The 127,382-nt window shown below is 41.2% G+C and overlaps 1 protein-coding gene across 2 annotated transcripts; it reads right to left on the reverse strand.

Moving 5' to 3' along the window:
* Positions 1-19,500: 19,500 nt before the first annotated feature.
* On the reverse strand, positions 19,501-109,518 carry tpst1 (tyrosylprotein sulfotransferase 1). Of its 2 annotated transcripts, XM_034165283.1 has the most exons (5): positions 108,454-109,518; positions 78,707-78,905; positions 21,179-21,229; positions 20,763-20,827; positions 19,506-20,027 (listed from the first exon to the last, which is right to left on the reverse strand). In XM_034165283.1, the coding sequence occupies exons 1-4, from the start codon at positions 109,308-109,310 to the stop codon at positions 20,792-20,794; spliced, it is 1,143 nt and encodes a 380-aa protein (XP_034021174.1). In that variant the 5' UTR covers positions 109,311-109,518; the 3' UTR covers positions 19,506-20,027; positions 20,763-20,791. The 2 variants fall into 2 exon arrangements, with proteins under 2 accessions (XP_034021175.1, XP_034021174.1); XM_034165284.1 differs by lacking the exon at positions 21,179-21,229 and having other exon boundaries at positions 19,501-20,027.
* Between the last annotated feature and the right edge of the window lie 17,864 nt (positions 109,519-127,382).

Here is a 127,382-nt window from a genome sequence, read left to right on the forward strand (position 1 = left end):
CTCACACACGCTCTCTCTCTCACACACGCTCTCACTCATACACACACACACACACACGCTCTCTCTCTCTCACACACGCTCTCTCTCTCACACACGCTCTCACTCATACACACACACACACACATGCTCTCTCTCCTCTCTCACTCACACACTCTCTCTCTCTCACACACGCTCTCTCCTCTTTCTCTCTCTCACTCACACACACACTCTCTCTCCTCTTTCTCTCTCTCTCTCCTCTCTCACTCACACACACTCTCTCCTCTCTCACTCACACACACACACTCTCTCTCTCACTCACACACCATCATCATCATCATCAGTTTTTTTTATATAGCGCCAAATCACAACAAACAGTTGCCCCAAGGCGCTTTATATTGTAAGGCAAAGCCATACAATAATTACGTAAAAACCCCAACGGTCAAAACGACCCCCTGTGAGCAAGCACTTGGTGACAGTGGGAAAGAAAAACTCCCTTTTAACAGGAAGAAACCTCCAGCAGAACCAGGCTCAGGGAGGGGCAGTCTTCTGCTGGGACTGGTTGGGGCTGAGGGAGAGAACCAGGAAAAAGACATGCTGTGGAGGGGAGCAGAGATCGATCACTAATGATTAAATGCAGAGTGGTGCATACAGAGCAAAAAGAGAAAGAAACACTCAGTGCATCATGGGAACCCCCCAGCAGTCTAAGTCTATAGCAGCATAAGTAAGGGCTGGTTCAGGGTCACCTGATCCAGCCCTAACTATAAGCTTTAGCAAAAAGGAAAGTTTTAAGCCTAATCTTAAAAGTAGAGAGGGTGTCTGTCTCCCTGATCTGAATTGGGAGCTGGTTCCACAGGAGAGGAGCCTGAAAGCTGAAGGCTCTGCCTCCCATTCTACTCTTACAAACCCTAGGAACTACAAGTAAGCCTGCAGTCTGAGAGCGAAGCGCTCTATTGGGGTGATATGGTACTATGAGGTCCCTAAGATAAAATGGGACCTGATTATTCAAAACCTTATAAGTAAAAGTAAGTCCCTTCGGCTGCTCCCTTGTTTGCACTTGGGGTCACCACAGCAAATCCAAGGTGGATCTGCATGTTGAATTGGCACAAGTTTTACACCGGATGCCCTTCCTGACGCAACTCCACATTACATGGAGAAATGTGGCAGGGGTGGGATTTGAACCCGGAACCTTCTGAACTGAAACCAAGCGCATTAACCACTTGGCCACCACCCCCGGGAGCAGGCACTGTCTCTACGGGGATGGGGTAATGAGGGGATGGCAGGGGGAGAGAAGCTGCAGAGAGGTGTGTAAGACTACAACTCTGCTTCCTGGTCCCAACCCTGGATAGTCACGGTTTGGGGGATTTAATAAAATTGGCCAGATTTCTAGAAATCAAATCAAATCAATTTTATTTATATAGCACCAAATCACAACAAACAGTTGCCCCAAGGCGCTTTATATTGTAAGTCAAAGCCATACAATAATTACGGAAATGAGAGCTGCTCCATCCAAAGTGGGATGGATGCCGTCTCTCCTAACAAGACCAGGTTTTCCCCTGAGGCTTTGCCAGCTTAGTGTTCAGAATAATAGTAGTGCTATGTGACTAAAAAGATTAATCCAGGTTTTGAGTATATTTCTTATTGTTACATGGGAAACAAGGTACCAGTAGATTCTCACAAATCCAACAAGACCAAGCATTCATGATATGCACACTCTTAAGGCTATGAAATTGGACTATTAGTAAAAAGTAGAAAAGGGGGTGTTCACAATAATAGTAGTGTGGCATTCAGTCAGTGAGTTCGTCAGTTTTGTGGAACAAACAGGTGTGAATCAGGTGTCCCCTATTTAAGGATGAAGCCAGCACCTGTTGAACATGCTTTTCTCTTTGAAAGCCTGATGAAAATGGGACGTTCAAGACATTGTTCAGAAGAACAGCGTAGTTTGATTAAAAAGTTGATTGGAGAGGGGAAAACTTATACGCAGGTGCAAAAAATTATAGGCTGTTCATCTACAATGATCTCCAATGCTTTAAAATGGACAAAAAAACCAGAGACGTGTGGAAGAAAACGGAAAACAAACATCAAAATGGATAGAAGAATAACCAGAATAAGAAGTATAATAAATATACTAAAAACCTGGATTAATCTTTTTAGTCACATAGCACTACTATTATTCTGAACACAGGTTTTCCACCTGCCAATCATAAAGGGTCCTGTGGCCAGAATTAACCATTCGGACAAGTATAAAAAAACGTGCAGCACTGTGACCATGACTATCCAGGGTTGGGACCAGGAGGCAGAGCTGTGGTCTTATACACCTCTCTGCAGCTTCTCTCCCCCTGCCATCCTCTCATTACCCCATCCCCGTAGAGACGGTGCCTGCTCCCAGACTACCAATAACCAGCAAAAATCTATTTAAGCATAAAAATTCAAAAAGAAAAAATAATATAGCACCTTCAACTGCACCACAGACTAAAACAGTTAAATGTGGTCTATTAAACATTAGGTCTCTCTCTTCTAAGTCCCTGTTGGTAAATGATATAATAATTGATCAACATATTGATTTATTCTGCCTTACAGAAACCTGGTTACAGCAGGATGAATATGTTAGTTTAAATGAGTCAACACCCCCGAGTCACACTAACTGTCAGAATGCTCGTAGCACGGGCCGAGGCGGAGGATTAGCAGCAATCTTCCATTCCAGCTTATTAATTAATCAAAAACCCAGACAGAGCTTTAATTCATTTGAAAGCTTGACTCTTAGTCTTGTCCATCCAAATTGGAAGTCCCAAAAACCAGTTTTATTTGTTATTATCTATCGTCCACCTGGTCGTTACTGTGAGTTTCTCTGTGAATTTTCAGACCTTTTGTCTGACTTAGTGCTTAGCTCAGATAAGATAATTATAGTGGGCGATTTTAACATCCACACAGATGCTGAGAATGACAGCCTCAACACTGCATTTAATCTATTATTAGACTCTATTGGCTTTGCTCAAAAAGTAAATGAGTCCACCCACCACTTTAATCATATCTTAGATCTTGTTCTGACTTATGGTATGGAAATAGAAGACTTAACAGTCTTAACAGCTGTAGCTCCTCTGAAAAAGAGAGCTTTAAATCAGAAGTGTCTGACTCCGTGGTATAACTCACAAACTCGTAGCTTAAAGCAGATAACCCGTAAGTTGGAGAGGAAATGGCGTCTCACTAATTTAGAAGATCTTCACTTAGCCTGGAAAAAGAGTTTGTTGCTCTATAAGAAAGCCCTCCGTGAAGCTAGGACATCTTTCTACTCATCACTAATTGAAGAAAATAAGAACAACCCCAGGTTTCTTTTCAGCACTGTAGCCAGGCTGACAAAGAGTCAGAGCTCTATTGAGCTGAGTATTCCATTAACTTTAACTAGTGATGACTTCATGACTTTCTTTGCTAACAAAATTTTGACTATTAGAGAAAAAATTACTCATAACCATCCCAAAGATGTATCGTTATCTTTGGCTGCTTTCAGTGATGCCGGTATTTGGTTAGACTCTTTCTCTCCGATTGTTCTGCCTGAGTTATTTTCATTAGTTACTTCATCCAAACCATCAACATGCTTATTAGACCCCATTCCTACCAGGCTGCTCAAGGAAGCCCTACCATTATTTAATGCTTCAGTCTTAAATATGATCAATCTATCTTTGTTAGTTGGTTATGTACCACAGGCCTTTAAGGTGGCAGTAATTAAACCATTACTTAAAAAGCCATCACTTGACCCAGCTATCTTAGCTAATTATAGGCCAATCTCCAACCTTCCTTTTCTCTCAAAGATTCTTGAGAGGGTAGTTGTAAAACAGCTAACTGATCACCTGCAGAGGAATGGTCTATTTGAAGAGTTTCAGTCAGGTTTTAGAATTCATCATAGTACAGAAACAGCATTAGTGAAGGTTACAAATGATCTTCTTATGGCTTCGGACAGTGGACTTATCTCTGTGCTTGTTCTGTTGGACCTCAGTGCTGCTTTTGATACTGTTGACCATAAAATTTTATTACAGAGATTAGAGCATGTCATAGGTATTAAAGGCATTGCGCTGCGGTGGTTTGAATCATATTTGTCTAATAGATTACAGTTTGTTCATGTAAATGGGGAATCTTCTTCACAGACTAAAGTTAATTATGGAGTTCCACAAGGTTCTGTGCTAGGACCAATTTTATTCACTTTATACATGCTTCCCTTGGGCAGTATTATTAGACGGTATTGCTTAAATTTTCATTGTTATGCAGATGATACCCAGCTTTATCTATCCATGAAGCCAGAGGACACACACCAATTAGCTAAACTGCAGGATTGTCTTACAGACATAAAGACATGGATGACCTCTAATTTCCTGCTTTTAAACTCAGATAAAACTGAAGTTATTGTACTTGGCCCCACAAATCTTAGAAGCATGGTGTCTAACCAGATCGTTACTCTGGATGGCATTTCCCTGATCTCTAGTAATACTGTGAGAAATCTTGGAGTTATTTTTGATCAGGATATGTCATTCAAAGCGCATATTAAACAAATATGTAGGACTGCCTTTTTGCATTTACGCAATATTTCTAAAATCAGAAAGGTCTTGTCTCAGAGTGATGCTGAAAAACTAATTCATGCATTTATTTCCTCTAGGCTGGACTATTGTAATTCATTATCAGGTTGTCCTTAAAGTTCCCTAAAAAGCCTTCAGTTAATTCAAAATGCTGCAGCTAGAGTACTGACGGGGACTAGAAGGAGAGAGCATATCTCACCCATATTGGCCTCTCTTCATTGGCTTCCTGTTAATTCTAGAATAGAATTTAAAATTCTTCTTCTTACTTATAAGGTTTTGAATAATCAGGTCCCATCTTATCTTAGGGACCTTGTAGTACCATATCACCCCAATAGAGCCCTTCGCTCTCAGACTGCAGGCTTACTTGTAGTTCCTAGGGTTTGTAAGAGTAGAATGGGAGGCAGAGCCTTCAGCTTTCAGGCTCCTCTCCTGTGGAACCAGCTCCCAATTCAGATCAGGGAGACAGACACCCTCTCTACTTTTAAGATTAGGCTTAAAACTTTCCTTTTTGCTAAAGCTTATAGTTAGGGCTGGATCAGGTGACCCTGAACCATCCCTTAGTTATGCTGCTATAGACGTAGACTGCTGGGGGGTTCCATGATGCACTGTTTCTTTCTCTTTTTGCTCTGTATGCACCACTCTGCATTTAATCATTAGTGATCGATCTCTGCTCCCCTCCACAGCATGTCTTTTTCCTGGTTCTCTCCCTCAGCCCCAACCAGTCCCAGCAGAAGACTGCCCCTCCCTGAGCCTGGTTCTGCTGGAGGTTTCTTCCTGTTAAAAGGGAGTTTTTCCTTCCCACTGTAGCCAAGTGCTTGCTCACAGGGGGTCGTTTTGACTGTTGGGGTTTTACATAATTATTGTATGGCCTTGCCTTACAATATAAAGCGCCTTGGGGCAACTGTTTGTTGTGATTTGGCGCTATATAAATAAAATTGATTGATTGATTGACCCCATCCACTCTGTGTAAATGGGGCTGTCAGTAGTCTGTAAAAACCCATAAATCTGCAGCATCATTGTTTAAGCCACAGTGTTCAGAGTGTGAAAAAAAAATGTGGCACTGGTTCACCATAGAGTTCCCACAAAACACTCATTCCAACTTACGTGATCCTTAGGAAACTGCAAGTGTTCTAATGAAAAGTTGCAGCAAATTAATCGAGGCAGCATAACTCCAGAAATGAAGCACTTAAAGACAGAAATACACTTGTTAACCAAACAAATGGGAATGCTGAGTAAACTGTTCTCCCTCTATGATCACTTCCTTCTTCTCCAACGTCGTGACTCACCCAGATTTCCTGGTTTTTAATGGCACACAGTTCAAAATCCGAATATTTCTCTCTTCAGTAACCACATACTGTTGTTTTAGTCTTAAATACTAAAAAAAAAAAACCTCCATGTTTTAACGGAGGCCGGGTTTTATTGATTTACCGTATTCTCCCATCAGAGGACCCGGGGCTTCCCACGTGAAATTCTGCCTAAAGAGGGGTGGGCCCATACATGAGCACGGCCAATATAACCATCGGAAAACCAATTAAACACCATAAAATGTCCCATTTCACCAAATAAAAACTAGATCACAAATTATTCACCTGATTGTGCCCTTTTTTAAAATTCCTTTTCTTCCTCATTAAATGTATTCAGTGCAACTTCTTTTAATTTCAGGTGGGCATTGAACCAACTTTCTTCAAAAAGGGGGGTGAGATGATGCTTGGCCCTGGGTCCTCCAATGGGCAAATACAGTAGTTTGTGGTTTTATTTTTATAATTTCAGATGTTTCAAGGATATTTTTTAAAAATTACATTACCAAATGTCTAAGCATTCATGAGAATTAAAAGTTCAGTCAATGTGTCAAACTTGTGGAGACGCTCACTGATCTCAGGGACGTTCATGTCTGGGTCCTCAGACTCTGAGCTCCAGAGATGCCTGACCTTTGACCTCATGACACCGTAAGAGTCATGAGGTCAAAGGTGAGAGGACTTTGGTGATGACATCTCTGCAGGAAAATGAAGATCCAAGTCTTTAGCATCCTTGTGCTTCCTGTCCTACCTTGGAGAATACAAGTACACACCTATGTTTCTGTGTAGGCTCTCAGTTGTCCAGGTGGTTTCCATAGTAGAGAAGCTTGAATCTTTGACTGGACTGGGTTCCAGTCCCAGTCCAGTCGAAGATTCAAGCTTCTCTACTAAGTACACACCTACTTTGTCACCTGGCTGCAGGTGATAGAACATGGCGATGGATGGGTTGTCTACACAGGAGCGGTTCTGTGGCGACGCTCGCTCTCAGACCCGACCTGATCTAATTCAGGTGGAACGTGATCAGCAGCTCACTCAAGTAAAATTGTTTTTCTTCAAGCGGTCACAGGTTTTTGTTTTGGCTCAGAGTCATCACAGTGATTTGGCACAAACATTTCGCTGGACATCTTTACTGTATGTGATTCAAGAACAGCGGCTTTGAACCAGGAACCTTCAGTGTGGCCCCAAAACTGTCAAAAACATCACATTAAGTCATGAGCAGACGACACAAAAGCAGAATCTTTGGAATAAATTGATTATTTTCTGTGACATTTCCAAGCTCCAAAGTCTGAATTCAGCAAGAAGTCTGAGCACCGTTTTGACATATTTCACTTTTTGGACCGTTTAATCATGAGGTTGTTGAAACAACAGTAACAATAATAAAATTTATTAATAAAGTGCTTATCTCAAAACTATAAGCACAAAAAAGAAAGAAATGTGATTAAGAGACATTTTAAAAAATACAGTAAAAATAAAAACATGAACAAACATCAACAGACTGATTACAAAAGTCAATTTAAAAAAGTGACAAAAATGGGAATAAAGGACAGACACGCTTTGACGTCTTATGTTTCTGAGCAGGAAGCAGAATATCTGCCTTTCATCATGATGATGTCATTAGGAATGGGTGTGTCTTGTGATGTCTCCTTTTCTGTGTCATCGTATCTTTCCTTCATCTCTTAAGTGGGCGGGACTAAGAGACAAGGAAAGTACAAGATTCTGAAAACGTGAGCTGATTTGTGTCTTGAATTTATCATACTGATCCAAAACACGTCTGATTTTTGACGAAATAATGTGACCGTCGCAGTGACGGATATTTGATCAGCTGATGACACAGGAAGTGATGTCACCAAACCACAGCATGGGAGTTTGATAAACTACAGTATATTTATGAAAATAGGAGGATGTGATAGAGGGCACAGCTGAAGAACCAGCCTTATGACATCACAAAGGCCTGTTGCATCCTGGGTATAAAGCTCCAGAGACCGAAACCCTGGTCCAGAGAACAGAAGAGAGTAAACTGAGCGACCTTATGTCAAAAACTGATTTATGGCCCTGTCAGCCAATCAGAATCAACTATGTCACTATGTGCTGCCCCTAAGCCCCGCCCCTAACCCCCGCCTCCAAGCTCCGCCCCTAGCACCTCCCCTACCCCCGCCCCAAGCTCCGCCTCCAAGTCCCATCTCCAAGCCCTACCTCCCCTCCCACCCGGGTCTAATATTTTAATGTCCTTTTATTTCATGAATTAAAGAATGATTAAAAAATACCTAGATCTTTTTTAATGTATTAATTAAAGAATTAACTAATTCTGAAATAATTAAACATAAATCACTGTCTAATATTTCATACTCCTTTAATATTTTTTAATTCTTAAATTAAAGCGCGTCCTTTTATGGTTTTTAATTCCTCAATTAAAGAAGGATTAAAAAAATACCCGTATCTTTTACACAATTATGGGAGGTTTTCTTCAATTTACTGATTAAACATGAATTTAATCAGTTAATTTAATGTTGTGATTTGGCGCTATATAAATAAAATTGATGATGAATATTTTAATACCCCTTTAATATTTTTTAATTCTTAAATTAAAGTGCGTCCTTTTATGGTTTTTAATTCCTCAATTAAAGAAGGATTAAAAAATACCTGTATCTTTTACACAATTATGGGAGGTTTTCTTCAATTTACTGATTAAACACGAATATTTTAATACCCCTTTAATATTTTTTAATTCTTAAATTAATGCTTCTCCTTTTCTGTTTTTTAATTCTTAAATTAAAGAAGGGTTAAAAATAACCGTCTCTCGGCTGTAAGTCTTTGCAGCAAGACGGTCAAATACCCACGCATAGAGCTCCTCACGGAAACATGACCCCACGGCTGTAATACCTGTTGCAGACGCTAGCTGTGTGCGTGCATGCGTGTGTGTGACCTGCGCAGCGGGGGTGTCACGCCGGATGGTCTTAACATAGTAGAGAAGCTTGAATCTTTGGTTGAAGCTTGAATCAATCAACAATCAACATTTATTTATAAAGCGCTTTACAGCACCGACTGGTGTCCAAAGTGCTTAACATTAAAAACACAAATTTACAAATAAAACACATATAAAATAAAATTTTAAAACAACACATAAAAAAACGAACATAAAAATAACAGAACATGTCACCTCCCCACTAAGTGTTAAAAGCCACTTTAAATAACTAAGTCTTTAACTTAGATTTAAAAAGTGCTAGGTCAGGAATAGTACGTAACTCAAGAGGTAGCTCATTCCACAGTCTGGGGCCAGCTACCGCGAAAGCATGATCACCCCAGCGTTTATATCTTGACCTTGGAACATCTAAGTAAAGCTGGCCAGACGCCCTTAACGTCCTACTGTAGGTGCGCAAAGTTAAAATTTCAGACAAGTAGGAGGTGCAAGGCCATAAATAGCTTTAAAAACAAACATTAAAATTTTAAAATCAATTCTAAAATGAACTGGAAGCCAGTGGAGTGAGTATAGGATGGGCGCAATATGCTCACGTCTAGAAGTGTTTGTCAAAAGACGAGCAGCAGCATTCTGCACCAACTGGAGACGCGCAAGAGACGACTGATTAATGCCCGCATAAAGTGCATTACAATAATCAAGTCTGGAGCTGATGAAAGCATGAATGGCCGTCTCAAGATCACGTCTACTGAGAAAGTGCTTTATTTTAGCCAAGAGGCGAAGTTGGAAAAAACTAGCTTTGACAACAGAATTTATCTGTTGATCGAACCTCAAACAGCTGTCAAATATCACTCCCAAATTCTTGACAGATGGTTTTACATAGTTAGCCAAAGCACCAAAGTTTGGTGTTACCACATTTGGTATGCCAGTGCGCTCAAACACCATGATCTCAGTTTTACCATCATTCAGGTAAAGGAAGTTTCGGGACAGCCACTGCTTTACATCACGAATACAATTAAATAATGATGACAAAGCATCACTCCCATTAGTCCTCACAGGCAGATAGATTTGCAGATCATCTGCATAACAATGAAAGGACAATTGTGCTGGGTTATAATTGACCCCAATGGCAGAATGTACAAAGAAAATAGAATCGGCCCAAGGACAGATCCCTGCGGCACTCCACAGCACAGAGGAGCAGTTGATGAGGAAAGGTCCCCAATCATGACAGAAAAGCTCCTTTCAGCCAAATATGATCTAAACCACTCAAGTGCAGTACCATGAATGCCAATAAAATGTTCCAACCGGGAAACAAGTACTGTGTGATCCACAGTATCAAAGGCTGCTGTGAGGTCCAACAGAACCAGCACAGCAGGATTCCCTGCATCCACCGACAGAGTAATATCATTATGAACTTTTAAAAGTGCTGACTCAGTGCTGTGTCGCGATCTAAACCCAGACTGGAATTTTTCAAGGATGAGATTGTCTTCTAAAAATGATTGTAACTGTAAAAAGACAACCTTTTCTAAAACCTTAGATAGAAATGGCAGATGAGACACAGGTCTAAAATGGGATAAAACTGATGAGTCCAGGTGAGGTTTTTTAAGAAGAGGTCGAACCACAGCATGTTTAAAAGCAGCTGGAACAGACCCTGATCTAAGACAAGCATTGATAAAAGTTAGGAGACCCGCCCCCAACAGTATTAAAAACCTCCTTCAGCACCTTAGCTGGAACAACATCAAAAGGACAACTTGTAGATTTTATGTGTTTTACAACATCAGCGAGAAATGCAAAAGAAATGGGCTCAAACTGTTCGAGCACAGCAGAATGTGCACGAGGAGCAGACAACTCAACATTACAGCTCTGATCAGTGTTCTGTCTGACTGATGAAACCTTATCAATAAAAAACTGAAGAAACTCCTCACAGGTTGTGGTTGTAGCGTCCATCAAAACAGAGGTGTGTGGATTTACAACTGAGTTTATAGTCTGAAATAACACACTGGGACAATGACAACTGCTCGAAATAATATGAGACAGATATTGTGCTTTTGCCTCCTTCACAGCCTTCTGATAGTCAGACTGTCCCTCAGAAAACCCAGAGACACCTGCAGTTTGTCCTTTTTCCATTTTCTCTCCGCCCGTCTGCAGCGTTGCCTGAGGGCACGGGTCGTGGCATTTAACCAGGGGTCGGATTTTGATTTCCTGGATTTGCAGCGCATCGGTGCAACAGAGTCCAAAATGACTGTGCATGTAGAGTGGAAAGAAGAGAGGATGTTATCTGGGAGTAATGGAGAAACCAGTCCATTCATGGCATAAAACAGAGTCCATGAAGGCAGCAGCAAAGTCCCCCGCTGTCGAGGAGGTGACCAAACGGCGGCGAGAGACAGGAACAAGTGGCTTACTAGCAGATGGAGGAGCAATAAATTCAAAAATAACAGGAAAGTGATCTGAAATAGCAGCGTCTGTTATGTCCTTAAGTGAAACTGAGAGCCCAAAAGAAATAACCAGGTCCAAGGTGCGTCCAAGATTATGTGTTGGTCCATCCACAACTTGTGTTAGACCAAAAGAGTTCAGGAGGCTTTTAAAATCATCAGCCAGCTGATTAGAAGGACAACAGATATGAATATTAAAATCACCACAGACCAAAAAATTGTCATATTTTGGGATAAAATCTGCCAGAAACTCAGAAAACTCCTGAATAAAATCCTTATGTTTTATTACACCCGATTTCCTGATGACGGGGTTGTTCGCTGGGCTTGTTTGAAGACGGAAAAACAAAGCTTATTCTTAGTCACGATAGATGCAGTTTCTTTTAAGATATTACCCGGTCGATCAGGGACTGCGGGACACCCGCTGATTGGAGATGCCGCCCGAGGTGATGAAGGCGGAAAAAACAAAGTTTCTTCTCCGTCACTCCTGGCAGGGTGGCTGGGTGTCAGGCCAGATGGTATTTTTAGAGCAAAAGGTGCCAGTAAGTGTTTTTCACAAAAACCTCGTTTGAAAAACAATTTACCCTTTTCAACAATATTATAGGAAAGAACACAGGCTGTTTAAGGTTTAGAATATGTGGTTTATTACATTCATTAAAGTCACACACAGAGAAAAAAGCAATTGTGCATGTTTATTAAACACAACATACATGAAGGAAAACATTAAGAAATAAGTATTTGTTCCAGTTACATGAAGAAAAAAGCATACATTCATGTTTATAAACACAACATGCTTTAAGAAAAAAGGTATTTGTTCCAGTTACCTGAACAAAAAAGCATATGTTCATGGTTATTAAACACAAATTTGGTCCACTTACATGAAGAAAAAAGCATACGTTCATGTGTTAATCTTTGATCCTAAATTTTTTTTGTTTTTGTTTTTTCACCTGAAAACGGGTTGGATGTGTGAGAGCAGCCTCCCGATCATACCTTTAAAGTTTTATCGCGTTTGGATAATTTAAAACGTCCTTATTAAGCGCAGAAAGAAGCATTGACCTTTGACCTTGAATTTTTATGTGCGTTTTTTGTGAAAAAAATCCTAAAATGTTTTAATGTTTTTTTTCACCTGAAAACGGACCGGATGTGTTGAGAGTGACCTCCCGATCATACCTTTAAAGTTTTATCGCGTATGCACGCGTTTAAATATTGTCCCTCACATAAAACATGTTCAAGCTAAATATCTAAAAATATTTCTGTACCCTCAACAAAGCAAAAATATTTATTGAACCCTCCGCCAGTTAAATTTCTCAATAAATGACCACCGACTGTTTCTATCAAAGATACGGCGTGTGAATTGTAAAATTACAGCTTCTGTGTGTTTTCAGTGGAACTTCTGCAAAACAATAACAACGGTTAACTTAATTCGTTTGTATGTTAGGATGCATTTACAGTGTACAGAGAGAGTGCGGCTCAAACCAAAGTCAAATTCCATGTATTCTGTGGATACTTGGCCATTAAAAGCTGTTCTAATTCATCCCCTCTTGCTTGCATCTACTGGTGGTTGGCTCTCACTGCGGTATTGTATCACTTCCTGTTCCGGAGCACAGCGGTGTTTTTCTGTATCTGTTAGCTGTTTAATCTGCGCAGTTAGATTGATCTAGTTATCTAGATTACGATTTGTTTCCCAGTGTAATCTTCACGTGCCTTAACTAAAGCACTCCTTCTGCTGAATCACCTCTAAATTATTTACACATTATTCACTTTGTGTGTTTTTAGGAATCCGCTAGCTTAGTGTAGCTACTAGCTCTTAGCCGATTTAGCATGGCGGCTTCTCCTGTCTCTCCCGCACTTTTCTGCTCTGGGTGTGAAATGTTTAGTTATTCCTCGGCCTCCTTTAGCAGTAACGGTACTTGTAATAAGTGCAGCTTATTCGTAGCTTTGGAGGCCAGGCTGGGCGAATTGGAGGCTCGGCTCCGCACCGTGGAAAATTCTACAGCTAGCCAGGCCCCTGTAGTCGGTGCGGACCAAGGTAGCTTAGCCGCCGTTAGTTACCCCCTGGCAGATCCCGAGCAGCCGGGAAAGCAGGCTGACTGGGTGACTGTGAGGAGGAAGCGTAGCCCTAAACAGAAGCCCCGTGTACACCGCCAACCCGTTCACATCTCTAACCGTTTTTCCCCACTCGACGACACACCCGCCGAGGATCAAACTCTGGTTATTGGCGACTCTGTTTTGCGAAATGTGAAGTTAGCGACACCAGCAACCATAGTCAATTGTCTTCCGGGGGCCAGAGCAGGCGACATTGAAGGAAATTTGAAACTGCTGGCTAAGGCTAAGCGTAAATTTGGTAAGATTGTAATTCACGTTGGCAGTAATGACACCCGGTTACGCCAATCGGAGGTCACTAAAATTAACATTAAATCGGTGTGTAACTTTGCAAAAACAATGTCGGACTCTGTAGTTTTCTCTGGGCCCCTCCCCAATCAGACCGGGAGTGACATGTTTAGCCGCATGTTCTCCTTGAATTGCTGGCTGTCTGAGTGGTGTCCAAAAAATGAGGTGGGCTTCATAGATAATTGGCAAAGCTTCTGGGGAAAACCTGGTCTTGTTAGGAGAGACGGCATCCATCCCACTTTGGATGGAACAGCTCTCATTTCTAGAAATCTGGCTAATTTTCTTAAATCTTCCAAACCGTGACTATCCAGGGTTGGGACCAGGAAGCAGAGTTGTAGTCTTACACACCTCTCTGCAGCTTCTCTCCCCCTGCCATCCCCTCATTACCCCATCCCGTAGAGACGGTTGCCTGCTCCCAGACCACCAATAACCGGCAAAAATCTATTTAAGCATAAAAATTCAAAAAGAACAAAATAATATAGCACCTTCAACTGCACCACAGACTAAAACAGTTAAATGTGGTCTATTAAACATTAGGTCTCTCTCTTCTAAGTCCCTGTTGGTAAATGATATAATAATTGATCAACATATTGATTTATTCTGCCTTACAGAAACCTGGTTACAGCAGGATGAATATGTTAGTTTAAATGAGTCAACACCCCCGAGTCACACTAACTGTCAGAATGCTCGTAGCACGGGCCGGGGCGGAGGATTAGCAGCAATCTTCCATTCCAGCTTATTAATTAATCAAAAACCCAGACAGAGCTTTAATTCATTTGAAAGCTTGACTCTTAGTCTTGTCCATCCAAATTGGAAGTCCCAAAAAACCAGTTTTATTTGTTATTATCTATCGTCCACCTGGTCGTTACTGTGAGTTTCTCTGTGAATTTTCAGACCTTTTGTCTGACTTAGTGCTTAGCTCAGATAAGGTAATTATAGTGGGCGAATTTTAACATCCACACAGATGCTGAGAATGACAGCCTCAGCACTGCATTTAATCTATTATTAGACTCTATTGGCTTTGCTCAAAAAGTAAATGAGTCCACCCACCACTTTAATCATATCTTAGATCTTGTTCTGACTTAGGGTATGGAAATAAAACTCCCTTCTGTCTGATCATTTCTTAATAACATTTACATTTACTCTGATGGACTACCCAGCAGTGGGGAATAAGTTTCATTACACTAGAAGTCTTTCAGAAAGCGCTGTAACTAGGTTTAAGGATATGATTCCTTCTTTATGTTCTCTAATGCCATATACCAACACAGTGCAGAGTAGCTACCTAAACTCTGTAAGTGAGATAGAGTATCTCGTCAATAGTTTTACATCCTCATTGAAGACAACTTTGGATGCTGTAGCTCCTCTAAAAAGAGAGCTTTAAATCAGAAGTGCCTGACTCCGTGGTATAACTCACAAACTCGTAGCTTAAAGCAGATAACCCGTAAGTTGGAGAGGAAATGGCGTCTCACTAATTTAGAAGATCTTCACTTAGCCTGGAAAAAGAGTCTGTTGCTCTATAAAAAGCCCTCCGTTAAAGCTAGGACATCTTTCTACTCCTCACTAATTGAAGAAAATAAGAACAACCCCAGGTTTCTTTTCAGCACTGTAGCCAGGCTGACAAAGAGTCAGAGCTCTATTGAGCTGAGTATTCCATTAACTTTAACTAGTAATGACTTCATGACTTTCTTTGCTAACAAAATTTTAACTATTAGAGAAAAATTACTCATAACCATCCCAAAGACGTATCGTTATCTTTGGCTGCTTTCAGTGATGCCGGTATTTGGTTAGACTCTTTCTCTCCGATTGTTCTGTCTGAGTTATTTTCATTAGTTACTTCATCCAAACCATCAACATGTTTATTAGACCCCATTCCTACCAGGCTGCTCAAGGAAGCCCTACCATTATTTAATGCTTCGATCTTAAATATGATCAATCTATCTTTGTTAGTTGGCTATGTACCACAGGCTTTTAGGTGGCAGTAATTAAACCATTACTTAAAAGCCATCACTTGACCCAGCTATCTTAGCTAATTATAGGCCAATCTCCAACCTTCCTTTTCTCTCAAACATTCTTGAAAGGGTAGTTGTAAAACAGCTAACTGATCATCTGCAGAGGAATGGTCTATTTGAAGAGTTTCAGTCAGGTTTTAGAATTCATCATAGTACAGAAACAGCATTAGTGAAGGTTACAAATGATCTTCTTATGGCCTCGGACAGTGGACTCATCTCTGTGCTTGTTCTGTTAGACCTCAGTGCTGCTTTTGATACTGTTGACCATAAAATTTTATTACAGAGATTAGAGCATGCCATAGGTATTAAAGGCACTGCGCTGCGGTGGTTTGAATCATATTTGTCTAATAGATTACAATTTGTTCATGTAAATGGGGAATCTTCTTCACAGACTAAAGTTAATTATGGAGTTCCACAAGGTTCTGTGCTAGGACCAATTTTATTCACTTTATACATGCTTCCCTTAGGCAGTATTATTAGACGGTATTGCTTAAATTTTCATTGTTACGCAGATGATACCCAGCTTTATCTATCCATGAAGCCAGAGGACACACACCAATTAGCTAAACTGCAGGATTGTCTTACAGACATAAAGACATGGATGACCTCTAATTTCCTGCTTTTAAACTCAGATAAAACTGAAGTATTGTACTTGGCCCCACAAATCTTAGAAACATGGTGTCTAACCAGATCCTTACTCTGGATGGCATTACCCTGACCTCTAGTAATACTGTGAGAAATCTTGGAGTCATTTTTGATCAGGATATGTCATTCAAAGCGCATATTAAACAATATGTAGGACTGCTTTTTTGCATTTACGCAATATCTCTAAAATCAGAAAGGTCTTGTCTCAGAGTGATGCTGAAAACTAATTCATGCATTTATTTCCTCTAGGCTGGACTATTGTAATTCATTATTATCAGGTTGTCCTAAAAGTTCCCTAAAAAGCCTTCAGTTAATTCAAAATGCTGCAGATAGAGTACTGACGGGGACTAGAAGGAGAGAGCATATCTCACCATATTGGCCTCTCTTCATTGGCTTCCTGTTAATTCTAGAATAGAATTTAAAATTCTTCTTCTTACTTATAAGGTTTTGAATAATCAGGTCCATCTTATCTTAGGGACCTCGTAGTACCATATCACCCCAATAGAGCGCTTCGCTCTCAGACTGCAGGCTACTTGTAGTTCCTAGGGTTTGTAAGAGTAGAATGGGAGCAGAGCCTTCAGCTTTCAGGCTCCTCTCCTGTGGAACCAGCTCCCAATTCAGATCAGGGAGACAGACGCCCTCTCTACTTTTAAGATTAGGCTTAAAACTTTCCTTTTTGCTAAAGCTTATAGTTAGGGCTGGATCAGGTGACCCTGAACCATCCCTTAGTTATGCTGCTATAGACGTAGACTGCGGGGGGGTTCCCATGATGCACTGTTTCTTTCTCTTTCTGGTCTGTATGCATCACTCTGCATTTAATCATTAGTGATTGATCTCTGCTCTCTTCCACAGCATGTCTTTTTCCTGGTTCTCTCCCCTCAGCCCCCAACCAGTCCCAGCAGAAGGACTGCCCCTCCTGAGCCTGGTTCTGCTGGAGGGTTCTTTCCTGTTAAAAGGGAGTTTTTCCTTCCCACTGTAGCCAAGTGCTTGCTCACAGGGGGTCGTTTTGACCGTTGGGGTTTTACATAATTATTGTATGGCCTTGCCTTACAATATAAAGCGCCTTGGGGCAACTGTTTGTTGTGATTTGGCGCTATATAAAAAAAATTGATTGATTGATTCTGATAAACCAGAAAATGCTGATGAACTCTGTTTTATTTGAAACTTCAAAGTTGTTGCTTCAGTTCTCCGTCATTCAGTTATCTGTGATTTTCAGGGAACACTTGACATAAAATGCTGACGGCTGATTTTCATATTAAAACAATAGATGTCTCCCTTTGGAAAGTCTCCAAGAAATCTGATCAGAGAATCTTGATGTCTTCAGGGTGTATTAAAACTAACCAGGAGAAAGCTGCTTTCAAGAACAGTTTCAGTTATTTTTTTGACCCACTTCAGATGTTTCTTGGTCAGAATGAGGTGGTAAAGCAGGAACTTGCAGCAATACAAGTGAGCAAAGAAAATGTTTAGATTTAGGACTTAACATCCAAGCTGCTGGCATGTGAACGTTACCGTGAAGGTTGAGATAAGGATTTGATGTTTGAATCCCAAAATGTGTAAAATATAATAAGTTGACTTTACAAAAAAAATATGCGAACTTGTTGCCTTAAAAAAGTGGCTTTGAGCAGACTTGAGTTTATTATAAGGTGGCAGTAATTAAACCATTACTTAAAAAGCCATCACTTGACCCAGTATCTTAGCTAATTATAGGCCAATCTCCAACCTTCCTTTTCTCTCAAAATTCTTGAAAGGGTAGTTGTAAAACAGCTAACTGATCATCTGCAGAGGAATGGTCTATTTGAAGAGTTTCAGTCAGGTTTTGGAATTCATCATAGTACTATATAAAAAAATTGATTGATTGATTGATTGATTATACGCAGCTGGAGGACACAATAATCATCTATCAGCTAATTACCGCGACAGCCTGATGGTTACCCTTTAATAACCATGAACATATGCTTTTTTGTTCAGGTAACTGGAACAAATACCTTTTTTCTTAACGCATGTTGTGTTTAATAAACATGAACGTATGCTTTTTTTCTTCATGTAACTGGAACAATACTTATTTCTTAATGTTTTCCTTCATGTATGTTGTGTTTAATAAACATGAACAATTGCTTTTTCTCTGTGTGTGACTTTAATGAATGTAATAAAGCACATATTCTAAACCTTATACAGCCTGTGTTCTTTCCTATAATATTGTTGAAAAGGGTAAATTGTTTTTTCAAACAAGGTTTTTGTGAAAAACACTTACTGGCACCTTTTGCTCTAAAAAAAACCCATCTGGCCTGACACCCAGCCACCCTGCCGGGATAGTGACGGAGAAGAAACTTTGTTTTTTCCACCTTCATCACCTCGGGCGGCATCTCCGATCAGCGGGTTGTCCCGCAGTCCCTGATCGACTCCGGGTAATATCTTAAAAGAAACTGCAATCTATCGTGACTAAGAAATAAGCTTTGTTTTTCTGTCTTCAAACAAGCCCACTGTGAACAACCCCGTCATCAGGAATCTGGTGTAATAAACATTCAAGCTTCAACCAAGATTCAACTTCTCTACTATGTTAAGACCATCCGGCATGACACCCCCGCTGCGCAGGTCACACACACAAACACACACACACACACACACCACACAACAACACACACACACACACACCACACACACACACACACACACACAACACAGCAGCGTCTGCAAACAGGTATGACAGCCGTGGGGTCATGTTTCCGTGAGGAGCTCTATGCGTGGGTATTGACCGTCTTGCTGCAAAGACTTACAGCCGTTACAGCGAGAGACGGTTATTTTTAACCCTTCTTTAATTTAAGAATAAAAAACAGAAAAGGAGACGCATTAATTTAAGAATTAAAAAATATTAAGGGGTATAAAATATTCGTGTTTAATCAGTAAATTGAAGGAAAACCTCCCATAATTGTGCAAAGATACGGGTATTTTTTAAATCCTTCTTTAATTGAGGAATTAAAACCATAAAAGGCCGCACTTTAATTTAAGAATTAAAAAATATTAAAGGGGTATTAAATATTAGACAGTGATTTATGTTAATTATTTCAGAATTAGTTAATTCTTTAATACATTAAAAAGATCTAGGTATTTTTTAATCATTCTTTAATTCATGAAATAAAAGGACATTAAAATATTAGACCCGGGTGGGAGGGGAGGTAGGGCTTGGAGGCGGGACTTGGAGGCGGAGCTTGGGGCGGGGAGGTGCCAGGGGGCTGAGCTTGGAGGCGGGTTAGGGGCGGAGCTTAGGGGCAAGACAGTGACAGTTGATTTTGATGGCTGTGATGTCACAATGGGGCGGGGCTTAGGGGCGGGGGCATAGTGACAGTCAATCCTGATGGCTGTGATGTCATAAGGGGGCGGGGCTTAGTGACATAGTCCATTCTGATTGGCTGACAGGGCCATAAATCAGTTTTGACATAAGGTCGCTCAGTTTACTCTCTAACAGACCTCCCTTCCTGTGACCCCGGCGGTCTCGGATTCAGCTGTTTGTATCCCAGATGACATTTTTCAAGATGGACAGCATTTTTGAAAAATCTCAGTTGATGAAAGTGGTTGTTACCCCATGACGCACCACACAAAGGCATGAAAAAAAGTGAACATTATTGCATCTTCCAGAAGCTAAAGATTCATTCCGCTGCAGTTTCTTCCAACAGAATCAAATGACTGGTTGAATTTTTAAACTGTATGACATTAAAGGGCAACAGCTGTCCGTCCTGACAAGATGCGATCACATGACCACCTGAGTGTCTGACGGTGACACGGCTTCTTGTCGGCTGCACCACATCCTGAAATGAAACACCACAACAAACAAAATTATATCTGAAGAGTGATTGTAAAATACGTCAAACAACATAACCCAACCTACTTGTTGCCACGCCCACACTTCGTTTCACATATGGTCCGGACCCCGGCTCAACAACTCGCCTTTTCCCAAAGCTAAATTGATAAGTGTTATTCATGACGGTCACAGCTGACATCTTTCTATGACACCTGCTCGCCGTTTTTACCAAAGCAGCTGCACCGTACTGACGGCGAGTCGGCGGCATCCACTCGCCCGTTTTCCTGCTCACCTGTCTTCATAAACACAGCTGTGTGGATTCCGTGGTGCACTGGCGCTGGTCTGCCTTGTTTTGATGCACGCTGTATATGTCACACTCGGGTTTCTTTCAGCCGACACGTTACTCTGCGACACTCTGATCTTATAGAACATGGACGTGATGTTTGTGACTTTGCAGGTACTTTGAACCTGTGGACAGGATTTTGCCTCTGATCAAAGATGGAGGTCATCAAGGACAAATGTCCAGCCTCATGCTCACATGCAGGAAAGATGTCATCTTATATTTTACTGTTACTGAACACGACTCTTTAAAATCGGTGACTTTGAATGTGGGTGTGGCACAGCTGTGACCTTTTGATGCCATTCCATTTTTCAGCGGCGTGTTGTTGTATGTTAAGGACACATGATGGGTGATGAGTTCCACCATATTAAAGTAAAGCTGCATAAAGTCATGTGACTGTACCTGGAATGGCAGTGACAGAGCTCCGCCTCCTAACTGGGGTTTGGTTTCTCTGCAGATTTTTGAACCTGCAGGAACAAAACAGACGTGATGTGAAGACGTGGTGCCGGCATGTGACTCCATGAACCCTTTGTGGAAAAGGACGATAAAACCTGAACCCTGGACTTTGACCCAGAGTCTGTTATTCTGTTATCAGTCAGTTAAAACAAACAATGACACAACAACAGCAGCAGGGTTCACAGTGTGGATGGGAATAGAACCAAAAAAAAAAAAAAAAGCTTTGGTTAACAGAGCGTGGATTCTTTCCCACAGCCAGCAGGGGGCGGTCTTGATCACAGCAGTTTACAGACTGAAGGACCAAATGTCATAATAATAATAATCATTTTAAAACAAAGATTTGATAGGTGCTTTGATGTTACCTGTGATTGTTCTCTGAGGAATTCTGGGAGCTGAAATTCACCTTTAAACACCTGGAAAAAACAAAGACAGTTTCAGGGATCAGACCTGAGGAACACTGCTGCTGCAGGGGGCGCCCTAACCCCACAGAAGTGGAGGCGGAGCTACGGCTGAGTACTGCAATAATCAACTCCAAATAAACCAGTTATCAATCTTTGAGTGTCAGTCACAAAATGAAAAACATTCCAACAAATTTACTGGATGATCTCATTGAAATACAAGTTTAAAATGTAAAAGGGGGGGCTGGAGCTTATCCAGCAGACACAGGGTGAGAGGCGGGGCTAAATAAAAAAATCATCATCAGGTGCTGTGAGGAAGTGGGACTGGCAACAAGTCTGGGTCAATTAAGTCGACCTGCAGTGAACAGAACCGCCCACAGCTTCTGTGTTCTGGTACAGAAGGACACAGGTTTACCACTTATCCTGACGTGTCTCCTGAGGACACTCACTGTCCCCACACAGCGCCCCAGTGCGACCTCACACCAGCTGAAGCACGCTGACGTCACACCTCCACCCGGGAAAGACACTTATGTTCAAGTTTTAATACCTTTAGCGACCAAAGTAACAGACTTCTTCAGTTCTTAATGATGTTTGTTGTGTTTGGCTCCACCCGCCTGAGGAACAGGTCATCTGGCGACACAAACGCTAGCTCATAGGTCACGCCTACGTGTCCTGATTTGTGTTTTCTTTTTAACTAACCCAAAACCAACTAGATTAACAGCTGAAAGTAAAATCATCGTCTACATCAGAAATCAATGGAGGGGTAACGATTCTGACTTCATGATACCATTTTCATCACTTATCACTCACTCATATTCACCCACTACTCCAATTAAATTTTTTTTTTTTTTTTTTTACATAATGAGATGCAGACAAACAGACTTAAACATATTCCTTTATTTCTATAAACAGCACATATCTTCTTCTAAAAAGTGCAATTGAGAATTATTGAAAGTTATCAAATTTTTTTAAAACAAGTCCCACATCAAAATAACTCCTTGAGAAATAAAAGCAAATCAAATCAAATCAATTTTATTTATATAGCGCCAATCACAACAAACAGGCGCTTTATATTATAAGTCAAAGCCATACAATAATTACGGAAAACCCCAACGGTCAAAAACGAACCCCTGTGAGCAAGCACTTGGCGACAGTGGGAAGGAAAACTCCCTTTAAACAGGAAAGAAACCTCCAGCAGAACCAGGCTCAGGGAGGGGCAGTCTTCTGCTGGGACTGGTTGGGGCTGAGGAAGAGAACCAGGAAAAAGACATGCTGTGGAGGGGAGCAGAGATCAATCACTAATGATTAAATGCAGAGTGGTGCATACAGAGCAAAAAGAGAAAGAAACAGTGCATCATGGGAACCCCCCAGCAGTCTAAGTCTATAGCAGCATAACTAAGGGATGGTTCAGGGTCACCTGATCCAGCCCTAACTATAAGCTTTAGCAAAAAGGAAAGTTTTAAGCCTAATCTTAAAAGTAGAGAGGGTGTCTGTCTCCCTGATCTGAATTGGGAGCTGATTCCACAGGAGAGGAGCCTGAAAGCTGAAGGCTCTGCCTCCCATTCTACTCCTACAAACCCTAGGAACTACAAGTAAGCCTGCAGTCTGAGAGCGAAGCGCTCTATTGGGGTGATATGGTACTACGAGGTCCCTAAGATAAGATGGGACCTGATTATTCAAAACCTTATAAGTAAGAAGAAGAATTTTAAATTCTATTCTAGAATTAACAGGAAGCCAATGAAGAGAGGCCAATATGGGTGAGATATGCTCTCTCCTTCTAGTCCCCATCAGTACTCTAGCTGCAGCATTTTGAATTAACTGAAGGCTTTTCAGGGAACTTTTAGGACAACCTGATAATAATGAATTACAATAGTCCAGCCTAGAGGAAATAAATGCATGAATTAGTTTTTCAGCATCACTCTGAGACAAGACCTTTCTAATTTTAGAGATATTGCGCAAATGCAAAAAAGCAATTCAATTTCAATTTCAATTTTTTTTTTATATAGCGCCAAATCACAACAAACAGTTGCCCCAAGGCGCTTTATATTGTAAGGCAAGGCCATACAATAATGATGTAAAACCCCAAGCAGTCCTACATATTTGTTTAATATGCGCATTGAATGACATATCCTGATCAAAAATGACTCCAAGATTTCTCACAGTATTACTAGAGGTCAGGGTAATGCCATCCAGAGTAAGGATCTGGTTAGACACCATGTTTCTAAGATTTGTGGGGCAAAGTACAATAACTTCAGTTGTATCTGAGTTTAAAAGCAGGAAATTAGAGGTCATCCATGTCTTTATGTCTGTAAGACAATCCTGCAGTTTAGGTAATTTGTGTGTGTCCTCTGGCTTCATGGATAGATAAAGCTGGGTATCATCTGCGTAACAATGAAAATTTAAGCTGTGCTTTCTAATAATACTGCCTAAGGGAAGCATGTATAAAGTGAATAAAATTGGTCCTAGCACAGAACCTTGTGGAACTCCATAATTAACCTTAGTCTGTGACGAAGACTCCCCATTTACATGAACAAATTGTAATCTATTAGATAAATATGATTCAAACCACCGCAGCGCAGTGCCTTTAATACCTATGGCATGCTCTAATCTCTGTAATAAAATTTTATGGTCAATAGTATCAAAAGCAGCACTGAGGTCTAAGAGAACAAGCACAGAGATGAGTCCACTGTCTGAGGCCATAAGAAGATAATTTGTAACCTTCACTAATGCTGTTTCTGTACTATGATGAATTCTAAAACCTGACTGAAACTCTTCAAATAGACCATTCCTCTGCAGATGATCAGTTAAGCTGTTTTACAACTACCCTTTCAAGAATTTTTGAGAGAAAAGGAAGGTTGGAGATTGGCCTATAATTGGCTAAGATAGCTGGGTCAAGTGATGGCTTTTTAAGTAATGGTTTAATTACTGCCACCTTAAAAGCCTGTGGTACACAAGATAGATTGATCATATTTAAGATCGAAGCATTAATTAATGGTAGGGCTTCCTTGAGCAGCCTGGTAGGAATGGGGTCTAATAGACATGTTGATGGTTTGGAGGAAGTAACTAATGAAAATAACTCAGAACAATCGGAGAGAAAGAGTCTAACCAAATACCAGCATTACTTAAAGCAGCCAAAGATAACGATATGTCTTTGGGATGGTTATGAGTAATTTTTCCTCTAATAGTTAAAATTTTATTAGCAAAGAAAGTCATGAAGTCATTACTAGTTTAAGGTTAAGGGATACTCGGCTCAACAGAGCTCTGACTCTTTGTCAGCCTGGCTACAGTGCTGAAAAAGAAACCTGGGGTTGTTCTTATTTTCTTCAATTAGTGATGAGTAGTAAGATGTCCTAGCTTTTATGGAGGGCTTTTTTATAGAGCAACAGACTCTTTTTCCAGGCTAAGTGAAGATCTTCTAAATTAGTGAGACGCCATTTCCTCTCCAATTTACGGGTTATCTGCTTTAAGCTGCGAGTTTGTGAGTTATACCATGGAGTCAGGCACTTCTGATTTAGGTTCTCTTTTTCAGAGGAGCTACAGCATCCAAAGTTGTCCTCAAAGAGGATATAAAACTATTGACGAGATAATCTAGCTCACTCACAGAGTTTAGGTAGCTACTCTGCCCTGTGTTGGAATATGGCATTAGAGAACATAAAGAAGGAATCATATCCTTAAACCTAGTTACAGTGCTTTCTGAAAGACTTCTAGTGTAATGAAACTTATTCCCCACTGCTGGGTAGTCCATCAGAGTAAATGTAAATGTTATTAAGAAATGATCAGACAGAAGGGAGTTTTCAGGGAATACTGTTAAGTCTTCTATTTCCATACCATAAGTCAGAACAAGATCTAAAGTATGGTTAAAGTGGTGGGTGGACTCATTTACATTTTGAGCAAAGCCAATCGAGTCTATCAATAGATTAAATGCAGTGTTGAGGCTGTCATTCTCAGCATCTGTGTGGATGTTAAAATCGCCCACTATAATTATCTTATCTGAGCTAAGCACTAAGTCAGACAAAAGGTCCCAAAATTCACAGAGAAACTCACAGTAACGACCAGGTGGACAATAGATAACAACAAATAAAACTGGTTTTTGGGACTTCCAATTTGGATGGACAAGACTAAGAGTCAAGCTTTCAAATGAATTAAAACTCTGTCTGGGTTTTTGATTAATTAATAAGCTGGAGTGGAAGATTGCTGCTAATCCTCCGCCTCGGCCCGTGCTACGAGCATTCTGACAGTTAGTGTGACTCGGGGGTGTTGACTCATTTAAACTAACATATTCCTCCTGCTGTAACCAGGTTTCTGTAAGGCAGAATAAATCAATATGTTGATCAATTATTATATCATTTACTAACAGGGACTTAGAAGAGAGAGACCTAATGTTTAATAGACCACATTTAACTGTTTTAGTCTGTGGTGCAGTTGAAGGTGCTATAGTGACTGTGAGGAGGAAGCGTAGCCCTAAACAGAAGCCCCGTGTACACCGTCAACCCGTTCACATCTCTAACCGTTTTTCCCCACTCGACGATACACTCGCCGAGGATCAAACTCTGGTTATTGGCGACTGTTTTGAGAAATGTGAAGTTAGCAACACCAGCAACCATTGTCAATTGTCTTCCGGGGGCCAGAGCAGGCGACATCGAAGGACATTTGAAATTGCTGGCTAAGGCTAAGCGTAAATTTGGTAAGATTGTAATTCACGTCGGCAGTAATGACACTCGGTTACGCCAATCGAAGGTCACTAAAATTAACATTGAATCGGTGTGTAACTTTGCAAAAACAATGTCGGACTCTGTTGTTTTCTCTGGGCCCCTCCCCAATCAGACCGGGAGTGACATGTTTAGCCGCATGTTCTCCTTGAATTGCTGGCTGTCTGAGTGGTGTCCAAAAAATGAGGTGGGCTTCATTGATAATTGGCAAAGCTTCTGGGGAAAACCTGGTCTTGTTAGGAGAGACAGCATCCATCCCACTTTAGAGGGAGCAGCTCTCATTTCTAGAAATCTGGCCAATTTTTTGGGATCCTCCAAACTGTGACTGTCTAGCGTTGGGACCAGGAGGCAGAGCTGTGGTCTTATACACCTCTCTGCAGCTTCTCTCCCCCTGCCATCCCCTTATTACCCCATCCCCGTAGAGACGGTGCTGCTCCCAGACCACCAATAACTAGCAAAATCTATTTAAGCATAAAAATTCAAAAAGAAAAAATAATATCGCACCTTCAATTGCACCACAGACTAAAACAGTTAAATGTGGTCTATTAAACATTAGGTCTCTTTCTTCTAAGTCCCTGTTGGTAAATGATATAATAATTGATCAACGTATTGATTTATTCTGCCTAACAGAAACTTGGTTACAGCAGGATGAATATGTTAGTTTAAATGAGTCAACACCCCCGAGTCACACTAACTGTCAGAATGCTCGTAGCACGGGCCGGGGCGGAGGATTAGCAGCAATCTTCCATTCCAGCTTATTAATTAATCAAAAACCTAGACAGAGCTTTAATTCATTTGAAAGCTTGTCTCTTAGTCTTGTCCATCCAAATTGGAAGTCCCAAAAACCAGTTTTATTTGTTATTATCTATCGTCCACCTGGTCGTACTGTGAGTTTCTCTGTGAATTTTCAGACCTTTTGTCTGACTTAGTGCTTAGCTCAGATAAGATAATTATAGGGGCGATTTTAACATCCACACAGATGCTGAGAATGACAGCCTCAACACTGCATTTAATCTATTATTAGACTCTATTGGCTTTGCTCAAAAAGTAATGAGTCCACCCACCACTTTAATCACATTTTAGATCTTGTTCTGACTTATGGTATGGAAATAGAAGACTTAACAGTATTCCCTGAAAACTCCCTTTTGTCTGATCATTTTTTAATAACATTTACATTTACTCTGATGGACTACCCAGCAGTGGGGAATAAGTTCATTACACTAGAAGTCTTTCAGAAAGCGCTGTAACTAGGTTTAAGGATATGATTCCTTCTTTATGTTCTCTAATGTCATATACCAACACAGAGCAGAGTAGCTACCTAAACTCTGTAAGGGAGTTAGAGTATCTTGTCAATAGTTTTACATCCTTATTGAAGACAACTTTGGATGCTGTAGCTCCTCTGAAAAAGAGAGCTTTAAATCAGAAGTGTCTGACTCCGTGGTATAACTCACAAACTCGTAGCTTAAAGCAGATAACCCGTAAGTTGGAGAGGAAATGGCGTCGCACTAATTTAGAAGATCTTCACTTAGCCTGGAAAAAGAGTTTGTTGCTCTATAAGAAAGCCCTTCGTGAAGCTAGGACATCTTTCTACTCATCACTAATTGAAGAAAATAAGAACAACCCCAGGTTTCTTTTCAGCACTGTAGCCAGGCTGACAAAGAGTCAGAGCTCTATTGAGCTGAGTATTCCATTAACTTTAACTAGTAATGACTTCATGACTTTCTTTGCTAACAAAATTTTGACTATTAGAGAAAAAATTACTCATAACCATCCCAAAGATGTATCGTTATCTTTGGCTGCTTTCAGTGATGCCGGTATTTGGTTAGACTCTTTCTCTCCGATTGTTCTGTCTGAGTTATTTTCATTAGTTACTTCATCCAAACCATCAACATGCTTATTAGACCCCATTCCTGCCAGGCTGCTCAAGGAAGTCCTACCATTATTTAATGCTTCAATCTTAAATATGATCAATCTATCTTTGTTAGTTGGTTATGTACCACAGGCCTTTAAGGTGGCAGTAATTAAACCATTACTTAAAAAGCCATCACTTGACCCAGCTATCTTAGCTAATTATAGGCCAATCTCCAACCTTCCTTTTCTCTCAAAGATTCTTGAGAGGGTAGTTGTAAAACAGCTAACTGATCACCTGCAGAGGAATGGTCTATTTGAAGAGTTTCAGTCAGGTTTTAGAATTCATCATAGTACAGAAACAGCATTAGTGAAGGTTACAAATGATCTTCTTATGGCTTCGGACAGTGGACTTATCTCTGTGCTTGTTCTGTTGGACCTCAGTGCTGCTTTTGATACTGTTGACCATAAAATTTTATTACAGAGATTAGAGCATGTCATAGGTATTAAAGGCACTGCGCTGCGGTGGTTTGAATCATATTTGTCTAATAGATTACAGTTTGTTCATGTAAATGGGGAATCTTCTTCACAGACTAAAGTTAATTATGGAGTTCCACAAGGTTCTGTGCTAGGACCAATTTTATTCACTTTATACATGCTTCCCTTGGGCAGTATTATTAGACGGTATTGCTTAAATTTTCATTGTTACGCAGATGATACCCAGCTTTATCTATCCATGAAGCCAGAGGATACACACCAATTAGCTAAACTGCAGGATTGTCTTACAGACATAAAGACATGGATGACCTCTAATTTCCTGCTTTTAAACTCAGATAAAACTGAAGTTATTGTACTTGGCCCCACAAATCTTAGAAGCATGGTGTCTAACCAGATCGTTACTCTGGATGGCATTTCCCTGATCTCTGGTAATACTGTGAGAAATCTTGGAGTTATTTTTGATCAGGATATGTCATTCAAAGCGCATATTAAACAAATATGTAGGACTGCCTTTTTGCATTTACGCAATATCTCTAAAATCAGAAAGGTCTTGTCTCAGAGTGATGCTGAAAAACTAATTCATGCATTTATTTCCTCTAGGCTGGACTATTGTAATTCATTATTATCAGGTTGTCCTAAAAGTTCCCTAAAAAGCCTTCAGTTGGTTCAGAATGCTGCAGCTAGAGTACTGACGGGGACTAGCAGGAGAGAGCATATCTCACCCGTGTTGGCCTCCCTTCATTGGCTTCCTGTTAATGCTAGAATAGAATTTAAAATTCTTCTTCTTACTTATAAGGTTTTGAATAATCAGGTCCCATCTTATCTTAGGGACCTCGTAGTACCATATTACCCCATTAGAGCGCTTCGCTCTCAGACTGCGGGCTTACTTGTAGTTCCTAGGGTTTGTAAGAGTAGAATGGGAGGCAGAGCCTTCAGCTTTCAGGCTCCTCTCCTGTGGAACCAGCTCCCAATTCAGATCAGGGAGACAGATACCCTCTCTACTTTTAAGATTAGGCTTAAAACTTTCCTTTTCGCTAAGGCTTATAGTTAGGGCTGGATCGGGTGACCCTGGACCATCCCTTGGTTATGTTGCTTTAGACGTAGACTGTGGGGGGGTTCCCATGATGCACTGTTTCTTTCTCTTTTTGCTCCGTATGCATCACTCTGCATTTAATCATTAGTGATCGATCTCTTTTTCCTGGTTCTCTCCCTCAGCCCCAACCAGTCTCAGCAGAAGACTGCCCCTCCCTGAGCCTGGTTCTGCTGGAGGTTTCTTCCTGTTAAAAGGGAGTTTTTCCTTCCCACTGTGGCCAAGTGCTTGCTCATAGGGGGTCGTTTTGACCGTTGGGGTTTTTCATGATTGTTGTATGGCCTTGCCTTGCAATGTGGAGCGCCTTGGGGCAACTGTTTGTTGTGATTTGGCGCTATATAAGAAACAAGTTGATTGATTGATTGATTGATATTATTTTTTCTTCTTGAATTTTTATGCTTAAATAGATTTTTGCTGGTTATTGGTGGTCTGGGAGCAGGCACCATCTCTACGGGGATGGGGTAATGAGGGGATGGCAGGGGGAGAGAAGCTGCAGAGAGGTAAGACTACAAGTCTGCTTCCTGGTCCCAACCCTGGATAGTCATGGTTTGGAGGATTTAAGAAAATTGGCCAGATTTCTAGAAATGAGAGCTGCTCCATCCAAAGTGGGATGGATGCCGTCTCTCCTAACAAGACCAGGTTTTCCCCAGAAGCTTTGCCAATTATCAATGAAGCCCACCTCATTTTTTGGACACCACTCAGACAGCCAGCAATTCAAGGAGAACATGCGGCTAAACATGTCACTCCTGGTCCGATTGGGGAGGGGCCCAGAGAAAACTACAGAGTCCGACATTGTTTTTGCAAAGTTACACACCGATTCAATATTAATTTTAGTGACCTCCGATTGGCATAACCGGGTGTCATTACTGCTGACGTGAATTACAATCTTACCAAATTTACGCTTAGCCTTAGCCAGCAGTTTCAAATTTCCTTCAATGTCGCCTGCTCTGGCCCCCGAAAGACATTTGACTATGGTTGCTGGTGTCGCTAACTTCACATTTCTCAAAACAGAGTCACCAATAACCAGAGTTTGTTCCTTGGCGGGTGTGTCGTCGAGTGGGGAAAAACGGTTAGAGATGTGAACAGGTTGGCGGTGTACACGGGGCTTCCGTTTAGGACTACGCTTCCTCCTCACAGTCACCCAGTCGGCCTGCTTTCCCGGCTGCTCGGGATCTGCCGGAGGGGAACTAACGGCAGCTAAGCTACCTTGGTCCGCACCGACTACAGGGGCCTGGCTAGCTGTAGAATTTTCCACGGTGTGGAGCCGAGTCTCCAATTCGCCCAGCCTGGCCTCCAAAGCTACGAATAAGCTACACTTATTACAAGTACCATTACTGCTAAAGGAGGCCGAGGAATAACTAAACATTTCACACCCAGAGCAGAAAAGTGCGGGAGAGACAGGAGAAGCCGCCATGCTAAACCGGCTAAGAGCTAGTAGCTGCGCTAAGCTAGCGGATTCCTAAAACACACAAAGTGAATAATGTGTAAATAATTTATAAGTGATTCAGCAGAGGGAGTGCTTTAGTGGCACGTGAAGATTACACTGTGAAATAAATCGTTACCTAGTTAACTAGATCAATCTAACTGCGCAGATTAAACAGTTAACAGATACACCAAAACACCGCTGTGCTCCGGAACAGGAAGTGATACAATACCGCAGTGAGAGCCAACCACCAGTAGAGGCACCAGTTTGATGGCGAACACATGGCGTTTTGAACATAACGCATCCTGAAACAAGATGATTTTGAACACTCACTCATCTTCAACCGCTTATCTGGATCAGCTCGCAGGGGACCCCAGACTACCCTTTCCCGGGCCACAATGACCACCTCTGACTGCATGCCCAGGCCAGTATGGAAATATAATCTCTCCACCTGGTCCTGGGTAGAGCTGGAACAACTAATCGAATTAATCAATTAAAATCAATTATTAAAATAGTTGTCAACTAATTTAGTCATCAATTAGTTGCTAAATAACTTTGTTTTACCACAAATGTTTCCTTTCTTCCATATAATCAACCGAGCTTTGCTTTGAATCTTGAACCAATAAAGGAGTGCTTTGAGCTGCTCCTTTGTTGGTTTCATTTGTTTTATTTCACTTTATCTTACTTTTTCTCCACTAAAACCCTAAAGAGCATATGTCTGTGAGGAATATTTACCTTTTTATGTTAAACTGACCTGTTATGGTCTTCTGAAACAGTTGATAGATGTATTTTATGCTAACGCATTAGCATGTCTATAGCATTTTCAATGTTAAAGTTAGCATTAAGCTGCTGGCATTTTAGCATGTTTGTGCATTTGTTTTCTGTATTGGTTGTAATAATGCTACAATACAACTTTAGAGAAAGAGACATGAGTCACGTATGTCATTGTGAAATGACCACATAGTTATCCAGAGAATGTTGTACATATAATGAGTCGGGCTACAGTTTTTGATTTAGGTTTTATAGTTAACTGGTTATGCTAATTGCTCATTTGCAGCAACAAAAATACCTCTTTTTTCACCATATATTTTATAACATTTATATGTTTCAATGTTGTTTTATGGCAACTCAGCACTTTGATAAAGCAACGCCATTTGAAATAATTATTTTTGTTCTTTATTATAAACTTTTATTCTTTATTATTTTATATTTTAACAGCCAAGGGACATTTGAGGATTTGTTGATTTTCAAGTATTTTAAGTTTTCAAATAATGTTCTGTTGTTAAATAAAGTGATGGAAGGAGAGAAAAATTGTTTCCCTGGCACATTTTTTAAAAATTCCCCGCTAATCCGATTAACTGATTAATCGTATCAAAACCCCATCAGATTCATCGATGATCCAAATAATCGTTTGTTGCAGCCCTAGTCCTGGGTCTTCCCTGGGGTCTCCTCCCAGGTGGACACGTGCCTGGAACACCTCCCTTGGGAGGTGCCCAGGAGGCATCCTTACCAGATGCCCGAACCACCTCAGAAATGTGGCAGGAGCGGGGTTTGAACTGGGAACCTTCCACCCTGAAACCAAGTGCAGTATGCATGCTTGGTCACCTCCCCTGCCATCACAACTCTTAATTTGTCAGTGACGCAGCTGAAGCGTTTAAATCCTGTTTCACTGTTACGGGTACGAGACAGGATGAAAAAGGATTCACAGGAATGGCTCCTTCTTCTGTTCACATTCTGCACTTTTCTTTCTTTGTGTTTGTGATTTTGGACTGATGTAGGAAGTTTGGTTGCTGTAGGTTTTGGAGCTCCAGATCCCTTTAGGGGAGAAAATAAAAACCTCACTGACCTCATCTCATTTTATCTGAATCAACCTGAACACATGATCCTGGATCCTGTTTCTTTGGTTAATGGTCTGAGTCCTGAGTTCAGACAAATGCTGACCATCCAGTGACAGGAAAGTGGGCCAAAGGTCAGCGTCTCTGGAAGACGTCACTGAAACACTAAACGTCTGGCTCCGGACTCGGACTGAGTGGAATCTGGATTCTGAGGCTGGAGTGTGTTTCTGATTTCTGCCTGAGTGTCATTTTACAGCGTTTCTCAGACTCCAAACCTGAACCAGAACAGCAGGAACACCGAGATCGCGCTCGTCTATCACACTGCTGTCCATGTCCAACCAAGCTCAGGCGTGATGGGACACCAAAGACAGAGAACTTGTTCCCGACCGCCCTCATACAAATACTGTGAATATTTATAATACGCTAAACTCAATACTACTAAATATGTCAACGGGGCCACAAACTGTCCTCATTTAGCATCAGATCCTCCTGTCCTGTAAAATTCACTTTGGAAACACAGTGTCTCCAGCAGAGACCGACTGACAAATGGGTCCATTCTGAGAAACTGGAGACTTAGATGCATTCAGACTTCAAAACCTGTTCATGGTGTCAGACGTGGCGCTGAAAAACATGTAGACCAGACTGACAAAGAGAATAAAGGGATTAAAACCTAGACAACAGATCAAAGGAACACGTAGCTTTGTTCAGTCCCAGAGACACACCTGCTAACAACCTATGGTAGCAACCAAACACAATGCTAACAACGCCACCAAACACGGTACAAAACAGACAACAGAACACAGAAACTAAAACAGAATTAAACCACAGACAAAAAGTGTGACTGGGAAAATATAACTAATTTCTGCTGGCAAACTGAGCCTTCTGAAACACTGCATTTCAAACGTGAAATGAAGACATGCCAACCCTAACCCAAACCTGCTGTCTGTAATTACCCAATGCTACCAAGTAATAAATAATATTTACCATTACTCAATTAATACTTGAAAGAATAACGATGACTCCTTTTCTTGGCTGGACCACACATTTAGCAACATGTTTTACAGTATAACAAGTTATACAAGACTGAGAGAATGAGATTATCCATGACTAACTAGTGGGAACACACACAAGTCAGGGTAGAGTTAGACCTTGTGAAGCACTTTGGGGTGGCTTATGTAACTAATGTTAACCTTACCAGCCCCCGGAGCAAGCACATAAGTCAGGAAGAAACTACAAGCAGACCAGACCCAGAGGGGCGACCATCAACTCAATCAATCAATCAACTTTTTTTTATATAGCGCCAAATCACAACAAACAGTTGCCCCAAGGCGTTTTATATTGTAAGGCAAGGCCATACAATAATTATGTAAAACCCCAACGGTCAAAACGACCCCCTGTGAGCAAGCACTTGGTGACAGTGGGAAGGAAAAACTCCCTTTTAACAGGAAGAAACCTCCAGCAGAACCAGGCTCAGGGAGGGGCAGTCTTCTGCTGGGACTGAGGGAGAGAACCAGGAAAAAGACATGCTGTGGAGGGGAGCAGAGATCGATCACTAATGATTAAATGCAGAGTGGTGCATACAGAGCAAAAAGAGAAAGAAAGTGCATCATGGGAACCCCCCAGCAGTCTACGTCTATAGCAGCATAACTAAGGGATGGTTCAGGGTCACCTGATCCAGCCCTAACTATAAGCTTTAGCAAAAAGGAAAGTTTTAAGCCTAATCTTAAAAGTAGAGAGGGTGTCTGTCTCCCGGATCTGAATTGGGAGCTGGTTCCACAGGAGAGGAGCCTGAAAGCTGAAGGCTCTGCCTCCCATTCTACTCTTACAAACCCTAGGAACTACAAGTAAGCCTGCAGTCTGAGAGCGAAGCGCTCTATTGGGGTGATATGGTACTACGAGGTCCCTAAGATAAGATGGGACCTGATTATTCAAAACCTTATAAGTAAGAAGAAGAATTTTAAATTCTATTCTAGAATTAACAGGAAGCCAACGAAGAGAGGCCAATATGGGTGAGATATGCTCTCTCCTTCTAGTCCCCGTCAGTACTCTAGCTGCAGCATTTTGAATTAACTGAAGGCTTTTTAGGGAACTTTTAGGACAACCTGATAATAATGAATTACAATAGTCCAGCCTAGAGGAAATAAATGCATGAATTAGTTTTTCAGCATCACTCTGAGACAAGACCTTTCTGATTTTAGAGATATTGCGTAAATGCAAAAAAGCAGTCCTACATATTTGTTTAATATGCGCTTTGAATGACATATCCTGATCAAAAATGACTCCAAGATTTCTCACAGTATTACTAGAGGCCAGGGCAATGCCATCCAGAGTAAGGATCTGGTTAGACACCATGTTTCTAAGATTTGTGGGGCCAAGTACAATAACTTCAGTTTTATCTGAGTTTAAAAGCAGGAAATTAGAGGTCATCCCTGTCTTTATGTCTGTAAGACAATCCTGCAGTTTAGCTAATTGGTGTGTGTCCTCTGGCTTCATGGATAGATAAAGCTGGGTATCATCTGCGTAACAATGAAAATTTAAGCAATACCGTCTAATAATACTACCTAAGGGAAGCATGTATAAAGTGAATAAAATTGGTCCTAGCACAGAACCTTGTGGAACTCCATAATTAACCCTAGTCTGTGAAGAAGATTCCCCATGTACATGAACAAATTGTAATCTATTAGACAAATATGATTCAAACCACCGCAGCGCAGTGCCTTTAATACCTATGGCATGTTCTAATCTCTGTAATAAAATTTTATGGTCAACAGTATCAAAAGCAGCACTGAGGTCTAACAGAACAAGCACAGAGATGAGTCCACTGTCCCGAGGCCATAAGAAGATCATTTGTAACCTTCACTAATGCTGTTTCTGTACTATGATGAATTCTAAAACCTGACTGAAACTCTTCAAATAGACCATTCCTCTGCAGATGATCAGTTAGCTGTTTTACAACTACCCTTTCAAGAATTTTTGAGAGAAAAGGAAGGTTGGAGATTGGCCTATAATTAGCTAAGATAGCTGGGTCAAGTGATGGCTTTTTAAGTAATGGTTTAATTACTGCCACCTTAAAAGCCTGTGGTACATAGCCAACTAACAAAGATAGATTGATCATATTTAAGATCGAAGCATTAAATAATGGTAGGGCTTCCTTGAGCAGCCTGGTAGGAATGGGGTCTAATAAACATGTTGATGGTTTGGATGAAGTAACTAATGAAAATAACTCAGACAGAACAATCGGAGAGAAAGAGTCTAACCAAATACCGGCATCACTGAAAGCAGCCAAAGATAACGATACGTCTTTGGGATGGTTATGAGTAATTTTTTCTCTAATAGTTAAAATTTTGTTAGCAAAGAAAGTCATGAAGTCATTACTAGTTAAAGTTAAAGGAATACTCATCTCAATAGAGCTCTGACTCTGTCAGCCTGGCTACAGTGCTGAAAAGAAACCTGGGGTTGTTCTTATTTTCTTCAATTAGTGATGAGTAGAAAGATGTCCTAGCTTTACGGAGGGCTTTTTTATAGAGCAAAAGACTCTTTTTCCAGGCTAAGTGAAGATCTTCTAAATTAGTGAGACGCCATTTCCTCTCCAACTTACGGGTTATCTGCTTTAAGCTACGAGTTTGTGAGTTATACCACGGAGTCAGGCACTTCTGATTTAAAGCTCTCTTTTTCAGAGGAGCTACAGCATCCAAAGTTGTCTTCAATGAGGATGTAAAACTATTGACGAGATACTCTATCTCACTTACAGAGTTTAGGTAGCTACTCTGCACTGTGTTGGTATATGGCATTAGAGAACATAAAGAAGGAATCATATCCTTAAACCTAGTTACAGCGCTTTCTGAAAGACTTCTAGTGTAATGAAACTTATTCCCCACTGCTGGGTAGTCCATCAGAGTAAATGTTATTAAGAAATGATCAGACAGCAGGGAGTTTTCAGGGAATACTGTTAAGTCTTCTATTTCCATACCATAAGTCAGAACAAGATCTAAGATATGATTAAAGTGGTGGGTGGACTCATTTACTTTTTGAGCAAAGCCAATAGAGTCTAATAATAGATTAAATGCAGTGTTGAGGCTGTCATTCTCAGCATCTGTGTGGATGTTAAAATCGCCCACTATAATTATCTTATCTGAGCTAAGCACTAAGTCAGACAAAAGGTCTGAAAATTCACAGAGAAACTCACAGTAACGACCAGGTGGACGATAGATAATAACAAATAAAACTGGTTTTTGGGACATCCAATTTGGATGGACAAGACTAAGAGTCAAGCTTTCAAATGAATTAAAGCTCTGTCTGGGTTTTTGATTAATTAATGAGCTGGAATGGAAGATTGCTGCTAATCCTCCGCCCCGGCCCGTGCTACGAGCATTCTGACAGTTAGTGTGATTCGGGGGTGTTGACTCATTTAAACTAACATATTCATCCTGCTGTAACCAGGTTTCTGTAAGGCAGAATAAATCAATATGTTGATCAATTATTATATCATTTACCAACAGGGACTTAGAAGAGAGAGACCTAATGTTTAATAGACCACATTTAACTGTTTTAGTCTGTGGTGCAGTTGAAGGTGCTATATTATTTTTTCTTTTTGAATTTTTATGCTTAAATAGATTTTTGCTGGTTATTGGTGGTCTGGGAGCAGGCACCGTCTCTACGGGGATGGGGTAATGAGGGGATGGCAGGGGGAGAGAAGCTGCAGAGAGGTGTGTAAGACTACAACTCCTGGTCCCAACCCTGGATAGTCACGGTTTGGAGGATTTAAGAAAATTGGCCAGATTTCTAGAAATGAGAGCTGCTCCATCCAAAGTGGGATGGATGCCGTCTCTCCTAACAAGACCAGGTTTTCCCCAGAAGCTTTGCCAATTATCTATGAAGCCCACCTCATTTTTTGGACACCACTCAGACAGCCAGCAATTCAAGGAGAACATGCGGCTAAACATGTCACTCCCGGTCCGATTGGGGAGGGGCCCAGAGAAAACTACAGAGTCTGACATTGTTTTTGCAAAGTTACACACCGATTTAATGTTAATTTTAGTGACCTCCGATTGGCGTAACCGGGTGTCATTACTGCCGACGTGAATTACAATCTTACCAAATTTACGCTTAGCCTTAGCCAGCAGTTTCAAATTTCCTTCAATGTCGCCTGCTCTGGCCCCCGGAAGACAATTGACTATGGTTGCTGGTGTCGCTAACTTCACATTTCTCAAAACAGAGTCGCCAATAACCAGAGTTTGATCCTCGGCGGGTGTGTCGCCGAGTGGGGAAAAACGGTTAGAAATGTGAACGGGTTGGCGGTGTACACGGGGCTTCTGTTTAGAACTACGCTTCCTCCTCACAGTCACCCAGTCGGCCTGCTTTCCCGGCTGCTCGGGATCTGCCAGGGGGTAACTAACGGCGGCTAAGCTACCTTGGTCCGCACCGACTACAGGAGCCTGGCTAGCTGTAGAATTTTCCACGGTGCGGAGCCGAGTCTCCAATTCGCCCAGCCTGGCCTCCAAAGCTACGAATAAGCTACACTTATTACAAGTACCATTACTGCTAAAGGAGGCCGAGGAATAACTAAACATTTCACACCCAGAGCAGAAAAGTGCGGGAGAGACAGGAGAAGCCGCCATGCTAAATCGGCTAAGAGCTAGTAGCTGCGCTAAGCTAGCGGATTCCTAAAAACACGCAAAGTGAATAATGTGTAAATAATTTAGAGGTGATTCAGCAGAAGGAGTGCTTTAGTTAAGGCACGTAAAGATTACACTGGGAAACAAATCGTAATCTAGATAACTAGATCAATCTAACTGCGCAGATTAAACAGCTAACAGATACAGAAAAACACCGCTGTGCTCCGGAACAGGAAGTGATACAGTACCGCAGTGAGAGCCAACCACCAGTAGAGGCCAGTAGAGATCAACTGACCAAACTAAGAATAACAATCAATGAATGAAATACAACAAAGACTTATGACATTTGCAAACAAAGATTTATGTTCTTATTTAAAGTCCCAGAGAAGACATTCAGTTGGCAGTGTGACCCTCAGTTCATCTCTAAATTATAGCATCCAGTGACTTCAAATTAGGGGTGCGCGGCATATGCAGTAGACGGTATAAATTATATAAATCTGGCCGACGATACAAGATTTTAATTGTATTGCACTATCGCGGTAATGCGTGTTAATGGACTGAAGGTGGCAGCAATGCAACACTAAGGATGCCGGCTGCCGTTAAACACCACAGAAGAGAAAGAAGAATGTTGATAACGCTACCTCTCGTAGCCAGAACGGTTTCCCCACACACTCTACAGAGTTTGCTGCTGCTTGGCACCTTAAATCTGAACCAAGTCCAAATAATGGATGTTGCACCTTTCTTTTTCACCAGCTCCCCCCTTTCTCTTTCAGCCATGTTTAATCAAAATGAGGATTATGCGTTGCAGCCAGTTGCAACTTGTGACTCTAATGTCTGCAGGTTGGAGAAACCAAAGCATTTTGAACCACTGAAGAAATATGAAGCAATTGATACAGTTGATACAATTAAACATGGCGACATCTGCTGGCCAATCTTCAACATAGCCCTTGCATGGAACAATAAAGGGCAAGATGTCATGAAACAGTCAGGTGCTGTTATGTATGTTTAATAACAAAGGTTCTATGTGCATCTTGAAATTTTGACTATTTTCTTTTAAACGACATTAATAATATACTTGTGTTATCTTTTCTCTCAAAGATTCTTGAGAGGGTAGTTGTAAAACAGCTAACTGATCACCTGCAGAGGAATGGTCTATTTGAAGAGGTTCAGTCAGGTTTTAGAATTCATCATAGTACAGAAACAGCATTAGTGAAGGTTACAAATGATCTTCTTATGGCTTCGGACAGTGGACTTATCTCTGTGCTTGTTCTGTTGGACCTCAGTGCTGCTTTTGATACTGTTGACCATAAAATTTTATTACAGAGATTAGAGCATGTCATAGGTATTAAAGGCACTGCGCTGCGGTGGTTTGAATCATATTTGTCTAATAGATTACAGTTTGTTCATGTAAATGGGGAATCTTCTTCACAGACTAAAGTTAATTATGGAGTTCCACAAGGTTCTGTGCTAGGACCAATTTTATTCACTTTATACATGCTTCCCTTAGGCAGTATTATTAGACGGTATTGCTTAAATTTTCATTGTTACGCATATGATACCCAGCTTTATCTATCCATGAAGCCAGAGGACACACACCAATTAGCTAAACTGCAGGATTGTCTTACAGACATAAAGACATGGATGACCTCTAATTTCCTGCTTTTAAACTCAGATAAAACTGAAGTTATTGTACTTGGCCCCACAAATCTTAGAAGCATGGTGTCTAACCAGATCTTTACTCTGGATGGCATTACCCTGACCTCTAGTAATACTGTGAGAAATCTTGGAGTCATTTTTGATCAGGATATGTCATTCAAAGCGCATATTAAACAAATATGTAGGACTGCCTTTTTGCATTTACGCAATATCTCTAAAATCAGAAAGGTCTTGTCTCAGAGTGATGCTGAAAAACTAATTCATGCATTTATTTCCTCTAGGCTGGACTATTGTAATTCTTTATTATCAGGTTGTCCTAAAAGTTCCCTAAAAAGCCTTCAGTTAATTCAAAATGCTGCAGCTAGAGTACTGACGGGGACTAGAAGGAGAGAGCATATCTCACCCGTGTTGGCCTCTCTTCATTGGCTTCCTGTTAATTCTAGAATAGAATTTAAAATTCTTCTTCTTACTTATAAGGTTTTGAATAATCAGGTCCCATCTTATCTTAGGGACCTCATAGTACCATATCACCCTAATAGAGCGCTTCGCTCTCAGACTGCAGGCTTACTTGTAGTTCCTAGGGTTTGTAAGAGTAGAATGGGAGGCAGAGCCTTCAGCTTTCAGGCTCCTCTCCTGTGGAACCAGCTCCCAATTCAGATCAGGGAGACAGATACCCTCTCTACTTTTAAGATTAGGCTTAAAACTTTCCTTTTCGCTAAGGCTTATAGTTAGGGCTGGATCGGGTGACCCTGGACTATCCCTTGGTTATGCTGCTTTAGACGTAGACTGTGGGGGGGTTCCCATGATGCACTGTTTCTTTCTCTTTTTGCTCTGTATGCATCACTCCGCATTTAATCATTAGTGATCGATCTCTGCCCCCCTCCACAGCATGTCTTTTTCCTGGTTCTTTCCCTCAGCCCCAACCAGTCTCAGCAGAAGACTGCCCCTCCCTGAGCCTGGTTCTGCTGGAGGTTTCTTCCTGTTAAGAGGGAGTTTTTCCTTCCCACTGTTGCCAAGTGTTTGCTCACAGGGGGTCGTTTTGACCGTTGGGGTTTTTCATAATTATTGTATGGCCTTGCCTTACAATATAAAGCGCCTTGAAGTTGAGTTGAGTTAATGGGATTGTGGCATCATAAAATACTGTCTGTAATAGAGATTCTGTCATATGAAGACACATTTTGTCCAGCTTCTAAAGAATTGGATAAACAGCAGTTTGGGAGTTTGGTTTTCCTCAGGGTCTAATCTAACCTGTTCTGAAGTAGTTCTATTATAATTTATATATTGTGATATATCATTATTGCAAGAACCTGCGATGGATATCACAATATGGATTTTAGGCCATATCACCCACCCCTACTTCAAATATCATGTGGTCAGGCAGGGGACCACCTGGTACTACAACTGGTACAACAACTCAGACACTGTTTCTCAGCAGCAAAGTACCAGAATAATAGACAGGATACTAATGCAGTTGCAGGCTGCTAGCCAACCTCTGTACCACTTCATCATGAAGCTGAAGAACTGGAGATAGTAAGTCCCTTCGGCTGCTCCCTCGTTTGCACTTGGGGTCGCCACAGCAAATCCAAGGTGGATCTGCATGTTGAATTGGCACAAGTTCTGGAGATACAACATGTAAAACATGCACTGTGCACAATTTCTCCAATCACAGCCACAGAAGCTTGGAACAACTTCTGGGTTGTCTGGGTGTCTTGGTGGCTTTCCTCACTCTTCTCCATCTTGCACAGACACTCAGTTTTTGAGAACTGTCTACTCCACACAGATTTACTACAGAGTGTCATACTTTTTGTATTTCTACATAACTGATGAAAATAAAGTCCAAAACATATTCAATGACTTGGAAATGTTCATGTATCCATCCCCTGACTTGTCTGAAGAAAACTGGCAATTAAAGTGATTATTTACAGGTATTATACCAAAGGGGCTGATTATCATCTTGGCTTTTATATTTTTAATTAATTTATATCAGGTTGGAGAGATTTACTTTCAGTTTGAGTTTAAGTAAGATAATTTTAGAAATTTTTATACTGAAAGGCCTGATTTACTTTTTGTATATGAAATGCCATAAACAAATTAAAATGCGTGAAATACAGAGGGGCTGAATACTTTTGAAAGCCACCGTATGTGGATAAGTTTACCAGCAGTTTTCAGCATGTATAACTGAGTATCATCAGCATAGCAGTGAAAGGTAATCCCAAAATGCCGCAATATGTGCCCAAGGGGTGTTATACAACCCCTGGCAAAAATTATGGAATCACCGGCCTCGGAGGATGTTCATTCAGTTGTTTAATTTTGTAGAAAAAAAGCAGATCACAGACATGACACAAAACTAAAGTCATTTCAAATGGCAACTTTCTGGCTTTAAGAAACACTATAAGAAATCAAGAAAAAAAGATTGTGGCAGTCAGTAATGGTTACTTTTTTAGACCAAGCAGAGGAAAAAAATATGGACTTACTCAATTCTGAGGAATAAATTACGGAATCACCCTGTAAATTTTCATCCCCAAAACTAACACCTGCATCAAATCACATCTGCTTGTTAGTCTGCATCTAAAAAGGAGTGATCACACCTTGGAGAGCTGTTGCACCAAGTGGACTGACATGAATCATGGCTCCAACACGAGAGATGTCAGTTGAAACAAAGGAGAGGATTATCAAACTCTTAAAAGAGGGTAAATCATCACACAATGTTGCAAAAGATGTTGGTTGTTCACAGTCAGCTGTGTCTAAACTCTGGACCAAACACAAACAACATGGGAAGGTTGTCAAAGGCAAACATACTGGTAGACCAAGGAAGACATCAAAGTGTCAAAACAGAAAGCTTAAAGCAATATGTCTCAAAAATCGAAAATGCACAACAAAACAAATGAGGAACGAATGGGAGGAAACTGGAGTCAACGTCTGTGACCGAACTGTAAGAAACCGCCTAAAGGAAATGGGATTTACACACAGAAAAGCTAAACGAAAGCCATCATTAACACCTAAACAGAAAAAAACAAGGTTACAATGAGCTAAAGAAAAGCAATCGTGGACTGTGGATGACTGGATGAAAGTCATATTCAGTGATGAATCTCGAATCTGCATTGGGCAAGGTGATGATGCTGGAACTTTTGTTTGGTGCCGTTCCAATGAGATTTATAAAGATGACTGCCTGAAGACAACATGTAAATTTCCACAGTCATTGATGATATGGGGCTGCATGTCATGTAAAGGCACTGGGAAGATGGCTGTCATTACATCATCAATAAATGCACAAGTTTACGTCGACATTTTGGACACTTTTCCGCTGTTTAAGGATGATGAAATCATTTTTCAAGAAGATAATGCATCTTGCCATAGAGCAAAAACTGTGAAAACATTCCTTGCAAAAAGACACATAGGATCAATTTCATGACATAGGGTCAATGTCAACGAGCAGATGTGATTTGATGCAGGTGTTAGTTTTGGGGACGGAAATTTACAGGGCGATTCCATAATTTACTCCTCAGAATTGAGTGAGTCCATATTTTTTTCCTCTGCTTGGTCTAAAAAAAGTAACCGCCACTGACTGCCACAATCTTTTTTTCTTGATTTCTTATAGCGCCTCTTAAAGCCAGAAAGTCGCCATTTGAAATGACCTCAGTTTTGTGTCATGTCTGTGATCTGCTTTTTTTCTTCAAAATTAAACAACAGAATGAACATCCCCCGAGGCCGGTGATTCCACAATTTTTGCCAGGGGTTGTATAAAGCAGGGGGCCTAAGACGGACCCCTGTGGAACCCCAAATTTCATGTCACTAAGGTTAGAGGCAGTGTTACTGTACAAAACACAGTGAGAACGACTGGTCAGGCATGACGTCAACCATGCAAGGGCACTCCCAGTAATCCCAAAATGATTCTCCAGCCTGTCAAGTAGAATATGACGATCCACGGTATCGAACACAGCACTGAGATCCAACAGCACCAGAACCATAGTGGTGTCCGAATCCATTGTAAACAGAAGATCATTCACCACTTTAGTGAGAGCCGTCTCTGTGGAATAATATTTTCTAAAAGCAGACTGCAGTGGCTCAAAGAGATTATTCTCAGTAAGATAGTCCATGAGCTGCCGTGAAACCACTTTCCAAAATTTTAGAGCAAAATGATAGATTTGACATCGGTCTGCAGTTTTTCAATACACTAGGGTCAAGATTAGATTTCTTAAGTAATGGTTTAAACACTGCACAGAACGAAGGCCAGTTATCAATAAAACTAAAGCCTGTCTACAAAATTGCGCCAGCCACGTATTTAACGATGTCAGCATGCTAAACGCCTCATCAGTACCCCGGGAGGGGAGGGGACCAGAGACTATTAAAGATGCCGACATCTTTCTGGCTAGGTCACAAGTCTTCTCTATGTCAGAGTTCAGATAAAACTGAAGTTATTGTACTTGGCCCCACAAATCTTAGAAACATGGTGTCTAACCAGATCCTTACTCTGGATGGCATTACCCTGACCTCTAGTAATACTGTGAGAAATCTTGGAGTCATTTTTGATCAGGATATGTCATTCAATGCGCATATTAAACAAATATGTAGGACTGCTTTTTTACATTTACGCAATATCTCTAAAATTAGAAAGGTCTTGTCTCAGAGTGATGCTGAAAAACTAATTCATGCATTTATTTCCTCTAGGCTGGACTATTGTAATTCATTATTATCAGGTTGTCCTAAAAGTTCCCTGAAAAGCCTTCAGTTAATTCAAAATGCTGCAGCTAGAGTGCTGACAGGGACTAGAAGGAGAGAGCATATCTCACCCATATTGGCCTCTCTTCATTGGCTTCCTGTTAATTCTAGAATAGAATTTAAAATTCTTCTTCTTACTTATAAGGTTTTGAATAATCAGGTCCCATCTTATCTTAGGGACCTCATAGTACCATATCACCCCAATAGAGTGCTTCACTCTCAGACTGCAGGCTTACTTGTAGTTCCTAGGGTTTGTAAGAGTAGAATGGGAGGCAGAGCCTTCAGCTTTCAGGCTCCTCTCCTGTGGAACCAGCTCCCAATTCGGATCAGGGAGACAGACACCCTCTCTACTTTTAAGATTAGGCTTAAAACTTTCCTTTTTGCTAAAGCTTATAGTTAGGGCTGGATCAGGTGACCCTGAACCATCCCTTAGTTATGCTGCTATATGCTGTATCTGTTAGCTGTTTAATCTGCACAGTTAGATTGATCTAGATACCTAGATAACGATTTGTTTCACAGTGTAATCGTCACGTGCCTTAACTAAAGCACTCCCTCTGCTGAATCACCTCTAAATTATTTACACATTATTCACTTTGTGTGTTTTTAGGAATCTGCTAGTGCTAGCTTAGCGCAGCTACTAGCTCTTAGCCGGTTTAGCATGGCGGCTTCTCCTGTCTCTCCCGCACTTTTCTGCTCTGGGTGTGAAATGTTTAGTTATTCCTCGGCCTCCTTTAGCAGTAATGGTACTTGTAATAAGTGTAGCTTATTCGTAGCTTTGGAGGCCAAGCTGGGCGAATTGGAGACTCGGCTCCGCACCGTGGAAAATTCTACAGCTAGCCAGGCCCCTGTAGTCAGTGCGGACCAAGGTAGCTTAGCAGCCGTTAGTTCCCCTCTGGCAGATCCCGAGCAGCCGGGAAAGCAGGCCGACTGGGTGACTGTGAGGAGGAAGCGTAGCCCTAAACAGAAGCCCCGTGTACACCGCCAACCCGTTCACATCTCTAACCGTTTTTCCCCACTCGCCGAGGATCAAACTCTGGTTATTGGCGACTCTGTTTTGAGAAATGTGAAGTTAGCGACACCAGCAACCATAGTCAATTGTCTTCCGGGGGCCAGAGCAGGCGACATTGAAGGAAATTTGAAACTGCTGGCTAAGGCTAAGCGTAAATTTGGTAAGATTGTAATTCACGTCGGCAGTAATGACACCCAGTTACGCCAATCGGAGGTCACTAAAATCAACATTGAATCGGTGTGTAACTTTGCAAAAACAATGTTGGACTCTGTAGTTTTCTCTGGGCCCCACCCCAATCGGACCGGGAGTGACATGTTTAGCCGCATGTTCTCCTTGAATTGCTGGCTGTCTGAGTGGTGTCCAAAAAATGAGGTGGGCTTCATAGATAATTGGCAAAGCTTCTGGGGAAAACCTGGTCTTGTTAGGAGAGACGGCATCCATCCCACTTTGGATGGAGCAGCTCTCATTTCTAGAAATCTGGCCAATTTTATTAAATCCTCCAAACCGTGACTATCCAGGGTTGGGACCAGGAAGCAGAGTTGTAGTCTTACACACCTCTCTGCAGCTTCTCTCCCCCTGCCATCCCCTCATTACCCCATCCCCGTAGAGACGGTGCCTGCTCCCAGACCACCAATAACCAGCAAAAATCTATTTAAGCATAAAAATTCAAAAAGAAAAAATAATATAGCACCTTCAACTGCACCACAGACTAAAACAGTTAAATGTGGTCTATTAAACATTAGGTCTCTCTCTTCTAAGTCCCTGTTAGTAAATGATATAATAATTGATCAACATATTGATTTATTCTGCCTTACAGAATCCTGGTTACAGCAGGATGAATATGTTAGTTTAAATGAGTCAACACCCCCGAGTCACACTAACTGCCAGAACGCTCGTAGCACGGGCCGAGGCGGAGGATTAGCAGCAATCTTCCATTCCAGCTTATTAATTAATCAAAAACCCAGACAGAGCTTTAATTCATTTGAAAGCTTGACTCTAAGTCTTGTCCATCCAAATTGGAAGTCCCAAAAAACAGTTTTATTTGTTGTTATCTATCGTCCTCCTGGTCGTTACTGTGAGTTTCTCTGTGAATTTTCAGACCTTTTGTCTGACTTAGTGCTTAGCTCAGATAAGATAATTATAGTGGGCGATTTTAACATCCACACAGATGCTGAGAATGACAGCCTCAACACTGCATTTAATCTATTATTAGACTCAATTGGCTTTGCTCAAAATGTAAATGAGTCCACCCACCACTTTAATCATATCTTAGATCTTGTTCTGACTTATGGTATGGAAAGTGAAGACTTAACAGTATTCCCTGAAAACTCCCTTCTGTCTGATCATTTCTTAACATTTACATTTACTCTGATGGACTACCCAGCAGTGGGAAATAAGTTTCATTACACGAGAAGTCTTTCAGAAAGCGCTGTAACTAGGTTTAAGGATATGATTCCTTCTTTATGTTCTCTAATGCCATATACCAACACAGTGCAGAGTAGCTACCTAAACTCTGTAAGTGAGATAGAGTATCTCGTCAATAGTTTTACATCCTCACTGAAGACAACTTTGGATGCTGTAGCACCTCTGAAAAAGAGAGCTTTAAATCAGAAGTGCCTGACTCCATGGTATAACTCACAAACTCGTAGCTTAAAGCAGATAACCCGTAAGTTGGAGAGGAAATGGCGTCTCACTAATTTAGAAGATCTTCACTTAGCCTGGAAAAAGAGTCTGTTGCTCTATAAAAAAGCCCTCCGTAAAGCTAGGACATCTTACTACTCATCACTAACTGAAGAAAATAAGAACAACCCCAGGTTTCTTTTCAGCGCTGTAGCCAGGCTGACAAAGAGTCAGAGCTCTATTGAGCTGAGTATTCCTTTAACTTTAACTAGTAATGACTTCATGACTTTCTTTGCTAATAAATTTTTAACTATTAGAGAAAAAATTACTCATAACCATCCCAAAGACGTATCGTTATCTTTGGCTGCTTTCAGTGATGCTGGTATGACTCTTTCTCTCAGATTGTTCTGTCTGAGTTATTTTCATTAGTTACTTCATCCAAACCATCAATATGTCTATTAGACCCCATTCCTACCAGGTTGCTCAAGGAAGCCCTACCATTATTTAATGCTTCGATCTTAAATATGATCAATCTATCTTTATTAGTTGGCTATGTACCACAGGCTTTTAAGGCGGCAGTAATTAAACCATTACTTAAAAAGCCATCACTTGACCCAGCCATCTTAGCTAATTATAGGCCAATCTCCAACCTTCCTTTTCTCTCAGAAATTCTTGAAAGGGTAGTTGTAAAACAGCTAACTGATCATCTGCAGAGGAATGGTCTATTTGAAGAGTTTCAGTCAGGTTTTAGAATTCATCGTAGTACAGAAACAGCATTAGTGAAGGTTACAAATGATCTTCTTATGGCCTCAGACAGTGGACTCATCTCTGTGGTTGTTCTGTTAGACCTCAGTGCTGCTTTTGATACTGTTGACCATAAAATTTTATTACAGAGATTAGAGCATGCCATAGGTATTAAAGGCACTGCGCTGCGGTGGTTTGAATCATATTTATCTAATAGATTACAATTTGTTCATGTAAATGGGGAATCTTCTTCACAGACTAAGGTTAATTATGGAGTTCCACAAGGTTCTGTGCTAGGACCAATTTTATTAACTTTATACATGCTTCCCTTAGGCAGTATTATTAGACGGCATTGCTTAAATTTTCATTGTTACGCAGATGATACCCAGCTTTATCTATCCATGAAGCCAGAGGACACACACCAATTAGCTAAACTGCAGGATTGTCTTACAGACATAAAGACATGGATGACCTCTAATTTCCTGCTTTTAAACGCAGATAAAACTGAAGTTATTGTACTTGGCCCCACAAATCTTAGAAACATGGTGTCTAACCAGATCCTTACTCTGGATGGCATTACCCTGACCTCTAGTAATACTGTGAGAAATCTTGGAGTCATTTTTGATCAGGATATGTCATTCAATGCACATATTAAACAAATATGTAGGGCTGCTTTTTTGCATTTGCGCAATATCTCTAAAATTAGAAAGGTCTTGTCTCAGAGTGATGCTGAAAAACTAATTCATGCATTTATTTCCTCTAGGCTGGACTATTGTAATTCATTATTATCAGGTTGTCCTAAAAGTTCCCTGAAAAGCCTTCAGTTAATTCAAAATGCTGCAGCTAGAGTACTAACGGGGACTAGAAGGAGAGAGCATATCTCACCCATATTGGCCTCTCTTCATTGGCTTCCTGTTAATTCTAGAATAGAATTTAAAATTCTTCTTCTTACTTATAAGGTTTTGAATAATCAGGTCCCATCTTATCTTAGGGACCTCATAGTACCATATCACCCCAATAGAGCGTTTCGCTCTCAGACTGCAGGCTTACTTCTAGTTCCTAGGGTTTGTAAGAGTAGAATGGGAGGCAGAGCCTTCAGCTTTCAGGCTCCTCTCCTGTGGAACCAGCTCCCAATTCAGATCAGGGAGACAGACACCCTCTCTACTTTTAAGATTAGGCTTAAAACTTTCCTTTTTGCTAAAGCTTATAGTTAGGGCTGGATCAGGTGACCCCGAACCATCCCTTAGTTATGCTGCTATAGACTTAGACTGCTGGGGGTTTCCCATGATGCACTGAGTGTTTCTTTCTCTTTTTGCTCTGTATGCACCACTCTGCATTTAATCATTAGTGATCGATCTCTGCTCCCCTCCACAGCATGTCTTTTTCCTGGTTCTCTCCCTCAGCCCCAACCAGTCCCAGCAGAAGACTGCCCCTCCCTCAGCCTGGTTCTGCTGGAGGTTTCTTCCTGTTAAAAGGGAGTTTTTCCTTCCCACTGTCGCCAAGTGCTTGCTCATAGGGGGTCGTTTTGACCGCTGGGGTTTTTCCATAATTATTGTATGGCTTTTGCCTTACAATATAAGGCGCCTTGGGGCAACTGTTTGTTGTGATTTGGCGCTATATAAATAAAATTGATTTGATTTGATATTATTAATCTATGAGTGTGGCAATATGAGAAAACACACACTGACCAACAACAGCTACATTAATTTCAGTTTTTTCTTGGTGCTGTGGAAAAACATATTGATCCTAATATCTATTTCTCACCAGGGATCACAACATTTAAAAGCTATTGATTGTGGTTTGACAGCGTCGCGCACAACGAGGCCCATTTAGAGAGAGATGAACGAACTACCAACAGCGTGTGAACACCACGACGGGGAACGCAACCCACAGCAAAAACAAGCCAAAACACACACTTCCTGTTTATCTCCAAAATAAATGATTTGCATTTCTTGAAGAACACAACAGCTGCTGAGTGAAGTCTGTTCCCGAAAAAGTTAAAGATTGAAAAGATGAGAGATGAAACAGAGAAAGCATAAAAGGAAGCAACGCAGAAAAAACAAGAGCAATCAGAGACTTCTGATGTCTGCCAATCTGGATCTGGATCACCTCCAAAATTCTGTGGAGTCTTCCATGACCTAATATCCATCTGGGGTAAAAATCTGGTGAGAATTTGTGAAGTAGCTCTGAGGTAATCCTTCAAAGCCTATTTAAAGTGAAATCTTCATCCAGAGTTTTGCCGTAATCCTGCTAAGACACAAACAGTCAGACAAATCAATGATGATTTTATTAGGTCCTCAGTGGACTTAATAAAGCCAAAACCCAATGTTCAGACTTGATGTTCAAGTCTGTAATCACATCTAAAGACCAAACAGTTCAAACACATGCAGATTTATTATTTAAAGAATAAATCCCCAATGAGATTAAACTGCTAATTTAACCCTTAGGGCTCTTGTAACTTCTCTGTTGACACAGTTTGGTGACATCACAGAGATGAGATAGAGAGTAACTATATGGACCAACAGGTCTAAAATCCAGCCCAGCGAGTGTTTCCACACGTGGTTCTTTTTGGGGCTGGCTGCCAGGTTTCTTATGCAACACTAAGGGAGTTGTCACACTGGAGAACAGACTCTGAGCACTCAGGAAAAAAAAATCCTTCTCAGACAATCTCAGAACTTAGTGAACAGAAAAACAAGAGATGAAGCAACACAGCAAGTTCCTCCTGTAAGGGAGTTAGAGTATCTTGTCAATAGTTTTACATCCTCATTGAAGACAACTTTGGATGCTGTAGCTCCTCTGAAAAAGAGAGCTTTAAATCAGAAGTGTCTGACTCCGTGGTATAACTCACAAACTCGTAGCTTAAAGCAGATAACCCGTAAGTTGGAGAGGAAATGGCGTCTCACTAATTTAGAAGATCTTCACTTAGCCTGGAAAAAGAGTTTGTTGCTCTATAAGAAAGCCCTTCGTGAAGCTAGGACATCTTTCTACTCATCACTAATTGAAGAAAATAAGAACAACCCCAGGTTTCTTTTCAGCACTGTAGCCAGGCTGACAAAGAGTCAGAGCTCTATTGAGCTGAGTATTCCATTAACTTTAACTAGTAATGACTTCATGACTTTCTTTGCTAACAAAATTTTGACTATTAGAGAAAAAATTACTCATAACCATCCCAAAGATGTATCGTTATCTTTGGCTGCTTTCAGTGATGCCGGTATTTGGTTAGACTCTTTCTCTCCGATTGTTCTGTCTGAGTTATTTTCATTAGTTACGTCATCCAAACCATCAACATGCTTATTAGACCCCATTCCTGCCAGGCTGCTCAAGGAAGTCCTACCATTATTTAATGCTTCAATCTTAAATATGATCAATCTATCTTTGTTAGTTGGTTATGTACCACAGGCCTTTAAGGTGGCAGTAATTAAACCATTACTTAAAAAGCCATCACTTGACCCAGCTATCTTAGCTAATTATAGGCCAATCTCCAACCTTCCTTTTCTCTCAAGGATTCTTGAGAGGGTAGTTGTAAAACAGCTAACTGATCACCTGCAGAGGAATGGTCTATTTGAAGAGTTTCAGTCAGGTTTTAGAATTCATCATAGTACAGAAACAGCATTAGTGAAGGTTACAAATGATCTTCTTATGGCTTCGGACAGTGGACTTATCTCTGTGCTTGTTCTGTTGGACCTCAGTGCTGCTTTTGATACTGTTGACCATAAAATTTTATTACAGAGATTAGAGCATGTCATAGGTATTAAAGGCATTGCGCTGCGGTGGTTTGAATCATATTTGTCTAATAGATTACAGTTTGTTCATGTAAATGGGGAATCTTCTTCACAGACTAAAGTTAATTATGGAGTTCCACAAGGTTCTGTGCTAGGACCAATTTTATTCACTTTATACATGCTTCCCTTGGGCAGTATTATTAGACGGTATTGCTTAAATTTTCATTGTTACGCAGATGATACCCAGCTTTATCTATCCATGAAGCCAGAGGATACGCACCAATTAGCTAAACTGCAGGATTGTCTTACAGACATAAAGACATGGATGACCTCTAATTTCCTGCTTTTAAACTCAGATAAAACTGAAGTTATTGTACTTGGCCCCACAAATCTTAGAAGCATGGTGTCTAACCAGATCGTTACTCTGGATGGCATTTCCCTGATCTCTAGTAATACTGTGAGAAATCTTGGAGTTATTTTTGATCAGGATATGTCATTCAAAGCGCATATTAAACAAATATGTAGGACTGCCTTTTTGCATTTACGCAATATCTCTAAAATCAGAAAGGTCTTGTCTCAGAGTGATGCTGAAAAACTAATTCATGCATTTGTTTCCTCTAGGCTGGACTATTGTAATTCATTATTATCAGGTTGTCCTAAAAGTTCCCTAAAAAGCCTTCAGTTGGTTCAGAATGCTGCAGCTAGAGTACTGACGGGGACTAGCAGGAGAGAGCATATCTCACCCGTGTTGGCCTCCCTTCATTGGCTTCCTGTTAATGCTAGAATAGAATTTAAAATTCTTCTTCTTACTTATAAGGTTTTGAATAATCAGGTCCCATCTTATCTTAGGGACCTCGTAGTACCATATTACCCCATTAGAGCGCTTCGCTCTCAGACTGCGGGCTTACTTGTAGTTCCTAGGGTTTGTAAGAGTAGAATGGGAGGCAGAGCCTTCAGCTTTCAGGCTCCTCTCCTGTGGAACCAGCTCCCAATTCAGATCAGGGAGACAGATACCCTCTCTACTTTTAAGATTAGGCTTAAAACTTTCCTTTTCGCTAAGGCTTATAGTTAGGGCTGGATCGGGTGACCCTGGACCATCCCTTGGTTATGTTGCTTTAGACGTAGACTGTGTTTCATAATTATTGTATGGCCTTGCCTTGCAATGTGGAGCGCCTTGGGGCAACTGTTTGTTGTGATTTGGCTCTATACAAGAAAAAAGTTGATTGATTGATTGATTGAATACACTGATTTCCTTTTTAGTGACTGTGCACAACAACAAGGTTCAAGGATTGTTTGCTGATGTGACACTTTTTTGACCTTTACATGTATACATTTCATTTATTTCTTCTAAGTCCCTGTTAGTAAATGATATAATAAATGATCAACATATTGATTTATTCTGCCTTACAGAAACCTGGTTACAGCAGGAGTCAACACCCCCGAGTCACACTAACTGCCAGAACGCTCGTAGCACAGGCCGAGGGGGAGGATTAGCAGCAATGATCCACTCCATCTTATTAATTAATCAAAAACCCAGACAGAGCTTTAATTCATTTGAAAGCTTGACTCTTAGTCTTGTCCATCCAAATTGGAAGTCCCAACAACCAGAAACCAGAAGATTCACAGAGAAACTCACAGTAATGACCAGGTGGACAATAGATAACAACAAATAAAACTGGTTTTTGAGAGAAAATAAGAAAAAAAAGAAAGAAATGCATGAATTAGTTTTTCAGCATCACTCTGAGACAAGACCTTTCTAATTTTACAGATACTGTGCAAATGCAAAAAAGCAGTCCTACATATTTGCTTAATATCAAATCAATTTTATTTATATAGCTCCAAATCACAACAAACAGTTGCCCCAAGGCACTTTATATTGTAAGGCAAAGCCATACAATAATTACGGAAAAACCCCAACGGTCAAAACGACCCCCTGTGAGCAAGCACTTGGCGACAGTGGGAAGGAAAAACTCCCTTTTAACAGGAAGAAACCTCCAGCAGAACCAGGCTCAGGGAGGGGCAGTCTTCTGCTGGGACTGGTATATGCGCATTGAAGGACATATCCTGATCAAAAATGATACCAAGATTTCTCACAGTTATTACTAGAGGTCAGGGTAATGCCATCCAGAGTAAGGATCTGGTTAGACATCATGTTTCTAAGATTTGTGGGGCCAAGTACAATAACTTCAGTTTTATCTGAATTTAAAAGCAGGAAATTAGAGGTCATCCATGTCTTTATGTCTGTAAGACATTCCTAATTGGTGTGTGTCCTCTGGCTTCATGGATAGATAAAGCTGAGTATCATCTGCGTAACAATGAAAATTTAAGCAATGCTTTTTAATAATACTGCCTAAGGGAAGCATGTATAAAGTGAATAAAATTGGTCCTAGCACAGAACCTTGTGGAACTCCATAATTAACCTTAGTCTGTGAAGAAGATTCCCCATTTACATGAACAAATTGTAATTTATTAGATAAATATGATTCAACCACTGCAGCGCAGTGCCTTTAATACCTATGGAATGGTCTAATCTCTGTAATAAAATTTTATGGTCAACAGTATCAAAAGCAGCACTGAGGTCTAACAGAACAAGCACAAAGATGAGTCCACTGTCTGAGGCCATAAGAAGATCATTTGTAACCTTCACTAATGCTGTTTCTGTACTATGATGAATTCTAAAACCTGACTGAAACTCTTCAAATAGACCATTCCTCTGCAGATGATCAGTTAGCTGTTTTACAACTACCCTTTCAAGAATTTCTGAGAGAAAAGGAAGGTTGGAGATTGGCCTATACTTAGCTAAGATAGCTGGGTCAAGTGATAGCTTTTTAAGTAATGGTTTAATTACTGCCACCTTAAAAGCCTGTGGTACATAGCCAACTAATAAAGATAGATTGATCATATTTAAGATTGAAGCATTAATTAATGGTAGGGCTTCCTTGAGCAGCCTGGTAGGAATGGGGTCTAATAGACATGTTGATGGTTTGGAGGAAGTAACTAATGAAAATAACTCAGACAGAACAATCGGAGAGAAAGAGTCTCACCAAATACCAGCATTACTGAAAGCAGCCAAAGATAACGATATATCTTTGGGATGGTTATGAGTAATTTTTTTCTCTAATAGTTAAAATTTTATTAGCAAAGAAAGTCATGACGTTATTACTAGTTAAAGTTAAAGGAATACTCGGCTCAATAGAGCTCTGACTCTTTGTCAGCCTGGCTACAGTGCTGAAAAGAAACCTGGGGTTGTTCTTATTTTCTTCAATTAGTGATGAGTAGTAAGATGTCCTAGCTTTACGGAGGGCTTTTGTACAGAGCAACAGACTCTTTTTCCAGGCTAAGTGAAGATCTTCTAAATTAGTGAGACACCATTTCCTCTCCAATTTACAGGTTATCTGCTTTAAGCTGCGAGTTTGTGAGTTATACCACGGAGTCAGGCACTTCTGATTTAAGGCTCTCTTTTTCAGAGGAGCTACAGCATCCAAAGTTGTGCTCAATGAGGATATAAAACTATTGACGAGATAATCTATCTCACTCACAGAGTTTAGGTAGCTACTCTGCACTGTGTTGGTATATGGCATTGGAGAACATAAAGAAGGAATCATATCCTTAAACCTAGTTACAGCGCTTTCCGAAAGACTTCTACTGTAATGAAACTTATTCCCCACTGCTGGGTAGTCCATCAGAGTAAATGTAAATGTTATTAAGAAATGATCAGACAGAAGGAGGTTTTCAGGGAATACTGTTAAGTCTTCTATTTCCATACCATAAGTCAGAACAAGATCTAAGATATGATTAAAGTGGTGGGTGGACTCATTTACATTTTGAGCAAAGCCAATTGAGTCTAATAATAGATTAAATGCAGTGTTGAGGCTGTCATTCTCAGCATCTGTGTGGATGTTAAAATCGCCCACTATAATTATCTTATCTGAGCTAAGCACTAAGTCAGACAAAAGGTCTGAAAATTCACAGAGAAACTCACAGTAACAACCAGGTGGACGATAGATAACAACAAATAAAACTGTTTTTTGGGACTTCCAATTTGGATGGACAAGACTAAGAGTCAAGCTTTCAAATGAATTAAAGCTCTGTCTGGGTTTTTGATTAATTAATACATTGGAGTGGAAGATTGCTGCTAATCCTCCGCCCCGGCCCGTGCTACGAGCGTTCTGACAGTTAGTGTGACTCGGGGGTGTTGACTCATTTAAACTAACATATTCATCCTGCTGTAACCAGGTTTCTGTAAGGCAGAATAAATCAATATGTTGATCAATTATTATATCATTTACTAACAGGGACTTAGAAGAGAGAGACCTAATGTTTAATAGACCACATTTAACTGTTTTAGTCTGTGGTGCAGGTGAAGGTGCTATATTATTTTTTCTTTTTGAATTTTTATGCTTAAATAGATTTTTACTGGTTATTGGTGGTCTGGGAGCAGGCACCGTCTCTATGGGGATGGGGTAATAAGGGGATGGCAGGGGGAGAGAAGCTGCAGAGAGGTGTGTAAGACTACAACTCTGCTTCCTGGTCCCAACCCTGGATAGATAGCCAGCAATTCAAGGAGAACATGCGGCTAAACATGTCACTCCCGGGCCAATTGGGGAGGGGCCCAGAGAAAACTAGAGTCCGACATTGTTTTTCCAAAGTTACACACCGATTCAATGTTAATTTTAGTGACCTCCGATTGGCCAGCAGTTTCAAATTTCCTTCAATGTCGCCTGCTCTGGCCCCCGGAAGACAATTGACTATGGTTGCTGGTGTCGCTAACTTCACATTTCTCAAAACAGAGTCGCCAATAAACAGAGTTTGATCCTCAGCGGGTGTGTCGCCGAGTGGGGAAAACGGTTAGAAATATGAATGGGTTGGTGGTGTACACGGGGCTTCTGTTTAGGACTATACTTCCTCCTCACAGTCACCCAGCCGACCTGCTTTCCCGGCTGCTCGGGATCTGCTGGGGGACAGCTAACGCCGGCTAAGCTACCTTGGTCCACACCAACTACAGGGGCCTGGCTAGCTGTAGGATTTTCCAAGGTGCGGAGCCGAATCTCCAATTTGGCCAGCCTGGCCTCCAAAGCTACGAATAAGCTACACTTATTATAAGTACCATTACTGCTAAAGGAGGCCAAGGAATAACTAAACATTTCACACCCAGAGCAGAAACGTATGGGAGAGACAGGAGAAGCCGCCATGCTAAACTGGCTAAGAGCTAGTAGCTGCGCTAAGCTAGCGGATTCTTAAAAACACACAAAGTGAATAATGTGTAAATAATTTAGAGGTGATTCAGCAGAGGGAGTGCTTTAGTGGCACGTGAAGATTACACTGTGAAATAAATCGTTATCTAGTTAACTAGATCAGTCTAACTACGTAGATTAAACAGCTAACAGATACAGCAAAACACCGCTGTGCTCCGTAACAGGAAGTGATACAATACTGCAGTGAGAGCCAACCACCAGTAGAGGCAAGCAAGAGCATGATGCACTGAGTGTTTCTTTCTCTTTTTGCTCTGTATGCACCACTCTGATTTTAATCATTAGTGATTGATCTCTGCTCTCTTCCACAGCATGTCTTTTTCCTGGTTCTCTCCCTCAGCCCCAACCAGTCCCAGCAGAAGACTGCCCCTCCCTCAGCCTGGTTCTGCTGGAGGTTTCTTCCTGTTAAAAGGGAGTTTTTCCTTCCCACTGTCGCCAAGTGCTTGCTCATAGGGGGTCGTTTTGACCGTTGGGGTTTTTCTGTAATTATTGTATGGCCTTGCCTTACAATATAAAGCGCCTTGGGGCAACTGTTTGTTGTGATTTGGCGCTATATAAATAAAATTGATCTGGTTTGATTTCTGTTCATCACTTCTGGATGTTAAGTGTATCTACTCTGAACCTTATTTAGCTATTGTCCTGTTGTGAATCGCTAGCGGTTAGCATTCGCTAGCTAGGTCGACTCCCCCCACAGTTGCTTTTATAGCTGTTTCTTTTTTTTTTTTTTTACCTGTTTAATACTTCTGTAAGTTTTTCGGTGTAACTGCTGTGAATTTTAGGTCATTGTTTTACTCCTGTGTAAATCCTGTGAGCAGCTAGCACTTTCACTAGCCATTAGCTTGCGTTAGCTACTTTTTTAAATACTTCTGTTAGTTTTTTAGTGTAACTGTTGTGTAACTTTAGCTTAGTACTTTACTCTTGTGTTAATCTTAGGAATGGTTTACTTGTAGGAGGTTTTTTACTGATCCTACAAGTCTAATACTTCTGCTACTTTTTCAATGTAACTGCTGTGAATTTTATTTTTTTTTATTTAAATGGTAAATAGACTGCATTTATATAGCGCTTTTCCATCTGCATTAGACGCTCAAAACGCTTCACAATTATGCCTCACATTCACCCCGATGTCAGGGTGCTGCCATACAAGGCACTCACTATACACCGGGAGCAATAGGGGATTAAAGGCCTTGCCCAAGGGCCCTTAGTGATTTTCCAGTCAGGCGGGGATTTGAACCCATGATCTTCTGGACTCAAGCCCAGCACCTTAACCACTAGACCTATTTAGAGAACTGGCCTTCGTTCTGGGGCCGACGTGGCTTGCTGATGACGGACGGCCTCCACCCTACTGTGGAAGGCGCCGCCATCTTGTCTGCAAATATAGACAGAGCTCTACAGGGAGGGTAACATTAGGAATTTTTTATATAATATTTTATATGTATATTCATATAATATACATATTATAAATAATGCTCAGTATGGATTCAGAACAAAACATTCGACAGCTATGGCAATTATGGAATTAACAGAGAAAATATCAACAGCAATAGATAATAAGGATTATTTTGTAAGTGTTTTTATTGACCTGAAAAAAGCTTTTGATGTTATCGATCATTCAAGATTGCTTCACAAGTTACAACAATATGGAATAAGAGGGATTGCACATCAGTGGGTAAAAAGCTACTTAGAAAATAGAAAACAGTTTGTTCAGATAAATAATACCAAGTCAGAATTGTGTAATATTATTTGTGGAGTACCACAAGGGTCAGTACTTGGACCCAAACTGTTTATTTTGTTTATCAATGATTTTGTGAATGTATCTAATGTACTTGGTAGCATTTTATTTGCTGACAATACAACATTATTTTACTCTGGATCAGATATACAGGAAGTAGCACAAGTGATAAATACAGAGTTGGAAAAAGTTAAATATTGGTTTGATATAAACCGATTGTCAATCTTAATAAAACAAATTTCATATTGTTTAATGACAGAGTAAAAAAAAGTGATGTGTCATTAAAAATAGATGGAATGGACATTCAAAGGGTAAAAGAAACGAAATTTTTAGGAGTTATGATTAATTAAGATTTTACATGGAAGTCACACATAAATTACATAAAACGAAAGACAGCGAAAGCCATTGCTGTTTTGCATGAAGTTAAATATTCATTAAATAGTTATGGATTATTAACATTGTATAATTCATTGATTGTTCCATATTTGACTTACTGTGTAGAAATCTGGGGATCAACATGTACAACTTATACACAACCTTTATTTATTTTGCAGAAAAGAGGTTTAAAAGTGATTAGCAACAGTTGTTTTAGAGATCCATCTAGTCCATTGTTCATTAAGTATAGGGTACTTAAATTTCATGATTTAGTTGATTTGAAATTATTACAAATAATGTATCAAGCGAATAACAATACCTTACCAATAAACATTCAAAATATGTTTGAAAAAAGAGTACGTATGTAGCGGGATGAAAGTCCCGGGTCCCAACTGAAAAGACGTTCCCGCTAGCTTGGCTAACAGGGAGTTCCCCTTTGGCTGACCTGGTAGAGGAACGGTCTTTTGGTGCAGGCCGTGTGGGTTCGATCCCCCACCGTCGTCCCGGCCACGAAGGTCCTGCTGCTTCAATCTGGCGTCACGAACAGGATCTGGGTCACAGAGTATGCTAACATGCACCTGTGACTTCGGGACGGAGTCAAAAATGGTGGGGAGATGTGTAGCGGGATGAAAGTCCCGGGTCCCAATTGAAAAGACTTTCCCGCTAGCTTGGTTAACGGGGAGTTCCCCTTTGGCTGACCTGGTAGAGGAACGGTCTTTTGGTGTGAGCCGCGTGGGTTCGATCCCCCACCATCGTCCCGGCCACGAAGGTCCTGCTGCTTCAATCAGTTATAATTTGAAGGGCATAGAAGTCTTTTAAAAAACCAAGATTCAGAACCAAGATAAAGGAATGGAGTATTGCAGTGAATGGTGTAAAATTATGGAACAACCTCAAAAAAGAAATCAAAGAATCAAGGTCGCTTAAATTATTTAAAAAACGTATTAAACTAGATGTATTAAGTAAGTATAAAACTATGAAATAAGTCAGTGGGCTGTGACAAAGCCAAAAATGTAATCTGTTAATAGTGTTTAGAATGTTTGAAGTTTAAAATGTAATCTGTCAGGGATGTAATCTTTTAAATAATTGTTAAAATTATGAAATAAATCGGTGGCATGTGACAAAGTCATAGAAATGTAATCTGTTAATTATATCGATTAATGATGTTTGATATTGCAAGACTATATTGTAAAAAAGGGGCAGAATATATAAGACTTCTCCTTTTCTGCTCCTTTTCATTCAATGGTTTGTAATGTTTTGTTATTTCTGCTTTTCTGTTTTTTTCTTTTAAATGAATGAAATAAATATTTAAAAAAAAAAATTACAGCAGGCCACAGAGCAGGTGATTAGAGATCCTGCAAGGCTTATGACAAATGTGGGTGTGGAATCCATCAGTTTAGCGGGGAAATTATTGCAGAAAATCCACTATGGTGATAGTGCAGTTTATCTGCCAGGGAGGGAAATTCAACAAGTTGAGATTGTGGCCTGCTTCCGTAGACGTGTCCATAAAAATCATAGAGGGATATGCTTTGTACATTACTACATTGGATGATGTTGAAATTGAGGATGGCCCAGTAGTTGTTCCAGCAATAGCAAAGATTTCATGTCTGCTACCTACAACGCATGTGGAATGTCTTAAACCTAAACCTACTTCTAGGCATCTTATATATGCTACTCTGGAACCAACCCTAAATCCAAACAGTTCAACTGTCAACCCCACTGAGGTCCTTAGTCTGGGTCTCATTAACATAAGATCACTGTACTCAAAATCATTGTTGATTAATGATCTAATTATTGATCATCACTTAGATATGATTAGGTTATGTGAAACCTACAGCTGTCCTCCCCTTAAATGAGGCCTGCCCACCAGCATATACATTTAGTCATATCCCTTGTGATGCAAAGCAAGGCGGGGGTGTTGCTCTTATTTATAAATCTAGGTTTAGCTTATTAGCTGTTGGGGGTCACAAATATAACTCGTTTGAGCATCTGATTCTCTGCTCTGCTCAGGATATTACGCATTGCCAAGGTCAGAAGAATAAAAATTACTTACGTATTACTTTGTCACTGTTTATAGGCCTCCTGGCCCATATTCTGAATTCTTAGATGAATTTGGTGCGTTCATCTCTAACTTGTCAACTAGTGCAGATAATCTGATCATTGGTGACTTTAGCGTTCATATAAATAAGGCTGAATCTCAATTCTACCCCTCTGCCCTTCCCCTCCATTTTGCGTGGGCACGAGAGACAGAGGGGTGTCTCAATTCTCTTTTTGGAGCGAGGCGGAGGGGTAGGCGGAGGGCTACAAACCCCTTCAAATGGAGTAAATCTGGATGCACACTCTGTTTGGAGGTGTAGGAGGAGCTTACTGCTGTCTCCACAGACACAAACATTGCGCCGAAAGAGCCACACAAATGTAAGCGGCTTTCATTACAAATTACGCTGTTTAGAAAGTTATAACTTGCCAGAAAACTTTACAGAGAGTTGCCTATGACAACAACGTGTATGCTGCTGGATGCATGTTGTGTATACTGTCGTTCTGAAGAATATCGTAACTTCGCTTATGTGCTGAGGCGTTATAATGCATGTACACACAAACGCTATGGTAAGACACTTTTGTATCTCACAATGGATAAAATCATGATAAAAGATAGGCAGGTTAATTTGTATGTTCATAAATCTTTGGATAATAGTGACCCCTGGTGTTGATTTCAAGGTCTGTAACACGTGTGTACTTAGTAAACAAACGGGGAGCCCTGAACACACTCATCTAATCAGGCAGAAAATGAGAAGTTTCATCAATGGGAGTAAGTTGGAAAATATATACACACATGTACATGTGTAACACACAACCTGACATCCTGCTATTATTTGTCAAGGAAATTTCTAAAGGAAATAGGGCTGGATGCAAAAAAAAAAAAAAAAAAAAAAAGAGAATTTAAAAAAGAAATATAAGGTTAACAGAACTAGATGCAGCCCAAACATACATACAGGTGCTGGTCATATAATTAGAATATCATGAAAAAGATGAATTATTTCAGTCATTCCATTTAAAAGGTGAAACTTGTATAATGTATACATTTATTCCACACAGACTGATATATTTCAAGTGTTTATTTTAATTACTAATCAATCAATTAATGGTTAATCAATTAACAATATTATTACTATGATTAATTATTATTATTAGTATTATTTTCATTAGTTACTTCATCCAAAGGCGGTGAAAGGTGAAAAGAGAAGTGGCAAAAGCGAAGGAAAAGGCATATTGCGACCTGTACAAGGAAAATGGACTTGTACTGATTGGCCAGACAAAGGGACAGAGCTGGAAAGGATGTGCAGCAGGTTAGAGTGGTAAAAGATGCGCATGGTAAAAGATGCGCATGGCAATGTGCTGACAAGTGAGGAGTGTGTGTTGAGAAGGTGGAGGGAATATTTTGAAGAGCTGATGAATGAAGAAAATGAGCGAGAGAAAAGGCTGGATGATGTGGTGAGAGTAAGTCAGGAAGTACAAGAGATGAGTAAGGATGAAGTGAGGGCTGCTATGAAGAGGATGAAGAGTGGAAAGGCAGTTGGTCCAGATGACATTCCAGTGGAGGCATGGAAATGTCTAGGAGAGATGGCAGTAGAGTGAGGAGTGGAGACGAAGTGTGCTGGTTCCTATTTTCAAGAACAAGGGTGATGTGCAGAGATGCAGTAACTACAGAGGCATAAAGTTGATCAGCCACAGCATGAAGTTATGGGAAAGAGTAGTAGAAGCTCGGCTTAGAAAACAGGTGAAGATCTGTGAGCAGCAATATGGTTTCATGCCGAGAAAGAGCACTACAGATGCAATGTTTGCTCTGAGAATACTGTTGGAGAAGTACAGAGAAGGCCAGAAAGAGTTACATTGTGTGTTTGTGGACTTAGAAAAAGCTTATGATAGGGTGCCAAGAGAAGAGCTGTGGTATTGTATGAGGACGTCTGGAGTGGCAGAGACGTATGTTAGGGTAGTGCAGGACATGTACAAGAATAGTGTGACAGCGGTGAGATGCGCAGTCGGAATGACAGACTCATTCAAGGTGGAGGTGGGATTACACCAAGGATCAGCTCCGAGTCCTTTCTTGTTTGCAGTAGTGATGGACAGGTTGACGGATGAGATCTGACAGGAGTCCCCATGGACTATGATGTTTGCAGATGACATTGTGATATGTAGTGAGAGTAGAGAGCAGGTTGAGTCTAGTCTGGAGAAGTGGAGATATGCTTTGGAGAGAAGGGGAATGAAAGTCAGTAGAAGCAACACTGAGTCCATGTGTGTGAATGAGAGGGAGTCCAGTGGAATAGTGCAGTTAAAAGGAGTAGAAGTGGTGAAAGTAGATGAGTTTAAATATTTGGGGTCAACTGTTCAAAGTAATGGAGAGTGTGGTACAGAGGTTAAGAAGAGAGTGTAGGCAGGGTGGAGAGAGTGGAGAAAGGTGGCAGGAGTGATTTGTGACAGAAGAATATCAGCAAGAGTGAAGGGGAAAGTTTACAAGACAGTAGTGAGACCAGCTATGTTGTATGACTTAGAGACGGTGGCACTAACAAAAAGACAGGAAGCAGAGCTGAAGATGCTGAGATGCTCTTTGGGAGTGACAAGAATGGACAAGATTAGGAATGAACATAGAGGGACAGCTCAGGTGGGACGGTTTGGAGACAAAGTCAGAGAGGCGAGATTGCGATGGTTTGGACATGTGCAGAGGAGGGACCCAGGGTATATAGGGAGAAGGATGCTGAGGATGGAGCCACCAGGCAGGAGGAGAAGAGGGAGGACAGAGAGGAGGTTTATGGATGTGCTGAGGGAGGACATGCAGGTGGTTGGTGTGATAGAGGAAGATACAGAGGACAGGGTGAGATGGAAACGACTGATCTGCTGTGGCGCCCCCTAATGGGAACAGCTGAAAGACAAAGAAGAAGAAGATTATAAATTACTAATTAATTAAATTAATTATTAATACCACAAAATTCTCCGACATGATTGTGATGCATCAAAGAAATCTGTGACGACTACTTTTTTGCATTTACACAGAAAGGTGAGAAAATAAAAAGAGCAAACAGGCTACTGCAACAAGTTGCACTTCGGTTGCCATGTTGACAAACAGTGAAGACGGCAGTTTGAGACGGGCAGTTTTTTTTTCCCGTAAGGCGGAGGGGTGTCTCAATTCATAGGGCTAGAGGCATACTCCTTCATCTTACCCCTTCCTTGTTTTAAAGGGGTAAGATGAAGGAGTAGGGGTAGGGCCAAGAAGAAGGGGTACAAAAGAGAATTGAGATTGGGCCTAAGCCTTCTGATCCCTTCTGCAAATCATTTATGGAAACTGTGGATGCATTAAGATTTCTGCAATGCATTTGGGACTCAACGCACATTAGTGGAAATACCCTGGATCTGGTTCTCGCATGTGGTATTGCTGTCATGAATACTCACATCATGCCTCTTACATCAGTGGTCTCTGATCACTCACTTATTAAGTTTACAGTTTCGCTGTCGTGTTTAAAAGTACACATGATTGCGCCACCTTTATTAAAACCGCGCTCCCCCAAATCACAGTTACCTTGGTTCAATGATTACATGTGTGACCTCAAGCATAAAGCAAGAGGTCTAGAATGGAAATGGCGTCGTTCAAAATTAAAAGTATTCCACCTTGCGTGGCATGATGCTAATAAGCATGCATTACTGGCTACAAAGTGGACCTATTACTCAAAAACAAGCATAACTCAAAGTTCTTGTTCGACACGGTGGCAACACTTATTCATGGACAACCACCTATAGTTCGCTCTTCTTTAACAGCACAAAATTTCCTGGATTACTTTGGGAAGAAAATAGAAGACATCAGGTTAAACATATTCCAGCATGCCTTAACCCAGCCACTACACACTGCTACTGAGGTGGGCACCACTACTGAGGTATTACCTAGATTTACAGAATTTGATAGTATCTCACTAGGCATGCTGACAAAACTCGTAATGTCAACAAAAAGTAGAGAAGCTTGAATCTTCGACTGGACTGCGTTGCTTGACGCGAGGACGTTTCGCTTCAAATCGCAGAAGCTTCCTTAGCTAAAATTCTTGCTCTGGTGATCTGAATTCTGTCTTGACTCTTGTTAGTCTCTACTGCCTCTACTGGTGGTTGGCTCTCACTGCGGTATTGTATCACTTCCTGTTCCGGAGCACAGCAGTGTTTTGCTGTATCTGTTAGCTGTTTAATCTGCGCAGTTAGATTGATCTAGTTAACTAGATAACGATTTGTTTCACAGTGTAATCTTCACATGCCTTAACTAAAGCACTCCCTCTGCTGAATCACCTCTAAATTATTTACACATTATTCACTTTGTGTGTTTTTAGGAATCCGCTAGCTTTGCGCAGCTACTAGCACTTAGCCAGTTAAGCATGGCGGCTTCTCCTGTCTCTCCTACACTTTTCTGCTCTGGGTGTGAAATGTTTAGTTATTCCTCTGCCTCCTTTAGCAGTAATGGTACTTGTAATAAGTGTAGCTTATTCGTAGCTTTGGAGGCCAGGCTGGGCGAATTGGAGACTCGGCTCCGCACCTTGGAAAATCCTACAGCTAACCAGGCCCCTGTAGTCGGTGCGGACCAAGGTAGCTTAGCCGCCATTAGTTCCCCTCCAGCAGATCCCGAGCAGCCGGGAAAGCAGGCCGACTGGGTGACTGTGAGGAGGAAGCGTAGTTCTAAACAGAAGCCCCGTGTACACCGCCAACCCATTCACATCTCTAACCGTTTTTCCCCACTCGGCGACACACCCGCCGAGGAACAAACTCTGGTTATTGGCGACTCTGTTTTGAGAAATGTGAAGTTAGCGACACCAGCAACCATAGTCAAATGTCTTCCGGGGGCCAGAGCAGGCGACACTGAAGGAAATTTGAAACTGCTGGCTAAGGCTAAGCGTAAATTTGGTAAGATTATAATTCACATCGGCAGTAATGACACCCGGTTACGCCAATCGGAGGTCACTAAAATTAATATTGAATCGGTGTGTAACTTTGCAAAAACAATGTCGGACTCTGTAGTTTTCTCTGGGCCCCTCCCCAATCGGACCGGGAGTGACATGTTTAGGCGCATGTTCTCCTTGAATTGCTGGCTGTCTGAGTGGTGTCCAAAAAACGAGGTGGGCTTCATAGATAATTGGCCAAGCTTCTGGGGAAAACCTGGTCTTGTTAGGTGAAACGGCATCCATCCCACTTTGGATGGAGCAGCTCTCATTTCTAGAAATCAGGCCAATTTTCTTAAATCCTCCAAACCATGACTATCCAGGGTTGGGACCAGGAAGCAGAGTTGTAGTCTAACACACCTCTCTGCAGCTTCTCTCCCCCTGCCATCCCCTCATTACCCCATCCCCATAGAGACGGTGCTTGCTCCCAGACCACCAATAACCAGCAAAAATCTATTTAAGCATATAAATTCAAAGAAAAAATAATATAGCACCTTCAACTGCACCACAGACTAAAACAGTTAAATGTGGTCTATTAAACATTAGATCTCTCTCTTCTAAGTCCCTGTTAGTAAATGATATAATAATTGATCAACATATTGATTTATTCTGCCTTACAGAAACCTGGTTACAGCAGGATGAATATGTTAGTTTAAATGAGTCAACACCCCCGAGTCACACTAACTGCTAGAACGCTCGTAGCACGGGCCGAGGGGGAGGATTAGCAGCAATCTTCCACTCCAGCTTATTAATTAATCAAAAACCCAGACAGAGCTTTAATTCATTTGAAAGCTTGATTCTTAGTCTTGTCCATCCAAATTGGAAGTCCCAAAAAACAGTTTTATTTGTTGTTATCTATCGTCCACCTGGTCGTTACTGTGAGTTTCTCTGTGAATTTTCAGACCTTTTGTCTGACTTAGTGCTTAGCTCAGATAAGATAATTATAGTGGGCGATTTTAACATCCACACAGATGCTGAGAATGACAGCCTCAACACTGCATTTAATCTATCGTTAGACTCGATTGGCTTTGCTCAAAATGTAAATGAGTCCACCCACCACTTTAATCATATCTTAGATCTTGTTCTGACTTATGGTATGGAAAGTGAAGACTTAACAGTATTCCCTGAAAACTCCCTTCTGTCTGATCATTTCTTAATAACATTTACATTTACTCTGATGGACTACCCAGCAGTGGGGAATACGTTTCATTACAGTAGAAGTCTTTCAGAAAGTGCAGTAACTAGGTTTAAGGATATGATTCTTTCTTTGTCCAGTGCCATATACCAACACAGTGCAGAGTAGCTACCTAAACTCTGTGAGTGAGATAGATTATCTCGTCAATAGTTTTATATCCTCACTGAGGACAACTTTGGATGCTGTAGCTCCTCTGAAAAAGAGAGCCTTAAATCAGAAGTGCCAGACTCCGTGGTATAACTCACAAACTCGCAGCTTAAAGCAGATAACCCGTAAGTTGGAGAGGAAATGGCGTCTCACTAATTTAGAAGATCTTCATTTAGCCTGGAAAAAGAGTCTGTTGCTCTATAAAAAAAGCCCTCCGTAAAGCTAGGACATCTTATTACTCATCACTAATTGAAGAAAATAAGAACCCCAGGTTTCTTTTCAGCACTGTAGCCAGGCTGACAAAGAGTCAGCTCTATTGAGCCGAGTATTCCTTTAACTAGTAATGACTTCATGACTTTCTTTGCAAATAAAATTTTAACTATTAGAGAAAAAATTACTCATAACCATCCCAAAGACATATCGTTATCTTTGGCTGCTTTCAGTAATGCTGGTATTTGGTTAGACTCTTTCTCTCCGATTGTTCTGAGTTATTTTCATTAGTTACTTCATCCAAACCATCATCATGTTTATTAGACCCCATTCCTACCAGGCTGCTCAAGGAAGCCCTACCATTATTTAATGCTTCGATCTTAAATATGATCAATCTATCTTTATTAGTTGGCTATGTACCACAGGCTTTTAAGGTGGCAGTAATTAAACCATTACTTAAAAAGCCATCACTTGACCCAGCTATCTTAGCTAATTATAGGCCAATCTCCAACCTTCCTTTTCTCTCAAAAATTCTTGAAAGGGTAGTTGTAAAGTTAATTATGGAGTTCCACAAGGTTCTGTGCTAGGACCAATTTTATTTACTTTATACATGCTTCCCTTAGGCAGTATTATTAGACGGTATTGCTTAAATTTTCATTGTTACGCAGATGATACCCAGCTTTATCTATCCATGAAGCCAGAGGACACACACCAATTAGCTAAACTGCAGGATTGTCTTACAGACATAAAGACATGGATGACCTCTAATTTCCTGCTTTTAAACTCAGATAAAACTGAAGTTATTGTACTTGGCCCCACAAATCTTAGAAACATGGTGTCTAACCAGATCCTTACTCTGGATGGCATTACCCTGACCTCTAGTAATACTGTGAGAAATCTTGGAGTCATTTTTGATCAGGATATGTCATTCAAAGCGCATATTAAACAAATATGTAGGACTGCTTTTTTGCATTTACGCAATATCTCTAAAATCAGAAAGGTCTTGTCTCAGAGTGATGCTGAAAAACTAATTCATGCATTTATTTCCTCTAGGCTGGACTATTGTAATTCATTATTATCAGGTTGTCCTAAAAGTTCCCTAAAAAGCCTTCAGTTAATTCAAAATGCTGCAGCTAGAGTACTGACGGGGACTAGAAGGAGAGAGCATATCTCACCCATATTGGCCTCTCTTCATTGGCTTCCTGTTAATTCTAGAATAGAATTTAAAATTCTTCTTCTTACTTATAAGGTTTTGAATAATCAGGTCCTGTCTTATCTTAGGGACCTCGTAGTACCATATCACCCCAATAGAGCGCTTCGCTCTCAGACTGCAGGCTTACTTGTAGTTCCTAGGGTTTGTAGAATGGGAGGCAGAGCCTTCAGCTTTCAGGCTCCTCTCCTGTGGAACCAGCTCCCAATTCAGATCAGGGAGACAGACACCCTCTCTACTTTTAAGATTAGGCTTAAAACTTTCCTTTTTGCTAAAGCTTATAGTTAGGGCTGGATCAGGTGACCCTGAACCATCCCTTAGTTATGCTGCTATAGACGTAGACTGCTGGGGGGTTCCCATGATGCACTGTTTCTTTCTCTTTTTGCTCTGTATGCACCACTCTGCATTTAATCATTAGTGATTGATCTCTGCTCCCCTCCACAGCATGTCTTTTTCTTGGTTCTCTCCCTCAGCCCCAACCAGTCCCAGCAGAAGACTGCCCCTCCCTGAGCCTGGTTCTGCTGGAGGTTTCTTCCTGTTAAAAGGGAGTTTTTCCTTCCCATTGTCGCCAAGTGCTTGCTCACAGGGGGTCGTTTTGACCGTTGGGGTTTTACATAATTATTGTATGGCCTTGCCTTACAATATAAAGTGCCTTGGGGCAACTGTTTGTTGTGATTTGGCGCTATATAAAAAAATTGATTGATTGATTGATTGATTGATTGTAAAACAGCTAACTGATCATCTGCAGAGGAATGGTCTATTTGAAGTGTTTCAGTCAGGGTTTAGAATTCATCATAGTACAGAAACAGCATTAGTGAAGGTTACAAATGATCTTCTTATGGCCTCAGACAGTGGACTCATCTCTGTGCTTGTTCTGTTAGACCTCAGTGCTGCTTTTGATACTGTTGACCATAAAATTTTATTACAGAGATTAGAGCATGCCATAGGTATTAAAGGCACTGCGCTGCGGAGGTTTGAATCATATTTGTCTAATAGATTACAATTTGTTCATGTAAATGGGGCGTCTTCTTCACAGACTAAGGTTAATTATGGAATTCCACAAGGTTCTGTGCTAGGACCAATTTTATTCACTTTATACATGCTTCCCTTAGGCAGTATTATTAGACGGCATTGCTTAAATTTTCATTGTTACGCAGATGATACCCAGCTTTATCTATCCATGAAGCCAGAGGACACACACCAATTAGCTAAACTGCAGGATTGTCTTACAGACATAAAGACATGGATGACCTCTAATTTCCTGCTTTTAAACTCAGATAAAACTGAAATTATTGTACTTGGCCCCACAAATCTTAGAAACATGGTGTCTAACCAGATCCTTACTCTGGATGGCATTACCCTGACCTCTAGTAATACTGTGAGAAATCTTGGAGTCATTTTTGATCAGGATATGTCATTCAATGCGCATATTAAACAAATATGTAGGACTGCTTTTTTGCATTTACGCAATATCTCTAAAATTAGAAAGGTCTTGTCTCAGAGTGATGCTGAAAAACTAATTCATGCATTTATTTCCTCTAGGCTGGACTATTGTAATTCATTATTATCAGGTTGTCCTAAAAGTTCCCTGAAAAGCCTTCAGTTAATTCAAAATGCTGCAGCTAGAGTACTAACGGGGACTAGAAGGAGAGAGCATATCTCACCCATATTGGCCTCTCTTCATTGGCTCCCTGTTAATTCTAGAATAGAATTTAAAATTCTTCTTCTTACTTATAAGGTTTTGAATAATCAGGTCCCATCTTATCTTAGGGACCTCGTAGTACCATATCACCCTAATAGAGCGCTTCGCTCTCAGACTGCAGGCTTACTTGTAGTTCCTAGGGTTTGTAAGAGTAGAATGGGAGGCAGAGCCTTCAGCTTTCAGGCTCCTCTCCTGTGGAACCAGCTCCCAATTCGGATCAGGAAGACAGACACCCTCTCTACTTTTAAGATTAGGCTTAAAACTTTCCTTTTTGCTAAAGCTTATAGTTAGGGCTGGATCAGGTGACCCTGAACCATCCCTTAGTTATGCTGCTATAGACTTAGACTGCTGGGGGGTTCCCATGATGCACTGAGTGTTTCTTTCTCTTTTTGCTCTGTATGCACCACTCTGCATTTAATCATTAGTGATTGATCTCTGCTCCCCTCCACAGCATGTCTTTTTCCTGGTTCTCTCCCTCAGCCCCAACCAGTCCCAGCAGAAGACTGCCCCTCCCTGAGCCTGGTTCTGCTGGAGGTTTCTTCCTGTTAAAAGGGAGTTTTTCCTTCCCACTGTCACCAAGTGTTTGCTCACAGGGGGTCGTTTTGACCGTTGGGGTTTTTACATAATTATTGTATGGCCTTGCCTTACAATATAAAGCACCTTGGGGCAACTGTTTGTTGTGATTTGGCGCTATATAAATAAAATTGATTGATTGAAGTTTAGGGCTAGTGGTCGGCGATCACCTTAGTATTTCTCTGTTTTTGTTGTTGTTTAATGCTGACAAATTATACTGTATTTCTTGTCTTTCTGATGCCTGATTCTGTTTTTTTCTCTCTGTTTAAGGTGCAGCTCCATCCAGAGATGGATGTGGTATTTGTGCTGGAGACCCTCCTGTCCTGTGCACCAACAGCATTTCCTGAATATTCGTTCTGGGAATTGTTCTGTAATTTGTGTCTGTATCATGGCCCAAGCAGAGGGTCACCCCTTTGAGTCTGGTCTGCTTGAGTTTTCTTCCTCAGAGGGAGTTTTTCCTTACCACTGTTGCTGTGGGGGTTAGTAAGGTTAGACCTTACTTGTGTGAAGCGCCTTGAGGCAACTTTGTTGTGATTTGGCGCTATATAAATGAAAATAAATTGAAAAATTGAAACTGTTCAAGGCCAGCTTCTCTACATGACAACCTCCTACAGCAAGAGAAAATAATTAATATACTGTATGAGAACAGTGGGAGTGTCTGGGCAGGAGTCCGCCTACATCCCAGCCCACCCATAAATCGCTAAAGAGGCGGAGAGTGGGCGAGACCTTGTGTGACTAAATACGCCCCCATCTTAGAGTACCAAACAAGCTAAAGCTAAGAGGTTAACCTTGGTTCAGGTGTTTTATTAAATCATATTTTTGTGGACTGGGAGGCAGTTTTCTACGGAGCCCGCCTAGGGACATGGTGGTTAATTTTTTTTTGGCCCAGATTATTGCATTCCCTCGCAATACTTTTGCATTCCCTTACAATATTATTTGCATTCCCTCGCAATACCTTTTGAATCCATATTTCCAGCCTGGCCACACACAGGTTCGTTGAATCGTTTGGATGGATTGCACATCATGGATAACCAGAACTTGATTAACCTCTTAAACCCTAGAGTCCCCAAATTTGGGGACTTGCCCTGTTTTGGAACATTTGAACACTCATAACTAGGGATGGGTATTGGTAAGATTTTATCGATATCGATGCCATTATCGATTCTGCTTATCGATCCGATTCCTTATCGATTCCCTTATCGATACCTTTTGTGAATTTTGTACTAAAAGTAGGCTTTACAGGTTTTCTATGTATTTCATTAAGTCTTAAAGTAAATAAATATGAAATTGGTCACTGTATCCTTGATCTCTGGACATTAATAAAAATAAACAAAACGGTGTTTCACTTTGAAGTTATTAATTCCAACTGCGGCAGAAAGCCGCGCAGCGTTTGGAGCTGTATGAACAGAACGGGGGACGATTCTGGTTTCTTTCTCCAACAAGACAGGAGTCCCAGTTAGTGACTTGATCTGCACAAAAATGACTCACGACTGACATATTCAGGGATGAAAGAGCTGTAACCCAAAATTACCCCCAACACCACCCACACGAAAATGTTTCAATTCTAGAAGCTCTGAAATGCAATCTGGGACTATTCCAGACAATAAACTGCAGTGAGTGCAGCATCCATTTAGTGAGAAAAAACCCAACTTTCCTTATTCAGATTTATTCCAGTAGTATTCTGCTCTTACTAGGATACAGCAGTTTTCTAGTTTGGCAGATAGTTCTGGAGGAAATCACTGAAGAAATTAACACATTGAAAATATGGTTTGACCGAAACAAACTGTCATTAAACTTAAATAAATCAGGGATGAAATGGAGATGTAAGAGTCACTAGGTGTTCACAGGAAACACTTATTTATTTCTATGTTTATTTATTTATTTATTCATGTATGTACATTGTTAGTTGGTTTTATATTTTCTGTTGTGATTTTATTCAGGTTCTTTTTCTCTCTCTCTAAAATTGTATATAATAATCATTAGATTAGTTATTATTACTATTATTGTTGTGCTTGCTATTATTAATATATAAACAAAAATACATGTAAAAAATGTACAATTTGTAATACATTTGACACTTTTACGACAAACGCTTGACAGCTGCAACAGCTTAATGCTAACTTTAACATTGAAAATGCCATAGACATGCTAATGTGTTAGCATTGGCCCTGTATCAACTGTTTCAGAAGACCATAACAGGTCGGTTTAACATAAAAAAGGGAAGTAATACTCACAGCCATATGCTCTTTAGGGTTTTAGCGGGGTAAAGCTAAAGAAAAAATTAATCAACTAAGCAATGATCGAAGCATGCTTCGATCTGCGAATCACTGCTTCGATTGGTTCAAGGTTCAAAGCAAAGCCACGCTTGTAGAAAAGTTGATTACAGACCCGCTGCAGGGTCTGTAATCAATGCAGAGAAATTATAATTTTCCTGACAAACACCCCCCAAAACAACGGCCACTCTGAAGGACCGATAAGGGAATAGTTAAGTAAAAAGGTTATTGATGTCGGTGGATCAAATCATTTCTTAACGATACCCGAAAGGAACCAGTTCTCGATACCCATCTCTACTCATAACTAACCAATGCTGACACCAACATACACTTATTATACATCAAAATGTCAAGTGAAGTCTCCTCTACAAAAGTATCCACTTCAATCACATATCAACTAACCACAGCTGAAACGCCAAGCAAATAAAGACATAAATCAGAAATCATTTTTTGGGGGAAAAAAACTCATTTACTCCTACCAAGTATTATTTACTTTCAATTCGTTTGCACCCGCAACACCCCCTAGGACCTGTCTTTTAGCTGATCCAAACTTTTGCATTTTTGACCTTGTACAAGCTGAGAAATAAATCATAATGTATGGGTATGTGAGTTTGGTGAAATAGGCTCTAGGGCTTAAGGGGTTAAGTTTTACTTTAACCTGGGGCTCACATACAATAATATACTGGAGGCTTTGTCTGTGAGACAATGTGATTATGTGCATGAAGACTATGAAGCGTATTTTAAAGAAAAACCAAATGTAACTTTTGAACAAATGTTCTATTTGTGGCATTGTTCTGTATAGAATTTGTAATTTTTTTTTCCAACAAAGCAATATCTATTAAATTTATTTTCAGTATTTTAAGTAAAACACAAATATTTATAGTTACACTTCTTGTATTTTGTGTATTTTTCATAATCAACAGTCCTATATTTTCCAAATGTTTCAAGATGATGTCGGGGCAAAAATAAATAACACCACTAGATGTCACTGTTGTCATTTTCAAGGAAAACGCTCCAGTCAGGTACATAGTGACGACATAAAGGCGGAACCTGGTAGCTGTTGTGACGCTCGCTATCTCGTTACTACAAGTAACAAGTCTGACAAGTAGCGGTACTTCTGATGGTTCGGTGTACATTTATGGAGTCATTTGAATTGGTACTACCTCTGTTGTGTCCACATTGTGGTCCAAAACATGGACATTTTCATCAGTCGCTGGAGCTACGTGCATGAGTGCAACACCAGCTACATGCATGTTGATGCCAGGATGTCAGCTGTATCAACATTTGTAGTAGTAGTACCACCTCTTCCAGCTACTTACAGTGTGGTGCACTGGTGAGTTAACAATACTGTTCTTGTTTTAACTAACTAACTTTTACTTTCTATTATAAGCCACCCAATTTTCACAGCACATAAATGCTTGATTTAAATGCCACAGCAGAACTCTTATTATCCCTGTGCGCTGGCAGTTTGTGGGCCGGTTGGATATGAAACTCCCAGGCTGAAAAATGTTCCCAGCACATCCCTGATCTCATCTATGGGAGAAGATTGGACAGACTAAAAGTTTCCATGTGGTTGTCACAGAAACACAACCCACAAGTAGCACTTTCTTTAATTCATTCATTCTTTTCAAATCAAATCAATTTTATTTATATAGCGCCAAATCACAACAAACAGTTGCCCCAAGGCGCTTTATATTGTAAGGCAAAAGCCATACAATAATCACAGAAAAACCCCAACGGTCAAAACGACCCCCTATGAGCAAGCACTTGGCGACAGTGGGATTCTTTTGCTGCCATTCATCTGGGACATGGTGGCAATAGAACAAGCAGCTCATCCCATACTAACCTATCCTCAGGCACTTCCTCTGACTCTTCCTGGGGAACCCAGAGGCATTCCCAAGGCATCAGGGAGATACAATTCCCCTAGCATCTCCTGGGTCTGCCCCAGAGGCTCCTCCCAGCTGGACATGCCTAGAAGATCTCCCTCAAGAGACCACCAGGGGAGCATTCTCTCCAGATACTCTACCTCAGCTGGCTGCATTTGAAGTGAAGAAGCAGAGGCTCTACTCAGAGTCCCTCTCGGATTGTCAAGCTTCTCACCCCTTCTAGGAGTGTAAGCCCAGATACCCAACAGAGGAATCTCATTTCTGCTGCTTGTATCTTAAGCGGGGCAAACACTGTACGATATTTTCAATCACTGTACTCAGCTCCAGCTCAAACTGTACAACAAAACTGCAGGGTGTAAAAGTTCAGAGTGCACAATTTATGTTCTCACACTATACGACCTGATGCTCTGTTGCGATCTGACTACTCACATTGTATGTTCAAAAACCACATGTTGGACTCGTGTTTCCGGAAGCAAAACATAAACAGAAGCTTTTTGTTGTTGTTGCTTTTTTTGGGGGGGTGTCAAACTTTATTTACATTTCCTGTTTTTAGAAAAAAAAATCACAAACAAATACAAGACTTTACATGAGTTGGGGGGGGGACAAGCTGCTCTCCAAATGTGCAGAGAGTGCATGTTTGCACATTCGCTCTCTGCACATGTGCAAACACCAACATCGGTGTTTGCACATGTGCAGTGTGAGAGGTTAGGGTAAACTGGAATCACAAAAACTCATAGTGCTACTTCAGCAGCATGATACCCTTACGAGGGCCGACCAGAATATCAAACAGGTCTGATTTTCATCCAACCATATGATTGCCGATGGGGAGGTGGTTGTGAGAGGTTAAACACTCGTTACTCCATGTATACTGCATGATGCACGATTAAGCTGAAACTCAGCGCGATCCAAAAAAAATTCTCGCACAAGTGAAAAATTTACTAAAAAAGGGCCAAAACTCGCACAGTGTAAATAAACCCAGCTTTATTCTTTCAGTCATTACCCAAAGTTCATGACTATAGGTGAGGACAGACACACACGTACGATCCATACGAGGAGTAAGGACGGATCATCAGACACACAGACAGACAGACACACAGACAGACATGTCTGTATGAGGAGGACTTGAGTTCTCCCACTTACTAAAAACAGAATTATTCAGGAAACTGGATTGTTTTGGGTTAAAATAAACAAAACAAATGTTCTTACTGAAGCTGATGATATGAAATATGAAAGAATAATACTGGACTGGATTTGATAAGTAAATCAATAATATCAGTAAAAAAGTTTAATCAATTTCAGCTTCAGATTTATCCAGAGGTTTCTGTCTTTCCACGTGTGCACGTCATGATACTGTCACAACCCGCATCAATTCTGCTCACAAGGTTCACTGTCGACTGTAAAAGCCGTCACGTCACTGAATAACCAGACTATAAAAATTATGGATTTTAAAAAGCCAGCGGTGTGGCACCATGGTGACGCCACAAAGATCATCTTTAAATGTTTACATGAATGAGTGTCCGTTTTGTGTTTAATTTGAAGTCAGACAGCAGAGCTCCAGCACACGGGCCGACAATCAGCCTTCTCTGTTAAAGCAGCAAAACTCACAACCTGCTACTTGAACAACACTTTCATGTTTTAGTCATCTGAATTTCTTTTCTATTCTGATTCTCTTATTTTAAACTTTAGGACCATGCAAGTTTCACTGAACAGACAAAATTGAGTTTCTCCTGAAATCCAAGCATTCCGTAATGTCAGTTTATTTTAGAAACATCTTGTAAAATTCCAGCTCTTTTTTTATGGAGAGAACATATTTATCTGGGGGAATTCCAGAAGGAATATTTTATTTTCCATGGCGTCTGCATGTGCACATACACGAGGGTTTGAAATAACCGAAGTTCGCTTTGACCGCGGGTGATGTCTGTAAATGACTTCAGCGGTGTTATCTGGTTACAGAAACAGTGTTTTTAGGTTTACAAGTGTTAATTTCTCACACAGAAATGCTGCGGTTTCTGAGTGTTTTCTGCCATGTTGGATTAGCAACCAGAGAAAGAGACCAGCCAGCACATGTCAGTCTGCCTCTCTAATCTGATTGGCTGTCACTGTGTTCTTGCCAGAATCCCTCGCACAAGTCTGGGGAAGTCTCCATGTGATCTATGATGTCACTACCATTGTGCCGTTGCTGCCGTCAGTAGTTCAAGACCATCTGTTCTTTTGAAAATGTACCCTTCAGGTAACTTTAGAATTTTTTTTTCCTACACAACACAAATTTTAATCATATTGGTGATGTCATTCATATTATGAATCTCCTGTTTAAAGGCTAATAAATAAAATTATGATGGTGCCAAAGAAAATTATTTTCCTCTCTTTATTTTTGTTTGTTTTTAGGATAAAGGATGTATCTGGCACTTGTGTGTAATTCTTTGTTATAATTCCAGTGTTTTTGCCAAGTCGGTGTCATATTAATAAAGGATGATCTAGAGAATATAAATCGGACATCATCGTCATGTTTCACATCAACCCTTCTGGGAGCGTTTTAAAAGTTGTTTGTTTTACAAAAGGCTACAAAATAATAAGTATCTTGAAAAAACTAAAACAATCATAGATGCAACAAAATGCAGCATGAATCCCAGTTGTTTCTGACTTTGAAAGGTCACATGTTCATGATCCCTCAAAAGTGGATCAACACAGATTCTGAAACTTCAGAACTAATGGTTCCATTTCCTGTGGACAGACAGACTGTTTTAGGGTCAGACCTGCATTTAGCTGCTGAACTTCAGAGCGATTGTCAGGTGATTTTAATGTAATGAGCCACGACTCAGTCGTTCTAATTGTTCTTTACACCCTGATTTAAAAAACAAACAAATTTATAAATGAATCTAGAAGATCAGCAGATGAAACAATCGGCAGTTTCAGCTCTTTATGAAGTCTTCAGCTCGTCATAGGAGGTTTTCTGCAGCTACTTTATAGTTTCCATCTCCGTCTGTGGTCACATTTTTCCACCACCCAAAGGAAAAAAAATATTTTTTTCTCTTTCCACTAACATCTTACAGTCAAATGTTTTCTGCTCAAGTCATATTTCTGACTGGATGAAGAATTGCTCCTTTTTCTTTTTGTTCAGGTTCCAGAGAGAAGGCCCTGAAGAGCAGCGTGGAGGTTTCTCTGAGTGTGCAGATTGTGCCACTGACCACGGAGACACTTCCTGCAGGAAGTGCTGTTCACTTACCGTTGATAAATATGAGAACACGAGTCCTGGACTCAGTTCCACATTAATCTGTTATCAACATGGCTCCTTTAAAAAAGTGTTCAAATATGTTCTTGAGATTTTCTGTTAAAATGGAATTGATCCATACTCAACAGCGACACTGGTCCAGTTTTGGTACATTAAGAATTAATATGTCACTGATTCAGGAGGCTGGCAGAGAACTCTGGTACTGACACAAACTAATGAAAGCACACACACAGACTGATAATAAACATGTCCATCACAACTCACCCTTCTGGTGTTGTCCAGGACTTTGGGGTCAGGCCGGCCGTAGTTGGGGGGGTTGGCATGGGGGTCGTAGCCCAATCTGGAGAGCATGGGTGCAATGACAGCCATGTCCCGCACCACATCAGGGGGGATCTTACCCACCCACTTTGACAGCGCCTCAACATTAACGGGTTTGATGACTTGGTCTGTGGACCTCTCCACCCTGAGGGGAAACAAAAACACAAACATCTGTTTCAGGAAAAAAAAAAAGAAAAAAAAAAAGGACAAAACAAGCCACATCCAGGGACAGAGATTTAATTAATGTGAATATGGGCTGAGACTTATAAAACTCAAATAGGCAGCTATCACACACATATATATATATATATACAACCCCTGGCAAAAATGATGGAATCACCGGCCTCGGAGGATGTTCATTCAGTTGTTTAATTTTGAAGAAAAAAAGCAGATCACAGACATGACACAAAACTAAAGTCATTTCAAATGGCAACTTTCTGGCTTTAAGAAACACTATAAGAAATCAAGAAAAAAAGATTGTGGCAGTCAGTAACGGTTACTTTTTTAGACCAAGCAGAGGAATAAATTATGGAATCACCCTGTAAATTTTCATCCCCAAAACTAACACCTGCATCAAATCAAATCTGCTCATTGACATTAACCCTATGTCATGAAATTGATCCTATGTGTCTTTTTGCAAGGAATGTTTTCACAGTTTTTGCTCTATGACAAGATGCATTATCATCTTGAAAAATGATTTCATCATCCTTAAACATCAGAAAAGTGTCCAAAATATCAACGTAAACTTGTGCATTTATTGATGATGTAATGACAGCCATCTCCCCAGTGCCTTTACCTGACATGCAGCCCCATATCATCAATGACTGTGGAAATTTACATGTTCTCTTCAGGCAGTCATCATTATAAATCTCATTGGAACGGCACCAAACAAAAGTTCCAGCATCATCACCTTGCTCAATGCAGATTCCAGATTCATCACTGAATATGACTTTCATCCAGTCATCCACAGTCCACGATTGCTTTTCTTTAGCCCATTGTAATCTTGTTTTTTTCTGTTTAGGTGTTAATGATGGCTTTCGTTTAGCTTTTCTGTATGTAAATCCCATTTCCTTTAGGCGGTTTCTTACAGTTCGGTCACAGAGTTTTCTGTCTTGACGCTTTGATGTCTTCCTTGGTCTACCAGTATGTTTGCCTTTAACAACCTTCCCATGTTGTTTGTATTTGGTCCAGAGTTTAGACACAGCTGACTGTGAACAACCAACATCTTTTGCAACATTGTGTGATGATTTACCCTCTTAAGAGTTTGATAATCCTCTCCTTTGTTTCAACTGACATCTCTCGTGTTGGAGCCATGATTCATGTCAGTCCACTTGGTGCAACAGCTCTCCAAGGTGTGATCACTCCTTTTTAGATGCAGACTAACAAGCAGATGTGATTTGATGCAGGTGTTAGTTTTGGGGATGAAAATTTACAGGGTGATTCTATAATTTATTCCTCAGAATTGAGTGAGTCCATATTTTTTTTCCTCTGCTTGGTTTAAAAAAGTAACCGTTACTGACTGCCACAATCTTTTTTTCTTGATTTCTTATAGTGTTTCTTAAAGCCAGAAAGTTGCCATTTGAAATGACTTTAGTTTTGTGTCATGTCTGTGATCTGCTTTTTTTCTACAAAATTAAACAACTGAATGAACATCCTCCGAGGCTGGTGATTCCATCATTTTTGCCAGGGGTTGTATATATATATACATATATATATATATGGTACAAAAAAAAGTATTTTGTTTAAAAAATAACACTGAGGCGCTTCAATTATCAAGCAGCCATATGGAGGTGAAATTACTTCAGAAAAGATACTTTCAGTCTTATGATCAGTGACGCATCATCATCATCATATCAGGAAGACACTGAAATCAGCAGATAAAAATCTGAAAACTTTCATTTTTGTTTCCTGCACTTTTGAGGATTTCCACTCAGGTTAAACGTTCAGACTGTCTGTGTGTGTGTGTGTGTGTGTGTGTGCTTGTGAGAGAGATGCTTCCTTGTGCATGTGGGTGTGACCTCAGTGACCAACACATTGCATGATGGGAAACGTTAGCTGAGAGGAAGGTTTTAGCTTCAGGTGATAGTTGAGGACCAGAACAAAGTAACTGTCTGTGTGTGTCTGTGTGTTCATGTCACACAGCGATGTCGATGATGTCAGACACATAAAATCATTTGTAAAAAATAAAACATGCTCACTTTTGTGCAGAAACAGCTGCTTCAGCCCCCCCTCAGTCAGCTGAGGTTCAGCCTCCTTCATTCAGTTAAAAATGCTGAGGTGACTAAATGTCAAGTTCAGGATTAAACCTTTTGTGCTCGCTGTCTGTTTCTGGGTTGTTTCAGAGATGTTTGTGGGGAAAGAGCAGCTTTATTAAGTTTGTAGAGTTTTAAACAGAACCAATACGTGGCTGGAGTTTTGTTTGTTTGTGGTCTCCCCCCCAACCCCTGTATGGACTTCAGTTTAAGTTTCAATGGTTTTTCTGGGGGTTTTTTTTTGTTTTTTGTTTTTTTAAGCTGTGGGCCATTATTGAAATGAAAATTAAAAAAAACAAAAACAAAACACTTCAAACATCTGAGTTTACATGTAATGAGTCTAAAATATAAAACATTTTACCTTTCAGAAATACCTGACAAAAAAAATGTACTTCTTCATGATATTCCAATTGTTTGAGATACACCTGTAACACTACTAAAAAACAAAAACTGCTGAATAAACAGAGGGCGAGTGGTCACATGACCCTCTTGTGTGATATTTTAATATGAACAAGGTTCTTTTTGTTGTTCATTCATTCATTCACTATAACCGCTCTATTCCAGTTAATGGTCATGAGGAGGGGGTGGAGCCTGTCCCAGTGGTCATAGGGCAAGAGGTGGGGTTAAATGGACTGCACTTATATAGCACTTTTCCATTTGCATCAGACACTCAAAGCACTTTACAATATTGCCTCACATTCTCCCAGATGCCAGGGTGTTACCATGCAAGGTGCTCACTACACACCGGGAGCAACGAGGGGACGAAGGACCTTGCCCAAGGGCCCATAGTGATTTTGCGGTCAGGCTGGGATGTGAACAAGTATCCTCTGGTCTCAAGCCCAAAGCTTAACCACAAGACCATCACCTTCCCTGGACAGGTTCACCCTGAACAGGACTCCGATCCATCACTGGGCTCCTTTTGTTGAAAATGATTAAAACTGTTGGCTCCAATGGTGTTGAAACTCGCCGACTGCACATCAACACTCATGCTGACAGTCTGCTTTCTCCGGCATCGTGCTGCATGCACACGTGTAGATCAAATCGTGCTGCAGGCACCTGTTTGCTAGCTGCACACATTGTAACGGCAATTCACTTTGCTGTAATCAATTTACTTTGGAGTCTTTACACATGTGGGTGTAGTCTCCTCCTCCATGATTAATAGAGGGAGCTGGTTTTGTCATCTCAGGAGGATGGTGCAGATGGTTTCTGAAAGCTGAGCCCTGATCCAGATATCCACTCTGGACCAAATGGGAAGAGAATCACTTTAGGTAAGTCTAGTGAGACCCAGGAGGCTGCTGAGCATCAACGTGGAACACAGAGCCAAGAAGAGTGAACACACAGTGCAGCATCACCTTCCTGTCTGAGGCACACAAACTGAAAGACCTTCAACTCGCTCCTACAACTACAAACAACCAAATCCAGATATGAGTCACTCTGCCAGCATGACTCACCTCCTCATCTGGAGTCAAACTGCTTCAGAAACACCACCGAAATGATTAAAAATCAAAGCCTGTCTCATACAGCAAATATTTACACACGCACACACACACACACGCACACACACACACACACACACACACAACCCCAATTCCAATGACGTTGGGATGTTGTGTAAAATGTAAATAAAAACAGAATCCAATGATTTTCAAATCCTCTTCAACCTATATTCAATTGAATACATCACAAAGACAAGATATTTAATGTTGAAACTGATAAACTTTATTGTTTTTGTGCAAATATTTGCTCATTTTGAAATGGATGCCTGCAACACGTTTCAAAAAAGCTGGGACAGTGGTATGTTTACCACTGTGTTACATCACCTTTCCTTCTAACAACACTCAATAAGCATTTGGGAACTGAGGACACTAATTGTTGAAGCTTTGTAGGTGGAATTCTTTCCATTCTTGCTTGATGACTTCAGTTGTTCAACAGTCCGGGGTCTCCGTTGTCGTATTTTGAGCTTCATAATGCGCCACACATTTTCAAAGGGCGACAGGTCTGGACTGCAGGCAGGCCAGTCTAGTACCCGCACTCTTTTACTACGAAGCCACGCTGTTGGAACACGTGCAGAATGTGGCTTGGCATTGTCTTGCTGAAATAAGCAGGGACGTCCCTGAAAAAGACGTTGCTTGGATGGCAGCATGTGTTGCTCCAAAACCTGGATGTACCTTTCAGCATTGATGGTGCCATCACAGATGTGTAAGTTGTCCATGCCATGGGCACTAACACACCCCCATACCATCACAGATGCTGGCTTTTGAACTTTGTGCTGGTAACAATCTGGATGATCTTTTTCCTCTTTTGTCCACAGGACACGACGTCCATGATTTCCAAAAACAATTTTAAATGTGGACTCAAACCACAGCACACTTTTCCACTTTGCGTCTGTCCATTTCAAATGAGCTCAGGCCCAGAGAAGGTGGCGGCGTTTCTGGATGTTGTTGATGTTTGGCTTTCACTTTGCATGGTAGAGTTTTAACTTGCACTTGTAGATGTAGCGACGAACTATGTTAACTGACAATGGTTTTCTGAAGTGTTCCTGAGCCCACGTGGTAAGATCCTTTACACAATGATGTTGGTTTTTAATGCAGTGCCACCTGAGGGATCGAAGGTCACGGGCATTCGGTGTTGGTTTTCAGCCTTGCTGCTTACGTGTAGAAAGTTCTCCAGATTTTCTGAATCATCTGATTATATTATGGACTGTAGATGATGGAATCCATAAATTCCTTGCAATTGAACACTGAGAAACATTTTTCTTAAACTGTTGGACTATTTTTTAATGCAGTTGTTTACAAAGTGGTGATCCTCGCCCCATCTTTGCTTGTGAACGGCTGAGCATTTTTGGGGATGCTCCTTTCATACCCAATCATGACTAGGATTGGGTATCCGGAACCGGTTTTCGGGTATCGCTAAGAAATGATTCGATCCATCGACATCAACAGCCTTTTTGCTTAACAATTCCCTTACTGGTCTTTCTGAGTGGGCATTGTTTGTGGGGGTGTTTGTCAGGAAAATGATCATTTCTCTACATTGATTACAGACCCTCCAGCGGGTCTGTAATCAACCGTTTCTGCAGTGCAGCTTTGCTTTGAACCTTGAATCAATGAAGCAGTGCTTCGATGTGCTGGTTTGTTAGTTTTATTTCACTTTATCTTAATTTTCCCCTGCTAAAACCCTAAAGAGCATATGGCTGTGAGTAATATTTACCTTTTTATGTTAAACCGACCTGTTATGGTCTTCTGAAACAGTTGATAGATGTGTTTTATAACTTAAAAATGGGACCAATGCTAACACGTTAGAATGTCTATGGCATTTTCAATGTTAAAGTTAGCATTAAACTGTTCACATCTCAACATGTTTGTGTGCATTTGTTTTCTGTATAATTAATGGCTCAGTGTTTGTCATAAAAGAGTCAAATGTATTACAAATTGTCATATTTTTTAATTTATTTTTATTTATATATTAATAACAGCAACAACAGTAATAATAACTAATAATGCTACAATACAATTTTAGAGAAAGAGACAAAAAGAACCTGACAAAACAAAACAACAGAAAAGATAAATCCAACTAACAATGAACATAAATATAGAAATAAGTGTTTCCTGTGAACACCTAGTGACTCTTACACCTCCACTTCATCCCTGTTTTATTTACGTTTAATGACAGTTTGTTTCGGTCAAACCATATTTTCAATTTGTTAATTTCTTCAGTGATTTCCTCCAGAACTATCTGCCAAACTAGAAAACTGCTGCATCCTAGTAAGAGCAGAAGACTACTGGAATGAATCAGAATAAGGAAAGCTGGGTTTTTTCTCACTAAATGGATGCTGCACTCACTGCAGTTTATTGTCTGGAATAGTCCCAGATTCATTTCAGAGCTTCTAGAATTCAATCATTTTCGTGTGGGTGGTGTTGGGGGGTAATTTTGGGTTACAGCTCTTTCATCCCTGAATATGTCAGTCGTGAGTCATTTTTGTGCAGATTAAGTCACTAAGTGGGCCTCCTGTCTTGTTGGAGAAAGAAATCAGAATCGTCCAATGTTCTGTTCACACAGCTCCAAACGCTGCACAGGTCTCTGCCGAGTCAAGTTAGAACGATAGAGTCCAGACGGAATTAATAACTTCAAAGTGAAACACCGTTTAAGTCAAATGACACCTCTTTACAAATGTTGTAATAAAAACAAACTGCAATTGATCAAAATGTTTTTTTTTACTCCCAAAATGAGACGTCCTGTGCTGACGTGCAGCAGCCGGCTGAGCTCAGCTCAGAGGTACGGAGAGACATTCATGCCAAAATGTCTGAAAGGAAATGCTTTTGAGAAACACTACAGATTTTATTTATTTTCATTTACAGTAGTGTTCAGAATAATAGTAGTGCTATGTGAGTAAAAAGATGAATCCAGGTTTTGAGTATATTTCTTATTGTTATATGGGAAACAAGGTACCAGTAGATTCAGTAGATTCTCACAAATCCAATAAGACCAAGCATTCATGATATGCACACTCTTAAGGCTATGAAATTGGGCTATTAGTTAAAAAAAAAAAAAAAAAAAAAAAAAAAGTAAAAAAGGGGGTGTTCACAATAATAGTAGCATCTGCTGTTGACGCGACAAACTCAAAACTATTATGTTCAAACTGCTTTTTATCAATCCTGTGAATCACTAAACTAGTATTTAGTTGTATAACCACAGTTTTTCATGATTTCTTCACATCTACGGGGCATTAATTTTGTTGGTTTGGAACCAAGAATTTGCTCATTTACTAGTGTGCTTGGGGTCATTGTCTTGTTGAAACACCCATTTCAAGGGCATGTCCTCTTCAGCATAAGACATGACCTCTTCAAGTATTTTGACATATCCAAACTGATCCATGATACCTGGTATGCGATATATAGGCCCAACACCATAGTAGGAGAAACATGCTCATATCATGATGCTTACACCACCATGCTTCACTGTCTTCCCTGTGAACCAGGGCTGTGAAAGCTCTGCGGATCCACGGGATTCCAGGGATTTCGTCATGGGGAGGGGGTGTGTGTTAGTGATGTACTCTTTAATCATGAACATCACTGAGTTTTTAAAATGCTTACCGCAAAGCGTTCTGTTTTTTTATGACATCGTGTAAGTTTGATAAGTCCGCGGTCACTGATCTGTGTGTTACAGATACATATCAGTTTCCTCTGATCCACGGAGTTTCGCAGAGGAAAAATGCCACTCAAAGTGTAGCTGTTATGACAGTTGGCGTAAAGCAGGACTGGTTGGTTGCTGCGGCGACGCTGTGTGGCTCCTGTGCGGCACTTAAGCAAAACTTAGCATGTGGATATCCCAAACTTTTAGAGCTTTCAAGTTTTTAAAAGAAGATTTGTGCAACATGTCTGTGTCACGGACCGACATCGCACAGAGAGAAGATGGAAAGAAAGACTGTTTGAAAAAGTCTTATAAGGACAAGAATCCGTGGAATCGTCGCTGGTTTCATGAACACACCTGAAAGATGAAAGAAACAGGAAAAGTGAACTGTGCCCCTTCAGGAAAACACGGTAAGAATTTTTTATCTCCCTGGAAAATAAACATTCTGCTGTTCAAACAGGATTTTAGACAAGATTATGTGACTTTTTCACTAATCTAGACTTTCTTTCATTGTAAAAAAGACATTGTGGATTTGAATGGATTTAGGCTGCATGAATTTACACAAGAATATAAGTGACTTTTTACTGTAAGGTATGTTATTAATATTTTACCATGATTTTCCAAATATTCTACAAGCTTTAGCTGTGGTTTTTGAAATGCTGTAACAGTCTTCATAAATTTCATGTACTTTAATTGTTCTGTGTTAATGCAAAATTTGGTTTACAATTAAAAGGAAAATCATTCCAAGTCCAACTTCCATGTCATATTCTGTTATTGCAGCATCATCACTGACAGCTGCTGCTTTTGATACTGTTGACCATAAAATTTTATTACAGAGATTAGAGCATGCCATAGGTATTAAAGGCACTGCGCTGCGGTGATTTGAATCATATTTATCTAATAGATTACAATTTGTTCATGTAAAGGGAGTCTTCTTCACAGACGAAGGTTAATTATGGAGTTCCACAAAGTTCTGTGCTAGGACCAATTTTATTCACTTTATACATGCTTCCCTTAGGCAGTATTATTAGAAAGCATTGCTTAAATTTTCATTGTTACGCAGATGATACCCAGCTTTATCTATCCATGAAGCCAGAGGACACACACCAATTAGCTAAACTGCAGGATTGTCTTACAGGCATAAAGACATGGATGACCTCTAATTTCCTGCTTTTAAATTCAGATAAAACTGAAGTTATCATACTTGACCCCACAAATCTTAGAAACATGGTGTCTAACCAGATCCTTACTCTGGATGGCATTACCCTGACCTCCAGTAATACTATGAGAAATCTTGGAGTCATTTTTGATCAGGATATGTCCTTCAATGCACATATTAAGCAAATATGTAGGACTGCTTTTTTGCATTTGCGCAATATCATTAAAATTAGAAAGGTCTTGTCTCAGAGTGATGCTGAAAAACTAATTCATGCATTTATTTCCTCTAGGCTGGACTATTGTAATTCATTATTATCAGGTTGTCCTAAAAGTTCCCTGAAAAGCCTTCAGTTAATTCAAAATGCTGCAGCTAGAGTACTGACGGGGACTAGAAGGAGAGTGTGTTGTGTGGGCGCCAGCAGAGGAGGTACTGCTGGCCCACCACCAGAGGGAGCCCTGCCCGAAGTGTGGGCTTCGGGCACGAGAGGGCGCTGCCACCACGCAGGAGCCATCGGAGTGACAGCTGTCACTCATCACCATTCATCATCAACCAGCCCATAAAAGCCAGACAACATCTCCACCTCACTGCCGAGATATCGTCTACCTCTAAGGTAATACCTCAGCCGTGATTGTGCCGTGCACACATTACTTTTCTATTCTGTGATATTGTTTCAAGAGACTACTCACTGTTGTCGTCTGGCGGAGTACGGAGTGGTGAGAAAGTGAGGGGCGTTCACTTGTCACACCGAACTACAGAGACAACCAGAGTTGAACTGTGTTGGAGGTGGGGGTGTTATTCCCACCTGGAAAGAGAAACTTGCTGTCTGTTTACTGGGTGTGTTTTCACACACTCATACATCTGTTCTTCTGCTTCCTGCCAGCAGTACCAGATCTGGCAGCTGAAGACGGTGGCCACCTGGGGACTCAGGACTTGGCGTCTCCAGTGTGTTTCCAGATCCGGTGGCAGTGGAAATCGTGTGGGGTCCGGCTCTTCTCTGGATGGTGCTCTCCTATCCTCAAGCCTGCCCATACGTCATCTTTGTGTAATTGTCTGTAATCCCACCTTCTCTACTTTTAAGATTAGACTTAAAACTTTCCTTTTTGCTAAAGCTTATAGTTAGGGCTGGATCAGGTGACCCTGAACCATCCCTTAGTTATGCTGCTATAGACTGCTGGGGGGTTCCCATGATGCACTGTTTCTTTCTCTTTTTGCTCTGTATGCACCACTCTGCATTTAATCATTAGTGATTGATCTCTGCTCACCTCCACAGCAAGTCTTTTTCCTGGTTCTCTCCCTCAGCCCCAACCAGTCCCAGCAGAAGACTGCCCCTCCCTGAGCCTGGTTCTGCTGGAGGTTTCTTCCTGTTAAAAGGGAGTTTTTCCTTCCCACTGTTGCCAAGTGCTTGCTCACAGGGGGTCGTTTTGACCGTTGGGGTTTTTCCGTAATTATTGTATGGCCTTGCCTTACAATATAAGGCGGCTTGGGGCAACTGTTTGTTGTGATTTGGCGCTATATAAATAAAATTGATTTCATTTGATTTGATCCAAATAGTGGTTCTGTCTGTATGCCGTTGTGCACATTTACAACAGTAAATTGTTATTCATTGGCTCATCCATTGTCCGGTTCCTTTGCACCCCCTGTTGTGGGTCCGTGTCCCTACACTTTCCCAACAGAGAGCATATTTCACCCATATTGGCAACTGGGTGAACTGTTTGTTGTGATTTGGCGCTATATAAATAAAACTGATTGATTGATTGATATTACGCATTGACATGGTCAAAAGAATAAAAATCAGCTGTATTACTTTGTCACTGTATATAGGCCTCCTGGCCCATATTCTGAATTCTTAGATGAATTTGGTGCATTCATGTCTAACTTGTCAACGAGAGCAGATAACATTCTGATCACTGGTGACTTTAACGTTCATATAAATAAGTCTTTTGATCCCCTCTGCAAATCATTCATGGAAATTGTGGATGTATTAGGATTTCGGCAATGCATTCGGGATTTTGATGCACATTAGTGGAAATACCCTGGATCTGGTTCTCGCACGTGGTACTGCTGTCACGAATATTGACATCATGCCTCTTACATCAGTGGTCTCTGATCACTCACTTATTAAGTTTACAGTTTCACTGCCGTGTTTAGTGGAACAACAACCTTATTTATCATTACGGCGATGCATCAACTCCTCAATTAAGACTGAACTAGAAGCTAGATTGCCTGATGTCTTAGCCTCACTTTTGACAAATACCCAGACAGCAGACAGACTTGTGGATAGATTAAACTCAGTGCTCAAAACGACACTCGACATGATTGCACCACCTGTGCTGAAACCGCGCTCCCCCAAATCGCAGTCACCTTGGTTCAATGATTACCTGCATGACCTCAAGCATAAAGCAAGAGGTCTAGAACGGAAATGCTGTCGTTCAAAATTAGAAGTATTCCACCTTGCATGGTGTGATGCTATCTTAGACTATAAGCATGCATTATTGGCTACAAAGCGGACCTATTACTCTGATTTGATCAACAAAAACAAGCATAACTCAAAGTTCTTGTTCAACACGGTGGCAACACTTACTCATGGACAGCCACCTGTAGTTCGCTCTCCTTTTACAGCACAAGATTTCCTGGATTACTTTGAGAAGAAAACAGATGACATTAGGTTGAACATATCCCGGCATGCCTTAACCCAACCACTACACCCTGCTATTAAGGTGGGCGCCACTACTGAGGTATTACCTAGATTTACAGAATTTAACAGTATCTCACTAGACATGCTGACAAAACTCGGAATGTCAACAAAAAGCACAACCTGTTTATTTGATCCTATACCAACAAAACTGTTTAAGGACCTGTGGTCCACTCTTGGGCTGACTGTGCTGGAAATTATTAATCTCTCATTAACTTCTGGATCTGTTCCTAAATGTTTCAAATCTGCAGTGATTAAACCATTACTTAAGAAACCTAATCTTGACCCTAGTGTATTGAAAAAAATATCGGCCGATATCAAATCTATCATTTTGCTCTAAAATTCTGGAAAAAGTGGTGTCACGGCAGCTTGTAGACTATCTTACTGAGAATAATCTCTGAGCCGCTGCAGTCTGGTTTTAGAAAATATCATTCCACAGAGACGGCTCTCACTAAAGTGGTGAATGATCTTCTGCTTACAATGGATTCAGACACCACTACAGTTCTGCTGCTGTTAGATCTCAGTGCTGCATTTGATACAGTGGATCATCATATTCTACTTGATAGGCTGGAAAATCATTTTGGGATTACTGGGAGTGCCCTTGCATGGCTGACGTCATACTTGACCAGTCGTTCTCACTGTGTTTTGTACAGTAACACTACCTCTAACCTTAGTGACATGAAATTTGGGGTTCCTCAGGGGTCTGTCTTAGGCCCCCTGCTTTTCTTCCTTTATATAGCACCCCTTGGGCACATATTGCGGCATTTTGGGATTACCTTTCACTGCTATGCAGATTATAATGTTATGTATGCTGATAACTGCTGGTAATCTCGTTCACATAAAATCCTTATAAGATTGCCTTGCAGCAGTGAGAAGTTGGATGTCTAGAAACTTCCTACTTTTAAACTCTGAAAAGACTGAAATGATGGTTCTTGGTCCAGTGAGACATCGGCATCAATTGGTGGTTGGCTCTCACTGCGGTATTGTATCACTTCCTGTTCCGGAGCACAGCGGTGTTTTTCTGTATCTGTTAGCTGTTTAATCTGCGCAGTTAGATTGATCTAGTTATCTAGATTACGATTTGTTTCCCAGTGTAATCTTTACGTGCCTTAACTAAAGCACTCCTTCTGCTGAATCACCTCTAAATTATTTACACATTATTCACTTTGCGTGTTTTTAGGAATCCGCTAGCTTAGCGTAGCTACTAGCTCTTAGCCGATTTAGCATGACGGCTTCTCCTGTCTCTCCCGCACTTTTCTGCTCTGGGTGTGAAATGTTTAGTTATTCCTCGGCCTCCTTTAGCAGTAACGGTACTTGTAATAAGTGTAGCTTATTCGTAGCTTTGGAGGCCAGGCTGGGTGAATTGGAGACTCGGCTCCGCACCGTGGACAATTCTACAGCTAGCCAGGCCCCTGTAGTCGCTGCGGACCAAGGTAGCTTAGCCGCCGTTAGTTCCCCCCTGGCAGATCCCAAGCAGCCGGGAAAGCAGGCTGACTGGGTGACTGTGAGGAGGAAGCGTAGCCCTAAACAGAAGCCCCGTGTACACCGCCAACCCGTTCACATCTCTAACCGTTTTTCCCCACTCGACGACACACCCGCCGAGGATCAAACTCTGGTTATTGGCGACTCTGTTTTGAGAAATGTGAAGTTAGCGACACCAGCAACCATAGTCAATTGTCTTCCGGGGGCCAGAGCAGGCGACATTGAAGGAAATTTGAAACTGCTGGCTAAGGCTAAGCGTAAATTTGGTAAGATTGTAATTCACGTCGGCAGTAATGACACCCGGTTACGCCAATCGGAGGTCACTAAAATTAACATTAAATCGGTGTGTAACTTTGCAAAAACAATGTCAGACTCTGTAGTTTTCTCTGGGCCCCTCCCCAATCGGACCGGGAGTGACATGTTTAGCCGCATGTTCTCCTTGAATTGCTGGATGTCTGAGTGGTGTCTAAAAAAATGAGGTGGGCTTCATAGATAATTGGCAAAGCTTCTGGGGAAAACCTGGTCTTGTTAGGAGAGACGGCATCCATCCCACTTTGGATGGAGCAGCTCTCATTTCTAGAAATCTGGCCAATTTTCTTAAATCCTCCAAACCGTGACTATCCAGGGTTGGGACCAGGAAGCAGAGTTGTAGTCTTACACACCTCTCTGCAGCTTCTCTCCCCCTGCCATCCCCTCATTACCCCATCCCCGTAGAGACGGTGCCTGCTCCCAGACTACCAATAACCAGCAAAAATCTATTGAAGCATAAAAATTCAAAAAGAAAAAATAATATAGCACATTCAACTGCACCACAGACTAAAACAGTTAAATGTGGTCTATTAAACATTAGGTCTCTCTCTTCTAAGTCCCTGTTAGTAAATGATATAATAATTGATCAACATATTGATTTATTCTGCCTTACAGAAACCTGGTTACAGCAGGATGAATATGTTAGTTTAAATGAGTCAACACCCCCGAGTCACACTAACTGCCAGAACGCTCGTAGCACGGGCCGAGGCGGAGGATTAGCAGCAATCTTCCATTCCATCTTATTAATTAATCAAAAACCCAGACAGAGCTTTAATTCATTTGAAAGCTTGACTCTTAGTCTTGTCCATCCAAATTGGAAGTCCCAAAAACCAGTTTTATTTGTTATTATCTATCGTCCACCTGGTCGTTACTGTGAGTTTCTCTGTGAATTTTCAGAACTTTTGTCTGACTTAGTGCTTAGCTCAGATAAGATAATTATAGTGGGCGATTTTAACATCCACACAGATGCTGAGAATGACAGCCTCAACACTGCATTTAATCTATTATTAGACTCAATTGGCTTTGCTCAAAATGTAAATGAGTCCACCCACCACTTTAATCATATCTTAGATCTTGTTCTGATTTATGGTATGGAAATTGAAGACTTAACAGTATTCCCTGAAAACTCCCTTCTGTCTGATCATTTCTTAATAACATTTACATTTACTCTGATGGACTACCCAGCAGTGGGGAATAAGTTTCATTACACTAGAAGTCTTTCAGAAAGCGCTGTAACTAGGTTTAAGGATATGTTTCCTTCTTTATGTTCCCTAATGCCATATACCAACACAGTGCAGAGTAGCTACCTAAACTCTGTAAGTAAGATAGAATATCTCGTCAATAGTTTTACATCCTCATTGAAGACAACTTTGGATGCTGTAGCTCCTCTGAAAAAGAGAGCTTTAAATCAGAAGTGCCTGACTCCGTGGTATAACTCACAAACTCGCAGCTTGAAGCAGATAACCCGTAAGTTGGAGAGGAAATGGCGTCTCACTAATTTAGAAGATCGTCACGTAGGCTGGAAAAAGTCTGTTGCTCTATAAAAAAGCCCTCCGTAAAGCTAGGACATCTTACTACTCATCACTAATTGAAGAAAATAAGAACAACCCCAGGTTTCTTTTCAGCACTGTAGCCAGGCTGACAAAGAGTCAGAGCTCTATTGAGCCAAGTATTCCTTTAACTTTAACTAGTAATGACTTCATTACTTTCTTTGCTAATAAAATTTTAACTATTAGAGAAAAAATTACTCATAACCATCCCAAAGACGTATCGTTATCTTTGGCTGCTTTCAGTGATGCCGGTATTTGGTTAGACTCTTTCTCTCCGATTGTTCTGTCTGAGTTATTTTCATTAGTTACTTCATCCAAACCATCAACATGTCTATTAGCTTCCCTTAGGCAGTATTATTAGACGGCATTGCTTAAATTTTCATTGTTACGCAGATGATACCCAGCTTTATCTATCCATGAAGCCAGAGGACACACACCAATTAGCTAAACTGCAGGATTGTCTTACAGACATAAGGACATGGATGACCTCTAATTTCCTGCTTTTAAACTCAGATAAAACTGAAGTTATTGTACTTGGCCCCACAAATCTTAGAAACATGGTGTCTAACCAGATCCTTACTCTGGATGGCATTACCCTGACCTCTAGTAATACTGTGAGAAATCTTGGAGTCATTTTTGATCAGGATATGTCATTCAAAGCGCATATTAAACAAATATGTAAGACTGCTTTTTTGCATTTACGCAATATCTCTAAAATTAGAAAGGTCTTGTCTCAGAGTGATGCTGAAAAACTAATTCATGCATTTATTTCCTCTAGGCTGGACTATTGTAATTCATTATTATCAGGTTGTCCTAAAAGTTCCCTGAAAAGCCTTCAGTTAATTCAAAATGCTGCAGCTAGAGTACTGACGGGGACTAGAAGGAGAGAGCATATCTCACCCATATTGGCCTCTCTTCAATGGCTTCCTGTTAATTCTAGAATAGAATTTAAAATTCTTCTTCTTACTTATAAGGTTTTGAATAATCAGGTCCCTTCTTATCTTAGGGACCTCATAGTACCATATCACCCCAATAGAGCGCTTCGCTCTCAGACTGCAGGCTTACTTGTAGTTCCTAGGGTTTGTAAGAGTAGAATGGGAGGCAGAGCCTTCAGCTTTCAGGCTCCTCTCCTGTGGAACCAGCTCCCAATTCGGATCAGGGAGACAGACACCCTCTCTACTTTTAAGAGTAGGCTTAAAACTTTCCTTTTTGCTAAAGCTTCTAGTTAGGGCTGGATCAGGTGACCCTGAACCATCCCTTAGTTATGCTGCTATAGACTTAGACTGCTGGGGGGTTCCCATAATGCACTGAGTGTTTCTTTCTCTTTTTGCTCTGTATGCACCACTCTGCATTTAATCATTAGTGATTGATCTCTGCTCCCCTCCACAGCATGTCTTTTTCCTGGTTCTCTCCCTCAGCCCCAACCAGTCCCAGCAGAAGACTGCCCCTCCCTGAGCCTAGTTCTGCTGGAGGTTTCTTCCTGTTAAAAGGGAGTTTTTCCTTCCCACTGTCGCCAGGTGCTTGCTCACGGGGGGTCGTTTTGACCATTGGGGTTTTTACGTATTGCAAGGCAAGGCCATACAATATAAAGCGCCTTGCGGCAACTATTTGTTGTGATTTGGCGCTATATAAATAAAATTGATTGATTGAATTGATTGAAATATTAATAGGACTGCTTTCTTCCACCTGCGAAATATAGCTAAGATTCGTCCCATCCTGTCTATGGCTGATGCTGAGACCGTGATCCATGCATTCATCTCTTCTAGATTGGACTACTGCAATGTTTTATTTTCTGGTTTACCGCAGTCTCACATTAGGGGTCTCCCATTGGTTCAGAATGCTGCAGCCAGACTTTTGACACGAAGCAGAAAGTTTGACCACATTACACCCATTTTGGCGTCTCTTCACTGGCTTCCTGTCCCAGTGAGATCAGATTTTAAGGTTCTGCTACTAACCTATAAAATTATTCATGGACTGGCACCTCCCTACCTCGCTGACCTAATTAAACCTTAAGTACCGGCTCGGGCTTTACGTTCTCAGGGTGCAGGACTACTTTGTGTCCCTAGGTTGAATAAGATGTCTGCGGATCACAGAGCTTTCTCTTATCATGCCCGTTCTGTGGAATGATCTCCCTGCGTCAATAAAAAAAAATCACATTCTGTGGAGACTTTCAAGTCCAGACTTAAGACGCACTTATTTTCCCTTTCATATGGCTAGCATACTGGAACAGTTTTGTTTTACCCTTTTTACTCTTTTAATTCATGTTATTAGTAATTGGAGTGGGCCGCAGCCTCAACTTTACCTAAATTCTGGGTCTTTTAGTGAAGCTTAGGGCTTGCGGCTGGCGATCACCTTAGTATTTCTTCTGTTTTTCTTGTTGATTAATGCTGGCAAATTATGTTTCTGTGTAGGCTCTCAGTTGTCCAGGTGGTTTCCATAGTAGAGAAGCTTGAATCTTCGACTGGACTGGGTTGCTTGATGCGAGGACGTTTCGCTTCAAATCACAGAAGCTTCCTCAGCTAAAATTCTTGCTCTGGTGGCCTGACTTCTGTCTTGACTCTTGTAGAGAAAAATAATCAAGAAGTCACAAAAGCTGGAGTTTTAAACCTAACCAGACCCCTCCTACCGAGAGGCAGACTGCTATAGGCTAGTGACTAAACAATAGCTCTAATTAGCACCTATTGTGCTCTAGTTAGCACCCTCCTAATGACAGGGCAGCTGTCCCTCTCCTGATGGCTCCCTTGACGACTCTGCTGATGACGTGAATGACTCATTACCATGAACAAAAGACTGAAACTGCTTTGACCTGAGTACCCCATTGTAAACAGGGGATAAAGCATGTCTCAGACCCCCTCCCCGGTTAAGGCTGGGTTTCAAACATTTCACAAAGAATGCCTCCTTGACCCCTCTCTCAAACCATATCTTCTCTCTGGCTAATATTTTAACTTCCTTGTCCTCAAACGTGTGGTTAGTGTCTTTAAGGTGGAGATGAAGTGCAGACTGAGGTCCACTGGTGCCCTCTCTGCGGTGCTGGTATAGCCTTTTGTGTAAAGGTTGCTTAGTCTCACCTATGTAGTGTTCGTTACAGTTTTCCTGACATCTGATAGAATACACTACATTACTCTGTAACTAGGGATCCTGTCCTTAGGGTGAACTAATTTCTGTCTCAAGGTGTTAACCGGTTTAAAGTAAACTGGGATTTTGTGCTGTCTGAAGATCCTCTGTAGTTTTTCCCCTACTCCTGTTAAATAAGGGAGAGACACTCTTCTTCTTGTCTCCGTCTCCTGTCTATCTGGTGTCTTTGTTCTCTGGGACTTCTGCACTTTGTCCAGGGACCACCATGGGTACCCACATACTGTGAGGGCTTTCCCGACAAGTTGTTGTTCTTTAGCCCTTCCCTCTGCAGTTGTGGGCACCTGTAGGGCTCTATGTTGAAGCGGCCTGATCACCCCGAGCTTGTGTTCAAGGGGGTGGTTTGAGCCAAAGAGCAGATATTGGTCAGTGTGAGTTGGTTTTCTGTAAACCCCTGTCTGGAGCTGCCTGTTCTCTCCAATCGTAACATCACAGTCCAAGAAGACTAAATGGTTGTTTCTGGCATCCTCACGTGTGAACTTGATGTTGGCGTCCACCGAGTTGATGTGTTCTGTAAAGTCCTCAACTTCCTGTTGCTTGATTTTAACCCATGTGTCATCAACATATCTGAACCAGTGACTGGGAGATGCCCGTGAAAGACGTCATGGCTGTCTTCTCCACTCGCTCCATGTACAGATTGGCCACAATGGGGGATACCGGAGACCCCATCGCACAACCATGAATCTGCCTGTAGTAATTCCCCCTAAACAGGAAATACGTGGTGTTGAGACAGATCTCCAAGAGTTGGCAGATGTGGTCTGGTGTGAGTTTGGTCCTTTCAAGTAGAGACACATCCTCCAGCAGTCTCTGCCTCACAGCTGAGACGGCCTCAGCGGTGGGGATGCAGGTGAACAATGAAGTCACATCAAATGACACGATTGTTTCATCTGCCTCCAGCTGGAGGTCCTTGATCTTGTTCACAAAATCTTGTGTGTTCTCCACATGGTGTTCTGAGTTACCCACTAGAGGAGCCAAAATCCACTTGAGGTGCTTGGCCAAATTGTACGTGATGGAATCTGTGCTACATACAATAGGCCTGAGTGGCATGTCCTGTGTGTGGATTTTGGGCAGTCCATAGATGCACAGAGTGGTGTCCCCAGGGTACAGTCTGTAGTATGTCTGCCTGTCAATGAGTCCCTCTTTCTCCAGGTTTTGGAGGTAGCTAATGATTTTCTTCTTATAGCCGCTCGTGGGGTCTCTCTTCAGACGTTCGTATGTGTTGGAGTCACTGAGCAAGTTGTTGATCTTGGCCTCGTAGTCCAATGTGTTCAGGACCACCGTGCATCTGCCTTTATCCGGTGGCAGGATAAGGATGCTTTGGTCCTTCTGCAGTGCTGACAAAGCTTTCCGTTCTTCTCCTGTGATGTTGGACAGAGGAGGCTTAGCACTGTTCAGCACTGCTGTGACTCTTAGTCGGAGGTTCCCAGCTTCTGACTCTGACAAACTGTTATGTTTAATGGCTGACTCTACTGCAGTGATGTAATCTACTGTCGGTATATGTTTAGGGGTCACTGAGAAATTTAGTCCTTTAGCGAGCACATCCTTTTCTGTCTGTGTAAGAACCCTGTTGGAGAGATACTTTACCCAATTTTCCCTGTTGTCACTAATTTGTCTGGGTGTATCTTTAAAAATACTCCCACTGAAAGTACGCCTTTTCTGCACTAAAAGGTTGTGAAACTTCCTGATTTGCTGCTCTTTACTTTTTAAATGCTCAGACATTTGAATTTTAACTATGAACTTTGTGATCTTATTATGGGCCTCTTCCTCCACTAAAGTTTCTAACATTTTGTGCAGACTATCAAGATTATTTTGGAGGTCTAATATTTTAAAGTGAAGCCTTCTAATTCTAAGAGCCAAAATCCTCCTAAGGTAACTGTGCTGGATCTTTTCTGCTGTGTGATCTGCTTCTAGTGCCTTTTGCTTCATGCATTTGGGAATATCATTGTTTTGTTTGCATCTCAGGTTAAAAGGGAGAGACACTGAGAGGGAGAGAGAGGCACTGGTAAGTAAGCTGGAAAAGACTGCTAAAAAGATAGCTAACTTTAGAAACCACTTAAGATTTAACCTGAGATGCAAACAAAACAATATTATTCCCAAATGCATGAAGCAAAAGGCACTAGAAGCAGATCACACAGCAGAAAAGATCCAGCACAGTTACCTTAGGAGGACTTTGGCTCTTAGAATTAGAAGTGTAAGTGCCATTTTTTGGAATAAGATATTTGAAGCTAATGTAATTACAAGGTTTAAATAATTTAGAACAATTCATGTGTATTTTGTTTCAAAGGATAATTTAAAATATTAAAAGGTACATGATTGTATTTTTGTTTAAAAGAAAAGGAAAAATTTTGATGCATGATTGGTACGTTTGGGGGCGCTACTGCCTGGCTGTCATGTAAATTGTTGGAGAAGAATTGCTGTGCTTGAACTTTGTTAATAACAACGAAAATGGCTGGAGCAACACGGTTGTTTTACCGTGATGCAACACATGTTGTTAAACGCGTAAAAACAGGCTCAATGGTCATTTTTTCCTTTTTTGCAGAAGAGGTTAAAGCAGCAAAAGGAAACAAAGATTAGCCTCTATATTAAGTAAAACAACCACGCTCAACGAGGTAACGAGCCTGCCCACAGTGCAGCAACGGAACTTCACAAAGAAAGAAAAGCTACGAACTGGTAACAGCAAAATGAGCCAAGAGAAGAAATATCAGATAACAGGAATGTTGTAGTCTTTGCTAGATGGCAGTCAAAAAGAAAGCTAAGTATGCTTTGTGTCATAGACTACTTCATTTGAACTGTTGTTGAATCCTATCAGACTTTTTGAGGCAAACTGAATCAGAATGGCGGACAACGAGACGCAAGAAAGAAGAGAACAGGAAAATGAGTGCAGTACCGATGATGTCCAGACGTGGGCGCCAAAGTACACGGAAAAGGGGCTGGAAGACCGACTGCACAGGCAAATGAATGCAAGAAGAGCAAAATTGGCTCAAGTCACTGCCAAAATGAATAAGATAAGTGCCATGATAAAAACAATGAACAACCAGACACAGCTGATGAACATTTAAATGAGTTCTCAAAACTCATGAAGGACTTTGACCAGTCAAATGAAAATGTACTTCAACTATTGTGTGAAGACGAAAAGGAAGCTGATCAGTCATAATGACTATAGGCCAATAGCTTTAACATCTGTTGTAAGCAAGTGCTTTGAAAAGATTATGCTATTTTTCCTTAAGATGGTTGTTAACCCTGTACTTGATCCATTCCAATTTGCTTATAGGCAGAGTAGAGGCACTGACGATGCCATTAACAGCTTAACCCACTTTTCACTTAAGCACTTGGAAGATCCTACTGCTTATGCACGGATTTTATTGGTTGATTTCAGCTCAGCCTTTAATACATTACAGCCATACCTGTTGTTGTCCAAGTTAAAGGAAATGAATGTTAATCCACTTTTAATCAGATGGTATCATTCCTTTTTAACTGATTACAAGTTAGAGTTAATCAAGCTCTTTCGGTACTCAAATCATCAAATACAGGTGTACCACAAGGCTGTGTCAGTTCTCCTGTTCTCTTCACTCTTTATACTAATAACTGTACAAATAACTACTGCAATAACTTTGTTTTTAAATTTTCTGATGATACAGCTATTTTGAGCCTACTGCACAAAGATTCAAGTCCAACAAAGTACTTCCTTGAAGTGAAACACTTTGTGCAGTGGTGTGATGACAGCCACTTGGTTTTAAATGTCAATAAAACCAAGGAAATTATTCTGGATCCAAGGACTGTTGGGGACCATACTCCTGTGGTCATACATGGTATTCCCATTGACCAGGTTAACTCATACAAGTACTTGGGGCTGCACATAGACAATACCTTCAGCTGGACTGCACATGTGGACAGTTTGTGCTCCCGATTCCATCAAAGACTTTATTTCCTTCGTAGACTTCGTTTGTATGGAGTCAATCAGAAAATTATGTTGTTGTTTTACCAGGCACCGTTAGAGAGCCTAGTTAGGTATGGCATGACTGCCTGGTACGGCAATCTTTCTGTACAATTTAAAACGAAACTTAACAGACAAATTGATGATGCAATGAAGATAATCGGAAAGAAACAATATCAGTCCCTCAGTTCACTCTATGAAGAGTCTGTTTTGAAAGCAGCTCAGAGGATACTGATGGATTCACTTCATGTTCTTCACGCAGAGTACACTCTCCTTCCTTCTGGGAGAAGGTACAGAGTTTCTCGGAGTAGACTGAATAGATTTAAAAATTCATTCGTCCCCATGTCTATTAAATTGTTAATAATGTTTAAAATTGGAATTATGCAATATTTATGGTGTTTCTCCTGACTCCTGTCATGTTAATTTGTTATGCATGTGGTTGTGTTTTTATCTGTATTGTTTGTTTTCTCTTTTCTTGTAAGGCACCTAGCATGAGTCCAAGACAAATTTCCCTGAGGGGACAATAAAGTGTATCGTATCGTATCGTATACTGGTTCCAACCTAAAAGGGAACTGCACAACAACTTCGTGATGGAGGCTGAAAGGTGGACATCTACCATAAGACTTCAGGAGACACAGGATGACATGGGACCAGATGACAGCACGTCTTCGATCGGTGAACACAGGAAGCGGCATCCAGGATCCTGCGTGTCCAGCCAATGCAGGTCAACTACCTCATCATCATCTGCACGTCGCAAGGAAGAAGCGGAACGAGCTGCTTTGATTGTTCAAGCAGAGAAGCTCAAAGAAAAACAAGCTTTGGAGTTTGAGGAGTTGAAGTTAAAGGCAAGGAAAGCGCAGCCTGAAATGGAAACGCAGATTGCTATTTCCACAGCAAAATTAAAGGTATTAGAGGAATGTGAATATGAGGAAAACGTGAGTAAAGGTGTTACAAGCCTGCGTGCTAACACAATGAGAGATAACCAAAATGTCAGTGTTTTCCCTGTTGTGACTAATGAACAGTCAAATACTCACATTGCAAGCAGACCTCAAAGAGTTAAAAGAGAGAAATCCAAGGACCAAGTACAAACAGCCAATACAGTTAACTTGTGTGAAGTAATGCTAAAACAAAATGACATTACTGAAATGTTGATTAGACGACAAAGACTCACTAACTTACCTCAGAGAGATGTACCAATATTTAGTGGTGATCCTTTAGAGTTCAAACCATTTCTCAGAGCATTTGTGCACACGATCTGTAACAAAACTGACAATGATAGTGACAGGATTTACTATCTTGAACAGTTCACTAGAGGTGAACCAAAGGACTTAGTAAGAAGCTGCCAGCATATGAGCATGGGTACCATCAATCAATCAATCAATCAATCAATTTTTTTATATAGCGCCAAATCACAACAAACAGTTGCCCCAAGGCGCTTTATATTGAAAAACCCCAACGGTCAAAACGACCCCCTGTGAGCAAGCACTTGGCTACAGTGGGAAGGAAAAACTCCCTTTTAACAGGAAGAAACCTCCAGCAGAACCAGGCTCAGGGAGGGGCAGTCTTCTGCTGGGACTGGTTGGGGCTGAGGGAGAGAACCAGGAAAAAGACATGCTGTGGAGGGGAGCAGAGATCGATCACTAATGATTAAATGCAGAGTGGTGCATACAGAGCAAAAAGAGAAAGAAACAGTGCATCATGGGAACCCCCCAGCAGTCTACGTCTATAGCAGCATAACTAAGGGATGGTTCAGGGTCACCTGATCCAGCCCTAACTATAAGCTTTAGCAAAAAGGAAAGTTTTAAGCCTAATCTTAAAAGTAGAGAGGGTGTCTGTCTCCCTGATCTGAATTGGGAGCTGGTTCCACAGGAGAGGAGCCTGAAAGTTGAAGGCTCTGCCTCCCATTCTACTCTTACAAACCCTAGGAACTACAAGTAAGCCTGCAGTCTGAGAGCAAAGCGCTCTATTGGAGTGATATGGTACTATGAGGTCCCTAAGATAAGATGGGACCTGATTATTCAAAACCTTATAAGTAAGAAGAAGAATTTTAAATTCTATTCTAGAATTAACAGGAAGCCAATGAAGAGAAGCCAATATGGGTGAAATATGCTCTCTCCTCCTAGTCCCAGTCAGTACTCTAGCTGCAGCATTTTGAATTAACTGAAGGCTTTTCAGGGAACTTTTAGGACAACCTGATAATAATGAATTACAATAGTCCAGCCTAGAGGAAATAAATGCATGAATTAGCTTTTCAGCATTACTCTGAGACAAGACCTTTCTAATTTTAGAGATATTGCGCAAATGCAAAAAAGCAGTCCTACATATTTGCTTAATATGCGCATTGAACGACATATCCTGATCAAAAATGACTCCAAGATTTCTCACAGTATTACTAGAGGTCAGGGTAATGCCATCCAGAGTAAGGATCTGGTTAGACACCATGTTTCTAAGATTTGTGGGGCCAAGTACAATAACTTCAGTTTTATCTGAATTTAAAAGCAGGAAATTAGAAGTCATCCATGTCTTTATGTCTGTAAGACATTCCTGCAGTTTAACTAATTGGTGTGTGTCCTCTGGCTTCATGGATAGATAAAGCTGAGTATCATCTGCATAACAATGAAAATTTAAGCAATGCCGTCTAATAATACTGCCTAAGGGAAGCATGTATAAAGTGAATAAAATTGGTCCTAGCACAGAACCTTGTGGAACTCCATAATTAACTTTAGTCTGTGAAGAAGATTCCCCATTTACATGAACAAATTGTAATCTATTAGATAAATATGATTCACACCACTGCAGCGCAGTGCCTTTAATACCTATGGCATGCTCTAATCTCTGTAATAAAATTTTATGGTCAACAGTATCAAAAGCTGCACTGAGGTCTAACAGGACGAGCACAGAGATGAGTCCACTGTCCGAGGCCATAAGAAGATCATTTGTAACCTTCACTAATGCTGTTTCTGTACTATGATGAATTCTAAAACCTGACTTAAACGCTTCAAATAGACCATTCCTCTGCAGATGATCAGTTAGCTGTTTTACAACTACCCTTTCAAGAATTTTTGAGAGAAAAGGAAGGTTGGAGATTGGCCTATAATTAGCTAAGATAGCTGGGTCAAGTGATGGCTTTTTAAGTAATGGTTTAATTACTGCCACCTTAAAAGCCTGTGGTACATAGCCAACTAATAAAGATCGAGGGTTAGATCGAAGCATTAATTAATGGTAGGGCTTCCTTGAGCAGCCTGGTAGGAATGGGGTCTAATAGACATGTTGATGGTTTGGAGGAAATAACTAATGAAAATAACTCAGACAGAACAATCGGAGAGAAAGAGTCTAACCAAATACTGGCATCACTGAAAGCAGCCTTTTAGTTAAGGCACGTGAAGATTACACTGTGAAATAAATTATCTAGTTATCTAGATCAATCTAACTACGCAGATTAAACAGCTAACAGATGCAGCAAAACACCGCTGTGCTCCGGAACAGGAAGTGATACAATACCGCAGTGAGAGCCAACCACCAGTAGAGGCAAGTAAGAGTTCTATGAACTCAAAATTTTTACACATACATTTATAGACATCTATGGTTTGATTTCTTTGTATGTGTGGATTATTTCTCATTGTTACTGACATCTGGACAAAATTTCATGTCACTAGCACCTTTAGAAAATGGTGTCAAATTCAATAATTATTTTACCAGCTGCAGGTCACAGTGGCAGTAGAACAAGCAACTCAACCCACACTTTTATATCCTTGGACAAGTCCTCTAACTTTGCCTGGGGATCGCAAGATGTTCCCAAGCCAGCTAGGAGATATAATCCCTCCATCATGCCCTGGACCTTCCAGGGCCTTGTCGCAGTTGGATGGAAGACCTCAACAGGGAGACGGCTGGGGGGTATCCTCACCAGATACCCAAACCATTAGCACCTTACCAACAACCTCAGCTAACAGGCTAATCTTGATTTAAGATGTTTATTAAATCATATTTTGGGGGCTGAGCGGTGGTTCTCAAAATAGTTTTGCTTTGATGTGGCCATTAAAAATTATGACCCACTTATTTCCTCAGTACTAGTAGATTAACTGGCCCGGTTGTTGTCCAAGCGGTTAAGTGCACTTGTTTGTGTGGAAGGTTCAAATTTCAAAAACCCACCCCTGCCCTTTCTCCAATATGGACTTGTGGCAGGACGGGCATCTGGCATAAAACTTATACCAAATCAACATACAGATCCACCTCAGACCTGCTGAAGACTTACTTTTAGTGGATTAACTGGACCCAACATCATCAAGCTGCTAGAAATGCTTATACTGTTAATATCTAACATTACATCACATGGTAATTTCACTCTACACAAACACCAACGCACACACATCTTAGATGTTTCGTTCAGAGACATAACCACAAAACAAGCCATATTATTACAGATATTTGTAATAAAACATTCAGAAAGAAAACATTTCTGACTGACCGCACACGTGCTGTCGCTCAAAGAGGCCACGCCCTTAACGTCTTCAGATCTTCAAAGACAACCACCGTTTGCCCACAAAAAAAAAAAAAAAAATGACAGCATCTGTGGCCAGTTTATTCTCTGACTAATACAATGTGATATTTCTGTGCAGTGATTCTGAATGAACTGAAGTAATGTTCTGCTGAGCCATTAGTCAGAATTCTAAGGTCAAACTCAGGATATGAAACATCTTATTCTGCCACATTCATCAGTAACCACACGGATAAAGTGATGCTTACCTCAGACGACAGAAACCTTTCTGCTAGTCACATGACCACTTTTCTCCAAGCTGATGCTGTTAACGGCCTCCATCTTATGCATTTTTCATGACTGGACTTTGTTTTAAAAGAGGAGGAGTTATGTAAGAGTGGTGCTTGATTAGAGAGAGCAGGGCAGTGACATCACGTCTCTCTGGGAGGAGCAATGGAGTGAATTCTCCACTAAATCAAGGCCATATAATTGATGGTAATGGAGAAACAAGGTCCCCCCCACCCCCGGGGGAGCCAGGCCCACTGACTGAGACGCTACTGCAGACAGATGGTAGACAGGAGGGAGCGCAGGATAGAGACCTTTTTGACAAGTGTCAAGGGGTGGACTTTAACAGACTGTGGTGATGATTGCTGGACATGTCACACAGCATGTAGCATTGAAGACTAATGGTAGATAAAAAGCTGAACACACCACAGCCGTGTTTAAATGGATCCCAGTAATCACTTAATAATTAGAATGATTGAGAAGCTGAATGCAAATAATCATGTAGTAAACTCTCTGATCAGAATCAGGTGCAACTCTGCTGCTCTCCCAACAGGAGACGCTTTGTGCGCCTGTCAACGTAAGGCGTCCTTTTAATGCATGTACCCGCCTGACGGTTTTTATTATCAACTAGTAATGAAAACCCATCACAACCACTCATGTCTGAATTCAACTCAGAGTGAAACCCTTCCTATAACCATTGTGAAAGACTGAGAATAGTGATGAAAAGATGATCTGAAAATTAAATGTTAAAAATTATGTGAACTATTCAAGCAATTTTTCCTCACAAAAATAAATGGTGTTGTTTAAGAGCTTTTTTCAGTTTTCAATCAATCAATCAATCAATTTTTTTTATATAGCGCCAAATCACAACAAACAGTTGCCCCAAGGCGCTCCATATTGCAAGGCAAGGCCATACAATAATTATGTAAAACCCCAACGGTCAAAACGACCCCCTGTGAGCAAGCACTTGGCTACAGTGGGAAGGAAAAACTCCCTTTTAACAGGAAGAAACCTCCAGCAGAACCAGGCTCAGGGAGGGGCAGTCTTCTGCTGGGACTGGTTGGGGCTGAGGGAGAGAACCAGGAAAAAGACATGCTGTGGAGGGGAGCAGAGATCGATCACTAATGATTAAATGCAGAGTGGTGCATACAGAGCAAAAAGAAAAAGAAACAGTGCATCATGGGAACCCCCCAGCAGTCTACGTCTATAGCAGCATAACTAAGGGATGGTTCAGGGTCACCTGATCCAGCCCTAACTATAAGCTTTAGCAAAAAGGAAAGTTTTAAGCCTAATCTTAAAAGTAGAGAGGGTGTCTGTCTCCCTGATCTGAATTGGGAGCTGGTTCCACAGGAGAGGAGCCTGAAAGCTGAAGGCTCTGCCTCCCATTCTACTCTTACAAACCCTAGGAACTACAAGTAAGCCTGCAGTCTGAGAGCGAAGCGCTCTATTGGGGTAATATGGTACTACGAGGTCCCTAAGATAAGATGGGACCTGATTATTCAAAACCTTATAAGTAAGAAGAAGAATTTTAAATTCTATTCTAGAATTAACAGGAAGCCAATGAAGAGAGGCCAATATGGGTGAGATATGCTCTCTCCTTCTAGTCCCCGTCAGTACTCTAGCTGCAGCATTTTGAATTAACTGAAGGCTTTTTAGGGAACTTTTAGGACAACCTGATAATAATGAATTACAATAGTCCAGCCTAGAGGAAATAAATGCATGAATTAGTTTTAAGTTTTAAGTTTAAGTCTGCAAAAACCTTTGTTCTGTTAGTGGAGGCAAAAAATAAAATAAAATACTACCAGTAGATAACAGGTATACTGCACTGCACACTGCCAAAGGTGCCTGCAAGGGTTATCTGAAGAAGTCCCAGTTACTTGATGCTCAGTGATCAGTGGAGTCCAGCTTCACACCAAAGATATAAACCCATCAACCGTATTCTAGCTCTACGTTCTCACTTTAGATGAATGGCACATTTCGCTACCTCTAGGTGGTAGTGACACGCCCACTTTCAGGGGCCTGGCCCAAGGCGGACCTAACTGCCAAATTATTTTTCCAGTGTGTGACCATGACACAGTATAGCAAGAACACCACGGTCCTCCCTGAAGAATCCTTATCTGGCTGAAGAGCACTTCAGTGCTTTTAGCTGCAACAACATTTCCGGTGAACTTCATCCACTGCCTTTTATACGACTAATCATCCACTGAAGATGGACTAAATGCAGATCCTTCAGGACTACAGCTTTTTACAAATGTACAGTCTGCTTGAAGAAGAACAAACATGAGAGTATCATGATTCATGCAGAAGAAAAACAGAACAGATGAATAACAGATTCCGTCTTTTGGTGCAAATGACTCTAGACAGTTTGTCAGCAGAACAAACTCAGTTTTATAACCATAGTGGCTTGAATATGTTATTTTCCTGGAAATGCATCTGAAAAATATATGGGGACATCTTACAACCATGAATTAGACTTTTTTTTATGTGAAATACATCCAGAGCAGTAGGTGGCTTGATGAGCAAAACCCTTTAAAAGAACAGGCCTCTGAGGTTCCATTTATACCTACGACGTTATGTTACACTTACCACAATCATCAATGTACACAACTTTAACAAGTTCAAGAACCAGCACATTACATTCATACGTATAACAGAATTATTCATGAGTATTTACAGTTCTCCCAGGAGGCATTGTGTTCCTGATCTTGCTTCAGAACTCCTGATGACCTGACGGCAATTTTATTTAAACAAAGGACTTCTGTTATTTTTGCGCCTCAAACTGCATCAGGACATATTTCATCTTCATAACAAGAGTTGGTTTTCCTCTCTCAGTGAGTTTTCATTAGATTTTAAATCAATCAATCACAGATTTGGTCTTCAGAATGTATTTCTTCCTGAAAAAGCTTCTTGGATAAACTGGGGGAGGTCATCCTTTATTTGAGCCAGTACGGTATATGCATCTCCAAACCGTACTGTAAATATATTCTCTTTTTCAAACGGAACTTTTCATGCACATTTGGAAGCCATTTCTTGCAAGATTACAAAGTAGCCAGTTTTCAGAAAATGGGCCACAGTGAATTAAGGAGTGCTGAAGGGTGAACCCAGCTGGTTGTTTTGTTTGAACAGAAATCAGCAGATCACTAGCCTTCCATTTATCTCAGATAAGTTCAATTCATCAAATTTTACCAAAAACAAACTTGTGATTTACAAAGCCTGAACAGGTGAAATGTCAGAGCTTGGAAGTGCATCTGTGCCAAGGAAAAAGGAAAGGTTGCAGGAATTATCACTGTTACTTACTTGGAGAGCGACACTCCTCCAGTTTTCCCAATGAGTTCCTCGTGGTGGAGGACAGCATCATTCCAAGGAATGTTGAGGAATTTCAGCAGGGTTCTCATCCATTTTTCTGGATGGAGGACCAACTGTTCATAGTGCATGGGCAGGCATTTGTCAGCTGCTTCCAGACACTGAGTGTACATGGTCTCTATGGCTCGGTTCCACTTGGTCAGGCAATCCCGGTAGCTGCCAAGGTCAAAACCAGCAATAGTCACTTTCCGTGAGATCATGGAATGCACTGAAGCCCGCCCATCACGGATCATAAGTACAAACTTGGCATGGGGAAAGATCTTAGCTAGGTAAGAAAGAGACTTCAGTGCAAAAGGGTCCTTGTTGCAGAGGAAGTTGGCGGGTTCACCGTGTTTGACGATGATTTCCAACAGGAAGGCCTGCATGGCGGCATCCAGAACCTCATCCGTCACACCGGCCTCATCCAAGCGCATCTTCTCTCTGCCCGAACGGCTCCACATCTGTTTCATGGCAAGGATGCGTGGGATGACGCGTGTTTCTTCACCACAGCGCACCTCTGGGTGGGCGTCCAGCATGGCTCGCATGAGTGTGGTACCACTGCGAGGAACGCCCCCAATAAAGATGAGTGGCATGTCTTTGTTGTAAACAAATGGTGCGCTGAGATTCTGGCCTGTTCGTAAGGTGGTCCGCATGCCACCTCCCAGTGCTGACAGGGGTAAAACTCCACCTGGCTGGCTGCGCTCCTCCACCCGATGGTGACATTCCATGGTGTGACGACCCAGATAGAAGACAGTGATGGAGCTGATAACCAAGCAGGCCACCAGCAAGTTGTGTTTCAGCTTGCCAATCATGTTTCAGGCCACAAAAGGGACACGACAGTATCACCCCAGGGGTGATTCAAGTCGAGGGGATGGGAAACAGGAGCAGAGGGGTAGTTCAGGTTCCCTCCCTTTAGGGTTGTTTTGTGAGAACCAGGCATGGATCAAGCCTCCTGGTGCCCAACAGTCATCCAGTCCTCAGTTCCATCAGGCCTGCAGCACAACACAAGAACTCAGTTAGGCAACATTTCCTCACAAAGTCAATAGCAAAAATATTCATCTCATGTTCCTGATTTAAAAACAAGTTAATTTTTTTCAACTTGTATCTCCACCCAGGTGCCTCAAGAAGCTGTAGATGTTGCGGTCATAAGTACAAATTTCAAACTGTATGTTTTGATGTTGATTTTTACCAGTTTTCATTCTGTATTTGAAATGTTTGATCTTTCAGTTTTTTTTATTATTATTTACATCACTTAATCCGGTCACTGATTGGTCAATCTCAAAATGTACAGTTCCTTCCTCATTCACAACAAATCACAGCCAGCATAGATGAACTTCTGTCTGAGGTCTTTGTCAGGTGATCAAAACATCACTTCCACTTCCCATAATGCAGCAGTTAAAGCCTAAAGACCCTGTGGTCAACAGTGACTGCATTTCAAAGACATGGTAAAGTGGCGCCTTGGCCTGGCTGCCATCAGCCCCCAGCTGCTGGAGACACTGGTAGGTGACTGGGCCAGTTGGTGTACAGTGGTAAAGGAGGGTGCTGAAGTGGTTCACAGAGGTAGGAGGGCCGGGAGGGCAAAAGAAGATGCCCACAGCATATGGCTGACTCAATCAAACAAGCCCCCTGAATTGAACTTTTGAACTGAATTGATTTCTTGAACTTCTGAGTTATGTGTCAACTGTCTGTACAGTCGAAATGTATATTTTGTATTTGTAATTTTTGTTTATTGCGCAGTTTATGTGTCATAGTCTGTATTGACTGACAATGATAGCCTAAGGCATCAGAATTTGTTCTTAAGAAATGTGATTAATGTTCAATCTGCAAACAAAGTCCCACTTTTAAACTGTGCTGTTACATTTGGGCCAACATGCAGCCATAACCTCGTGTGGTGCAACTGGGAGACACTCAGACTATTGTTTCAGTGAAACACAGAAGCAGACACAAACCTGCACAAACACACCAACAAACACAAAGACCTGTTTCTACAGCAACCTGAGGTCCACACGGCCTGGATAACACACACAGAACAGCCACATCTCACTCTCTCTCTCTCTCTCTCTCACACACACACACACACACACACACACACACACACACACACACACACACACACACACACACACACACACACACACACACACACACAGAGAGAGAGAGAACAGGGTCTGTGCTGCTGTGTGTGTGTACTGTGGATGAAGCTCACTGTCTGTCAGGTTTTGTGGCTTCTGTTTTCTACAAGAGTCAAGACAGAAGTCAGACTACCAGAGCAAGAAATTTAGCTGAGGAAGCTTCTGAGGAAATCGTCAGTGTTGAGACAGAAGAAAAGTTCACACTTCAAAATTTATTTATTACTATGTCCAAAAATTACATAAAGTATAAAAATGCATGTATCACACAAATACAACAATAGCCCCCCCCCCCCCCACACCCCCACACCCCAGTGCTGTAAAAGTGTCCATACAGTTGTAATAGCAGCAGTTTCAGAAGCATTTACATTGAAATTTTTTAAATAAACAAGTGTATAACAAAAACAGTGTTTCCCACACAGTCATAGCCTGACACTCTACAAACGGACTACCAGCACCGTGATCCGGTACAGAGACAGACAGACAGACAGAGAGAGCACCGTAGCCCCCGCACAGAGAGCACTAATCCATGATGTAAAGACTCTGGGGAATCTGAATGCCCTCATGGTGTTAAAAAGGTACTGATGGTCCACTCTATCAAAAGCTTTCTCTTGACTGATAAGAGTCCAATATCCAATTTATTGAATTTTGCTACTCCAACAATATGGCGAACTAGCAAAATGCTGTCCATGATTGTACGACCAGGTATAGAGTAAGTGTGTGTGTGGTGGATTACTAAGTCCAAACAGTTCTTCAACCTTTTCACAAGGATTTTGTAGTCTGCACATAACAGAGAGACTGGCCTCCAGTTCTTTAAATCTGTTAAGTCTGCTCTGGAGCAGCTGCAATGCTGTAGTGAAGACCCTGTGCATGTCAGGCCCAATAAAGTCCAAAAGCTCTTATAAAAATCTGGTGGAAGCCCATCGATCCCCAGGGCCCGCCCAGCGCTGAGCTGCTGTACGGCAGTGGTCATCTCCTCCAGAGTGATGGGAGAATCCAGAGCAGCTGCTTCATACTCCTCCAGCTCTGGAAGGCCGTCCAGAATCTGTCACTGACTATCTGCATCACAATCTCTGGCCCCAAACAGTTCAGTGTAGAAGTTAATGGCCTTCTGTTCAGGAGTGAAGGGTCGGCTGGGAGCTCCCCGTTACCAAGTCTCAGGTGCATAAGGTCAGTGTTTGTCTTCATTCCCTTCTCTAAATTAAAGAACTACCTTGTTGGTGCATCAATGTTTGTGATGTTAGTCACTCTGGTCCTCACCAACGCCCTCTTAGCCCTTTCATTCATAAACTGCCTGAGTGCCCCCTTCCTATGTGTCCAAGCACTGCTGCCCCTTGTTCCGCTAACCACTCCGTCCTCCAGAGCTGCCACCTCTCTCTCCAGCTCAAGTTTTCCACTGGAGTTGTTCAGGTACATGAAGCACTGCCTTCTCAGCGACTATACATGTCGGAATCTGACATCTTTACAGCCCAAACCAACTGGTCTGAGGCCACTCGCCAACTTTCCAAACCTCACCAGCTCTCTTTCAATACTTTCATTTGGAATGAATGGATGAACCCCTGACACTGTCACTGACAGACGGGACAAAGAAAGGTAACACCGCCATCAATTCATTTCCAAAACCAGCCCACTCTCTACGAGGTCGTGCACCAAACGCACCTCACGCAAAAATATGACCACGGCTTCATTCATGTGAGCTGTATGTGATGTTAGCGTGGCCCACCTTCTCCCCCAGGGCCAGCAGCACTTGCTCCACAGTAAACCAGGGGTCAGCCACAATCCTGACTCCGTGCTTTAATGACGGGCTCTGCACGCCCTCATCAGACGCCATGGCCCGGCCGGCTCCAAACACTCACTCGCTCCACAAGCACAATCCTCAATAAAAAAGAAACCAGCCCTTACCTTCTCCTGAAGAGAGACAGCATGAGGGTGGAAAACCTGTGCCAATCACTCACTCAGCTCCATTCAAAACACACACGACCTGCAACACATTCACTCACTCACACTCACACACACACACACACACACACACACACACACACACACACACACACACACCCGGCATGCAGTGCAACAGGAAGACAGAGACAGACAGGGACAGAGAAAGAGAGACAGACTGTGACAGACCCACTGCTCACAACAGCAGGTGGAGAGCGAGCTGCACCTGCTGACCACCTGCCCGCTGGACCAAGACATCAGAGACACGAACAGAGACACAGATCACAAACACCCAAACAGGCTCTGAGGGCAACAAACTTCACTATCTGCTGGCTGAAACACAGCAGCAGCAAGGTTTGAGACACGAAAAGAAGGAACAACGGACACAAACCACCGTAAACCCAAAACAGGACATTAAACTGATACGTCACTTTATCTACGTACAATATAACTCATGTTATAGGACAGAATATTTTTTACACAGAAAATACAGTTTTTACTGTTATTTCAATCTCACATCTCCTGTTGACACATTTATTTACTGTAGAATATTGTACATCTACTTCACTGTTAGTTTTAACATTGTGATAACAATAAAATGTCATCATTTTCCATAAGATAGTTGAAATTCAAACTCACCAAGTGAATAGAAAAATAATAGATGAATGACTTAAAAAAAAAATTAAGACAAAAAGAAGATCCTTTGTGGAGAGGAGAAGGAGTTCAGGATGTAAGGAGAGTTTCAGACATGTGATTCGTTTACATTTTCATGTTTGATTGTGTCGATTCGCCCTCATTGATAATAAAGACATAAAGACTGTAAAGATAATAAAGACTGTTTGTGGATGCAGTGGTAGTGGTTTCGGGTTCCACCTGGTACGGGGCTGAACTGTGTTCGTGTTAAATTAATTGACGCTCTTCTCTCCGGTTACCAACACTGACAAGATATTTTTACCATTGATCTGTTCTGGAAGGATTGCAGGCCAGCGGAGGAAACGAACCACAGGGACACTTAATAATGATGCACCTCAACACGGAGAAACAACCCTTGAATTTCAGCACGTGGGAAACTCATCAAAGTGATTTACTTTGATACAGATTAGCTCCACTGGAGATTTCAGATGCTATGCTAACAAGCGAACAGGCCTTCACACCGCGGGTTTCTTCCTCTCTGCATGTTTTGCTACTACACAGATCCACTTCAACTGCAGGATCTTGTGGGCCGTTTCAGGGGGTGAGACTCCTGTCCACCGGTCTCCACCTGCAGGGACTGTCCATGAAAAGTGATTGTGCCGAACCTTATTCATGGTAAGTCCCTCAGGTGGGGTATGTACTTCAGAAACGCCATGGGCGAGGCTTGATCCTGATGGGTCCAACTCATGCACAGAAGATGGAAAAACAACAAGTGCTATTTGTGAACGTGAAAGAAAGAAAAAAAGCTGAATCAGGATTACAAGCCTCCGGACCACCACAACAATGAAAGTCGCTCAGACCACAAAACTAACGGAATACTGTGCCAGATGCACACTGGAAATGCTTTACTGTTTGACAGTTGAGAAGATCGGACTCAGGTAAAGAATTAATGAAACACATTTTAAGTGTTTGCATTACAAAGCATTCTAGTTTGAAGACAAACTTTTACAAAGCTTAAACAACACCTGCGTTTGCCTTCTGAATAGCACGCCAACGTTGGATGCTAACAATAGCTAACAAACAAACAGTGTTGATATTGCGCTGCATTTAATGGGGGTTCTGATGTCATCTTGACTTCTTAGCAACTGGCCTCAGAGGGCTTCAAAAATTCCATCATTTGAGTGTCAGCAGTGATTCTCTAATTCTCACCTCCTTTCTGCTTCAAACTGCCTCCAGTCATCATCTATCTCGGTGACGGATATCCACATAAATTCAGCATTAGTTGATCAGAAAAGACGGGGGAGTGATCAGAGCGCCGCAGCAGCACGTCTGAGTCTGACTCTCTGAGTCTGACTCTATCGATCAAAGGGAATAATGTGATTATTAACCATCAGATGACAAAGTAAAACCTCTCAAGTCATTCTAAAGTCAGTTTGAAGGAGAAACGAGGCGATAATCTCTTAATCACTGCCGACACTCCGAAATGACACATGCGCAGTGAAGGCAGGGGGTCGATCAGACTGCGACACTAGAAGTAAAACTGATTAAAGACTAATCAAAGAAGTTCATTTTAAAGGATTTATATATGGAATGTGACTTGAATGCATTTGGTGATAAAAAAACAAAAGTAATAGAGTAAAAAGACCAAAGATGACCCTTCTAGTAATCTGCAGCCTAACGCTTAACCACTAGACCCGGGGTCACCAACACGTTGCCCGCGGGCGCCAGGTCGCCCCCAAGGACCACACGAGTCGCCTGCAGGCATGTTCTAAAAATAGCACAACTCACGAGTGAATTACGTCTAAAATTACATTTTTTAATTTTGAAATTAATTTTATTCTGTTGCTATTCTTTTTAAATCACACTAGCATTTACATTAATTTAAAAATCAAAATATCTCAAAAATATGTTTAATATACATGAAGTTTAGAAAGGTTTAGGTGAACTTTGACCTACTCTAGTTCAAAGGTCAGTATTGTGCGCGTGACGTAGCGGGCGCAGCAAAGATGAGCACTGAATGGAGTTTCTTACCTCCAAAACATGGCAGACAAAAGACAAAACTTATTACTTTCACAAAGAATGGGAGGAAGAGTTCTTTTTTACGACTGTGAAAGAAACCTGCGTGTGTCTCATTTGCGGGGTGACTGTGGCGACAATGTGGAGAGACACTTCACGACGTGTCACAAAAGCTACCATGCTAACTACCCACTGGGAAGCGCAGTAAGGGCAGAAAAAGCCCGTGAGCTAAAGGCAGCTTTGGGTAACCAACAGTCTTTTTTCACGAGCCCAGCGAAAAAGTCACAGAAAGCAACCGAAGCCTCATTCAGAGGTACAGATTTTGTGATCAAAAAGAAGAAGGCATTTTCAGATGGAGAAGTTGTCAAAGAAGCAATGATTATAATTGCTAACACTGTACTTAAAGACGAGAAAAATGGAACCGATCTAATCTCCACTCTCTCCAACATCCAACTGGGGGCATCTACGATGGCTAGACGAGTGTCAGCTATGTCTGGTAACTTGGTCGATCAGCTGGAAAGGGATCTGGCTAAGTGCAGGTGGTTTAACATCTAGTGCGACGAGTCCGTGGACAGCAGAGGTACAGTGCAGCTGTTGGTTTTTATCTGGATGGTGTTTGATGATTTTTCCACAAGAGAAGAACTCCTGGCACTACTGCCCTTAAAGACAACTACGAGGGGAGTTGACATTTATAACACAGTGAAGGAGTTTTTCGTGCAGAAAAAGGTACCATTGGAAAAGCTGGTAGCGGCGACTACAGGCGGGCTCCCGCTATGATCGGCCCACATACAGGTTTCATCACTCACTGTAAAGATGACCCAGACTTCCCAAAATTTCTGCATTACCACTGCATCATTCACCAGCAGGCGTTATGTGGAAAAGTGATCGGCTTTGGGCACGTGATGACTCCCGTTGTCAAAATCATAAACAACATCCGCTCCAAAGCAAAACAGCACGGGATTTTCAAGGTGCTATTGGAGGAGAAGTCAGCTGAATATGGTGACCTGCTGCTACACACAGAAATCCGACCGCTCAGCAGAGGACGAGTTTTACTGTTTTTTTGTCACTTTTGGGTGAAATCAAAGAGTTCATGCAGTCCAAAAACGAAGACATCTCACTGCTGGAGGACACAGAGTGGACACTTGACCTTGCCTTTCTGACGGACATTACTGGGAAACTAAACCACTTGAATTGCGAGCTGCAAGGCAAAGGTAAGACTGTTGTTGCTATGATACGTACTTTAAATGCATTTAAAGCCAAGATGAACATTTTGTCTGTGGATTTACAGAGAAAAAAGGTGCTGCACTTTCCCTCTGTGCAGTCAGTGCTGAAAGACAATGCTTCTGCATCATACACATTTGACAAAGTTGCAGAAAATTACTGTGAAGTCATAAACAGACTTGGGCAAGAGTTTGAGAACAGGTTTTGTGATCTTGATCAGCTTGAACCATGTGTGTCATTCATTTCCAATCCTTTCATGAATGTGGACACAACATGGTTTACTGAGCAACTAAGTGTTGTCAGGGGCAACATGGCAAAGTTGAATTAAAATATTGAAGAACTGTGTTCAATTTAAAAGTGTGTTCATGACATGTAACAGAACTTTGTTAAAAATGCAGCAGATTTAGTCATTAGTTCAAAATGTGACAAGATTTATTTCAAAATAAGTTGATTTTTCTTTAACATTACATAATTGATAACTTTTTGAAATATGTTGCAACATAGTTCATGGTTTCTAGCTGGTGTGCAGGATCCAAAACCATCTTCCACAGACGTCTCAACAAGCGAGTAAATGCGGTTCAACTCTTCACCATGATTGGCATGACTTGTAACAGGTCTGTGAGGACACGCTGTGTCACATGACACCAGCTCAACCACACTACGGAACTGCCCTGTGTTCTGGATGGCAATCACCCAGACAGTCCATCGACACAAAGTAACTCTCTCTGCTGCAGCCGGCAGTGGACATGTCCTCAGTCAAGAGGACAACCTAACAACAAAGGTCAACGTTTGGAACCAAACTCACCCAAAGGACTGCTATCCAAACCCAGAACATCATGCAGTGCTGCCTACAATCAAAGATCTGGACTGAAAGTAACCAGAGATTATTGAAATCTGGTTGAAAATAGCACAAGGCCAAATGGAGCCAGTTTAACATGCAGGGAAGGTTCTGTTCGCCAATGAGTTGCAGTCTGAGAAAAAGTCACTACAGGCCCCGTTTGTTGGAGACACCTGCCGTTCTCCTGCTGCTTGGCTGCGAGCGAGTCAGCTCATTTCTCAGTGCCTGTAACCGAAAATAATTTCCTTCTTTTGTCTGTGCTGATTGGTGCTCGAGTGCAGTCAGAACTCTCAGGTCACAGAGATCTCATTGAACTCACATGTTCCAGTGGTGACACTGCATTTACACCAACAGCACCAACCGCACTTTGCTATCAAAACAGAAAGAAGTATCTTCATGGTTCACTGCTTGTTGCAGGAACACACTAAACCACACATACACACACACTTCTCCAGCCGTGGCCCAACACTCGGCCGTCTCCGTCTTGAGGTCCCCATCAGCTGGAGGAGATCAAGGACACTCGTGCTTCTGGACTCACCGTCACCGTCATATTGGGATGAATGTGAGGCATTACTGTAAAGCGCTTTGAGCATCTGATGCAGATGGAAAAGCGCTATATAAATGCAGTCCGTTTACCACAGATTACTGACAACTAAAGTCTCTACAGACTGAACACACACACAAAGGAGACAAGTGAGGAAAGCCATCAAGACAGACAACTCTGAAGGAGCATCTGCTGCTGTGACTTAAGAAACAATACATTGAAGCTGTAAGTGGCTGCGATTCCTAAATACTTCATGTATCATATTCATGATATACAGGGTTGGGAGGGTTACTTTAAAAATGTATTCCGATACAGTTACAAGTTACCTGATGAAAAATGTAGTCAATAACGTAATCCAAGTACCATAATATTAAAGTAATGTAATTTGATTACTTTCAATTACTTCTGAATTACTCCAATATCAAATATGCTAATACAGACAAAAGAAACTAAATATAAATAGTCTTGACCACATAGTACAGTTTATTTAGCAAAAATCAAACTGTTTCTTTTCCATGACATGCTCTGTTTTACTTCACATTATGAATTAAGAGCACCACAATATTGTTTTAAACACACCCAGTGTTCACCTGCTAAATTTTCAACAAAAAATGCCAAACAAATGAAGGATAATGAAAACTCAGGTGTGTGCGGATGAATTTGTAATTAAAAGTGGCAGAATATACAAAACAAAAAAGTCTGCTACTTGTTCAGTAAACATAAATTATCTTACTTTAGTCTTTCACATAGCAGTCGCACCATGTTTAACATATCAGTCCACTTATTGAACTTTCAAAATAAGAACAAAAGCATAATGAAAACCATTAAGTAAATCCTGTCAGTAAGGAGGCGTGGTCAACATTTTAATTCCGGGCAAGTTAGTGATTTGCATGAATAGAAGTTCAAGAAACAGGTGGAATATGCCGGAAAGCTGCACATGTTGGCAAAGCCACAAACGGAGGAACAAGGTAGACAATATTTCCTTCCATAATTAAGTGGTTTTGGTTATTGTTGTCACTTTGTCCGTGATATTTGGATGATAAACAGCTGTATGTCTCCTGACGTACCTGTGTCCCCCGATGACACAGACCATTAACTCTTCACTTATGTCTACTTGATATTTTCCACTGCTACACCAATGTCTAGTTAAAATACTTGTTGTTAGTGATTAAAATTGTTCAACAAGACTGGGGATTTTTCTTTTTTTTAATTTGCACCTTAAAAGAATGAGATTATAATAACCCGCGTTGTGCCGCTCACAGTCACACCCACACATAAAAGACGTGTACCCACACCACTGACTTCATGAATGAAACTCGGTCAATAAAGGATAACTGTGTAAAAATATAATTTATATATATATAAATGTATTGTAATGGTTTTAGGAGCTGCGCTGCATTGAGCAGCAGCTGCAGGACGTCTCAGCTCAGCAGCTTGAACAGCGCAGATCTGTGTAACTTTCAACACTAATATTTGGGAATGTGTGGGCGTCACAGTAAGTTGAATACTTTCCTGAAATAATTTAATTTTACTGGCTCAATATCCAGGTCAAAATGACATTTTAACACGTATTTTGTGAGCATTTTTCTGAGTGTGTTCAGTCGCGAATCTCCATTGAAAATGCATTTACATCCAGGTACTTCATCAATATTTTGCCCGGTTAGGAGACGTCATGTCGCTCTCCATGAAGGGGCGTTTTCGTTTCAAAGAAAAAAATATATATATTATATACAGATAATGTCATAAAATGCATTAAAATTGTAATCCTGCAAACTAATCCCCATTTTTACTAAATATACCCATAATCTGAATACGACTTTTTTTCTGTAACTGTAGCGGAATACAGTTACCTTTATTTTGTATCGTAATTACATGTATTCCGTTACTCCCCAAGCCTGATGATATACTTACAGAGATGGTTCATCCCGGCTTCAGTGAGTAAAAGTCCGACCATGGAGTGTTTAAACCGGTGCACCTACAACAGGTGAGTCACTGATGAGCTCGTCTACCTGCCTGAAGAGTTGAACTCATTACAATGAGCTGGTTTAGTGGCAGGATGGAGCAAATGTGGGAGGACTTTTACTCACAGACTGACCGGGTTTTCCACCTCTGTGTATTTATAGTCACTGCACATTTCATGATATCATTTCAAACTCTGAAATTATATAATAATTATAATAATAATAATGACTTGCTCCATATTTCACTGATTGGTTGTTCCAGCTACACCCACCCACCCGGGGGTGTGCCTCAATGAGTGCAAACATTTGTACAATGCCAATGAGTGTATAAAGTGCAGAGAAGACAATAACATACACATCAGAACGTCCAGACATGTGTCACAAGTCGGGACATCAGGTTTACAGCTCTGTCTGAAGTGTTTAAATCTGGCGGCTTCGTGCCCCCAGACAAACAAAATGGTAGGCCGCCAGTGCATTTGTGCCAATTTCAAATCCACCTGCATCATGATACAGGTCGTGATACATAAACAGACGTGATAAGGGATACATCACCCTGCTCAGCGTGCCACATCTCTGCTATTTTGCCATTGTGTGATAGATCACCGGACTACTTTCGCCTGACCCTGTGCTGAATTTGCCCACATGAGAAGATGCTGCTGGATGAGTGTCAGTATATTGACTTACGATCGTTTAGGTGAAACAACACACAAGATACACAAGTTCTTGTGCTCCATATGTTTTTGTTACCCATGAAAATGCACTGTCATCGCAAATACAGCATTTTTGGGAATTTTTTGTGTGGAATTCATTAAGCACATCGGCCATGGGAGTGTACTAACACAGAATATGCAAAAACTGGATAGTTGTTCAGCCAAAACGAGTCATCCACTTTTAGCTTACCATAAGCTAAGCTAGTGGCACTCGTGAAAGTGTGGGGATACATATCCGATGTATCAAACTGATTCCAGGAAGGGCCTAGAGGGCGTGGGTTTTCTTTGCATCCACCCGCTCCACCAGGTGATTTCACTGATCAACTGATTCCATTTGCTCAAAGTGAGGTCTTTAACGTGGACTGCAGGAAGAACAGTCTTCACAGTGGTGACAACTAATGGGGATCCTGTTCACAATAAACCCTAAACAATACTTCAGGCACTGAGGGGCTTTTAAATATGAATCCCTGCTTTCTGGTTTGTAACAAAGTCCCGCCCACAGTACTACCTGATTTGTTCAGCCTGTCAGTGCTGAAGGCTGCTGTCCCTCAGACGGACACAGAAGAAGACAGCAGTGTGGAGCTGTGCCAGCTGTGTTTGTTTATTTGTTCAACTTCATCATGTTATTTGGAGCTCCTTGCACTTTGTGTGAAGGTCATGTTGAAAGGTTGTGTGAATATATGCTACAAAACATTGAAAGAAAGATATGTGTTAAGAGTGTGTTATTAATTATTTAATACTTCGATCTTATGATCAATCTATCTTTATTAGTTGGCTATGTACCACAGGCTTTTAAGGTGGCAGTAATTAAACCATTACTTAAAAAGCCATCACTTGACCCAGCTATCTTAGCTAATTATAGGCCAATCTCCAACCTTCCTTTTCTCTCAAAAATTCTTGAAAGGGTAGTTGTAAAACAGCTAACTGATCATCTGCAGAGGAATGGTCTATTTGAAGAGTTTCAGTCAGGTTTTAGAATTCATCATAGTACAGAAACAGCATTAGTGAAGGTTACAAATGATCTTCTTATGGCCTCAGACAGTGGACTCATCTCTGTGCTTGTTCTGTTAGACCTCAGTGCTGCTTTTGATACTGTTGACCATAAAATTTTATTACAGAGATTAGAGCATGCCATAGGTATTATGCGGTGGTTTGAATCATATTTATCTAATAGATTACAGTTTGTTCATGTAAATGGGGAATCTTCTTCACAGACTAAGGTTAATTATGAAGTTCCACAAGTTCTGTGCTAGGACCAATTTTATTCACTTTAATTAGAAAAGTCTTGTCTCAGAGTGATGCTGAAAAACTAATTCATGCATTTATTTCCTCTAGGCTGGACTATTGTAATTCATTATTATCAGGTTGTCCTAAAAGTTCCCTGAAAAGCCTTCAGTTAATTCAAAATGCTGCAGCTAGAGTACTGACGGGGACTAGAAGGAGAGAGCATATCTCACCCATATTGGCCTCTCTTCATTGGCTTCCTGTTAATTCTAGAATAGAATTTAAAATTCTTCTTCTTACTTATAAGGTTTTGAATAATCAGGTCCCATCTTAGGGACCTCATAGTACCATATCACCCCAATAGAGCACTTCGCTCTCAGACTGCAGGCTTACTTGTAGTTCCTAGGGTTTGTAAGAGTAGAATGGGAGGCAGAGCCTTCAGCTTTCAGGCTCCTCTCCTGTGGAACCAGCTCCCAATTCGGATCAGGGAGACAGACACCCTCTCTACTTTTAAGATTAGGCTTAAAACTTTCCTTTTGCTAAAGCTTATAGTTAGGGCTGGATCAGGTGACCCTGAACCATCCCTTAGTTATGCTGCTATAGACTTAGACTGCTGGGGGGTTCCCATGATGCACTGAGTGTTTCTTTCTCTTTTTGCTCTGTATGCACCACTCTGCATTTAATCATTAGTGATTGATCTCTGCTCCCCTCCACAGCATGTCTTTTTCCTGGTTCTCTCCCTCAGCCCCAACCAGTCCCAGCAGAAGACTGCCCCTCCCTGAGCCTGGTTCTGCTGGAGGTTTCTTCCTGTTAAAAGGGAGTTTTTCCTTCCCACTGTCGCCAAGTGCTTGCTCACAGGGGGTCGTTTTGACCGTTGGGGTTTTTCCTGTAATTATTGTATGGCTTTTGCCTTACAATATAAAGCGCCTTGGGGCAACTGTTTGTTGTGATTTGGCGCTATATAAATAAAATTGATTTGATTTTATCAAATTTGAAACATTTTACTGCAGGCAAATATCGGCCTCCAAACCTTGTAGATAATCTGTATCGGCCCTTAAAAATACATATCGGTCGACCCCTAGTGCACACAGCTGAGCCTCTTTGCGGACGTCACACTTCTGAAGGATCTGTCACACTTTAAAACCAGTCAGCCTGGATACTGAGTGGATTTTAAACTTTTCCAGCACCCAGTCTGACCACCTTTGACCTGCATTCGTACAATCATCTTTTTACTCTGTTGTGCTGCATTTGTGTCCTCACATTGCCACTCGCTCTTCCTGCACCCTACCCCCACAGCAGCACAGCTGACAGAAACAGAAGAGAAACACTCGTTCATTTATTTTTACAGAAGGACACCAACAGGGGGACTGCATGTGTCAGTGCACATGGCCGAAAGTAGCCTTCACAGAATGAATCATGGGACAGTCTGTATCTCTATAGCCGGCATCTGTGGATGTAAACAGAGAGAGGTACGGTACTTTTAAGCCATGTTTGGACCCAGAAGATGTACCCGGAGTTGTTATTAACTCACCATTCAAGGCAGCAACAGTAGTGTAACTAAAACGATGGTTAAAGTGCAGAAATTCAAGTTCAAAACATAAGAAAAAGGATCTGAGAGAAGTGAGTTCCAACTAAGTTGGTGCTAGTTATTACCTTCTGAGTGACAGGGTGAACTGCAGACATCTACACGGTTTATATCAAATGTAAAATACTTAATAGTTGGCCTTTTTTTTCCCCATGGGAAAAAATTTGTTACTGGGATATACGAATGGCGGCTGCAACTTTGTTGCAAGTTGTGGACAAAACTACTATATTGGTGGTTTTGACGGATGGGGTTCGAGTAGAAAACCGTTGGTGTCATGTACGAGGTCTGTGATATAAAAAGCGGTCCTTTTTATTTTTTCAAAAAATAAATGGATTTGATTCATATGTTTTTACGTCAGACAAGCTTGAACCCTCGTGCGCATGCGTGAGTTTTGTCATGCCTGTCGGTGACATCATTCGCCTGTGGGCAGGCATTGAGTGAGGTGTGGACTCCCCCTCCCGTCGGAATCTCTTTGTCTGAGACGCTGCAGGGAGACGGCGCGTGTTGCTTTATCAAATTTTTTCAGGACCGGTGAGGGATATCCGTGTCGTGTCGTTTTGACCGTTGGGGTTTTACATAATTATTGTATGGCCTTGCCTTACAATATAAAGCGCCTTGGGGCAACTGTTTGTTGTGATTTGGCGCCATATAAAAAAATTGATTGATTGATTGATTGACACTATTCGAGAAATTCAGCTGGTTTTCGGTGTAAAGTTTAACGGCTGATGAGAGATTGTGGAGTTTCTTTCGCTTTAAGCACAGCCCACAAAGTGGATCGATGCGGCGCGGTTGGAGGTGGCGTCCGTCAGTCTGGCTGTTTCAAGCTGAAAACATCCTAATTTAAAGCTCTGTTCACCTAGGATGTCGTCAGAGAACAGACAAGTTTCAGAAGAAGCTGGCATCAGGAGTTTACCCGGACATTCCACTGTTAAAGGAGATTTTGTAATGAAAGAAGGTGCGGACGAATTTGCCGAGTCGGGTCCGTGACGACGTGGCAAATCCGTCTGCGCCGCAACATGAAAAACACCTCCATGTTGAAAACCATTTGTAAAATTCAGGCGGCTTTTGATGGCTTTCAACAAGTGAGTATCTGAGAAATTGTTTAACAGCTTGGGCATGTTCCAACTTGTCCGTTAAGGTTTCCAATGGAGGTGTTTTTCCTGTGGCGACCCCCCGCGGTCAGGTCCGGCCCGACATGCGAATCTGCCCGCACGTTCTTTCATTACAAAATCTCCTTTAACAGTGGAATGTCTGGATAAACTCCTGATCCCGAATTCTTATGAAAGTTCTCTGTTATCTCACAACGTCTTGGGTCCACAGAGCCTGAAATTAGGAAGTTTTCAGCTTGAAAGAGCGAGACAACGCCGCCTCGAAGCGCAGATTGCCGTCAGGCGCCATGGGCCGTCCTTACGGCGACAGTAAAACTCCAAAATCTCTCATCAGCCGTTAAAATTTTCACCGAAGACCAAGCTGAATTTATCGAATGGTGTCCACTCAGTTGTGCCTTACAGTTTTGAAAAAAATTTGATCAAACAAAGCAGCAGTCTCTGAGCCATTCCTAAACAATGAAAAAACGACGAGAGGGTGGGCGACTCCTCACTCAAAAACTGCCCACAGGCGAATGACGTAACCGACAGGTGTGAAAAAACTCTTGCATGCCCACGAGGGTTCAAGCATGTCTGATGTAATCACATGTGACTCAAATCCATATGGTTTTTGAAAAAAATAATATGGTCTGTTACTTTTCTCACAGACCTCGTAAGTTTTCTGACTGCTGCAGACTCGGCGGGTTGATGTTGGCTTGAACTCACAAAGCTTTCTCTAATTTCCAGTCCTTCCACTACTGTGAATCCACTTGTTTCCAAGTGTTGCATTCTTTGGTGCGGCCCGCGAATTAATTTCTAATTAATAACAAATTTTTAATCGCTGGCTTCACTGCTTTTGACCACAGGTGTAACTTTGCCTCCAACCCCTAGAGGCGCAAGAGGCCTTTTTCTAAGCAAGTAGCTGCTCTCTTCTTCACTGAACACAGGGAGTAGCTAATGCTAAGCTGATCATTCGAGCAACAGAGATGTCTGCGCCAAAATGAAAACAGCATCTTTCAGGCAAGATGGGAAACAGATTACCTCTTCACAGTGTTAAAGGCAAACCAATGTGTTTAGTGTGTCTTGAAACAAAATCAGCCATGAAAGATTTCAATTTAAGTCGCCACTACAATACCACGCACAAAGACAAATATGAAAAATACACCGGAGCTGCTAGAGCCGCTATCGTCACTGACCTCAAAAGGAAAATTCACAGACAGCAGAGCCTTTTCACCAGAACTACCACTGTACAGGAGTCAGCTCTCAAGGCGTCTTATGCTGTTGCCCTTGAGCTCGCTAAAGCAAAAAAACCCCTGTCCGACGACGAGATGGTGAAGCGCTGTGCAAAAGAGATGGCTAAATCTTTCGGAGATGACAACATGGCTAAAAACTTTGAAACAGTGTGTCTGTCTCGTTGCACAGTGACACGAAGAATTTTCGATATACAAAGACATGTTGAGGAAAAGTTAAATGATGTCATTAAGGACTGCAAATATTTCTCCCTGGCACTGGATGAGAGTACAGATGTGACAGATGTGAGCCAGCTCCTTGTTTTCACAAGAACCATTGACAGTTCATTTGAAGTGCATGAGGAATTACTGAAACCGGTGTCTTTGCATGATACCACAAAGGGCAGAGATACATTCAACGCAGTAAAAACTGGAGTAAATGAGCATGGGGACTTCAGCAAGCTTTCAGCCATTGTTACCGACGGCGCACCGTCCATACAGGGAAGACGCACCGGATTTGCGGAGCTCCTCCATCAGAGCGGAGTTGATTGCAACGTACTGCACTGTATCATACATCAGGTAGGCAACGATTGATTCAATTCTATTTAATGAATTTATAATTAATTGACTATTTTCATAGACTTAATATTATTTATTTTTAATTTACAGGAGGCCCTCTGCACAAAGACAATTAACTTCAGCCATGTCATGGATTTAGTGACCAAAGTTACTAATCTTATTTGAGGGGGTAACGGGGCTCTCAATCACAGAAAATGTGTTGCATTTTTGGAAGAGGTGAATGCTGCCTATTAGGGCTGCAACAACGAATTGATAAAATCGATAAAAATCGATTACAACAGGCGTTGGCAACACATTGCGTCATCGATGCGTTGTGTCGAGCGATTATGGCGCCAGAAGCTGCTGACCGCTTCTGACGGCGACCAGTGCACAGAGCAGATCAGACACTGTTTCGTAGAACTACACAGTTAGAATATGGCAGATGCAAGTAGACGAAAGAAAGTTAAGACTTTAAAAGTGTGGGAGCACTTTACGTTAAACAATGCAAAGAAGTTTGTTAACTGCAACATTTGCAAGTCTGACCTCGCATGGCAAGAGAGGCTCAGGCTGTCTGTGCGTCTCCCAGAGCAGCAAGGTGAGGGGCAGAGAGGGAGAGAAAAAGAAAGAACAGTAACAGCACCGACAGTTTTTTATTAATGTTGTCAAAGTCCTACCATCGACATTAACGCCTGTCCGATTGACCGGGACAAGTGTAAAATGTGATCGGACAAGTAAAAGTTCTAAATCGTTGTCCGACCGGACAAGGGACTTTTTTTTCTTGGTTTAAAACGTTCAAATCCTTCTCGCACCTCGCGAGAAGGCGTCTTCGTTTTTTCCTGCCACACTCTACGCAGCGGACAATCGGAAAACATGATAACACCGAGTTCTCCCCAGACAGTGGAACAACGACGCCGCGCCATCAGTGTTCTGACAGCAACGTCACACTCTGCCGTGATATAAGGTCGTTTTTAAAAATTCAGACAGCTGTTTGTGCAGAAGTGGCTGCCCCCCCCCCCCCCCCCCGCAAACGCTGCAGCGGGAAAAAGCTCTGTCAAAGTCTAAACATAAAACGAGCTCCTTCTGGATGTATAGCTCCAGAAATTAATTTATAGGCTTTATTTTACTGTTGAAAGTCTTCATGTTTCCAAAGTTTGCTCAAATACGGTATGAGACAGAGACAGAGAGAGAGAGAGACAGAGAGAGAAAGAGACAG

This window comes from Thalassophryne amazonica, unplaced genomic scaffold (assembly GCF_902500255.1).
Source record: "Thalassophryne amazonica unplaced genomic scaffold, fThaAma1.1, whole genome shotgun sequence".
Lineage (NCBI taxonomy): Eukaryota > Metazoa > Chordata > Actinopteri > Batrachoidiformes > Batrachoididae > Thalassophryne > Thalassophryne amazonica.

Bases quoted from the DNA above. Each gene is read 5' to 3' on its own strand.
- tpst1 (XM_034165283.1), bottom strand. From the start codon at position 109,310: ATGATTGGCAAGCTGAAACACAACTTGCTGGTGGCCTGCTTGGTTATC. The intron at 78,906-108,453 runs GTAAGTAACAGT...GTTTCCCCTCAG, and splicing joins GGAGGAGTGTCGCTCTCCAA to GGTGGAGAGGTCCACAGACC. The intron at 21,230-78,706 runs GTGAGTTGTGAT...TGTTTTTTCCAG, and splicing joins TCCTGGACAACACCAGAAGG to GTGTTTAAAGGTGAATTTCA.